The 136,823-nt window shown below is 51.3% G+C and overlaps 7 protein-coding genes across 15 annotated transcripts in view; 3 read left to right on the forward strand and 4 right to left on the reverse strand.

Annotated features, from left to right (window-relative positions):
* Positions 1–6,571: 6,571 nt before the first annotated feature.
* TRPV4 (transient receptor potential cation channel subfamily V member 4) lies at positions 6,572–16,077 on the reverse strand. Its single transcript, XM_082324683.1, has 16 exons — positions 16,046–16,077; positions 12,571–13,027; positions 11,363–11,535; positions 10,964–11,116; positions 10,567–10,707; positions 10,157–10,455; positions 9,463–9,642; positions 9,231–9,389; positions 8,995–9,087; positions 8,725–8,798; positions 8,449–8,614; positions 8,156–8,222; positions 7,639–7,955; positions 7,392–7,519; positions 7,032–7,153; positions 6,572–6,814 (listed from the first exon to the last, which is right to left on the reverse strand). The coding sequence occupies exons 2-16, from the start codon at positions 12,945–12,947 to the stop codon at positions 6,672–6,674; spliced, it is 2,592 nt and encodes an 863-aa protein (XP_082180809.1). The 5' UTR covers positions 12,948–13,027; positions 16,046–16,077; the 3' UTR covers positions 6,572–6,671.
* A 1,102-nt stretch (positions 16,078–17,179) lies between these two features.
* On the reverse strand, positions 17,180–20,050 carry GLTP (glycolipid transfer protein). Its single transcript, XM_082324629.1, has 5 exons — positions 19,884–20,050; positions 18,939–19,000; positions 18,505–18,638; positions 18,012–18,162; positions 17,180–17,623 (listed from the first exon to the last, which is right to left on the reverse strand). Exons 1-5 carry the CDS (start codon positions 19,984–19,986, stop codon positions 17,441–17,443), a joined length of 633 nt encoding a protein of 210 aa, XP_082180755.1. The 5' UTR covers positions 19,987–20,050; the 3' UTR covers positions 17,180–17,440.
* TCHP (trichoplein keratin filament binding) lies at positions 19,985–28,680 on the forward strand (the record flags this gene model as incomplete). Its single annotated transcript, XM_082324809.1, has 14 exons — positions 19,985–20,028; positions 20,743–20,881; positions 21,217–21,464; positions 21,543–21,744; positions 22,968–23,024; positions 23,600–23,668; positions 24,490–24,663; positions 25,156–25,268; positions 25,586–25,652; positions 25,945–26,117; positions 27,120–27,201; positions 27,439–27,624; positions 27,718–27,861; positions 28,540–28,680. 14 exons carry the CDS (start codon positions 19,985–19,987, stop codon positions 28,570–28,572), a joined length of 1,731 nt encoding a protein of 576 aa, XP_082180935.1. The 3' UTR covers positions 28,573–28,680.
* A 3,323-nt stretch (positions 28,681–32,003) lies between these two features.
* GIT2 (GIT ArfGAP 2) lies at positions 32,004–63,800 on the reverse strand. Of its 6 annotated transcripts, none has more exons than XM_082325053.1 (20): positions 63,636–63,800; positions 59,340–59,473; positions 58,686–58,798; positions 58,011–58,116; positions 57,557–57,643; positions 57,281–57,411; positions 56,059–56,153; positions 55,176–55,221; positions 53,563–53,611; positions 51,404–51,476; positions 50,974–51,071; positions 50,550–50,661; positions 49,372–49,514; positions 48,416–48,565; positions 44,961–45,209; positions 43,448–43,537; positions 38,433–38,515; positions 38,105–38,287; positions 32,918–32,981; positions 32,004–32,221 (listed from the first exon to the last, which is right to left on the reverse strand). In XM_082325053.1, the coding sequence occupies exons 1-20, from the start codon at positions 63,685–63,687 to the stop codon at positions 32,009–32,011; spliced, it is 2,271 nt and encodes a 756-aa protein (XP_082181179.1). In that variant the 5' UTR covers positions 63,688–63,800; the 3' UTR covers positions 32,004–32,008. The 6 variants fall into 6 exon arrangements, with proteins under 6 accessions (XP_082181179.1, XP_082181180.1, XP_082181178.1 ...); XM_082325054.1 differs by having other exon boundaries at positions 48,485–48,565; positions 53,563–53,614; XM_082325052.1 differs by having other exon boundaries at positions 53,563–53,614; positions 63,636–63,799.
* A 74-nt stretch (positions 63,801–63,874) lies between these two features.
* On the forward strand, positions 63,875–79,381 carry ANKRD13A (ankyrin repeat domain 13A). 3 transcript variants are annotated; one of them, XM_082325059.1, is made up of 16 exons: positions 63,875–64,015; positions 64,915–65,070; positions 67,473–67,605; positions 67,740–67,864; positions 68,303–68,348; positions 69,042–69,185; positions 69,634–69,829; positions 70,911–70,977; positions 72,405–72,486; positions 73,212–73,270; positions 74,204–74,340; positions 74,717–74,874; positions 75,363–75,476; positions 76,218–76,369; positions 76,620–76,684; positions 77,479–79,381. In XM_082325059.1, the coding sequence occupies exons 1-16, from the start codon at positions 63,881–63,883 to the stop codon at positions 77,675–77,677; spliced, it is 1,968 nt and encodes a 655-aa protein (XP_082181185.1). In that variant the 5' UTR covers positions 63,875–63,880; the 3' UTR covers positions 77,678–79,381. The 3 variants fall into 3 exon arrangements, with proteins under 3 accessions (XP_082181185.1, XP_082181184.1, XP_082181186.1); XM_082325058.1 differs by lacking the exon at positions 63,875–64,015 and adding an exon at positions 64,180–64,483 and having other exon boundaries at positions 64,963–65,070; XM_082325060.1 differs by lacking the exon at positions 63,875–64,015 and adding an exon at positions 64,325–64,483 and having other exon boundaries at positions 77,479–79,380.
* A 1,606-nt stretch (positions 79,382–80,987) lies between these two features.
* LOC309596784 (sodium-dependent serotonin transporter-like) lies at positions 80,988–92,717 on the reverse strand. Of its 2 annotated transcripts, none has more exons than XM_082325476.1 (13): positions 92,220–92,717; positions 90,428–90,562; positions 90,046–90,265; positions 89,605–89,743; positions 89,193–89,327; positions 88,379–88,482; positions 87,977–88,104; positions 87,678–87,790; positions 87,204–87,335; positions 86,957–87,056; positions 86,658–86,758; positions 85,364–85,531; positions 80,988–82,585 (listed from the first exon to the last, which is right to left on the reverse strand). In XM_082325476.1, exons 1-13 carry the CDS (start codon positions 92,437–92,439, stop codon positions 82,250–82,252), a joined length of 2,031 nt encoding a protein of 676 aa, XP_082181602.1. In that variant the 5' UTR covers positions 92,440–92,717; the 3' UTR covers positions 80,988–82,249. The 2 variants fall into 2 exon arrangements, with proteins under 2 accessions (XP_082181602.1, XP_082181603.1); XM_082325477.1 differs by lacking the exon at positions 80,988–82,585 and adding an exon at positions 84,756–84,855.
* Positions 92,718–99,938: 7,221 nt separating this feature from the next.
* SGSM1 (small G protein signaling modulator 1) overlaps positions 99,939–136,823 on the forward strand; it is a 42,962-nt gene continuing 6,077 nt past the window's right edge. Inside the window, exons 1-16 of the mRNA XM_082325111.1 lie at positions 99,939–99,985; positions 113,453–113,528; positions 122,253–122,415; positions 123,181–123,333; positions 123,902–123,969; positions 124,520–124,665; positions 125,174–125,305; positions 125,892–126,016; positions 128,039–128,106; positions 128,544–128,707; positions 129,241–129,370; positions 131,804–131,942; positions 133,130–133,194; positions 133,591–133,736; positions 134,371–134,499; positions 134,992–135,174. Coding sequence (XP_082181237.1) covers positions 113,465–113,528; positions 122,253–122,415; positions 123,181–123,333; positions 123,902–123,969; positions 124,520–124,665; positions 125,174–125,305; positions 125,892–126,016; positions 128,039–128,106; positions 128,544–128,707; positions 129,241–129,370; positions 131,804–131,942; positions 133,130–133,194; positions 133,591–133,736; positions 134,371–134,499; positions 134,992–135,174 — 1,875 coding nt within the window. The 5' untranslated portion in view covers positions 99,939–99,985; positions 113,453–113,464. The remainder of the gene's footprint in view (positions 99,986–113,452; positions 113,529–122,252; positions 122,416–123,180; positions 123,334–123,901; positions 123,970–124,519; positions 124,666–125,173; positions 125,306–125,891; positions 126,017–128,038; positions 128,107–128,543; positions 128,708–129,240; positions 129,371–131,803; positions 131,943–133,129; positions 133,195–133,590; positions 133,737–134,370; positions 134,500–134,991; positions 135,175–136,823) is intronic.

Raw genomic sequence — 136,823 nt, forward strand, 5'->3', positions numbered from 1 at the left:
CTACGAGTTGCTGCTATCCAGGGAGAGGAGGCTCTGCTCTGCACGCCTGCGGGCACCCGGCCAGATCCGTGTGGGGCAGAGCCCTGTGCCGCGGCCGGCCGGGAGGCTCACCGGCAGCTGGTGCCAGCCCAGCAGCCGGCCGGCGCAGCGGCCGCAGGGAGCTCGCGCCTGACCTGTAGCTGAAGTCCGTAACTTGCACTGCTTTGATTAAAGCTAATCATTGGGGACAGTCTGGAGGCTATTTAAGAAAAACACTTGAAAACTTGAACAGAATTTTTTTTTTTTTTTTTTTTTGTTGACTAGGCTGTACATCTACATGTTGGCTGCTACAGAGTCTCCTCCCGCCCCTCTTCCTCCTCATCCTCCTCTCACCCGGCCCCGCGTTGGCCACCGGCTCCTATTCCCACTCAACCGGGAGGTTTGGTGCCCCCGCACTGGGCACCCAGCGGGGACCCCCCCAGCCCCTCTGCCGCCCTGCGGCACCCCTGGGAACCTGCCCCGCTCTCACATTTCCAGGCTGTTTTTTTCCCCCCTACTGTCAGTTCTACCTTGGTTCTGGGTTAGAGGCGACCACGGTACCGGGGGCACTCACATACCTCCTTTTCTCTTTTTTTTTTTTTAAAAAAAAAACAATTCCAAAATGCTCATTATGGTCCGTTATTCACTATGTATAATTATGCGTTTAATAGATTTATTCATTTAAAAAAGGCTCCGCACCACAAAATACAAAGTGTTTTGATGTTTAAAGGAAAGAAAAGAAAAATACCCTGATGAAACCCAAGGTGATTGTGCTCGGAAAAGAGGTACTGTATCCCTGAAAGGCCTGTTCAAGCACTAAGTGCATTTACAAATCTCTGAGAATGTTTTTTTTTATACTAAAATTGACCATTATATTCTACTGTGAGAAGTGCTGGCTGCACTATATTGTTTTAAAAATGAGAGAAAACAAATGAAAAAAAAAAAAAAAAACAACGCAAAACCCGCAAGCCGTGTGTCCGGATGGTGTTTTTCCCAAAGTAAAACCAGGATATCGCTGGATGTGTGCTCTGGAGTCTCTTTGCTTTGCTGTGGCCTCCCTTGGGCCCCCCCAAAGCCAGGACCCCCCCGGCCCCCTCCTCGGCTCCTCGCCTTCCTCCCGCAGATTTTTAGGGCACGGAGGAGCACCTATAAATAACCTGCTAACGACGCTGAGCCATTAATCCGGCCCCGGCGCCAGCCTCCGCCTCGCACCCAAAGGGTGGCCGAGCGAGGCGGGCGCACGTGTGCCAAATCCCCAGGGATTAGGGCTGCGGCCCCGCGTGCACCCGCAGGATGCTCACCCCTCGCAGCCCCGAGGGCCGGGTGATGGGCGCTGGGGGTTGGGTACCACATCCCCATCCCGGGACTGGTGGCCACCACTGGTGGAGCGGTGGCATCTCCCCTGCCATCCATCATCTGCAGCAGGTTTGCCACCGAGTTCCCCCCCGGCGGGAGGGTTCCTGGTGCTGGGGTAGGATGGGGCTCCCTGGCAGCCCTGCTCCGGCTGGGTGGCCGCTCTCCCCTAACCCAGACCACCCCCCTGCTCTGCCCCGGGAGCAGCTTCCCAGCCTGAACAATGAGCCAGTTGCATTAGGATAATAGTATTAAATCCCAAATAGCTCTGGGCAGAGGGCACATCTCCCCGGCCCCCGCGTCCCATGGCAGTGACATATGGCGTGCCGTTATCCCAGCCGGGGAGGGGGCTGAGGGCGGCCCATGGCTGCCTGCGACCCCAGCATGGCTGCGAGGGCATGGGCGGGGGGTTGCTTTTTTTCCACTTATCCACCTGCAGAATTGGGATCATTTTTAAACTGGTTCCTGCCCACACTTGCCCATGGCCATCGCTGGCTGCGGGATCAGTCCCGGCAGAAACCCACAGCAGGGTTGCAGGAGTAGCGCTGCCTGCTCCTGCCCATGGCCGGGCATCCGGCAGCGTGGCCATGACCTGTGCTGGGGCTGCCAGCCTGAGCTGTGCATGGGGGGACACCCAAAACAGCACGGCCGTGGATGTGGGCTGGGAGCCACTAACAGGAGGCAGAGGGCTGGTTTGCCGGGGGGGAAAGCTTTATTATTCTTAGGTTTTGCCCCTGTGCTGCTCCCCCCAGCCCTGCCGGGGGAGGAGGACAGGGATGGGACAGGGACACAGCCGTGCAGCCACATGCCCAGAGCCACCCCGCGGCCACGGCTGCAGCCGGGGAGCGCGGCTCCATTTGTCTCATTTGCTCTCTTGCCATAACTGCGGAGCGCGTGGTTCTGCCGATATTTATGGCATGCCGGGAGGGGACCGCTCCGTCACCGGCAGCGAGCAGCGTGACAGCCGATCCAGGGAACAAAGAGAAATTGGGACAAAAGGAAATTTTCACAGAGGTTAATGTTACTGGGGAGGGGGGGTGTGTGCCATTGCCTGCCTGCATGTTAAAATTAGACTGGCTGGAGGAAAATATTTGCTTAGATCTTTGTCATTAAAAAGATGCCACATCAAAAGAAAGGTGAGGCTGAAGCACGGCGGTGCTGGTGGGTCCCTCTGTGCTGGGCATGGGGTGGCAGTGCTGGCCAGAGCCCCTCCATGTGGCTGCCCTCATGCATTGGGGGCTACAAAAGTGGGGGCCCTACCGAGGCCAGGGCTGCCTGGTGCAAAGCACCTCGCCGGGGGCTTTGGGGGCCCCAGGAGTAACTTTGCTCCGTTACCATTCCCCTCCAAGGGTGGGGATTCATTAGCGCTGCCTCCATCATATTTCCCACATCGCCATCAATCAGGGTGAGCGGCTGGAGCGACGGCACAATCCATCTTGCAGGTCTTGAAGTCATTACATTTCATTAGGAGGTGCGCAAGGTTTTTATTATTTAGCAGGTTAATTCTCCCCTCAGCTAGCTCCCTCTCAGAGGAGGATTTCACTGTGCACAGGAAGACTGCAAACGTGTAATGCAGAATAAATGGGTCCCTCCTTGGTGGGCGCCCGCCTCCATCCAGGACTGCCGCAGCGCCGGCTCCAGCGGGCGCAGGTGAGTCTGTGGGGACCCAAAGACACCGGCTGGAGGTGGGGCAGGGACACCCCCCGAGATACATCCTGGCACCCATGGCGAAGCCACCGCCACCCATAGACCCCCTCGCCCTGGCGGGGCACAGCACCCCACGAGCACTGCAGGAACACGCCAGGGGGAAATGATGCCATTTCTGGTCTGCAAATATCTTCCTATTAAAAGAATAATAATAATAATTTCCAAGGCAGGTGTGCATGAGGCTGATATTAAACTTAGTGGCCGCCTTTGCTGTTTGAGAGTGAGGAGAAGAGACAGGCAGTATAAATTGCATGGCTGCAAAAGGACTTAAAAAAACCCATCTCTCATTTTGATTGATATTAGCTTCACAAATTAAGCTTTAGATTTATCTAAAAATAAATTTGCTTCCGCGCTCCACATTCTGGATGACAAGTGCTTTTCTCTTCCCTTTGTTGGGTTTGTCATCGCTGGCAGGGCGGCGCCGAGGGGGTGGGCAGGAGGGGGCCATGCCCAAGCACCCCCAGCCCGCCGGCCCCTGGGGTGCCCCCCGCCTCTGCGGCCACGCCTGAAGGTGTAAAAGGGTGTGAAAGGGCCGAAGACAAGCCCTGCAGCCCCCAAAGTGGCAGAGGCACCCTGTGCCGGGATGTCACCATTGTGGCCGCGGTGTCCCCATCCCCACCAAGCCATCGTGGGGTCCAGTGTGACGGTGCAGGGCACTGGGGCACGGCGACGTCCACTCCTCCTGCATCCCAACCACTTTAAACCCCGCTCACACATGGTCCCACAGCTTTGGGACGTTAGAATTTGCACAGGGCGGGGGAAAATTGGTTTATTTCCAATCATGCTGGAAAATCCCATCTCCAGTGCCGTAGCCAGGGGCAGCTGTGGCACAGCATCCACCTCTGGCACACCGGGCAGCCAAGCCCTGTGCCAGGGCTCCCCCAGCCCATGCCCCCAGCTCTGGTGGGACCCAACCGCCCGGCTGGGCGAAAGCAAAGTTTATCATTTTCAAATAACAGCCAGCGTGAAAGCAGGAGCCGCTCAGCTCCTCATTCGATTATGCAGCGTGAGCCGAGAGCTGAAACCTCAGCCTCTCCTAAGTAGTGATAATGAAACTTATTCATTCCCTCACCCTGGGGAAATACTTAAACCACAATATGAGAGATATATGTAAATCACGTTTAAATGGAGACAGTGCAGTTAAAGCTAACGGCGAGTAATCAAGTTCGAAGATGAAGTGTCCTCTTTTCTGCTATATCATTTGCTTACTGAGCTGGGCTGCCTCCAGGGCCCTGGCCAGTGTCTCTGCCACCATGTCACCGTGCCATCAGCACCCACCCAAATCGGTCCTTCAGACCTACACAGTGTCCAGCTGCAAAAGGAAACCATGCCGCTGCAGGTGGCTGCTAAGGGAGATGAGCAGAAAAGGAGCATCACGGTTAAAGAGGCGCGATGGGATGGGATGGGATGGGATGGGATGGGATGGGGTGGGGTGGGGTGGGGTGGGGTGGGGTGGGGTGGGGTGGGGTGGGGTGGGGAGCATCCCCCCGAGCCAGTGCTGCCCATCCCTCTGCTCATCCCGCCAGGAGCTCATCCTGCTCCCACCAGGAAGCCCCCAGGCCCCAGACTTCATCCCCATTCCCTTCCCGACAGCAGGGCACTGCGCGGGCAGCAGCGGGTCAACAGCCTCGTCCTGCAGATCCGCGTCCCCCAGGCCGGTGCCCACCCGAGGACGGGGCGAGGGGTGCGGAGGGACGCCGGGGCGGCTGCTCAGCTCAGCGGCAGACCCTCGGTTTGCCCCCGGCCTGGCTGCCCCCAGCCCCCCAGCCCGCCCCAGCGCCCGGCCGGGTGTGGGGCAGGAGCCCAGCCCGGGCCCCCGCCCGCCGGGGCCGGACCCGGCATTGCGCGGTGTGTGCTGCCCTCCAGTGGAACGGCGGCCCCGGCGGGATGCAGCCGCGCATCCCCGGCCCTGCGCCGCGGGCCCTGCGCCGCGGGCCCTGCACCGCAGCCCTGCACCGCAGCCCTGCACCGCAGCCATGCACCGCAGCCCTGCACCGCAGCCATGCACCGCAGCCCTGCACCGCAGCCCTGCACCGCAGCCCTGCACCGCAGCCGTGCACCATCGCCGTGCACCATTGCTGTGCACTGCAGCCCGTACTGCACCTGTACACTGGAGCCGTGCACTGCAGCCATGCACCATAGCCCTGCACCTTAGCCTTGCGCCACAGCAATGCGCCATAGTCATATACCATAGTCATGCACCATCGCCATGCACCGCAGCCACATACTGCACCTGTACACTGCAGCCCTGCACCATAGCCCTGCACCATCGCCATGCACCGCAGCCACATACTGCACCTGTACACTGCAGCCCTGCACCGCAGCCACGCACCTTAGCCCTGCACCATCGCCGTGCACTGCAGCCCGTACTGCACCTGTACACTGGAGCTGTGCACTGCAGCCATGCACCATAGCCCTGCACCACAGCCATGTACCATAGTCATGCACCATCACCATGCACCACAGCCACATACTGCACCTGTACACTGCAGCCGTACACCACAGCCATGCACCACAGGCACGCACCGCAGCTGTGCACCATAGTCATGTACCATTGCTATGCACCGCAGCCACATACTGCACCTGTGTACACTGCAGCCGTACACCACAGCCATGCACCGCAGCCACGCACCACAGCTGTGCACCATCGCTATGCACCGCAGCCACATACTGCACCTGTACACTGCAGCGGTGCACCGTAGCCCTGCACCGCAGCCATACACCATATCCATGTACCACAGCTGTGCAATGGCAGCCGCGCACTGCTGGCCATGCACCACTGGCCATGCACCACTGGCTGAGCGCGGGGCTGCCAGGGCCAGGCTCCCCCATCTGCCAGGCAGAGCAGCCAAGGCCGGGAGGGCAATGCCGGGTGCTGCAGCCAGCCTCGACCCCCACCCGCTGCTGGGTGCAGCCCTGCCCGTCTCAGCAGGCACAGGGCGCTCTGCCCCGTGTCCTGTGGCCTGTACCATCATGGTGCCCTGCCAGGCCGGCAGCAGGCTCCCGGCAGCACAGGGCGCCACGAGAGGGGCTGTCTGCAGAGGAGTGTGAGCTCAATGTGTCGGGTGGCCATGCGCTGCCTAACGGCATGGCACGGCATGGCACAGCACAGCATAGGGAGCAGCAGGCTCCTGCCTCCCTCCTGGAGACCTGCAATGCTCTCCCAGCCAGAATCAGTCAATGCCAGGAGGAGGAGGTGGTGGCAGGTCAGTCTCTATTACTAAATAAATAATTGTATAAATCTTGTGCAAAAACATGTAGCAAAAACCATTGGCCTTGGTGGGCAGAGGGGGCTGTGCTCCCCGCACCCTGCCCGCAGCAGAGGTTCCTGGCATGGCACCGCCGACAGCCCCAGCTCGACAAAGCGAAGCGGCAGCGCTGGAGCTCATCTGTATGAGCTGGAGACCCCCAGCACCACTGGGGCAGGGCCAGGACCCCCGTCTGGGCTGGACACCTGCCGGGACAGCGGCTGCCAGAGGGATGGAGGCTGCACGAATCCCTGAGGAGCAGACAAGCACCATCCATCCCAGTCCATAATTCTGCTGGCGTGCCAGGGGCCCGGGCAGAGTCCGTCGGCTCCCAGCACCGCCATGCTAGAGTGGGGAGCTTGAGGCCTGGCCGTGCCGCCGCTCCCGTGCCTCCGCCGTCCCCACGGTCCCCAGCGGCACCACCACCTCATCCGGCTGGCAGCTCTTGTTGAGCTCCACCACGCGCGGCACCACCGTCGACCAACGATCTGCAGAGACAGCGGGAGTTTGTCAGAGCTGGGAGCCTGTGGCTGCTCCCCCCTTGCCAGAGAGAGCCCCACGCCACCTGGTCCCCAAAGCAAACCTGCTCCTGGGGCTCATCAGAGGCTGCAAGCAGCATCCCAAGGGATGCTCCCAGCCCACAGCACCATGCTCACCTCCCCACAGCCCCCAAGGGATGCTCCCAGCCCACGACACCATGCTCACCTCTCCGCAGCCGGCCCACGGTGTGGGAGAAGCCGTAGTACTGGTACGTGTCATTCTTGCCTGGATCCTCACTGATGATGCCCAGATTCTGGTTCCAGTGGGACCAGTTCACCTCGTCCACCCTGCAGGGAAGGTCAGACCCGGAGGGGCTGCACGGAGCGGCTGGGAGCCAGGGCGGCAGCTCCTGCATCCCTGCGCCATCCCACCACCAGCAATGCCACCTGGCTCCAGATTAGTACAAACTACCCAGCAAGCGAACGCACAGCACCGGCACCCCGAAATGCTGCTCGCTGCAGTGGGAGAGGCTTGGCTGCTCCCAGTCCCCAGCTTCCCAGGGCTCCCAAGGGCACCTGCCTTTACCTGAAGCACCAGCGGCGGTCAGGTGTCCCATCGGTGCCCTTCCCCACGGTGACCATCTCCCCTGAGCGGAAGGCTCTCCGCAGGAACACAGGGAAGGAGCGCTCGATGTCCAGGATGGTGGTGGCCCACTGCCGGCGACACCAGGGACCCCTCAGCCACTTGGGGACAGAGGCATGGGAGTCCCTTGCCCAGGTGGTGCTGCTTTGATGGAGCTTGGGGTGCTGCAGTGCAGCTCCCAGGGTGGTACCTGCAGCTTCCAGATGTGCTTGCTCTCCTTGGAGACTTGGCCCACGGTCTCACCCATGAGAGCGATGAGCATGTTGAGAAGAAGCACGAAGGTGAGGATGATGTAGGTGACGAGGAGGATGATGAAGACGCCGGGGTACTTGGCGCTCTCGAGCATCTCCAAGTCACCCATGCCGATGGTGAGCTTGAAGAGGTCAAGCAGGAAGGTGCTGAAGGTCTGGCTGTCCCGGCAGGAGGGGTAGGTGGGCACCGTGCAGTTGGACTGCTCCTCGCTGCAGGACTCGCTGCTGGGACACGGGTTGAGGAGGGACACCAGAGCTGGGGGAGGAAGCACAGGGACGGCGAGTCCACAGGGGCGGCCGAGCCCCTCTCCCTCTCCACTGCAGGAGGAGGCAAAGGCTGAGCCTGCAGGTGGGTAGGACAGAGCGGGGGCTCCACAGCCCCCTGCCTGGCCGTGCCATGCCGTGCCGCAGGGCTCATCCTTCCCCTGAGCCCCAGCTCGCCGGCCAGGTGCCTACCTGACGCGTAGCCAATCATGAAGAGCAAGTAGACCAGGAGGAAGCGGAAAAGGTCTTTGAAGAGGATCTGCAAGTGATGGAGAGGGGGGGTGGGATGTGCTGGACTGCAGCGCCCAGCCATGTGCCAGGGCACCATTTCCGAGCCATGCTGCAGGGATGGCTGGGCTGAGAACAGGGCATTGGTAAGCCATAAGAAACCCTAAAGAAAGCACGGAGGACCCTCCTTTTGCGCCGCACATCCACAGGAGGACCAGCCCTGCTGAGGAAGAAGAAGACCCCTGACCCCACCAGACCTTCTGGATCATGATGCTGTAGGTCCCCGTCAGCTTGAGCCCCCGGGTGAAGTACAGCGCGTTCATCCAGCCCAGGACCAGCGCGAAGACCATGACGGCCAGGTACGCCTCGATGCCACCCAGGTACAGCCCCGCCGTGATGATCACCAGCACCGAGTAGACGAAGCTGGAGGAGAGCCAAGGTCAGACCCTGCACCGACAACCACCGCCAGCTGCTGCTCCTTGCAAGCCCGGGGGTGCTGGGGCTCAGGGAGGCCCCGGGGCTTCCTCACGTACTAGAGGAGCTGGAAGGAGCCGTCTATGAAGAAGGAGTTCATGCCTGGGCACTTCTTCATGAACACATCTTTGATCTGGGGGAGAGAGGGAGAGGTTGGGGGGAGCTGGGGGGAGCACGCCCCTGCGTGGCAGGGTCCCGGTGTCCGGGGGGCATTGCAGCAGGGGCTGATGCCTCAGGACATGAGGCTGTCGCCCTCAAGTCGCTCCTTGCGTGGAGATCATGAGGGCTTGGCTGTCCCATAGGAGGACCCCCCGCCTTGCCGCACTGACATTTGTGAAGAAGAAGACGATGCCGGTGAGAAGGGTGATGATCTCCCCAGCCAGGCGCAGGTAGTCGACGGTGGTGGTGTACGGGTAGGGGGGCTGCAGGGAAAGGACAGAAAGGACAGAGCTGAGCTGCTCCACCATCCCAGGGCAGGCAGGGCTGCTTGGGGCAGAGACCCGGCAAACCCCCCTGCCAGGAGGTGCTGGCCCATGGGGCTGTGCCACAGTGCTGTGGGACTCACGGGGCCTTCCATGGGGCGGTAGTAGGCGACGAGGGTGAAGATGACCATGGCACAGAGGTAGGAAACCACGCTGATGTAGAAGGAGACGGCCCCAAATTTGCGCCACTTGTCACGCAGCAGCTCATTGATGGGCTCCACAGCCAACATCTCATGGCGGTTCTGGTGGAATATGGGTGCTGTCAGTGGGGACCTGGCCCTGTGGCCCCCCTGGTCCTCCCTGGCCCATGCTCACCTCAATCTTGCTGTTGTAGACAAGGATCTCCAGCACGGACACCTCCTCCCCGCAGGTGTCCAGCGAGGAGAGGTCATAGAGGGAGGAGTAGACGGGGCCGTACGCCCAGTCCTTGAACTTCCGTGAGAGGTGCCGGGCGTCCTCATCCGTGATCTCCCGCCGGATGATGTGCTGGAAGATCTGCCAGAGGGAGGACTGCTCACCCACGGGCAGACCCGCACCCGGCCCGCGCCTGCTCAAGGCACCCCGCTCTCCTCCCACCCCACCCCAGGCACATCCCCTCCCACCGCTGAGCACCCCAACCCACCCTCTGCACCCCAGGGGGGCCCGGGGTGCTGCCAGGGTGCAGGGTCACCATCGCTGCGGGCAGCCCCCCAGGATGCTGCAGCTTCTGCGTTTTTAATGAACCCTCTGCCTGCACCGCTGGAGGATGAGGGCAAGTAAGGGGAAAGGACGGGATGTGCCGAGGGCCTGGTGTTAATTAGGGAAGGGACAGAATGCAATGGGGGGTTAATTAGCCAGGTTAATAGGCTGCACGTGCAGATTTCCAACAGCAACTGCAGAGAGAAGCTGCGATGCTTGCTGCTGGCAGGGACATGCACTAAGCGTGACAGGGCTCAGCTGAGAGCTGACAGGGGCTCAGCCCTTGCAGCCAGGGATAGCAGGGCAGACGGCTCCCAGCGAGTCACTGTACCCCAATCTTGCCAGTCTTGGCAGCCATCATGAGGGGGGAGAGGCCATCGTTGTTGAGCAGCGCCTCCAGGTTTGTGTCGGGGAAGAGCTTGGCGCACTTGACGAGGAGCAGGTCGTACATTTTGGTGACAAACTTGGTGTTCTCGCGGGTGTTGTCGGCGATGGCGACCAGGGCGTGCAGCACGGTGTTGCCGCGAGAATCCTGGCGCCGCAGATCTGCCTGCTTGTGCCCGTTCTCCGTCAGGTAGTGCACGATGTGGGGCTGGTTGGTGCAGGCAGCCAGCGAGAGGGGCAGCTCGCCTGCAGGGACAGCACGCCGTCAGGGTGCCCGTGGCCCTCGCCCTGCTGCAGGGGCATTCCCAGGGCACAGCGAGTCCCCCCGGGCGACCCACCAGCTCCCTCCCTGCTCACCAAAGTAGAAGTAGCCGCCCTCATCCTTGGGCTGGAAGAAGCGGCCACGGGCCTGAGCGTGCACGTCCGCTCCTTTCTCCACCAGCAGCTCCACGTAGTGCTTGCAGCGGCGCTCGATGGCGATGTGCAGAGCTGTCTGACCTGCACCACCGGCGCCTGTCAGCCCCTGCCTCACCCCGCGACTTACCCTGGGTCCCCAGCCTTCCTGGGGTACCTGCTGCTCCAGTCCCCAATCCCCCCTGGAGTCCCCCAGCCTTGCCAAGGTCCTCACTGCTCTGGTCCCCAAGCCCTTCTAGGGTCCTCCATCCTCCCCAGGGTCCCTGCTGCTCCAGTCCCCAAACCTCCCCAGGGTCCCCCACACCTGGGCAGGGCCAGCAGTGGCCCCACGCCTCCCTACCTCGGTAGTAGACGTCCCTGAAGGGCGAGTTGATGAACTCCCGCATGTTTCCCGTCTTCTCGGCGATGTCAAGGAGGAGGGGGATGGTGTCGTTCCTGCCCCCGCTCAGGTTGAGCAGCGCCTTGGGCAGGCAGGTCTTCCCCGTGGAGGGCTCTGGGAGCAGAGGGTGCTAAGGGGGGGGCCAGGGTGAGCCCCCCAGGCTCTGAGGGTGCCCAGCCCTGCACCCCTGCACCCCCTGGTCAAATCCCCAGCTCCTCCCAGGCACCGGGTGCCGCATGTCGCAGCCCCCCATGCCGGGACTGTGCATCATCATCCCCGTGGGGACACGGGGACCACCAGTGGCATGGCACAGCCCCAGCACCACAGCGTCCCAGGGCAGGGCCAGCCCCAGGTGCTCACCTCGAAACTCCTCATCCGTCAGGCGCTTCTTGTGGGTGAGGAGGAAGGAGAGGAGCCCGTCCAGGCCCGTGGGGGACCCCCGGGAGACGATGTCAAAGAGGATGGGTCTGTTGAAAACCTTGAGGACAGGGGGTGGGTTGGGAGCTGGTCCCTTCGCACCTGGCGCCTGCTTCCTGCGGGAGAAGCGCCAGTGCTGGAAACCGGAGCCGCTGCCTCGTTTTCCCACCCGTGCAATGAGCTTGAGGTTGCTCAGCCACTGGGGAAGGCATGGGCACCTTGCAGCACCCCCGTGGCTGGGGTCACCCATGGGGCCAGGGCAGCCTCCCCACCCACAGCAGCCCAGTGCTCCCAGCATCCCACCTCCCAGTATCGCCCACGGGGGCCGGTGGGCACCTTGCCAGCTCCTGGCCAGGTGCTGCAGCATTTTGGGCTCCCAGCTGGGACGGGCTGTGGCTTCAGCCACGCTCCAGTGCCACAGGTGAAGCCAGACCGGTCAGAGCAGTTGGCAGCAGCGGAACAGACTGGGGACAACCAGCCAGCTCCAGGCACCGGGAACAGGGGGAGGAGTAACAGCGGCTGCCCCAGCCAGGGATCACCGGGGCTGGGGGCACGTGGGGCATCCGTGCCCACCCAGGGGACTGAGCTCCTGCCAGGGCATGGGGACACCCCATGGCCCCAAGCCAGGCTGCACCCCTGGGGTGGGGACAGTGGCTGGGGGCCACGGCAGCCCCCCCAGGTGCCCGGCACAGACGGGCATTGTACGCCGGGCCATGGGCTGCCCCCCCCCAGCTCCGGTTTCCTGGCGCAGGGAGGGTGGAGGCCCTCCTGAAAAGGCCTTTCATGCCGGGGAGCCAGACGTCCGCACCGGCCAGGGGAGCGGCTGGGCGCACAGAGCCTCTTTCATGGCGCTGGCAAGGGGGAAGGGGAGCTACAATCCTGGACCCACGGCACCATGGGGCTGCAGACCCGCACCACGGCACGGCACAGCCCAGCACTGCCACTGGGACTGGCTGGGAGCTACCCCGTGTGCGTGGCACCCTCTGCCCAAAGTACCCCAAAGTGCCACTCAAAGAGCCATGGCAGGGTCTGTCCCCGTCCCCAGCTGCCTGGCACCCCCATACCCACGGTGTTGCACCCAGCGCGCCCAGGTGTCCCCCACCCCATCACTCCCTGCTGGCACCGGTGTGCACGGGCATCCTTGTACTCACTCCGCAACCCTCCTGCGCCAGCGCTTGTTCTCGCTGGGGTGGTGGCGGTAGGTGCCGTAGTCGAAGAGGGAGTCCATCGGGGCTTTCTTGGGTGCGGGGACCACAGCCGACTCATAGATGGTGGCCTCCAGCAGCTCCATGGGCTTTGGGGCACCTTTCCGGAAGGCCCCTTGGAATTTCATGCGAAGGTTTTGCTTTCCATCCCCAGCACCGGGGGGGCTGCGGGCTGCCTCAGCGGGGGACGGGGTGTCCTCGCTCTCGAACAGGTTGGCCAGCGAGGAGAGAGGAAAGGAGTCATTCTGGAGGGACCCGTCATCCCCTGGGCCCTCCCCAGCATCACCGCCAATGGCGTGGGGGGGGTCTTCGGCATCTGCCATGCTCCCTGGCCGGAGGGATGGGTGCGAGCAGCCTGCCTGGGTAGCTGCAACCCCCAGCAACTTCCACAAGAGCAGGAGACCTGGCAGAGGAAAACCCAGCGTCATCCCCAAATAACCCCTGTCCCTCCCCATCTTCTCCCATGAGGCACCGTGCCCCCACACAGGAGCAGGTCCCACACCGGCCCCGGCAGCAGTTGGGGTCAGCGGGACCCCCCCACAGCCCAGGGTCTCCCGGCCGGTCCTGCCTGCCCCCACTCTCCTCAGCACCCACCTACCCGGCCGTGGGGACCCCTCACATCTGCAGAGGCCCCACTGGCTGCGGTGCTGCCGGCTTCAAAGCGCAGCTGTAATAGGCAAGGGCGAGCCCAGCCCCGCTGCCTCTCCCCGCTGCGGTCGGCTTGGGTGCAGCCCAGGACAGGGCACAGAGCAGACCCTGTGTGCTCTGATCTGCCTCCCAAGGAAAGAAAACATTCCTGGGATACACCCCGTGCTCAGGGAAGCGCCTGGAGGCAGCGGGAAGCTGCCTCCGCAGCAGGGTTGGGAGCGGGACAGGGCTGGTCCCCAATGCCCCACCGCTCCTGCAGCCCCGGGGTCTCAGTAGGACCTGGCCCTGGGCACATATAGTGCCGGCACGGCCACACTGGGCACCGGGACGGGTATGGACACGGCACAGGGGGGCTGCAGCCCACGGGAGGGCAGGAGCAGCGGTTAGGACAAGAAATTACAGGTTTAGGTTGCCCAGAGGGAGATGGGATTGCAGGAGAGCCACGCTACCAGTGTGGAGAGCAAAGCACTGCACCACGCCACGGGCACCGCCATGCCCTGCCCGCCAGGTCCCTCTGGGCCGGCAGCGCTGGCAGGGGCACGGACAGGCAGGGCAGACAGGTGAGTGACCCCGGGTTGTCCCCCAGCCCCGCTTTCCATGAAAACACACCCATGAAAAACATCAGTGTTAAGACTCAGCCCAGCTCCTGCCTCTGGGGAGCTCAGCCCTCCCTGCGGGTCCCAGGACAGAAAAAGCAGCTGGGAAACATATCATTTTCTGCCGGGCTGCAGCTTTGTACAACAAGCCATAATGGCAGGCTGGGCCCTCCCGGGGCAGGCAGGGATCTCTGCCGGATAATGTGCTTCTAATTAGGCAGCGTGAACCACAGCTGCCCATGGCAGCCCCATGGCGGAGGCCCACGATGCTCCTGTGTACCCGGGGGATGAGGGCTGCAAACAGCCCACAAGTCCTGCAGCAGTGGGAGGACCTCAGGCAGTGGTCCCCTCCTCCCCACCACCCGGGGGGACACCCAGCAGGGACGGTGCAGCCCCGGGTGGCACCCAGTGGGGATGATGCAGCCCTGGGAGACACGGGGTGGTGGCAGAGCCGACACAATTTCTCCTCCTTGCTGACTTTCCTGCCGTCACCCTCTCTGCAAGAAATTCCACAAGCACCTGCCAAAGCCCACAGGTCCCACACCCTGACCCCAGGCAAACATGGGCCCTCGCACAGCTGATTTGTCCTCGGACAACAAAGAAGAGAGGATTGTTAAGCACACCGACCTCGTGGGTTTTGCATGGGGACAGAGAGCCTGACCCCTCTGAGCTGTGCTGGGAATCCCAGCCCCGGACAAGCACAGCTTTAGGGAAAAGCCCAAACATGGCACGGGCTGTCACATGGAGCCCAGGGCAGAGCCAGGGAGCCACCGGCAAAGGACGTGGTTTCCATAGGAAACAGCTGAGGACATTGGCCGGGGGACTCAGCCAGGCGGCAGGGAGCCCTGGGGGTGTTCGTGGGGCTGGAGCCTGGGGAGACGCGGGGCAGAAGCAAGGGGACAAGGGGAAAGGGCAGGTGGGGCTGGGACGCCGGCGCTGCCGCCAGCGACCGGGGCAGGAAGCTCACGTCAGGACCGGCAGGCTCAGCCTGGGCGCTCCCAGGGGCACAGCCGCTGCCAGGAAAGGTGCTGTCAATGGGGTTTTATTTGGCTTGTTAGTTATTTGGGCTTTTATTTTTCAGACTTCCTCATCCCATGGAATAAATGAGTCAAGGCACAGCTCACCACGCGCCGAGGCTTGCCGGCACGGCCCTGGCTCTTGCATCCAACACAAACCTTCCCACTTGCTCCCCCACGTGCACTCCCACCTCTCCCCAGCTTTCCACCAAGTTACCTCCCAGCCAGACCAGTATCCCCAGTTAGTCCCCCACTCCAGCCCACCATGGGGGCACAGACATTGGCAGTGACACCAGGATGTGCAGGGACATGCCCTGGGCAGGCGGCAGGGAGGACGCCCCATTAGCGGGTGGTGCAGACTTCGCCACATTAAAGTGTTCCTCAAACTAAAGCACGAAGGGCTCCAGGTAGGAGTGAATCACTGAAACCACATCATGTTCACGTTCAGCCCCGGTGGAAACGCTCATCTGGAGTAAACCAGCCAGCTTCCAAAATAAACCGCACCTCTGGGACCGCGCTCACCTGGGCGAAAGCCATGAACTTGGCGTAGTCCAACGGATGAACATCAAAGCCGTTGGGAGCCCCTTCCCCAAAGCTCCCCATAGGAACGTGCCCGGGAATGCACCCGGCACCTCACCCTTGGAGTGGTGAGCCCCCAAACTGTCCAGCCAGGTCAGGACCCCGCAGTGCCGGGGGAGCCCACGGGGCTGGGCCCTGCCTTGCCCAGCTCAGCCTGCAGCCCTGTCCTCACCCCGGGGCTCCGTCCTGCCCCTGGTCCCTGTGTCCTGCCCCGGGGGTCCATCCCATCCTGGTCCCCATGTCCTGCCCAGGGGCTCCATCCTGCCCCAGTCCCTGTATCCTGCCCCAGGGGCTCCATCCTGCCCCAGTCCCTGTATCCTGCCCCGGGGGTCCATCCCATCCTGGTCCCCATGTCCTACCCCAAGGGCTCCATCCTGCCCCGATCCCCATGTCCTGCCCCAGGGGCTCCATCCTGTCCCAGTCCTGTATCCTGCCCCAGGGGCTCCATCCTGCCCCAGTCCCCATGTCCTGCCCTGGGGCTCCATCCCGCCCCGCTCCCCGCGTCCCGGCCCGGTCCCCCCCCACGTTCGTTCCGCCCCCCGTTTTTGCGGGACCCCCCGGCGCCCCGCTCCCGGCCCGTACCGCGGCACGTCCCGCGAAGGTTCCCGCAGGCTCCGGCGCCGCCGAGTCGCCGCGGGGCCCGTCCCGGAGAGCGGCCCCTCCCCGCCCCGGCTCCGGGGGCGGGCGGCACCGGGACCCGCCCGCCGGAGCGGCCCCCGCCCGCCCCCTCCGCTCCTGCCGGCACCCGGGCACCGGTCCGGAGCACCTTCCCCGAAACAGCCCCCCCCTCCAGGAACAGCCCCCCGCAACACCCTCCAAAAACAAGCCCCAAAATACCCTCCCCGAAACAGCCCCCCAGGAACAAACCTCCGAAATACCCTCCCCAAAACAGCCCCCCAGGAACAAACCTCCGAAATACCCTCCCCAAAACAGCCCCCCAGGAACAAACCCCCGAAACACCCTCCCCAAAACAGCCCCCCAGGAACAAACCCCCGAAACACCCTCCCCGAAACAGCCCCCTACCAGCAACAGCCCTGAAACAGCATCCCCAAAACAAGTCCCCCAGAACAACCTCCCTGAAACAGCCCCCACAAGGAACAGCCCCAAAAACTATCCCGAAAACAGCCCCCCCCCCCCCGAAAAGCCCCCCAAAGCTCCCTCCCCAAAACAGCCCCCCCAGGAACTGCCTGAAAACAGCCAGCCCAAGGAACAACCCCAAAACACCCTCCCCAAAACAGCCTCCCCAGAAACAAGCCCTGAAACAGCCGCCCAGGCCAAGGTTACCGTCAGTTTTTATTAAATTTTGCTTCCCTGCCCCGCCGGCATGGGGCTCAGCAGTGCCGTAAGGCGGTCGGTTAATAAGGCAACGCGTGCTTCCACAAACACCACGTCGGGACAGTCCCCCGGCTTCAGTCGGCACGGCCGTCCCGGAGGAGGGGGCTCGCTCCCACGCAGGCGCTGGCGGAGCTGGGGTCACCTGGGAAAGTCATCGGCTCCTCCGCCGCGGGCACCGCCGGCATCGTTCGGGAAGTTTCTCACCTGGCGCCCATCGGTGGGTGAGCGGCATTGGGCGCTCGTCGGCACACGACGGGTACGGGGCGCAGCACAGCCGAGGGTGCAGCGGTGCAGTCCGAGAGTCAGGGCAGCATCGGCGGGACGCTGCCGCCAGCCAGGCTTCATTCCCCATACCGCGGTAGACATAAACCCAGCGGTTAGGATTAGAAACACTTCTTTTTCCTCTTTAGTACAAAAGCTTGGGAAACCCTACGATGACACAGGGTACAACTGTTTTTTTGCCATATTCTCAATAGAAAATTAATTTTTTTTTTTTTTTTTAAGAAAACAGGTTATCCACTGCAGATCCAGATGAGAATCAAAGTCGTCTGACAGCCAGGAGCCACCCCAGCTGCCTCAGTGATTAAGACGCAGGTAGCACCTATCACACCTTATTTAAGCCTTGCCAGTCCTGTGCGAGCCTTAGGCTTTGTAGCTCAGCTCGGCGTTCATCTTTGTGTACATCTCATAAATTGCATCCAGGATGGGGGTGACCCTCGAAAGAAACTGATGAATCTTCTCTATGCTTTCCTCCTCCTTGACTTCTTTACCCTTCTCTAATGCTTTCAGCAAATCCGATTTGTATGGAAGAGCGTAGACCGAGCCCTATAAAACAGGGGAAGAAGCTGTAAGGCTCCCACAAACCGAAAGTCCTCCCCATCCCACACGCAGGACCCCAGTTTGCGTTGTTCCCGTGTGCCTCCGAGCGCCCGGAGACCCCAGTTTGGGTTGTTCCCATGCGCCCAAATGGGACGCCGCGGGGTCTCTGGGCACTTGGAGGCACACAGGAACAACCTTGGGGATGTTGACTGGACACTCGGAGAAGCAGGGATGCGCAGAGAGGGTCCCCTGGAAATACTGCTCAAAATAGATCAGCAGCTTCCCACGTTTCCAAGCCCTTATTCCCCTAAAACACATCACTGCTAGGGGCAACTAACGGAGCAGCTGGGCTTAAAGAACAGCTGCTTTCCTCCATGGAGACGTGAACGCTTACCGTGAAGAGCTTCTGCAGCATCCAGCCGTGGTATTTCTTCAGCGCGATCTCGTAAGCCTTCATGGCGTTCACTCGGATGAGGTTCGGATGCTCCTCGTCCCGCTCACCATCAGAGATGCTCTGCAGCAACACCAGCATGAATTTCAGGCCCCTATGAGAAGAGTGGAGATGTTGGGGTGGGGAAGGGGATGCTGCTTCCCAGCCTCCAGCAAGGCACCCCCCAAGCCCGACGCATCCAGGCCCCCCAAAAACCCCCAGCCCCAGCAGCACACCCTCCCCACAGGGCTGCTGCCTGCCCCTGCATGCTCCTGCTTGTGCAGCCAGCGTGCCGGGCTGTGCTCCCTGAAATGCAGCACCTTGCACTGCCCCGGCCAGACCCAGCCTGAAGGGACCAGCCGGACCCACGCTCGCCGCAGCAGCCTCCGGCTGGCGTTCAACGGGCTCCCTGCACGCCGGGACACAGCCCAGAGCAGCCCCCGACGCCATGAGTCACCTTTTCAACCACATCAGTGCCAGCGTTGCGCCTGTCTTGGGCCAGGCCGAGCCGTGCATCTCCTTCTCCGTCTCCAGGATGTTCTGCAGTGTTTTGAACTTGGCGGGGTTGGAGTCGTAAACCGCCCGGATTTTCTGAGAGGACAGAGAAGGGAGGTTGGCTCCCGGGAGCTGCCAGGCAGGGTGGCAGCAGGCTGGCGCTCACGGCTGCGGTATGGGGAAACGCGGTGTCTGTAGCGAGCACTGCGGCTGCTAAATGGTGTTTTCACCAGGGAATATCATTAATAAACACACAGAGACGAGCCGCCGCTGAGCCTGAAAGCCCCCCATGGGAAGAAAAGCCCTTTTTAAATGCCTCTGGCTCTTGCCTCTCTGATCTCACAGCATCCCTGCCTGGGTGTTCACCCCCCCATGCCCTCCTGCGCCCTTTCCTACCTTGATATTTCCAGTCAGGTCTGCTTTGACCGGCGAGTAGACGATGGGAGTCCCCAGGCAATCTGTGGAAACACGGAGGGAGGACGATTAGTCATTAGGGCACACAGGAGACATGGCAAAGTCCCGAGTCGTAACCAACAGGTTTCACCTTAACCCCAGCCAAGGCACCGAGACACGCGCCAGCGAGGCTGGGAACGGCTCTTCAGGCTTCGCACACGGTCGTGGCGAGCGGCTGCCGGCCCTCCGGGACAGCCCTGCCTCCCGCCCCGGCCCCGCGACCCTCCGGCTCCAGGACACGGCCCCGATGCGATGGTGCGGAGCGGCACGACGGGCACGACGGTCACAGCCCCGTGCCCGGCCCGGCCCAGCCCTGCCACCGAGCCGTCACACAATGGCCGACATTGTGGAGGGCAGCGGGACGGCGCAGGCCGTCGTGGCACAACGCACGCCCACGGCCCCGCCATGGGGTGAGCGGCCACGGGTGGGATCCACGGGCCGGCCGGGAGCTGCCTGCCCCGAGCGGTGCCTCCGGCCGGGGCGAACCGGAGGAAGGCGGCCGGGCCCCGCTGCGGCACCGGCGGCTCTGCCGGGGCGTGGGGCCCCGGGGACAGCGGGACGTTTCCCAACGGGGCTGCTCGGCAGGTTTGACGGGAGCGTGATGCAACCCCGGCCCCACCAGGCTGCTTCCCCGGCGGGCACCGGGAGAGGGGAGCAGCCGGGCCCGCGGGTGAGCCCCTACCGGGGGCCCGGGACCGGGCGGGGAACGACCCAGACCTGGGGGAGCCCCAGGAGCGAGCACCCAGGACCGGGGAGAGGCTACCCGGACCGGCGGGGCCCGAGAGCCCTCTGTCCGCAGACGGCCACGGCTGGGCGCGGCCGTGGGGCCGGTACCGGGCCGGGCCCTACCGCAGCTCCCGCCCCCGCAAACGGCCGTCCTGAACTCACCGAAGAAGGGCGGCAGGTGCGCCACGGCCTCCAGGAAGGGCAGCGTCTCGATCTGCTTGTCGGCGGGCAGCGGCTTGAACTCGTGCTCCAGCAGCAGCGCCATGGCCCGGCCCGGCCCGGCCCGAACCCGCCCCGCTCCGCACCGGCACCGCGACCGGCCTCGCCGCCCGACGCGGCAGCGCGCTGCCCCCGCGCCCCGCCCCCGCCGCTCCGACCAATGGCAGCGCACCGCCCGCCCTCTCGCCCGCCAATGGGGGCGCGGGGGCGGGACTAGAGGGGCGGCGGGGCGGGGCTGAGGGGCGGGGCTTGTGCTCCCCTCAGAGCCCCCTCAGCCCGGGGGCCGCTCCCCCGCAGCCCCGGGTTGGGGCCCGGAGGAGGCCGCGCTGCCCGCTCCGTCCACCCCGGTTCGTCCCCTGCTGCGGCTGGGCCCCGGCCCCGGCCTGCTCAGGGTCGCACGGGCGCCTGCGGGCCCTGCCCCGGCAGTGGCGGGTGGAAATAGGAGCATCCCCACCGCGGCTGTTTACGCCGTCTCGGCCCCGCACCGGCCGTTCCTCCCCCGGCCGGTCGCAGCGTTCCAGGCTGGTCGTCGTTAATTATTTAGGGGAGATAAATGTTTCATAGGGAGCAGCCGGCTCGGTTAGCGCGGCCCTCGCTGCCTCGGCGCGGCCTAGCCTGGCCTGTAAACCCAGGTAACCCCTGACGGGGGGGAGTAATTTCCAAGAGCTCGGCGACGGGCGGGAAAGGTGACACCGAGCTGCGGGGGGGCGGGCGCGGAGGGAGGCTCAGCCGCCTCCGGCAGCGCGCGGGGAGGGAGTTACCCCCGGACCCGGTGTTTTTACCGGTTCTTCTGGAAAAACAGGCGTTGGGGCGATACCGATCGCAGGGAGGCGGCTGGCACAGGGCCCGTCCCCGGCGGTGGCACACGCAGGGGGCCGCCGGCTGCCGCCTCCGCCCAGCCGGGGCCCGGGCCCGGGCCCTGGGTGCTGGGCAGCTCCCAGGTCAGGCGGAGGCCGGTCCGGGAGGGGTTCGGTGGGGGACGAGCTTCTGCATGCGGCGCCGGGCCGGCGGCGCTGCCAAGGCTGACAGAAACGGAAACCTTTAACCCGCCCGAAGTATTGACGGTGCAGTAAAGGAGCGGCGCTGCGGGAGCTTTGACCCGCGGTGGCACCAGCCCGGGTGCCCCCTCACGCCGCCCGGCCCGGGCAGGGGGCACGGCCGGCGGGCGGCAGAGGCCGGTCCGCCCCGGGCCGGGCCGGTGGGAGCCCGCGGGGGAGCGGGCGCCCCTCGCTTCCCGCGGAGCTCGGCCCGCCCTGTCCCTCGGCGGCGCCCGTAGCGGCCGGGGGCGTTGCCATGGCGCCGGGCGGCGGCCGCGGGTGGCGGGCGGCGGGCGATGGCGCTGCCGCTGCGGTGGGCGGCGTGGGGCCGGGCCCGGGCCCCGGAGCGCTGGGCCGCCGAGCGGCGGCGGGAGCTGGAGGAGCGCAACCGGCAGCAGTGGGAGCGGGCCAGCCGCTCCTTCGCCCGGGCCGCCATTTGCTGCTCCCGCCAGGCGCGGTGGAGCGCGGCGGGCGCCCTCCCGCCCAGGTACGGGGAGGCCGGGAGGGGAGGCGAGGCCGGGCCCCGGCGGGCGCTCCCCGTGACGGGCCCGGGTGTGTGTCGCAGCCCGGCGGCGGTGCGGAGGGAGGAGGAGGCGGCGGAGCGGCTGGAGGAGCGGCGGTCGCGGCTGCGGCGGCTGCTGGGCGAGGAGCGGGAGGTGCTGGCGGCGGAGCTGCGGGAGCTGCGGCGGGGCCGCGGGCCGGAGGCCGCCGGGATGCGGCAGCGGAGCGAGGAGCTGCGAGCCGGCCGGGAGGAGCGGAGGAGGAAGGTGAGGGCAGCGGCGGGGCCTCCCGCGCCCCGGCCCTTGACTCTGCACGGCGCCGGGAGAGGCCTCGCAGCCCGGGGTGCGTTCCCCATCCCTGCCGGTGAGGGGGCGCTCGCACAGCCCTCCCGGCGACGGGACGGGCACGGCCGCTCCCTTGCTCTGCATGGGCAAATTGCCCTTGCTGGGGGCTGGACAGAAGCTCCCTGCGCTGCGTTTTTCAGAACTGGGTGCTCTGGGCAAGGGGGTCGAGCGCACCCTCAGTCAGTTTGCCAACGACACCAAGTTGGGCGGGAGTGTTGATCTACTGGAGGGCAGGAAGGCTCTGCAGAGGGATCTGACGTGCTGGATCGGCGGGCCGAGGCCAACTGTGTGAGGTGCAACAAAGCCAAGTGCTGGCTCCTGCACTTGGGTCACAACAACCCCATGCAACACTACAGGCTGGGGGAGGAGTGGCTGGAGAGCTGCCCGGCAGAAAAGGACCTGGGGGTGTTGGTTGACAGCCGCCTGAACGTGAGCCAGCAGTGTGCTCAGGTAGCCAAGAGGGCCAATGGCATCCTGGCTTGTATCAGGAATAGTGTGGCCAGCAGGACCAGGGAGGTGATCGTGCCCCTGTACTCGGCACTGGTGAGGCTGCACCTCGAGTGCTCTGTTCAGTTTTGGGCCCCTCACTCCAAGAAGGACATCGAGGTGCTGGAGCGTGTCCAAAGAAGGGCAATGAGGCTGGTGAAGGGTCTGGAGCACAAGACTGGTGAGGAGCAGCTGAGGGAGCTGGGGTTGTTTAGTCTGGAGAAGAGGAGGCTGAAGGGAGACCTTATCGCTCTCTACAACTGCCTGAAAGGAGGCTGTAGCGAGGTGGGAGTCGGTCTCTTCTGCCTAGTAACAAGCAATAGGATGAGAGGAAACGGCCTCAGGTGGCACCAGGGCAAGTTTAGATTGGATATTAGGAAAAATTTCCTCATGAAAAGCGTTGTCAGGCACTGGCACAGGCTGCCCAGGGAAGTGGTTGGGTTTCCATCCCTGGAGGTGTTTAAAAGAAGGGTAGACGTGGTGCTTGAAGACATGGTTTAGTGGTGGACTTGGCAGTGCTGGGTTATCGGTTGGACTTGATGATCTTAAAGGTCTTTTCCAACCTAAACAATTCTATTATTAACTAATGGCTGCCTTGGGAGGGTTTGATATCTCAAATTCTTCTGTATTCTGATGTAATCCAACTCTTGCGTTTCCAGGTTGCTGAGCAGCTGCTCTATGAGCACTGGAAGAAAAACAACGCTGAGCTCCGGGAGGTGATGTTACTTTCTTTTTAGTCCCTGCTGCCTTGTGTTTATTAAACCAGTTTTTAACTTGAAAGTCATCGTATATCTACTGTTGTCATTCATCTTGAATCACAGCAATTGTCCTAAGCTCTGATAAACAAAAGGCAAAGAAGAAAATCGCTTAACTGTCTAAGGAGTCCCCTCAAAGCTGGTATTTTTCAAAAACAGTCAGAAATCTGTTCTGACTCAGAGCAGATTTTCAGTGCCCGTGATGTAAATATCTCCGGTACTTTTTAAAGCTGTGCCCGCCCTGTCCTTGGTGCTTCCTTATTCTTTATTCCACCAACCTGCTGCTCTAGCCGCCACAGCTCTGGTTTCAGTGTCACTGTAGTGTTTCCCAGGACTGGCATGTGACATTGACCCTCAGCTTGTGGCCTGGCGGGCACTGAGGACACCCAAACGAGCCCACCTCTGCAGAGGCAGATCCTGCTGGGACTCTGGGGCTACGGCTGGGCCAGGAGGAGCCCTAGAGAGTCTGTCTGGATCCTGGGGCACAGGAGAGCCTCTGGCACTAATGGCGATGCCGCATCTGTTGTCATCTACAGGTGGAGTCGGAGCTGCACAGGAAGCACGTGGTGGAGGCTTGGGGTGACCAGCTAACGCAAAAAAACAAGGTACGCTGGGGTAGCCCTGGTGTTACTGGTCACTAGGGCAGAGTCCTGGAATGCGTGAGCAGGTGGAGGTGTGACACTGTGTGCCTTTTGACCCAGCTGGCAGGCAGCTTGCCTTCCTGTATGGACGCGGTTCGGATGTGGAAGGAATAGGAGTTGGCTCTTGGTTTGTTTTTCTCATGCCAGTCTTGAACCAAATAATGACTGAGGTCGCTGTGCTCCGTCCCATAGCGATGGGGAGTTCTGGCGTCCGCAGAACGACAGGAGCTGCTAACAGGAAGGATGCTTTTAATGAGGACCCATCGTTCCTGTTTAACACACGATCCGTCTCGTAGAAAATCCAGTGCTATCTGCTGATCGGATCCATTGCAGGATTCGGCGCAGCGCTGGGTGCTCACTGAACTGCAGTGCAGAGCCAGTGCAAAGCTGCAAGGACTCGGTATTTGAATACACACATACATACGGGAATACAGGGCTTTTGATGTGAGGGAATAATAAAGGCCTTCAAATACAGATTTCAGAGTTAACTAAAACAATAATCTATGCTGTAATAGGAAAAACTGAGTGTATTTTTAAGAGCGCCTGTGCTTGTATCAGACCTGTGCAGGGTCCTGCGAGGGACGTGTATAGACTGGTAACCATTTTCAGGCAGTGATCAGCGATAGTTTTGCTTTGTCCTTGTGTTCCTTCCTAGCATATTTTGTTCCGTATTTTCCCAATACGTGTCAGCTTGCAAGAATTCGATTTGTGCATTTCCTGAGCCAGAAGTTGTTTCTTTGTGTTAGCCTAACCTTAAATGCCATGCTTTCTTTTGGCTCGGAAAGCAAGAAGCAACTGAACTTGAAGAGAAAAAACGTTATGAAAATGAATATGAAATTGCGCGAAGGGAAGCGCTGGAAAGAATGAGACAAGAGGAAGAGAAACGTCGGCTGGAAGAGAAGAAGCAAGCAGAGGCGTTGCTTCAACAAATAGAAGAACTGAAATTACAGGAGACAAAGGTAATCTTCAGTTTCTTCTAATTTGAGAAGGAAATTCATTGTTTCGCTTGGAAATACAGCAACACTGACCTGACCTCTTCCCTCCAGGTTTCTGCTAGATTAAATCTGGAACAAAGTTAGTTGTGACATAATTTCTGTTAGTAATGTAGACCTCTCCTGTGAGCACTGGCGTATTAACTGCATTCCGGTAGCTTTTGTTTGCTCCTCGTGAAATGTGAGCGCCCTTTTGTGCTGCACCAGATGAGAAAAACATAAACTTCTAAGTGTGACAGGTTCAGGTCAAAGGCTTTTTCAGCTGGGGCTTCTCACAGCGTCTCTTGAGCTGTGAGCCACTGAGCCACGAATTAAATTAATGTGGAATATTTGCTGCAGCGAGGATTTTGACTGTTTGCAAAGGAGCAGAATGGGGTACAAACTCTGGTACAAACGCGCTCTCTGGGATGTCCTGCCTCTCTGACGTGCTCTTTCTCAGTGGTTGTTTTTTCCTTTTAGGCAACAAAGCTGAAAAAAGAACAAGAGAATTTATTAAAGCAGCAGTGGGAGCTGGAGAACTTGGAAGAAGAAAGGAAACAAATGGAAGAGCACCGGAAGAAGAAAGAGCTTGGGTACGAGATCGAGTGTAGCTTGTTTCGGCAGGGCTTGGATAGAATCTGTTCCTACGTCCGCAATAGCACTTGCGGCACGAGGAGATATTTCAGATAGAAGCGGTGGGTTGTAAATATTTGGGTTTTGATGGAAGCGCCCAGAACAGCCCACGAGCAAACGCATCGGTGCTGTTACTTCTCTTTGTTCATGTTAGCAGTAGCAGGTACCTCTGTTGCCTGTAAGTTACATCGTCGTAGATGTACCTTCTTGAGTGCTGGTGTAGAACAACACAGGGCTTTGGAGTCGGTTTGAATGTGTTCTTTTCTTTCTCCTTCAGCCGCTTTTTGAGGCATCAGTGTAATGCCCAGCTAAAGAGACGAGCCCAGCAGATACAAGAGGAGCTGGTAAGAGAAAGTACCCCTTGATTTATACGTTCTAGATACTGTGTGCTGAAGAAACTTGTTCTTTGTGTTTTGTTTATGTGTCTGCCTCTGATGCCTACAGATAATTAGTTTGGAAGCCCCTTCCAGCTTGTGAACAGGGCTGGAGCAAAAAGATCATGGGGAAGCCAGCAGACTGGGTGTCCTCCTGAGCACACCCTTGACACTGTGTCACCACTACCTCGTAGAGAGCAGCCCTGCACACAGGCTGGAAGCCTGCTGGATAGTGGTTAATCATCTTGTGGTGTTTCTCAAGGAGATAGACAGGCAAATCTTAGCAGCCCTCCTCGAGAAAGAAGATGAGGATCAGCGCCGCCAGTCTGCGCGACGAGAACAAGCGGTTGCAGATGTTGCCTGGATGAAACGTGTCATTGAGGAACAGCTCCAGTTAGAAAGGGAGAGGGAGGCAGAGCTGCAGACTATTTTTAGGTGAGTCTGCCCACCTCTGAACATTGTCTAAAGAGACCGTGTGTGCCGCATGTTCCTGCCTGGTTGGAATTCGTGTTTGTTAAATAGGCTTTGAAAGTGGACGTTAGAAAGCGGTGTCTGGTTGGCCCTGCAGTTCCAGAAGCACGGCAGTAGGGGTGAGCGCTGCCCCTTCATTCCATGTGCTAGTGCTGTGTTGGCGGTCAGCGTGCCGGTACAGACAGACCCAAAGCTTTTCTGTCAGGACAGAATCAAAGCCTGCGGTTGTTTTTCAGTGACTTCGGCCCAGCACCTAGTCCATAATTTCTGTTATGTTGGCTCAAATGCAAGAGCTTTAATAATGAAAAAAGGTAGTAAGGCAGAGACAGCAAGAATTACCTTTTAGTTTTAAGTACTTTGTAACCAGCTTTCAATGATTCTGCGTTACCGATGTGGAGCGGTTTAGTCTAAGTGACTCCAAAACCTGCATATTGTTTCCTGTTGTATCTCGGAGCTTGTAGATAAAAGCTGCCTCAGGTTCCTCGTTCAGGTTCAGCTTACACTCTCCCCAGTGCAGAGAACATCTTCACTGGTGACAGGATAGTGCGTGCTACCATCAAGTTTTAGTTAAAGGTTTTGTTGCAGAGGCAAGATTTGCAAAATCTTCAGCTTTTCCAGCAATGCCCTTAACTCCCCGCCCCCTGTGTGAAGTAGTGCGCTTGTTAAGAGGCAAGCTTCCTCCCGAGGCCCTTTGTGCCTGGGGCAGACCGGAGCACCCAAGCAGCCCTGCTACAGGCCAGCGTTTCCTCCAGTGCGTTACCTCCTGCCGTTCAGTAACGGGAGAGCAGAGCGGTTCTCCGAAATAGGCGCAGGTGGGGCGGACGCGCTGGCTGCCTGGGAACAAATGGGAAGAGAAACCTGAGTGCTCCTCTAAAGCACTGGGTAGCTCGCCTATGCCCATGGAGTGTATAGGGTTTTTTAACTGTAAGTAGTAACCTTAGAGATAATTCTTCCTCTCTCCTTTAGAGAAGAAGCTAAAAAAATGTGGGAGAAGAGGGAAGAAGAATGGGAAAGAGAGAAGGCGGCCAGAGATCGCCTGATGAACGAGGTGATGACCTTTTTTGATGAGGTGTCTCTCTTGGTTTGATGAAGCCATCGTTCCAGCTGTGACCGTCCACCCTCCAGAGGGTCACAGCCTTCAGTACCCAGGGCAGAATTTTTCTGCTTGTCTGATACGTTTTCTGAGAACTGTTGAACTGTCTGCACTGAGATTTCCCCAGTTCTGCTTCTAAGGCTGGCCCCTTCCTTGTCTTACCTTCTCCCTTCACCCTCTCACTTCACAAAGGTGCTGGCAGGCAGGCAGCGCCAGATCCAAGAGAAGATGGAGTTAAACAGACGAGCCCAAGAAGAGTCTATAAAGTATCGAGAGCAGCTGATTAAAGAACTCGAAGAGGCAAAAGAACTGAGTAGGCGAGAGAAGGAGCAGGAGGAGGAACTGAAGACAGCCCACAGGCAGGAGCTGGAGGCGCAGGTACAGCATGCTTCCCAGACACGCCCCTGGCTGTTGAAGGTGCCCGGTCTGTGTCCGATCTCGCCGTAACAGCCCCGTCTTCTCTGTGTCCAGCTGACAGAGCGCCGCTTACAAGAACGGGAGGAGCAGCAGCGCCAGAGGGAGGAGGAAGAGGAGGAGAGATCAGCCCGGCAGCGCTGCGAGGAGCTGGTGCAGCAGGAGGCCAAGCGCATGGCTGAGCAGGGGTATCGCGGCAGGGTAGGTAGCAGCGGGACGGGGAAGCCTGGACATCCAGGCCCCCGACACGCGAGCCCATCCGCGAGCAGAATTGTTGTTGCTTCTGATCTGCACCTTTGTTGCCGTGCAGCGCCAGGGTGGAACACTGGGCCCATTCCTTTCCTGGTCCTATTTTTAACAGCGGTTTATAGTTCTCTCTTTCTTACAAATTGCTTTTTTATTGCTGATACTGATATTTTACATTCCAATTATTTAAATAACTTTTGAGGCAGACTTGTTGCTACTGCCTCAAATGTTGTTCTAATTATTTTCAGCACTATCAGCTGCATTAATGCAGTTGGTACAGTGCATCTCAGCTGCTCCATGTCTTTGTATTTTTACGTTAGCTCTAAAAACTAAGCTGAATTTGAGTAACCCTACCTAAACCACGTGCCCAGCAGATTGTATTTTTCATACTAAACTACGAGCTACTCTGCAGAGTAACTCACCCCGGTCATTTATTAGACAGTAGCTCCTGAAGTCAGAGGCAGCTGGAAGGTGTTACTGCCTTTAAGTATCAACTTTTAAACGTTCCTGATGGTTTTTCTTGGAGGGCGTTCTGTACTCTCCGGAGTACCTTTGCATGCTGAATAGCTCGTGTATGGAAGATTAATTGTAGAGCCCATGAAGTAGTTATGATCTTTGTTTTGACCCTGTTAGCTCTACAGTTACCCAAAAGCAGCATGGACCTGAGGATTCTCGCCCTTTGCACCTGAGGAAGGAGCACTAAACGCAGTTGCAGACTACAGAAAGAAAACTTTGAGGAATCAAGGAACTCCTGAAATAATGGTGGCTTTGGAGTAGCCTACAGTGCTGCCGAGACTCAACTCGTTAGGTTTCTGAAAATATTTAGCTGTGGCCTAGCTGAACACAAGAGCAAATTTCTGCTGACTTCAAGAACGCAGAGGCATGCGCATCCTTGGAGGACCGGACTGCTTCGCTTACTCAGTGTTCGGGAGCTGTGATGATGTATTTTAGTATGTGCTGCACTGGGGCAACACAGCAAATAAACGGGCCATCCGGATCTAAACCATGAAGGAATCTGTGCCTGCTGCAGAACGGGAGGTGTATGCTACCTGCTGCCTTTGCTGTTGAAGTGTCAGGCTCCCACTGAGACGCAGGACGTGCCTAGGGGCCCAGCTGGCTTTTAGGAGTTAATTCCTAACACAGTGCAAATCAGTAAGATAACGTCTGCTGTACCAGTAATTCTTAACAGGCCCAGTTCCTCTCCAGAAGGTGCTGAAGACTTGGTTCATTTCTTTACGTAAGCAAAGAGCTGCAATGAGAAGAGGGGAGGTTTAGGTGATTATTGCACTTGCCTCCTTGCCATCACCTTAGGCAGCCGCAGCTTAAAATCAGTCCCCGCGCGTTGCTTCAGCTGCTGCAGCGCGTTCAGAGCCCGTCACGGGGGGCGAGGGGCCGTCACAACAGTGGGTGCTGTTTCAGCACCGCAGGCTTTCCTCAGCTATAGGAACCTCTTCAAGATCTTTACAGACCCAGCAGTCGAATAACCCCACAGAATTTCGCACACTGAAAGGGTTTTAGCATTTTATAGTAATAGAGTAAACAAAAATTAAGTCAAAATATTGTACAGACAGAACAACACTGATAAATACAAGTTTTGGAAAAAGGCAAAAAACATTTTACTTTCCTATGCAGCATTTTGTAAAGAAAGAGGAGATCTAGTCATAAAAGAAAAAAAAAAAAACAAAACACCGTTGTTATTTCAGGTATTAAAAATTTTCTGACCCGCAGTGCTGTATGACGTACTACTCTTCAGTTCCACTGGTGGTTTTGAACCACTGCCTCTTTGTGAAGAGCTGATGTAGCACATCAGCATGCGCTCAGACCACTTCTGTGTCACTGAGAAAGTCAGAAAACTACCTGTCGTGCGTGACAGTCACCGTGGGTCAGGAGCGAGGACACAGCGTGACCGTAACCAGCCTGGAACAAACGTTTGTTTGGAGACGGGGGAATTTCCCAGAAATGCTGTTTCAAGTGACAGAATGGGAAATCAATTCCGGGTTGGCCCTGCTTTTATAGCTAGGCCTTCCAACAAGCAAAATGGTTGATTTCAGAAAATCTGGGGCTAGCGTAGCTGCAACAAGGGCTTGCAGTTATCAAAGGGTTTGGTTTTTTTGGTACAGAGGCAAGTTTAAACAACTGATAGCTTACAACATAACTCGGTGTTACCCTGCTGTGGAAATCAGGTAAGGTATGTTAAAGAAAAGCATACAATGGTGTCCTGAGAGATTTAAAAATACCATCCGCTGCCTTTCCCCGATGCCAATTCAAGGAAAAGTTCCTAGAAGATTATTGATGTATTTAATTGCCAGTAGCATAATGCTGCAGTAGGTTTTACAAATGACTTTTGCAGTTCTAATCCCAGCCTCTCTGCATTCCCGTGAGTTTAGAGACAGTTCTGGAATTCAGAAGTGCAGAAAGGAAATTAAAAAACCCCACAACGAAGACCATTAATTTACTGGGTTATCATCTGCTCTCTCCATTCCCTCCCTCCCTCCAACTTGCACTAATTTAAAAAGGGAGCTAATTACACCATACAAGACTCCAACAGTGTTATGGCACTTAGTGTTTATATATACATACAAACACGGTGTGATTTGAAAAGGAACCAACCACTGCACTTTTGTTCGTTTGCTCACCTAAACACAGCAATTCTTCCACCAGAAAGCCTTGCAGTTCGTGGTTCTGGCAGACCACGCGCTGCAGACCTGTCTGTGGAATAGCAGATAGCCGCTGCCGAGTGAAAACTGAGTGTTCCTATCAGCTGCTGCCACGTGACGGCCGCTGCTGGTCTGTACTTCGCTCTTAACGAAAGGACCGCGTTTAAGTGGCTGCCAGCTGAACAGCCCCGCCCGGCTCCTTGAAAATGACAACAGGCTTCCAAATGGGACACAGGCAGAGGCAAAAATGAGTGATTTTTTTTTTCCCCCCATGGAATTCAGATTCCCCAAGAACTCTCATTTTTGAAAGTATGGACTGACAGAGTTTTGTGAACTGTTATGAATGAAAAAACCTGAAACACACTGACATTTGTCACCCACCTACCTTTCTAACAGGCAGCCTAGCTTGGGTTACTCCAGATGTAGCTTGTAAAATTTTGAAAGATTTGCATAAAACTTACCAGATATCAGAAATGTTTTCACATTTGGATACGTTGAGGTACAGAGGTTATATGCTATGGCAGACACAGCTGCTTTTGCACTGGCACTTTTCTAACTTCCTTTTTTTGTTTTTTAATTACCACAGAAATCTTTAGTGAAATTGCATCTTGAGTTACTGAGCAATGCTGCTGCAAACAAGATGGTGCCTTGAAGATGACAGCAAAATTCTGTAGGAGACTTACAAATGAATTATTAAATCGGAAACAAAGGATAATATTTTAACCACTAATGCCCTAAAGTAACATCAAACATATATATTAATGGCATAGTGACAACTAAAAGAAATAACTACTAAGTTTCAAATTCCTTCAAAATAGATAAAGTGACAAAGACCTCGTATAGTTACACGTAATAAGCTCGGATGCCCACAACTACTATTGTTTTAGCAGACTAAAAACATATTATTGCACAACAGTTGATATGGGAACAGATAATATTGGGCTTGTACTCCCTTATCAGGACTACCACCTTCTTCCTGCTGGGGAGCAGTTACGGTCCTGGAGCCTTCAGAGCCCGTTTCGCTGCAGGTTTCTCGGTCAGCGGCATCACGGCACGTGAGGCTCCAGGAGGGGCAGAGCAGAGGCGAGATTCTGCCCTCTGATACGCGCGGCTGAACGCAGCGGGAGTTTTGCAAGCGATATCTGAAAGCAGAACGTGGCCCCAAGGAAACATCTAGCAAGAGCTCGATACAACGCTGGTACGTGATAATGGCTCAACAGCTATTCGCAACATGCTATTATCTGTAACTAAACCGGCAACGCAGGCACAAAATAAGGCAGTGGGTTAAATTAATCATAAAATTGTTAGAAAACATGCAAAAATAATACTGAGTTTTAAAAAAGAGTTTCTTGCCCCTTTAGTTTGTCTCATAAAAATTTGAATAGTTCCACACCTATATTTAAAATTCAACCTTTAAAAAACAAGACTAAAAAGCCAAGTGTGACTCAGTTGTTGTTCTCTTTGGTTGTGATGGTAACCAGCTGTTTAGCAGCCTTGGCGATGTCGTAGGCGCACTGGATAACTTGCTGCGTGACCAGCTGGATGTCTGTCGTGGGGCACGTCTCCACGGGAAGGGTTTTTTTGCACTCGGATTGGAGTCTGTAGGCACTAGATGTCAGCAGACGCAAAGAAGTCCTTACCAGTTCAGATTTGGGTTTCTGGGAAAAGAAAGCAGAAGTTGAACTTGACAGAAGAACAAAGCTGGTTTAGGGTCTCTCTTAATTAGCCGGCAGTGGTTCACAAGCGTTCTTTAATACGAAACGTCTGCTGCTAGGGCCCCGCTTTCTGCACGGAGTTCTCTGTGCTGTAGGAGACGTCGTAAGACATCGCTGCAGAGACGTGGGGTACGCAGCGTGTTCAGGGAGGCACAACAGTGTTAGATTTTCCTTGCAGTTTTAGAGAGGTAGATAAGAGTTTACAAAAACTTAATCATGGAGATTTCCCTCCCTAAAATTTGCTATGAAGAAACAGATGCTTTGGTAGGTGGATAACAGATCTAAACATACCTGCAAGTAAGAAATCCAGGCAATGGCATTCAACTGGAACCTTGAGGGGGACGAGTCTAGCAAAATTCCTGGATAACCACATGGCTCCTCAAGCTAGATGCAAGTAGCCTCCAGTTTTGGAGGAGCTGCGTCCAATTCTTAGAGTTTGAAGTTCAAGAGTAGAATGAAAGGCCTGGACTCACAAATTAGCCCTTCCCACTTGGCACGCTAATAAATACAAAGATGCAAGATCTGACAAAAACACCTAGTCATTTCTCCCTACCTTCAGCTTTTGGTTCTCACTTACTGAAGGGAAATCCGCTAACAAGGAATGAGGCCAGAAACACCTAAAAGCTGAAAGGTACTTACTTTTGGGAACAGGGCCGCCATTTCCGTTACTGCCACATGTATTCTCTCGGAGCACGGTATATAGCTGCAAAAAGATGCAATGTATTATTCATTATGTAAAGACTCCCTTTCCTCTTCAATCTCACTAGTCGGTGGCTATTATTCTGAAAACAACTGAGTAACAAAACCCCCATATGTGTTCTAAAAATATCTTTGTAGGCTGCACTGAAGGCAGCTGAAGTGGGTAGTGCAACACCCAGTATGGTGACTCCTAGCGTCTCCTCAGCATTCCCCAGCACACCGCACCCCAAGTTTGTATATAACTATGACTATGCGACTTCAGAAAAAGCAAGAACTTAACCGATAGTACAAAATTATTTCTTAAGTTTTCATTATTCTTCGATCAAAGTTTGACTGAAGGAATAACTGTCCATACCTATTGCACCAAACATTGTCAGAAAAAGTCTCAATTTGTATGCAATTATGGAAACGATTCCATGAATATTAACTGCACATTAATTCATATACTAGCATTTCCTAATCCCCCCCCAACTATGCAAATATTAGAATTTGACTCCAAATTGTACAGAAAATTGCTCAGCTCGTTCTCTTTGGCATATGCACAATCGACATGTTATTGTTAAGTGTGGGAGAGCATGCCCAAGCAAACTGGTTCATGTAAGTCAGGCACAAAGTAAAGTAAGATTCTGCAGCTTGAAAATATTTAACCAAAATCTGGTGCTACAGAGGCGCTTTGGAAAAAAACCATACATTTTTCTTTAGTGCAGTGTTGACAATCAGAAGCGGATTAAAAAAAAAACCACTTTGTATGTGGGATCTGAGTAAGTTCAGCTTACTGCCATTTTAAGGAAATCTCTGTTTCAAAAGAGCTCGTCCTGCATAAGCCAAGAGACTGCAAAACCAGAATGCTAAAAGAAAAGTTTTTAAACTGCAAAGGATCTAAAGCAGCTAAAAAAATCCAGTAATCTCTGAACAAAAGTTAAAAAACCCCACAAAGGTGTCTGAATTGATTTTATGTTTCAAAGTTGAATTTTGGCCATCCAAACTCTTAAAAATCATTTAACAGCCAAGTGTTGATATTTATAGGACTGTCTTGTCTACACCTCTGAAGCAATGCAATTTTCCTGCATTTCTTTTCCATGTGTAAGTTACAAAGCAGAAGCCTTTAAAAAAAGCACTTTGTACCTAAGTTACCAAAATACAGTAAACTCAAAAAATTGTATTTCAAACACTTGGCAGCGAGACCTGAACTCTGACCTCCGTAAGCTTTTAACCCATCCGTTGTCGGCTAAGCTCTGAGCGCTCTCTCTAACAAACACGTGCCTCTCTGGGGCAGCAGCCGGGCTGGAAGCCTTAGGTTGTTGCAGAGGTGCACGCTGAGGACACACCTTGATTCCAAGATTTACTTCCATCCCTGTATCAGTTCATTACCAGTGGAAGCCAGGAATGCAGCACCGTGCACCCATTTCCCCCTTCTCATTTGACGAACTGGAAGGTTAAATGCCTGCTGAGAATGGGGCGTGCCAAACTTCCAGCACAGAATTCATACCTTGCTCTTTTGGTAATGTTTAACTGAAGGTAAAACATCACGTGAAGCTAACTTAAGAACACCAAGATGCCTTCTTGGACGGATTTATACACAGTAAACAGACAACGCGCAATTCTCATACAGCAGCTTACAGATGCATGCATCTCCAAACTACCGACTACTTTCACAGCGTGTGAGTTTTAGGCTAAATATTCAGTAATTCTGTTGAGTTAGGTGACCAAACAAAGGCAGATTCCATTAGTCCTCACAGATTTCACTTCTGATTTATATACCAAATGAAAATCAGTCTGTTCAAAATAGATCGTAAAACTATTTACCATAAGCTCCTGTGAAGCGCTGTGTTAGTGTGGTTTGTCAAAAGTCTAACTTCAAAAGACTTGTTTTTATGCTTCAAAGACTCAATTTCAGCGTAAGTAAGTTAACATGATTCAATCTTAAGCAAGAGAATCTCAAAATCACAAAGCAACGCCATTCAAGAAAAATATTCAGCATCTGTAGATTATGGTAGATCATTGCCCTTTCGAGCAATAAAAGAACAAAAAACCAGGCCCCCCGTCATGATTTATGCAGTCATCTTGCAATACCAAAGGTGCAAAAATAGGTCACTTGCAAATGCACTGAGAAAGAAGCAACACACTGGGGTCATTTTGGCAATGCAGGAAAATTGCTTTAAAAAGGAGCATTTCCATATGTCTCAAGTCACATGAGTTCTTCCCAATAAACTAAAAGTGGAGAGAAGTCTTCCAAGTTCCCTGTAATTCCCATTCTGCTATTGAGTTAACAATTAATTTGCTCCCTGCGAGCCACACTGAACAGCACCTCACCTCATTAAAAAGCCAGGGTGCTGATTAAACCCTCCGCTAACAAGGAGAGAAAGGCCTAAGAATTACTTGCATGAAGGAAGACCAAGATTAATGACACCTATTTCATACTATGTTCTCTAGGTTAGCTGCAAAGTTTACAGTGTGTCTTGGAGGAATGGCTTTATTTTGTAGTGTAAACACTCACTGTAAGCTCCTTAAATAAGCTGATGCATTTGTTGAGTTTACACACATTCCAGTATGACGTCAGGAAGACAGTCAAGTAGTGACAGCTTGGAAAAAAGAATGCGTGATGAGCAGTGCCGTGCGGTAACCTCTGCCTCCAATCCTGGTATTTGTCACTGGCCGTAATACCTGGGGTGAGAACTTGGGAAGTTCTCATTGAAAGAACATCTCGCTTAAATTTCATTTTTATTTTAGGCATTAATAAACAGTATTTTGGTCAGGTTGGAAGATACTATATAAACACACATCTTTTTTCACTGATTCAAGATAGGAATGATCTTACTTGACACGCCAGCTGTATAAACAGTTGAGGGCCTAAAGCTGTCAGTTGTGAATGTTGCATGTTGGGAACCATGAAACTTCTGCTGCTTTTGAAACAGTGCACAGAAGCAGCAACCACATGTTGTGCTGTTTGTTGTCATAATTTAATTTATCTCAATGGACAATAAGCAGAACAGAGACAGGAGAATCTCTTAGACTAGAGACAGTTGCAGTTCCAGGCTGTGATTCTGTTCCCCATTAAATCCATAGCGGGAGCTTTGACTGAACGGGTACTCACAGGTTCGCAACTCTCCGTACTAGCTATCTGCAGGTTCCTTATCACCCAAAGCATTTCGTGCATAGCCTTCAACGACCCCTGTGCAGATGGTGCGTGAGAGAAAGAGGCAGCAGAGAGAAAGAGAAAGGACACTGTGCCTGGGAGGCAGGGACAGAGGCCAGAGTACCAGGAGGCAGGACCGGGCTGCTGGATGGTCAGAGGCTGCAGGGGAGCTCTCTCAGCCCAGGGAACCAGCGTGCTGAAGCAGCCGAGGCTGTGTCTGAGCTTGAGCATGCCCGCACGCTCTAATGGTCTACTCGGCCAGTTGAGCACAGGAAAAGGAACGGAAGAAAGCGAGAAAAAAAAGGAAGAAGGTGTTTCATTAATAGATTATATTCTTGCATCATTTTATTAGTCTCCGATTATCTATGCAGCACGTGATTTTTATCTCCAACGTTCCCAGCACTAGCTTGGAAGATGTATTATTACATCCCCGAGCATCTCACTTTGTTAAGGAAGCGTTCCCCTACTGCAAGAAGCGAATGGTGGAACAAGCCTGCTCCATCTCCTGCGTGTCCCAGGCTGTGCAGCTCTCAGCCCACTGAGACAAAGCCAGGGAATATGAAAACAAAGAACAGCAGCTTCATAGTTCAGTGTTTTGCAGGATTATACTCATGTAAGTACTGGCAAACAGCCCGCTCCACGCATGGTACAGAAAAGAAAATAAAAAAGAACATAACAGGTTGTTTAAAAATCTATTCAATTTAACCGAGAAAGCTAGGTACGCTGTACCGTTTCTTTCAATGATTTTTTAAAAAAATATAAGTCAAATACTGTAAACCGTGATATACATAAAAAACAAACTCATTTAAAGCTTCTCTTACTGTTGCTTCTCATTATGGTCTGTGAGAAACAAGCAACAAGGGATTGCAGCGGAAAAGGTTACGGACAAGGGCAACGAGCTCAGCACAAACACGTTAGAACTCGCCATTCAGCGGGAGAAGGAGAGGCCGCGCACTGTCCCTTCTAAAAATAGAAAAGTACAAGGAGGAAAAAAAACCACAGAACAAAAGTGGCCCCATTGTTGTGCACTTCTCCCAGCAAGGCAGGAAGCGAGGGCTTAACGCAAATCGCCAGCCGCTTCTCACAGGCAAAATGGGCACAGAACTTGGGCCGGGAGACAGAACCTAAGACCTGCCAGTCTGCGAGTTCAGATTTTCTGGAGACCAAAGCTGTTCCAGACCTAAAACGTGTTCATACCTGGGAAGAGGTAACTCTTACTCACAGTCTTCTAAAAGAGCTGTGCAGGAGCACTGCCTGATGATCAGTCAAGGACAGTATCACTTTTACTCGCTCATGGCTATTCTGAAAATTAATTGTTCAGTTGGGCCAGAAGTTCCCCGAGGGAGCTGAAGCTGTGTGCTACCTGATGTGCAGATGAACAGTCTCCCGCTTACCCAGCTACGTCTGTGTCTAAACCCAATAGTTCAAAACAGCTTTTGCTGGTACGTTATCTGTATCAGTAGGAAAGCCGAATTTTTCCTGCCTTCACAATTTTTTCCCGAAACAAGGCTCGGTGTTACTATCGCACTTCCGTGGAGTGTCCTCACCTAAGGACACGGAGGTCTGAAAATCCAAGAGAAACTTACGCCGAGTTCTCTGCAACACACGTGATTTATATCTAAAACAACACTCATTTTGCAGCAGGACTTCACAAGCGCTTTGCCCCCCAGCGCTCCCTGCCCCTGTGCCAGCTGTGGGCAGGGCAGGGCAGGCAGGTGGCAGGCAGTGCTGCAGCCAGAACCCACTGGGCTGCGCTGGCTTTTTGGACAAGAGCGTGTGTTCCCACCGCCTGTGCCGTCACTCGTCCCCGCTCACCCCGCGGCACTAGGTCCAGTACACCAGGAAACACCACGGACCTACACGCTCTGTAGGTGTGAAATCAGCACCTCCAGCGTTCACACGGGTGGTGGTGGCTGCACTTCCGCAAGCACCTGAAGAATTTTCTTCATTTTCTCACGAACTCCGGAGCTTTTCCGGCACTCACGCCTTACCTGTCATGCTTGTTCTCCTGTGCTGCTCGCAGCAGCTCCTGAATGTTCTTAGTGATCTGCTCAGTCTTCCGAATCACATCTTCTGTACTGGGCAAACTGGAGCTGGGGGCTGTGTCAGCGTCTTCGGGGATGGAGCCCTCCCCCTGCCAAATGACACTCCTCTGCCGGCCCTTCCTGCCTGAGCTGCAAAGGAACAAAGCAGAGGTCAGCACTTGCTGCTCACATAACTCCCTGTCCTCCAACAGCGTGGGGCTGTGCCGTTAGCTCTGCATCACCGCGCCGTTAGCTCTGCATCACCGCGCCGTTAGCTCTGCGTCGCGGCACCTACCCTGTCTCCTCCAGCTCCAGAGGGGCAGTGGGGTTATCGTAGTCACTCTCAGACACGCTGCTCTGCTTCTCCAGCTTCGAGGCCTGCAACAAATGCAGACTGATGTTAGTGTTGTGCAGAAGAGCCCCGAGCCGTGCCAGCGCCACGTCCTGCGTACACGGGCTTGCTCTTTAGCACAACAGCCCCTGCGCCAGCCGCTACCCTGGAGCCTGGTGTGCCCCCGCACCCTGTGCCGGGCTCCTGCTGCCAGTTTGTACCTGAGACCCTGGGCACTGCCGGCACCGCGCGGCCCCACCAGACCCGAAGCCAGGGCTCTGCCCTGGGGGGCAGGACAGACGGCCACAGCGCGGCGTCCTTCCCCTGCCGCTGAAACTGCCATGTGGGCACGGAGGGGGAGGCCCACAGGGGAGCAGAGGCCAAATGGAGAGGGCAGGACCACCAGGGAGAAAGAGGCCAGACCAAGAGCAGGAGGCCCACAGCAGGCTGGAAGCCAGACACAGCGTGGGAGGTTGAACACAGACTGGAAACCAAACCGAGCATGGGAGGCTGAAATGAGAATTGAGGCCCAGCACAAAGTGGGAGGCCGGACCAAGTGTGGAAGGCCCGTGACAGAGTAGGAGGCTGGACCGAGGGTGGGAGGCCCGTGACAGAGTAGAGGCCAAATCAAGCATGGGGGTCTGACCACAGAGCAGAGGCTGACCCTCGGAAGCCCACTGCAGAATGGGAGACCAAAATGAGGGCTGAGGACTATTGCAGCGTGAAAGCCAAAATAAAGACAGAAGACCGAAATGGTGGTGGGAGGCCCATCGTGGAGTGGAGGCCAAACTGCAGACAGAAGACCAAAGGGCATCTACAAAGCTGAACTGATGAGACTTGGAGTCCATTGCAGATTGGAGGCCAAAACGAGGACAGTTAAGGCCCATTGCAGATTAGAAGCCAAAACAGAGGTGGGAGGCTGAAAAGAGGAGAGTTGAGGCCTGTTGCAGACTGGCAACCAAAACAAAGTTGGGAGGACAAATAAGTGAGAGTTGTGGCCACAAGAGTAGGCGGCCACTGAAGAATTTCTGTCAAAAGGAGGGCGGTAGGCCAATTCCAAAGTGGAGGCTGCAAGGAGGGCAGGAGGCACACAAGGAAATGAAGGCCAGAGGGAGCACTGTAGGCACAGAAGGAAGCGGAGGCTGGACAGAGCGCTGTAGGGACACCTGACGTGGAGGCCAGACCGAGCGTTGTAGGCCCATTGCAAAGTGGGAGGCTGATCCAAGCGGGAGTCTGAACCCAGAGTAAAGAATGAACGAAGAGTGGGATACACGGCCCGGCTGGACGGGGCTTTGAGCAACCTGGTCTAGTGGAAGGTGTCCCTGCCCATGGCAGCGGGGTTGGAACTAGATGACCTTTGCGGTCCCTTCCAACCCAAACCATTCTATGATTCTGTGATACCACAATGAGCTGGGAGGCCAAATCCAGAGTGGAGGCCGAACCGGGAGGGAAGGCCCACAGTGGAATGGAGGCTGAACTGTGACTCTGAACTCAGAATGGGAGGCCCACTACAGAGCAGGAGGCCAAACCTAGATCGGGAGGCACACAAGGAAGGTGAGGTCAAGCCTAGAGTGAGAGGACGACGGCAGAGGGATGGACGAAGGCAGAGTTGGAGGCTGAACCAAGCATGGGAGGCCAGACTGAGCGTGGGAGGCTCACTGCAGAGGGGAGGCCGACCAAGCACGGGAAGGCCCAGCTGCAGAGTGCTGCTCCAGAGGGTGGAGGCCATACAGTCAGAGGCCCAGTATTTTCCCGCTCTCCCCTTCAGGTGGCATTCCCTGGGGAGATACACAGTGACTGTGTCCACACTGGGAACCAGAGTGCCGCCCGTTCCCTGCCTCTGAGCACATGCGCTTCCTCCCAGGTGCGACGGCAGAACACTCACCACCTCCTACTCCCATACAGACCAGTTCTGCACCTCCCAGTAAAGCAGCCAATCCGTCAGCAAGGATGATGCTCAGGATTTTTCCTCAACTCCTTCTCAGTTTTTTGGGTTTTTTTACCCTCTCAGAGGGCCACTAACACAAATAAGCATACCTGCACCATGACAGCTCAAGAGTGGTCTCCCTGCAGATCCTAACACACACCCCCTCTGTCAGCAAGATATTCAAAGCAGACTCAGAGAGAGAGCTAGGCTCCATTCCCTGACCTGGTTTAGCCTTCTTTGATATTTTATTCCCAGGCAATACAACATCCTGGAGGTTTATGCTATGAATACCTACTGTCAGGCCGATCTCTGCCCTTCACATGAATTTGCAGTCTGAAGCCCCAGAGGCACACTCCCATCCTCTGCCAGGCCCCACGATCACCACACGTCCGCCTACTCCAGTCTTAAAAATTGCAAAGCTCATCAGATGCGTCTTCTACAGCTCGTCCATTTGGCAGTGTGCCACATCAGTCTCACTCTACATACAGATCAGCCTCTGCATCAGCTCCTGCCTTAGTCACCGACACTGCTCACGTAATAGGGTCCTTCGCAATCTCCGTTGAAAAACCAGCCTTGGAGCTTTACGGAAGCTCTGAAGTCGAGATGAGGGAATCTCGAGTGTTAGGCTGTAAGGGACACCTTCAATTTGCATCCCTGATCCATACACTTAGGAAATAATATGTCTACCTCGAGGACAGACCAAAAATGTGATTAGGAATTGGTTTTCATTGGTTAAGATCCGGTGCATTTGTTAAGCACTCATCTAATGTCAAAACCAACAATTCTTAACTCTGAAGCACATGGCATATGAACACTTTCCGTCCATTTTAAAGTTACTCTGCACAGGAGGAAAAAACAAGCGTTTTTTGAACGCTCAGCTCTCAGGACAGCTAGTAAAGATCCATTGTAAAAGTGTCACATGTTTTGAAGATATGAAACTATTCTATGTAGGGTCTGACTTTCCCCTCTCTCAGATGTATAGAGGAGAACAACATGATTAAGCGGCAAAGCTCTACGCTATGGTCAGAAATACAAATGACAACAATAAATTACAAGAATAGGATATTATGGAATCAGTAACATAGTACAGAATCAATGTACTATAAAAACACACAAACAAAACCTCTTCAAGTTTCTAGTACTACACAGTACTGATATCAGCTGCAGCCAAACCTCGATTTGCGTTTGACCAAGCAGGATATTCCCTTGTATAAGTTTTATCATCTAGACCTACTTTCAAATCTAGTATTTTCTCGACTGGTACGTCCAAACACTGTACAGTCAAAATAAAATGGGGACACGAGAATTTAAAAAGACAGTTCTTTATCCTGGCAGGAAGAGGTCAGAGTATGACCATTCAACATCTAAACCCACAGACCTGTTTTGTGAAAAATTTAGTATTATATAGCAAAAGTTGATTAGAGACTCTGCAATCCTTGCCCAAGAAACGGAATGAGACGGTACTGATTTCATTATATTAACCACACAGAAAACGCAGAGCAAAAAGAGTGAACTCTTCTTGAAAGATCTTTTCAAAATCAGTTAAGTCTTACAAAGAAATACAAACACTTCTTTTTCAAGTTTACTCTCAGAAAGTCTTGTTTTAAAACAGAAATAAGCAAAGCCTCAATCTTGAACACATGATACAACAAAATGGGTGTAAGCTACTCATTATTTTCTAAGAAATGACACATAAACATCTAAAAACAGCCCAAAGGACCTTGTATCGATATTTGCTTCAAAGTTAAAGAGGTTTAGTCAGAGCAAGACCTCGAAATGTAATCGACTCATTCTGGTGATGGAGGGTGCTTTCTGCAAGCAGTGCAAGCTGGTAGCTCAGGCTGGCCAAACAGCAGCGTAAAAGCTATAGGTTGTTCATCTTCAGCATTCATTAGTCTGTGACATGTTAAGTCACAGCCCCTCCACAGCCCCAAATGGATGTTATTTTAAAGCTGCAAATGCAATGTGCTTTTCCCTTCTTTTGAATATGTAACTTGCAATTAGTTGAAGGATCCCAAATAAAACAGTCTAAAAAGAAGCTGTCACGGACAGACTAGTCTATCAAACTGTTTGTCTTGCTAAATGTGTCCTTTTCCAGGTGGCATTTTATGCTCACTTCTAGCAAATGAATTTGAGTAAGCCTCGATTTAAGTGTCCCACTACAAAAAGAGAACAGCGTTTAAAAAAAGTTTAAGAAGCTGGACAAGGCTTCTTCAAATAGCTAATAGCTCACATATGAGGCCACAGCAAAGACAGTGTCTTTGGAATAACATAAGCTTACAGAATGCCTTTAACATTTCTTGGTAACACTGCCATTTTTTTCCTATAGTACTGTAGCTAACAAAAACCCTAAGAACGAAGTTTTGTAGATCCTGACGGAACACCAATATAAGCTTCCTTTATACATTCGCAGCGTCTTTAATCCTGCCCTGAAAGGAGTCTTGCTCAAAACAATTCCCATGGCCATTCAGTCTTTCGCCTATCAAGGTCAGCAGAAAGCAGGCTAGCTGATACTAACTGGGTGGGCAACAGGAATGGCTATCTGTTTGGATGCTTAGAGAACTCACTTCAAACTAATGAACATCTGGAAGATAAACGGTCAATCGGTACCAATTTGGATTGGTGCAAACTGACAGCCCCAAAGAAAGCAGCCTTTAAAGCCAGGACCCAGCGAGCGTCATATGCCTCATGCAGTGCATTTTAGTCAGTAGGAAGAGTTATATATTGCCTTATGAAATATCAGTGAGTGCCTGCCAAATTACTTTCCGAACAGCAACCAACTCGTCTTCTGGCTGTTTTCAGTGTTACGCAGTTGAACGAGTGATCTGGAGTAACTGTGCATGGTGTTAAATGCTAAAGATTTTAGCCGTTGTGAAGTCAGAGAGAAGCAAGTATCCACAGCACGTGGCAGAAGAAGCGGAGAGTGATGAAATACCGCTTCATGCAAGCATGAAAGCTAGTCAGCATAAAAGGGGAGAAGACAGAGGCATAAAGGCTTCTAGGGAGATTGCCACCTCCTCCAGGTAAAAGACCAATTGGGAAGGTACTTAACCCTTCGTGTGCTTTCATCCCTTGACCAGGAAAGCGTGGAGGGGAAGGAAGGTAGAGATGAAGAGGAGGTCACAAACGCACTCCTCCCGATCTAAAAATGGGAAAGAGAAAAACACTCGGGAAAACCAAAAACAAAACACAAATAAAATTCTTAACTGAAATAAAGGAACATTCTTAAAACCATGGAGATGACATAAAGCAAGAATGATTTTGAGAATTTGGCTAAGCCTGAGTGGACTTAATTCTTTCAAAATACAATTGACTTCATGTTAATTCTAATATTGATATTCCAGAGGTGCCAATATTGATATTCCAGAGGTGCTAAAATCCACAGAGAATAAAATACATGCACCATAATACCACATAAACTAACTTCACATAACAAATCAATGCTTCAGAACTGCTACTTCTATCCAAATTTCAAACCAAATGACCAAAGGACCTATACAAAGCACTGTCATGTTTGGCAAACGCTGCCACATACAAAAGAATTCTGACATTTCTTGCTGCCAGAACTGCCTTTATATCAACATGCCAATATAATTTAAAATGATCCAGATTTCATAGTTTAAAGTTCTTACTAATTTAATTGAAGGCAGGCAAAAACCCAGCATACAAATTTCTGTGCGGATTCCCCGGTGCACTAAACTGTCTTCTTTGGAATGTGCATGGAACATTTGCCCTCCCTTCATACCAGGCAAAAAACCCATTAACTTCCAAATATGTTTTAAAGGGCTTAATTGTTTATCTGGAGGGAAATACAAGATAGTGCTACCAACAGGGAAACATTTAAACAAATCCAGAAATGTTAAATACGTGCCTAAAAAATATTATCCCATATTCCTGCCCACAGGGCAATCTAGATGCAACAAAAACCAAACGTTAATGAGCACTAGTGTGTGTTGGGTCACTTATCTGAAGTGTGAACACGTCAGTGCAGAATCCTTGCGGCTAATACAGAACTCCCTCCCCGCTATTAGCGCATCATACAGGAAAATACTAAATCAGAAGAATTTGTTCAACTAACAGATCTAAACCATCCTCAGCCTTCAGTTCCAAACTCAAAATAAGAAACTGGTGGCCTAATGAAAAAGTTAGCTTCAATTTTATTTTATTTTTGAAATGTGGTTCTGAAGTTCCACAAATTGGCACGTGCCTGTAGCTCAAGAAAGAAATCCGTGAACTTTACCTACCTTCTTGGAATACTATTTTTTTCCCCCCTCCTGGTTTTCAAACAGCCACACATTGATATTTGGCATATATATTGTGGTTAAAAGAAACAGCTGAGCAGAAGCCAAAAGCTCCAGTTTACATATTCCAGAACTGTTGTAGCTTTTACTTTTCAAAACATCAAGCTCCTGCAGACATGTTAATACAGCAAACATTAACAATTCTTACAGTTCAAACTCCCTCTGAAGCAGACAGTTGAGCAGCTTTGGTACACGAGCATAGTTGGAATAGACAGAAAAGCTGAACATCAGAAGAAATGCAGAAGCATCAGCAGTTTTACTTACATGTGGAGGGAAAGGCTGCAGTCTTGTTATGCTTTCTTCTGGGTATGTGACCTCTCCCATGGGGAGGTAGGGTTTCTGACCTGATCCAGTCTCATACATGGACATGGGTCTGCTACCCCGTGCAGATGGTCGCCGCTTTAAAGAAGAATTGTTGGTAGGGTCTGTGTATTCAGAACCAGTTTGGACCTGATATATATTGGTTGTGGCCTGTCTTCTGAGGTTGGTATTTTCACTCTGTAGCGTTTGAAGCTGAAAGAAATGTTTAGCAGTGGGACTTTGTTTTTCTAACAGCAAGCGTCAAAAGCAAACTGACTATACAATACACGCTTGTCAGCTTTACTAGTAAATCCAGTTACTAGTAGCTGGGCTTTGATTTCTTTTTCAAAATCTCCTTGACTTGCTTAGTGTAAGCATAGAAACATCTGTGTTCCAGATCTGGAAATATTTATGTGCTGCTTTCCAGCACTTTTTGCTGGGATGCAAGCTAAATTAGATCTTAAAATTGGCTGTTGTAGTTAAACACACACAATCCATTTCTTCCAGCCTGGCTGTACTGGCACATGAATCGTGTAATATAATGAGGTTGTGGGGGGAAGGACTGCCAACAAAACAGTTTTTCAAGCAAAGTGATCCATTTCAGCAGTCAATACAAGAACTTACAAGGACTTTAACATAAGGCCCATGAAATCTGAAAATGCCAGAACTACAGCACAGACAGCAGAGGCAGCGCAAAGAAAACTAGAGCTTGCTCTGCAAAGCAAGAACAGAGTTTAGCTTATGAAAATTAAGTATCAGCTACTGCTTTCTAAGAAGCCAACAAGAAATAATTTTAAAGCTTTTTATTACGCATTTGATGGATAGTAAAAATGCAACAATTCTGACTTTTTTTGTGGAGTTACTCGGAGTAAGTTTGCTATATTAACACATCATAAAGAAAAGATGTAGAAAAAAGTCAGTATCAGCAATTCTCTAACAATAATTGAGTATAATATTTCAAACAGCTGACGGCCTTTTAAACAGGAAATTGCATATTTATTACTTTGCATCATATGAACCATCAAGAACATTATTAAAAAAAAAAAAAAAATCCTATTTTGCCTAGAGCGCTTCCCAGAACCCTAAATCAAATGTGCAGACTTCTATCAAGATAATTTACGCTTTCTCTCCCCACTTCCTGTGTGCTTGGTAGTAAGATGCATCAAGTCTCAAGATCTGAGGATCAGCCAGGAGCCAAGCTTCCCCTTTAAAATTTGACATTAGAGGCAATTAAATAGGTCAACTTTATAGTCTCCTTCTTCCAAACTTTTTCCACATTTTATAAACGTACTTTTGGTGCAGTTTTAGCCAACAGCTAATGTTAACTCAGACCAAACTCATAACCACCTATAAGCACCTAAAAAAATCCACAGGCATAAAAAAAAGTAACTTTTTCCATAAGAATGCCCATTAAGGTAACAGAAATATTTTCACTTTTACTTAGGAAGAATCTACTCTAAAGTGGCATTCATCAAGTGCAGCTTTGCCTCTTCTTTAATTAGCATCTTTTGCTTAGTAATTGCCATGCAAAAAATTAGATACACAGTTGGCTAATAAGGTCATACATAAAGTGGATAGATTTTTTTAGTTTGTGACCTTCTAAGCTCTTGCTTAGAAAACAAACAAAAAAGAAAAAAGAGAAAAAAGAGACTCCTGAATGACCTCTCTTGCATTAGAATTGCTGAAGCAGTACAAATATATAGGTGTCTTGCCACAAATAACCCAGCAGAGAATTCCCACATCGTACTGAAGTTCCCAGTAGCTGACAGCTAAGACAGCTGTTACCCCTTCCTCCCGTCCTGCGCTCTGCAATGGCGCAGGGCTGTATCGACTCTTCACCAACCCACAGCCACCAAACACTAAGTGAAAGCCCCATAGCTGGATACATCATCAGGATGTAAAATTGGTGCAACTCATCTCCAAGGTGAGGGAGCCCTGGCTACGCCATCTCTCAAAACAAGTTCAGCTGCAGCACAGAAATGATCTCTCTTCTGCTACTCCACATAAATATACTAAAGCCTATTAATTCATAGGCCCCAAAGATTTTTTTTTTTTTACCCTAAATAGACTATATCTGTTTAAAGAAACCCGATATAAGTGAAAAGTTAATTCAATTGACGCAGAGAAATGCTTTACCAGTACAAGCTGTTACAAGACCAAGGAAACACCCTGAGATCTCTTAGGCTCCTCTCAGTATTCACCATTCCAATAGATCGGAAAGGTTGAACACAACTGTAACAGAAGGATGGCACTGAACAAAGATATTCAAATCTGCTGAATTAGCTTGGCCTCAGGTGCTAAGAGCTCAACAGTTCCCACCACGCTCCAAAGCATCAGCCTCTTTGCCCCAAAACAACGGGGAAACAAGCTCTCAGCACAGGTTCACCTCTGCAGGAACACAGCTCGAACGACTTTCTCTACAGGGAGAGCGCTTTCTGCAGCACATACTGTAAGTCTTGCAGTACTGTAATTATTTGGAAAACAGGATTTTTAAAACTAGGTAAAGAATTAATTTGAGGAAGCAGTCAGCCCTTTCTAGGCTAGCACGACAGACAGGAGAGTGAACTCAATACAGATATAAATTCTCCTTTACCCCACAAAAATCTCTATTTACCAGAACACTGGCAAAGCATTCAACAAATTGTTGATTTGTTTATATAAGGATTAGAAGGTCTGGCTTCCAAACTGAGTTTTGGGAGCTTTAAATTCAGGATTTATCAAAAAAAGTTCAGTTTTCTGCTTGTGGAAAAGTATTTATACATAGTAACTCATATTGTAAATGAGATACCTCCACCTTATCCTCGTCTAGACAAAACCCACGCTGAAGGTTTAAACCAGTAACTGAATTTACCACTCTATCCTTTACGTGCCATTTCCCACGGATTCAAACGCAAGCAAACACATAAATGTCAGCCTCCTGGTATACAAAAACTTTATATTGTATCGCCATGTTTCAGACTATTTCCTACTGCCAAACTGGATTGGGATTTTAATTTCCCTTCATTCCAGCTAGGCTTATTAATGGAAAAAACCCAACATATTTACTGGAAAAGTTGGAAGTACATTAGATACATATGTGCACACACGTAAGACGTGTGCTAGCACTTACTTCCTCATTGCTGAAAACTGCTTATCTTGAAGCAGGACAGCAAAAACCTACAAGACTCGCAGTAACTGTCTTGTCACTTGGAAAACTCGTGTCAGAGTAAACTAAGCAGATCATCATCACCTCCACAAAAAAAAACATTCAAAGCAGGTGCACATTTATAGTCTCATCTGATTCCAAAGCAGCTCCCTTTTAAAATAAGTTTTCTCACTATCCTAATATTGGGTTATTGCGTCTTCCGTTTCACCAGTTCTATTCTGGTCAATTTAAAATACATCGAGAAATGAAGGGGTTACACTACTGTGCCTGTTACCTTTTTCTGCATAATTCTCAGCTCATCACTCAAGTTGATGTTCACTTTCATTAACTGCTGAATCTTTACCTCAGAAGCCACCAATGCATTTTTAACTTGCATATATTCTTGGGCTGTCACTGGTCCATCCGACAAGTCTGAATCCAGGCTCTATAAACAGTAAGAGAACAATACTTAACTCCATTGAGACAAAGACTACCAAAAGAAAACAAGACAATGAGATTTTGACAGCTTTTCATGTACTTACTTTAAAGGAATCATGGTTCAAATTAAGTTCCAATTAATAAGACCCGTTCCTTAAAATAATTTTATTCCAATATAAAAGAAATTTGATGTCAATGAACTCTTAGCTCCTCTATGCACAAAAACATTTGTCTCAGCATTTCAGGGACACAATACTCTGTCGTAAGAAATTTTTTTTTAAATATGCAATAAAGAACTGGCAAGTCATAAAAGACAGATTACTAAATATCCAGCGTGCATGTTACCAGGGAAGATTAAACTAGAACTACTAGGTTTACTGCCCCCTTTTTTACCATGGTGCATTATTTTCAGGAATGGTTTAAAACACTCAGTCACTATTGGTCTGCTGTAAATATTTCTTCAGTAGGAAGCAGTAAATGTTTGTGAAATACCATGTAATCGCTGATTAAGAGTGTTTTGGTAGATCCAATTATTTCATTCTGTGCAATTAGATCTATATCTTAACTCCAGACATGCACAGTGGCACACATTACTTTTCTAGAGGAGAATTTTATTTACAATAAAAATTCCTTAACTCACAACACTTAATTTTGTTAAAGTTCACAGACTGAAGCATGATTCTGAAATGAATTTGAAAATTAATTAAAATATTCATTTTCTGATCATTTATGCATGTTAAATCCCCTTACAAGGGGAAAGATTCACTGCAGATTACTTTTATGAAGAAATGTGTATAAATATTTCAAACCTACCTTCTGTCTGTTTGATTTAGCTGCATTTGTTTCCAGATCTGTATCTTCATCTGAAGCAACGCTGTCATAATCAGGCTGGTCGTTATCCTGACTTTCACTACAATGTTGATTGCTGATTGATTTGAGTATCAGTTCCACATTTTCTGTAGATCAACACACATCATTTAAAAACACACTAGTAACTGTGGAGAAGAAATGGAAGTGCATACTTTAAAGTAATTAAAAAAAAAAAAAAAAAAAAAATCAGAGAAGAGGTTTATCCAGAAAGACAATACCAGGCATGCCATAATAAAATATCATTTGACTAGCCCAGTTCAAAAAAAATTAATTTAGATCCACCTAGTAGGTATGGATTATTACCATCCAAAATGTCAAAGTTTTATGGTTTTGTCTTTTCATTTCTTGTAAGTGTTTAGAAAAGTTAAAGTGGTGAGAATCATGCTTTAGCAGCTTAATAAAATTCATGTAAAGGAAAAAAACAAAACAAAACCGACTACACTGGACAAACGGATGTCAACATTCAAATTAAAAATATAGGCAAAAATTAAAAGTTAGAAAAGATTTTTTTGTATTTTCTCTCCAGAGGAAGAACTAGTGTTCAGATGTTGTTTCATACCGTCACGGCTAGAACTATGGCTCTGTCTGGCTGTTGGCATAAGTATTTGTATTCTTTTATATCTATCATGCTCAAGAAATACAGAAAGTAAATATTTTTAGGCAAATTAGCAATAAGCTCAAGAGTATCTAAATTACAGCAAAGTCCTGTGTGTAGAGAACAGCCAGGAAAGCCAGCATCTAAAACACTGACATTATCCTAGCTGCCAATCAAAAGTGTCACTCTAAAACTGTATAGCAGTGTTCTGAAAAATTTTACCAAGTTATCATAAAAATCACAACCATCACAAAAAGATGTTCCTGAATTGCACCTATCCCGCTTGGTTTAATTGTATTACAAATACCAACCTTAATAGACAAATCTCCTGTAACTGGGCGTTCTTTTGGTGGCCTAATACATGTTGTCCATAGCCTGCTATCCACATGATTTAGTTCTTATCATTTATAAAAAACAGTATAAATATCTTTCTTCATTCGTATAGTACTTCTGACTGCGGCTATGGTATTGATTAAACTACTGAAGAACTGCACATAGAAGCACCTACAACCAAAAATATACTCACCTTTTGAACCAGCGAGAGGATTTCCCTGTTGTCTTCGTTTGGCATCACTTAAAATATCTATAACTAGCGTAGCAAATTCATGGGCATTAAATCGAGCCAGTTTCTGTCTTCCCTAAATTACAGAATAATGCAGGGGGGAAAAAAAAAAAAGTACATTGTGTATTAGATGAACAGCAGAGTTCCCAGGTAAAACTAAGACTATAGCACTGACAGCGAGTTGATTGTTCAATTACATTTATTGCAAAATGTGTGATTTAAATTGCCCAGCTGCACACTCCAGGGCAGGGGAAATATGAAACTATTTTAACCTCTTTACAAGTAGATGCAACTCTTCTACAGTAATGAAGTACAGTAAAACAATATTAGTTAGAATACCTGGCCTATTAAATAAAAATAGTTTTACAGTATTAAGAAGACTGCATACCTGATTCCTGGTTGAGGAATATTCAGGATTTACAGGAAGAAAAGGGACCACCGTGGTCTCTGTCACAAGCGTGCTATGATTCTGAGTAGCAAGCCAAACTGCTCAAGGAAGGAAGAAAAAAAAAAGGGAATAACCTTCCTGTACTATTTGACAGCGTTTCTTGTCAAAGAATAAAAGACCACAATTTCAAACACAAACACAATCAATTCAAAGGAAGGCTTTTTTCCCCAGAGGGTTCTCTACTTCGTAAAAAACACGAGATTTTTTACAATTAACGTCACCTCCAGACAATGCAAGACAAAAAACTACCATTATCAGTAATTACTGAATACAAAAGTACTTTAAACAGAACATATGCTTGCACTAGCATCTTGCATGTAATGTAACAATTCAAATTTATTTTATACACATTCCAGAAAGCCTCATTCACCTGCATCTGTTTCCCTCCTGTCAACTTCATCATACACATCCATGGCAAGTTCTTCAAATAAGTGGTTGCTTAGCTAAGGGTAGAAGAGAATAATGACAGCTTGAAAAGAAATTAAATCTAGTAAGACCTCTGAAACACAGAAAATGTAAGAGCACAAGTCTGCTCTCCCCTGGCTCTTTTTCAGCCTATATAATTGCTTGTTTCTCAGCCTGCAGAGTGAAGTAATCCATTAAGCAGATATATACGACCACCTGACCGCTAGACACAGAGACAATACTGTTCTACACTTTTCCTTTACTGGTTAATGGATTCTTTTTTCTCTCCTATCTGATCGCAAAAAGACCGTGTGTGTTTGGAGTGAAGCAGACCTACTGTGGGAACTAGGTATCCAAATGGCACTGGAGATGTGGGCTTAACTGAACAGTGAAGACTCACAAAATGCTTGCGTGTTTCAAACTGTGTTCCTACAGTGGGCGGTTCAAGAGAGATACTTGTGTTGTGACGAAGTGAGCTGTTGGAAGATCGGACATGAAATTAAGATGTCACGGGGCTTTGTGGACGTTTCACGTACAGTGCATTCACATTAGTAACGGGGACCAGACTTGATAACTGAGAGCGTAGGCAAGCCTGAACAGATGGCTGATCTTCCTTCTCTGGGACAAGCTGTACTGAAATGGGTGAAAAACCTAACACTTTTTCAAGGCTTTAGCTTTATTTACAAGAAAACCAGTCCTGCTTTTTCCAGAGTTTGAGTCCTAAATTCCTAACCAAAGAGCAACTGCCATCGTTCTTGAACCCAGACAAAGCCAGTATGTTTACTTGTGTACTGGGTCTGGCTGGGACGGAATTAACTTCCCTCGTAGTAGCCCACATGATGCTTGCTGTGTTTTGGATTTGTGGCTAGAACAGTGTTGACAACACTAGCTTCTTTTGGCTACTGCTGAACAGTACTTGCACAACACCAAGGCATTCTCTTTTTCCCCCCCACTCTGTCCACCCCACCACCCAGCAGCAGGTAAGCTCAGAGTGGGCATGAAGCTGGGAGGAGGCACAGCCAGGACAGCTGATACGAATCCGCCAAGGGGATATTCCATACCATACCATGGCATGCTCAGCGATAAAAACCCGGGCGGAGGAAGAAGTAGCTTGGTTTTTGGCTTCCAAGATGGCTGTTCAGAGACTACCTGGGCAGCAGTCTGCCTGTGGGAGCTGCTGAGCGATTCCGTTTGCTTCACTTGGTTTTCTTCTCTTTCCTTCACCTATTAAACTGCCTTTATCTCAACCTATGAGTTTTCTTGCTTTTGCTCCTCCTGTGCTCTCCCCAGTCCTGCTGGGGGGACTGCACTGGTGCTGGGCTTCTGGCCAGGGTCAACCCACCACAACTTGCAAAAACACAGTGCAGGAATCCATCTACTTCTAGCTAGCTATGCATTTAAAGTAGCCACTAACAGCATGTTCACAGCAGAAAGCCAGTTCTAAAGCGGATTCACATTTGGTTTGTACTGATTACTATTTGAATACCAGTTCTACACACGCTGCCTTGCTTAGCTGGAATTTTCATGACCGCTAGCATTACCTTTAGAGAGAAACGGACATTGTTGAATAGAAGAATAACACCAGGATTGTTCTTCCCCCAACTGCAGAATTTTTATCCTTTGATACAGTTTGCTTCAGCTAAAAGCTTTAAGTAGAGGGAAAACATATCTCCACTCTAACTCGCACAAGGATTTGGTCACCAACACTTTAGTAAAACTAGTGAGCTGGCATGATTATTACCTAATTAGCAGACAGTAATGCACTATTCTGGCTTTCCAGAAAGTTAAAGGCAAACAGAAACATTTAACATACAGATTTACATAAAATACATGAAAGCAAGACAAACAACAAAGTTTAAGGTTCTGAACTGGGGAGACAGACCTAGAGATACTACCCCAAACAAGACCAACAAGTATTTGTGCTCCATCATGGATTTGTCATCATCTCTGCTCCTCCATTTCTCCCTATTTTCATGTTTTTCTCCACACTTTTAACTTGCTACAAAGTTGACATTTATTTATGCAGGAATTAATAGCAGCTGAAACCAGCATGGAAGATGAAGTACAGAGTTTGCCATGTCCAGACAAAGATGTGTCACACTGCACACTGGAAGTTTTACTTACAGACTGAAGCTTCTTCTTAGCTGCTTTTGCAAGTTCTGATAAATCTAGACTGCTATGAAAACAAAAAGTGATCATTACATCTACAGCATTTCATAGCTTGTTTAAAGACAAATTCTACGTTTCAATAATTCAATTATTAAAATGTCACTTTTCTTTTAAACTCCTTAATCTTTTAGTATTATTAATATAGTTTTTAACACATTGATCTTACTAATATTGCTAATATACCAATTAGCATATTCGTAAGCTTTCCTAAACAACAATCTTAAAATTAAAACAAAAGAATCCCAAAAATCCTTTGGAATATGAATACCCACATTTGCACAGCTCAAGCAGCAGTCAAGCTGTAGTGCAACAAAATGCTTTCTGTAAGGAATCTGAACAATATCATCATTCAACCAAAACTCAAGCCCACAGAAAACACACAGGATTCGTTCCACTGGACGCTGCAGGAGGTCGGTGACCATCAGGCTGGCAAATGGCTACGGCAATAGGGCCATGCTTAAAATTATTCTCTACTGGTTAGTAAATAATCTCTTCTACTAGTTTCCAGCCTTGAACAGGAGGCACAAGATGAAAATTGCACAGTTCAACAGAATTTATCATAAAAACTACAGATCAGGAAGCTGACAAATTTTGAGTCCGTATTTATATCACCCGGGGAAGACTCCCCTGACCTACGAGGAGGGAAAGGCTCAAATAAAAATTCTGTATGATTAACTGCCATCACAGAGAGTTTGTGTAGGCAGTCACCCAGACAAGAAAAAAAAAAAAAACAGCGGAGGATATCGGGCAGAGACAGTCAGGTTGTACTGCAGGCTCTGCAGTCGAAGCAGCATCTTTGAACAAGTGATTTTCTCTGCATGTCAACTTCCTTCTCTGTGTAATGGGGCAAAGGACATTTACTCTGCTCTGCAAAATACCCTGCGCTGAAAATACACAGTACTTTATCCAACAGCTAAACACAGCGTATCTAAAAAAATGACAGATGTTAACTCTAAGTATTTTACCAACTATTACATACTTTCTCTCTATAATTTTTATTTTATTACAGTTTTTTATAGAAATTTTGCAAGTAATAAGTTGAACAACAGTTTACTTACAGCCGTCTTATTTCCAATTGCATAGCATTAAAAAAAAAATAGGGACTTACGATTAATACTTGATATGTTTTATACAAATATGATTTCATTGATGGTAACCAAAAGTTAAAAGCACTCAGATGATCAAAAGCATAAATATTCCCAGAAGAAAATGCAGCTTTCTTGCAAGTATTAGTTTCAAAATGCTGTATCAGTAAACTAACTCAATTGGCCCTTACATTATTTACAAAATCTGTTTCCCAGGAATCCCCATGTGTGTTCCCTTAATATAACTGTCTCACCTTCCCCCTGCATTTTAACAAATACAGTAAACTTCTATAATTTTCTGATTTTGTTTAAATGCCAATATTCTTTCTAGGAAAAAAAAAGCTTCCAAGATCAATAAAGGCACAGATTAAAGAGTTAGAATGACAACAAGCTTAAAAGTTGTTTCAGAAAGGAAAGGAAACTTAATTATTAGTTTTTTTTAATTTTGATGTTTTCAGACATGCCATGGAATCAGCAACTTACCTGTCTGCCATCTGAGGTATAACAAAGTGCTGTCCATTTTTATGCTCTAGAGTTGAAAACAAATTGCACTTTAATAGGTTGTTACTGGACTATAGTTTTCAATGTTGTCAGGATATACAGCTGTATTCAGTGTTACTAAAAGACATAGTAATGAGAAACCCAAGAATATACACAACAGGCAAACAAAGAATAATTTATCTTGCATTTAATTACTCAATTTCCAATTATAGGAAGCTAGCAAGTCTCAAAAGAAGGTTCATACCACAATTTGCTGGTGTTATCAAAGATTCCAATTAAGGCTTATCAACTGTATTAAAATTCCATTAAGAAAAAAAATTAAGTTCTAACATCGGTGCCATAAAGGCACCTAATGGCTCAAGATTTTTAAGTGTGCTTGTGTTCAAAAGCTACCCGCTTAATTGAATACTCCCCTGCTTTTGCATTTTACATTGCAATTAGAAACTACTTTGAAGAGTTTCTACAATATCTCCTGCAGACAATTCAACATTCACAGAATTTTTATTTTCCCTGCAATTCACTCCTTGAAGTTAAACAGTACTTATCTGATCTTATATGGAGGTTTCTCCACACTTTCAGGGGTATTTCATTTACAGAACACATATTTGTGGAAAAACAGAAAGGAACTTAATTTTTAATTTAGGTATACTTAAAATCCTGCTGTTTTAACTGGATTTTAAATGCATTATCACTAATCTTACATCTTATACTTTCTTTAGTTCTTCATGTATAATTTATATAATGTTAGAATATTTGAAATGCATATAAAAAGTGTAGTAACACTGACACAAACATTATATACCATAGTTTGAACTGTCCTATAATTAACACTGAAAGATCTCGGAGTGTGGTTTTTCCTCCTTACCTGGTTTCCTGCCACAGAGATAGAAGGCTAACCTGTCTGTGAGTTCATACTGAATTTCCACCAGGCGCTCTGCCAGTTCATGATGCCCACCTTGTCTGGTTTACACACACAAAAGTTAGATCAGTTATTCATTTTGAGACAGAAAAAAATTTAAAAATGGTCAGAGAAATAGATTTAGTACAAGCCACTGTTCAACACTGCACATGTCTGAGTGTACCAACACAGCGCAGACTCACAGCAGGATTTTCAACACTATGTTCAAGTGGGCAAAAAAACTACAGATAAACTTTTATGAACTTCCCAAAATGAGTCAGTGAAAACTCTGAAAACCTTTGCCTACTGCTTTGCTGTAGAAAAAAAACCCAACAGATTATATAGGCTATTTTGAATATGTTTTTTCTAGACAGTTCCTGAGTTCATGCAGCAAACTCACCCAACTTCACATTTGATTAATAGCATTGAGAAATAGAAATATTCTGGCATATTTTGTGCTGCGATCAAATGAACTTATTCAGTCTCCAGATTCCATGTATGGCCTCAATTCAAAAGCAATCAGAGCAAGGAGGATGTTTTATTTACACAAATGTGCAGCTTCTAGTTGATCAGTAATGTCCAATTTTGCATATAAACACAAAAAATCTTGAGTGCTGTGCTGCAAATCTTGCAGTGCCTCATTACCACCCAACTGACCAGTAGAGACATTCATGTTTACTCGTTCTTGTCATGACTGTTGTCTGCTTTGGGAAGCCCAGAGCCTTTCTAAAGGCAGGCTTTCCTGAGGGAGCAGTTCTGCAACTGGATGCGCCTCAGAGTTCACTGCCACTAAAAAGCCTGGTTCCACCCCCTGCTCCCTGACCCATCCTGTGCAGTCCAGCCCTTTCCTACAGCAATTCCCTAGCTAATCCGCACTCCTGGAGTCCGCTCAGCTTGCTGAACTTGCAGAAACTCTTCTCCTCGGATTACTTTTCTGTAAGCTGCTAGATTGGCACAGCCTGTTTCACTGGGATCACAACTGTTGTCTCAAGCATCCAGAATACAGGCTATGAAATGATGAAAATGCTTATTTACACTCTTTATGCACTCGCTCTTTCTTGAAAAAGTACTTACTAGCATTTCACAGTCAAATTATTTTCAGGACAGAAACATATCTAAGCAGGTTCATCGTGTGACCTATGAACACCAGTTAATGTATAAGAGCATCACATATGTTAGAGCCTTCTACCTTGCACAGTCAACTGGAGTTTTTCCATTGGAATCTTGCGTGCCAGGATCAGCACCATAAACCGCTAATAATTCTGCTTGTAAAGTCTGTCCTGCCTTAGCAGCAACATGGAGCGGGGTGTTTCCTTTCTCCTACAAGTTATTAAGAAAAATATCTACTTAATCAACAGGTCTGAGTAGAAGATCGAAATGCAATGTGTATCAGCTGAAATCGGTATAAATATTATGAACTGTAAGAATTGATTGTATATCAAAATAATGAAAAAAGTGTTCATACAGGATGAAAGAAGTTGGCTTGGGCTCCTAAGGAGAGTAATCGCAAACACGTCTCCAGATTCCCTGTCCTTACACTGGAATGGAGTTGCTGAAAAAGAAGCAGGATTGTACTTAATACAGCGGCAATAACTGTGATTCAGCATTTGTTTTTTCAGCCATGCTTTTAGAAACAGGTATGCAAGAATTCTTGCTACAGCTGTTTTGTGTAAACGTTTTTCTTCAAGTTAACCTAAACTGATGCCTCTCAACCATCCACATCTCCAGTATCCATATATATTACCCCAAAAAAGTGGCTTCAAGTTGAAGTCACGCTGTATTTGTTTATGTAGTAGTGCTGAAGAACAGCAATAGTTATCTCAAGTCAAAAGCAACTACTTTAATTCAGTCAGATTTCACTGTTTTGTTACACACAAGTTGTAGCTTCTGCAGACTGCCAGAAAAAAAACCATACTAACCTTACTTAGATCTTTGGCAGTAACACTGTCATCTTCACGGCATGGCAAGCGATGAACAAATGCTAACATCTGATATTTAGCTCTAATGAATTCTGCTTTATTGGGACTGTGAAGAGAAACACAAGCAACAGAAGGGAAAGAAATTAAATATTAGTGCTTTCACAATAATACAGATGCTCTAGAAAAAGGAAAATTCCAAGTGAAGACTGCATTAGATCTTTGCATGCTACTAGTAGCAAAGTTAGACACGGAAAAATATTTTCATTAAAAAAAAACCCAACGCAGATTGTGTAACTATACAGAACATACTTTTTTTTACAAACATCAAGATATCTGCAGACTCTAGGATGTAGTGTATATTTCTTAGAAGGAAACACTGAACATAAAATTATGCCAACTTAAGATGTGTACTTACTATATGCAGTTATTTACATTTAAAAATGAAGCACCATATTCAGTGACAGAGATGTATTTCCATTTTTGCAATAAATTTTAAAAAATTATCATTGGGAATTAAAAAAAAAAAAAAAAGCGAAGAAATAACTACTTTACTCCTGTTCTCTTCCAGCAACAAAATATGCACAGGTTCCCATGGATACCTTGCTGCCTCTGTCACTGGTGAATAAAATCATCACACTTCTACAAAAATAAAAAAATCTGTAATTTTCCACTTACTGCACTTTATCCTGTGGGCTAGCTTTGCGCCTTCCACTCATAACAGAGGCAGGGTCCAGCAACGAATGTTCCCATATGGAGTTAGCACCATTATTATACAGTGTTTCAACCATCTGAAATCCAAAATGTATACAAACAGGCAGTAAAGAAATTTTGCTGCTAGCTGCACAGACTGACTAATCAAATAGCTGTAATTATTTTCAAGTGGACAGCAAGCCAACAGAGATTCATATGCTGGTGCCAGCATCCATAACCTACTGGGCTGTCAGAACCAGGCACATGCCAGGGAGGTTATTCTGTGGAATGTAGTAAGAGCCCCCTTAAAATTCTCTACTCTTCCCAACAGCAGCTCTACTGAAAACAGAGGCTTGCTACATGTTGAAAAATTAGGTTGAAGCAGATGCATTGCAGAAGTCTGAAAGAAAAGTTGAAGGTGACCCTCCAAAACAGAGGTATCAAATTAAAAAGGCATAGACAATTCTGATTTTAGTGGTCCATCATGAGAAATAAAAGGAGACTAACTTAGAAAAGGAAAGTTTAAAAGGATCAGCCCCTCTCAAGCAAAAGCTTAGCAATTTAAATTCCATTTAAAAAAATTGTTAAAAAATTACTGTACCTAGTTTTAATGAAGGAAGATACAGTTTTACTTTTTACCTGCAGCAGTGTTGGCGGCCATGGAGTATGCTTGAGATGCCTCACTTGAGAGATATGACGCCCCAGACTTCGATGAACACTACAGCACTCATCGCAGATCAGAATCCCCCTGTTTATAGATGCCCAACAAGGATCTGAAAAAGAATACATTAATTACAATGCAGAAGGCGACATGACCTCGTATTTCAAACACAGGGTCTAAAATGAGGAGCCCTGCCTTCTAACCTTAGCTTTACTGCTTAGCCATTATATGAGCTTGATGGGCCTCTGGATGCTGGGGAAATAATAGCCCTTGCACTTACTGGGGATGTGGGAGTCCTGGGACAGCAAGGAGACCTGCTGTGGAAAGTCTGAAAAAAGCCCCACTGTTTGCAGTTCTTCCTACGAAAATAGAATCCTTTGTAAGCGCAACAGGACACTAAATTTATTAACTTCTTGAAGTGCTTACATGTCATTTGGTGGAGTCCTACAGAAGTATTTCTAACAATAGTACCTACCCCGCTCTTTTGAAAAACTCAGAAGTCAATAAATAAAAAGTGGTAATAGTAGCCATGCTTTTTCACATGCTACTCAGTCTTCAGTTCTATATTATTACAATGTTTTTTAATTTCCACATTAAATCATAAACACACTCGAGCATCACAGTAAAAAAAAAAAAGAGCGAGATACAGGTATGTCAAGTAAAATCAGTAAAAATCAAAAAATCAGTAAAATCAAAAACTGTCAAGCAAATTAACTTCAACTTGGAACAGATCCAAATTGAAGCCATCTTATAAGCAAACCAGAAAGAAAACTGATGGAAGGTAAAGTAGTAAATAATATATACTAGCTATTACGTAGCTTCAAACATCAAAAAGTATAAAACCGAGTAGGAACGTTACATCAGATTGAAGCTGAATATATGCACAACAGGACAGAGGTCCCTCTGCTGCTCTTAGCCCAGTCTTCAGAAGAAATTCCACTTTTCTGCCAGTGACGCGTGAAACTCAACGTGCCAAGAACCCTGCAGTAAGCGGCAACTGAGCAGCAAGACAGATCTTCAGATCTAGCACACCCCAGGAGAAAGAAACAGGAATTCAAGATCTCTTCTATTTTGGAAAATTCTTCTTAATTTCAAATCCAGAGACGAGTTTGAGGCTAAATAAGCGAGTACAACACAAGCCTGGTATCTCACGAGAACTTCTGCATCCTGTCAGGATGCATCTAAGCAATTGTGCATCATAAAAAAAGTCTTCTCTGACCCACGCGATAAATTTACTGAATCCCTGAAACATGAGGTCTGATCACAGTTGTGGTTTTTAAGCAGAGTTGATGATGTGTGTGTGCTGAGGGCAATGTAGGCAAACCTGTTCGAACCACAGGCCGTGAGGGATGGGAGCATCTATTCACAGATGATAACTATCACAGCCCAGAGCCAAATTAAAGCATATGTTTTAGGAAAAAAACTATCCTAATTTAAAAAACAAATTAATAACAAGCACGCAACCTCCTTATTAAATCATTCCATTATTTTTACAACTTTCACTTCTAAGAAGGGAGAAAAATAACAACGAAATGAGATGCATTAGTGCTAACCTAACAACCCAAGACTGAAGGCAGCCTTCCAGATTAACGAGTGGAGTCCCTTTTCATTACAGACAACCTTATCACCCACTCATTCATAAACTAATGGGATTCTTCTGAAAGCCATTACGTTTCTTGTTTCGATCACCAGTTACAGGCTGCTTGTGAGCCTCGCTCTGTTTTGATTAACAGTCATCATCAGGTTTTTTTCTTTACATCCACCGCAATACCTAACTTAACTGGCTCCGAACAATGGCCGTTTAGCCATGATAAAGTCAGCTACTGTTTATTTGGTCATTTCATAGCAGAAATGGGGCTTTAAAATTCTTCTGAAGAAAAAAGCTGAGGCCTTGCTTGTAATTTCAGCTCCTACATTCTACTTAAAAGAAATCACATTGATGAAAGTCCACATTTATGTAGAATCTGTCAAAAAACGGCATCACTGGAAATGTGGATGGTGTGATGCAAAAAAAGATGACAATAAAAGAAAAACAAAAGGAAAGACAACAGACAGATTCGGCAAGGGAACTGAAAAGTTCAGCACAGAGAAGGAACACAGTGTTAGACAGTATGAAGAAGCAGAGCAAGCTGTCAGGTTATGGGAAAATTGATATGTCAGGTTTAAATTTAATTTAGTTAAGTGTTTGTGCTGGAATTTGAGTAATTTTTTAAGAGAGATCCAGTTATGGACACAATCAAAATATGCTTAAGCTGATACCAAAATACAACTGGGGAGAAGCCAGAAAGATAGCTCAAATCTGTTTTCAGGAACATGGCAGAGCGATGCAAAACAGGAAGCGTGTGATGAAGACAAGCCTGAACCCTGAGCGCGAACAGCGAACTCCTGCCCGAGAATAGGAAGCGTACCAGAGGAGTACACGTAAAGTCACTTCACGTAAGAGACCTCATGTAATTCGTACCTCGCCACGGAAACAAAGCGGATATCGATGAAGTTCAAGGGGCAAGTACTAATTATTCCAGCAGTCGGGCACCCTGCACTTGCTGCACCTGATGTGTGTGGAAAGGCTGCAGCCCCCCAGGACTCCTGACGCAGCTGCACACGTAGCAGCTCCCCAACACCCCTCTGACAAATTCTCTTTGGTTTAAGTAATGGAAGGGTTTGATTTTTTTTTTTTTTTTTTAATTTAAGAAAGGATTAAGTTAAGATTTCTTTACACATACGGATAAGCCAGCAGATTTCGTCACCAAGATCAAGGAAATATCTGACAATGCTATAATGTCATGACACAACAAAATAAAAGGCTGGCTTACAAGATTACCCTAATTGTGATGCTGATACACTGCGCAGTCCTGACGAGCTTAACGAATACACACACAGTAACACAACTTTATCTCAGAGTCATAACACCACTGATGTTTAAAAGCATAGATATGCTACCTTGTATGAGATAGGGACAACTGCCCACATAAGATATGCAAGCTCTATTTATTGAGGAAACAAAATTCTACGAAGAGAAAAGTAACTCCTTGAGAGTTAATTTGGGATTTTTATTATTTTATTTTTTTTTTTAAACAGAAGTCCCATTTTACAAAAGTTGTTATCCCCTCTCGCACATCACACCTCCTGGTCATTCAAATGTTATCTACATTACAGTGATTTAATTAATTTCAGTATGTATGTGAGTAATTATATTGGAAGAAGCAGGAGAGAACACAAACTACATAACTCTGAGAAGGAAAGACAACGAATATACACGGTTCCTAAAAAAAAAAAAAAAAACAAAACAACGTAAACTGGACAGTTTTAAAGGTAGGAACAGCAGAACTACAGATGGTCAGAAAAGGAGATGCAGCTGACTTTCTGCAAACAAGATTTGTTTCGGTAAGCTCCCAAATCTATCTGCAGCGTAGAGACAACGCGCTGGCCAACGCCGCACGACGCTGCTCGCCGAGCGCTCCCAGCCCCGGCCCGCAGCCGTTTCAGAACGCCCCTTCCTTAGGCGCCTGCGGTGCCTACGCTCGGCCCGGGCCGCGGGGCAAGTCGAGCCTGGCAAGGGAAAGTGCCGCCTCCCCCTGCCCCTCGGAACAGGGGCTGCCCCCCAGGTCCGTCCCGCTCCCGTCCTCGCAAGGCCGCCGGCTGTCCCGCTCCGTGACACAGCCCCCCCTCCCCCCCCCCCCGCCTTCAGCTCCCGGACTGAAGGCTTCTTCAGGCAAAGCCTTCCTCCTTTCGAGGCGGAGGACCTCCAGGCTGACCTCGCACCGGCGCTGCCCTCAGGCCGTTCCCCGACCCGGCCCCGGGGGCGCAGAGCCGGGCCGAGGCGGGGGGGGGGGGGGGGCGGTGGGGCCGGTGCCGCCCCTGGGCTGTAAAACCGCAGCGACCGCGAACTGAGGAGGGGCTGAGCGCACCGCGGCGCGGCGGGAGCGCGGCTCCCTCACCGAAAGGCCGATACGGACAAACCCGCTGAGAACGCGTCCAAACCCGGCGAAACCGGCTCCCCGCCGCCGCCGAGGGGCCGCTACCAGGCGGCGGCACCCCCGGGAGCGCCGCCTCCCCCCGCGCCCGCCGCCGGGGCCGCCCCGCTGACAGGAGCCCCCCGCCGCCCGGGGGTGCCCGGCCCGGCGGAGCCCCGCGCTTCCCGCCCCTCACGGCCGCCACCTGCCCGCGCCCCGGGGCGGGGGGGAAGCGCCGCTGCCCGGTCCGAGGAGAGGGGGATGGGCTCGCCCGGCCGCTGCGCTGCCTTCCCCGCGCCCCCGGCCGCCGCCGGTGCCTACCCTGGGCGCTGCAGTCGGCGCAGACCTCGCTGCTCCTCAGGCGCTTCGACATGGTGCGAGGCGGCGGCGGCGGGAGCGGGCGCTTCCTGCCGCGCTAACGGGTCCCCGCCGCCAGCCCCCGCCAGGCGGCCGAGCCGAGGCGGCAGCGCGCAGGCGCACGCCAGCACCGCCCGCTCCGCCGCCGGCGCTGTGCACCGAGCTGCGTGCGCCGGCGCCGGGCCGCCCGCCGCGGGGGAGCGGCCGCCATGTTCGCTGCTGGCAGAAGGGCGGTAGCCGGCCTGGGCGAGGCTCCGGCCACGGCGCCGTCGGCCATGTTTGTCCCTGGCAGACGCCTGCCTGAGGCTGCGTTGCCCTTCCACGGGGAAGCACAGAGGTCTCCCGTAAGCGGCCGCGCCGGCCCGCTCGCTGTCCCCTCGCCGCCAGGGCTGAGGGGGAGTGGGGGAAACGAGGCTCGGGAAGCCGGGTCCCGCTAATGGGTGGAAGAGGCTGCGCCCCGTCCAGCCCTGCCCTCACCCGCCATGGCGGCGGCAGGGCGTGCGGGCGAAACCAACGCTCGGTGGAGGCGGGGGGAGCGGGGGGGGAAGAGCCAGCGCTGAGCGCCGCATCCGGCCCAACGCCGCCGACCCCCCGCCTCCGGACGGAGGGCGATGGTGCAGCTTGAGGGCGGGACGCTCCATCTGCCCGCCCGCGGTGGGGGGGGTAGGCGGGGAGCACCAACTTCCTCTTTCCGTGGGCTCGCCGGTGGCGGCAGGCTGAGGGGAACGGAGGGGGAGCTCCCCCCCCGCAGCCGCCGCGCTGTGGTCTGTCCCGGCCGCTGTCCTGGAGAGGCAGGAAGGAGGGGCGCGGGGGTGAGGCGGGGGCGGCCGGGGCTGCGGGGCCGGGAGCGGGGGAGACCCTCGGGAGCGGGGGGGCGAGGGGAGCGGGAGGCCCTCAGGACTGGGGGGGCCCCAGGAGCGGGGAGATCCTCAGCAGTGTGGGGGTGAGGGGAGCGGGAGGCCCTCAGGAGTGTGGGGGCGAGGAGGAGGCCCTCAGGAGTGGGGGGGCACCAGGAGCAGGGGAGACCCCCCAAGAGTGTGGGGCTGGGGGTGGGGGCTGTGGCCAGGAGCAGGGGACCCCCAGGAGCGGGACCGTGCATGGGGCACCCCTTGGAGCGGGGCGGAGGGCTCGTAGGGGGTTGTGGCCCGGTGTTTCCCCCCCCAGCCTGGGGCAGGTGGGTGCCAGGAGAGAGGAGAAGCTCAAGGGGTCAAGGCTTGAGTAACCTGGGGTCTCCAAAACAAAGCGGGGGGGAGCAGTGAGGGTAGGCACCCTGCTTCCCCCGCTCCCGCAGGTGTATGGCATGATGAGTTCCCCTGGCAGGGCCAGCAGCGCGTTTCCCCTGCACGTCCTGGTCTGGAATAATGACTACAGGCGGCTGGACGAGGAGCTGCAGGACAAGGTAAGCGGGGTGCCTGGCCGGGCGATGGAGGGGCTGCTGAGGGGCTGGCGGCCCCAGAAGAGCCTGTGCCATGGTACGGGGCTCGGCGCCCCTCGCTTACGGCCTTTCTAGGGAGAATGAACCTTGATGGTGCTCCCAGGTCTGTTTGCTGGGCTTGTGGGATTGCTGCGCTTCTTTTTCTTTACTTATTTATTTGCGGTTGCGGGAGTGATGTAAGAAGGTGTAGGAAAATACTTTTTGTTCTGTAAAACATTAAATGTTGATTGCTTATCTGTAAAACTGTGTTCGGAGCGTTCGAGTGCGGGTTGCAGAATAGCTCTATAGAAAGTATTGGGAGTCATTGAAACAGATCAGGAAGACCAGATATGATGGACATGATTTTTTTTTTTTTTCTGTGCCAGAAAAGCAATAAATAGTGCTTACCTTAATGGGAAGTCAACATGCAGAAAAGGTGGCTGCTGCTGCCAAAAATTAAACCAGCCTCTAGCTTGCTGAGGACCAGCAGTTCTTACAGATCCGTTGCTGTCCAAGACTGTGGGGGCAGCATTTTTATACTGGCTGGAATGTTTTCAGCATCTCTGGTAAAAAAAAAAAATGGATCATTGTTTCATGCTGTAGAGTAGAAAAATACAAAGCTGTTCCCTCTCTAGGATGGCTAAGCGAGAAATGGTAATGACGTAAGGAAATGGTCTGAAAAGCTGCAGCAGAGCTCGAGCAGCAAACATCCTTCTGGCTGAGAGGCTGTGTAAGAGCTCTGACGTTCGCTAGCGTGCAGTATAGTTTGCAGAAGCAGAGCATATTAATTACATTATACCTGACACCACAAGTATGTGAGCCAAAGATCAGCTGTGCCACCTCCTGACTAGTGACTATCATCTGCAATTCTAACGGTACACCACAATTTACTAATGCTTGCTTAGAGCATGCTCCTGTCCTATTTTTAGGAGAATCTTTGGAATGCAGTTACTTTTTATCTAATTCATGTGATCGTATTCCTTAACAAAATCTTTAACCTTACTGGCACGTTGCTTCTGTGTATTTATTTCTGTTTTAATAACATTCTAACCTGTGAAAGTTTGTCATGAAATGAGGATCATTCTGCTTCTCGTTAGTCTGAGACTGCAGTTCACACCTGTGAAGCGCTGCTTCCTACCTCAAATGCTTTGTACCGTAAGGAAATGAGCAACGTGTTAAGATGGAATGTGTCTGTCTCTTACTTCCTTTACCTGCTTTTACATAACTTCTTTTTCTAAAGTATTCCAAAGATGTTTCCTCCTGCTTCCTTGGGATAAGCTTCTTGCTGTCGGAGGCGTGCGTGAGGGAATCAAAAGACACTTGCCAGCTGCACTTGGTATGGCAAATGACGGGCAGAATGTGTGGTTACCGGTGACCAGCAGCAAAGACAATTGGGAGGGACGCCTTGGAGTCCTTTACCTGTCAGTGCAGTAAGCATTGGAGCTGTAGGAAGTGGGGAAGCAAATTAATTAGCATTCCACCACAGAAGTGAAAAGAGAATGCTTTAAAATGAAGCTTTCCCGACTCTGTGTGTGGTCTTTCCAACTTAATGCTGTCAGATAACCGTATTAACTTGCATAATAACTTTCCTTTCTTATTCTGCTATTGACTTTCCCCTTTTCCTTTAGTTATAGATGCTCTTCTGTTTCAAATCTCTAAGCTAATAGTGAAAAATATGTAAGGTATGAGTATGTTGTGCTTGCATGTTTTGGGTATTTATGCCTGTGTAGTTTTTTTTTTTTTCCTTCTTTTTTTTTTAGTGACTTGTACAAAATGCACTCACTCTTCATTGTGCTGTGTGTGTCAGTCAAATGGATGCTTTGTAAAATACCATTTGCTTCTATTCTTTCAAAAAGTGCTATACAAAATCGGTGTTGTATGTCCTGTTACTTCTTTTTTTCCTTCCCTCTCCCCATATGATGTATGATGTTAAACCCTCTAGTGGTCTCTCAGGCTGTTGACTGTCCATGGTGCAACGCACGCAGACTAGAACTCCTGTCTTCTCCTGAAAGAGACCCCTTCTAGAAGGGAGACAGAAGGGGAAATAATTACAGAAAAAGAAATGAGAAGCATCAACAAGAACTCAGTTACATCTTACAGTGATATCAGTTCTTACCATGTTGGTTTTTTAGGCCCTGTTCTGCTTCTCTTTTTATTTCAGTGGGGAAGTAAGATTGCACTGTACGGAGTGCAGAAGGGCAATACAGTAGTGTTTGAAAACTGAGTCGACCATGCACCACAGACTGATACGGTTGAATACCTAGGGAATATTGACTCCTGGATTACTGCTGACAAGCTTTGTTTGTGTAAACTCTTCTCGGTGTGCTCTGATGAGTTGCGTTTGATAGGAGAGGTTCAGCATTATTTCTCTCTGGGATACTCAACAGGATGTTGATCAACATGATCCACGAGGCCGGACCTTGTTGCACCTTGCTGTTTCCTTGGGTTATATAGAATCTGCCAAAGTCCTTCTTCAACACAAGGCAGACGTAACCAAAGAGAACGCACAGGGATGGACAGGTAACGATAACTTGGAAAACTGAAGTCATGTGTTAATACTTTTCAGTTGTAGATGTTGTATTTTGACTGCTTTTATGTTATGTACTTTGCTCAGAAAGCAGACTGAAACTAGCTTGTGTCTGCATTTCTTTCAGTGTTACATGAGGCTGTCAGTACAGGAGATCCGGAGATGGTACAAATGATTCTGCAGCATCGGGACTACCAGCAGACCTCTATGACACTTGGAGGAGTTCCTGAATTACTCCAAAAGATTAATGAAGTAATTATTTAGTTTAAACCTCTTACTCCAGACTGCAGTTCTCATTCAAGTAGTTCAGTTAAGTAAACTGAAACCAGATGGGCAATCGTGTTCTTTGTTTCAACTTGCGTATTCTATAGCACTGTAGGAGATGGAGACTTTTTCCTTGACTTTACTTTGCAATCCTTAGTCATGAACTCCAACATTGGAGGCTGAATCTTGAAGGTGTTAACTGCTCCTATAGTAAAATAAGGAAGAATAGCTCGTCAGAAAGCAGCAGTGGTAGGCCAATGTCTTTTATCTTTGTTAGTTTCATTTTTTTTTAACGTTTGCTTATCATGTCTCCAGTTCTGTTCTCTTTTTGTTTTCCTTTATCTAAAATGTTCAGGAGAAATGCTGTACTGAATGTTAGATTAAAACTATTTCATGAAGTATTCATAAAGTATTTTTCTTCTCCAGACTCCTGACTTTTATGTGGAAATGAAATGGGAGTTCACTAGCTGGGGTAAGAATCCTGGTCATCATTACCTCTTCTAAACCGTAGACAAAGGGACTCGCTTATGTACAAATGTTACAAAAGATAGGCAGAGAGATATCTGCTCCCCAGAGTACTTATCTCTTCATCTCTTAAAACGACCTCTTATTTTTTTGTTGCACAATTATTCTTTGTTTCCTGTTTATTTGGTTTGTTCATTGTTGTTTTTGTTTGTTTGTTTGTTTTTTTAATTGAGAGTTTAGCCATAGTTAGAATTGCTGAAGACTTTTCTTGGGGTTTTGTTTACCTGTCTCTGTCTATCGATGACTAAGACAGTGATACATACCTCATATATAGATGCACAGACTACTTGGGAAGTACTTGCTTTTCTTTTAAAGGAACAAATGCTAGGCCTTACAGCTGACTTAATTTTCCAAACAGCTAACTATTAGACTGCTAGGAGATGGGGTTTATGCCATTTCACATCTTTTAGTCTGAGCTGATATCTTCCTTTTCATGTTCATCTTTAAAGTTGGTGGGTTTTGTCCCTAAGCTGATTGTTCTTGAAGCTAAAGATCATCAGTATCTCACCTCCTCTGGAATAATGATCACAGTACTGAGCAATCCTGCATCAGGGAAATAGCTTCTGCTTGAGTTCAGACTTCTGTGTGCTTAGCCTCTTGAATATTGTCTATTTACATTTGTCTCGTTTTTCTTTTCTAGTCCCACTGGTTTCTAGAGTTTGTCCAAGCGACGTCTGCCGCATCTGGAAAAGTGGTGCCAAGCTGCGTGTTGATATCACTTTACTGGGCTTTGAAAATATGAGCTGGGAGAGAGGAAGGCGTAGTTTAATTTTCAAGGGAGAAGGTACATATTTTAGCCTGTCTGCACCATTGGTCACCAAATACTATGTGAGTCACAATGAGAAATCCCGATTTTGCACAAAAAGACCTGTTGAGGCTAAGTGCTGAATTTTAGACAAGTTTTATACATACATTCCGTGAGTGTCTCGTAGAGGTACTGTTTTGTGGTTTAAAGTAATGGCTTAATTTCTTTCCTTTGAGTAAATCTGAGGTCAAAATTTGGTAATAGGGCTAAAATTTTACTTCAATCTTCTACTTACTTTCCCCCTTCTGTTCTCATGCCCCCCAAATAAAAAATAATTTTAGATACAGCTCCAAATTTGATCTCAGCTGAGTGCAAAATACAGTGAATTAGCGTCCACCCTGATTTGATATACGGTATATTCTCAGTTTTTCATTCTGGTAATACTGTTGCTAAGTTTTTTTAGCTTGAGATGTACCATTTCCAACAGATACTGGAGGTTGGGCAGAACTAATTGAGATCAATCATGATGATAAGTTTGTTACAACGGAGCGTTTTGAGATTTCCCAACACATGAAGCGTTTGACATTGGGATCTATGACACCAAAAAGAAAAGATGTGGAAAGACGCCTTACATCTCCAATTATTAATACGTGCCTTGATACAAAAAATATTGCTTTTGAAAGGTAAGGTACAAAGTTTCTTGTAACAAATAAACAGTTCGAGATTATGCATGGTCGTACTTGCAATAAAGCTTTAAAGACAAGCTCAAAAGCCCTGGTAATAAAAACTTTTAAGGCTAGATCTGAAATTACTTTAAACTTCACATACTGTTAAAGAAATTTGGCTTGGTAAGCTTGCCACTATTGCTTGGCAAAAAGTTTCCAGCTGAAAGAACTGATTTGCAGAAAACTTCCAGTTTATCATATTGGTGAGATCAGTGTTAATGTCTGCTTACAAGTTTGCATTTCACCCAAATTCCTACGTATAGTGCTGAAACTAATGGGCGAGAACTTGCATCTTGTAGCTAAGTAAGTCAAATCTCACATTAATACTTTGAATAAAAATACGTGTATAGTGTATCTTTCCACAGATGCATTTGTCTTCCGTGTTTACTACATGTGTTTATCCACGTATCTGTCAGCGTAGTTCAAACAATCCTTTTTATGAAACTCCTTTTGGAGTGCTTGGTGATGCAGTAAACCCCCGTGATCGTACAAAACAAGAGTTTTCAAAGTGAGATGTATAATTCCAGCATCTTTCTCCTGAATATTTAGTACCCTTTCAAAGCTGCCCAGAATTAGTCCCTGCAATGTTCACTGAGCCTTAAGAACTGCAGCATCTACGCATCCAGAAAAAAAGATTTCTTAGAAGTATTCCTATTATCCAGTTGCCCAAATTGCAGTGACGAGTTACTGTTGAAATTAAACTGTACGTTAAAAGCTGCCATGCCCAGGCTGTCAGGCAAATTAATTTGGTAAGTTTTTAGGGTGTCCTTCTCTGTGGCTCAGGTATCCACATCTCAATCCAAAATCTCTGCCTGAGCCTTTGCGCTCTGGCCATGGACTGCGTAGGAACAGAAGCAGCACGGCTTCCTCGGCCCTCTTGCACTACATGTGCGTGAGGACAGCTTGACCTGTGCTTTTGTCTGGGGTCAATAATCAAATAACCTATCAAATGTTGTTTAAAATCAATTTTAGAAGAATGGGCAGGGGATTGTGTAGAAATGCAACTGCATAGGTGCTTGTGGTGTTCCCTTTTTGTCAGAACCACATCTGGATTCTGGGTATGGAAGACAGAAAAAGCAGAAGGTGTAAATGGTTATGAAGCAAAGGTAAAGCCCATTCTATTTTATTAAGAGGTCTTATAGCTAACTGAAGTGTGATTGCATTTTGCCTTTATTTCCTGAATATTTCAGGTCTTAAACTTCCCATCGAGAGCTTTATTGTGTTGCCAGCAGAACTGGGTAGGAGTGAGGAACTTCAAGGCTGCCGAGCTTGTGGGAGGGATGGTGCCTGTATGCAGGAACATCAGCAGGGGCTTTAGGGGGGAGAGGGAGGATCAAAGCATTTCAGAAGAGGGGCAAAAGATTCAGCATAACTGCTAGAACTCCCTTCCATCCAAAAACTAGAATTGAACTCATTCTTGAATGTTGTCATTCTTTCACTGTTCAAAAGGCGACGAACCCATTGGTGAAGTGCCTCGAGCACTCTCTAGTAACAGGATTGCAAGGAAATAACAGCCTCCTGCTGCCACGAGTTGCATCATGAATTCGAGTAATAAAAGACTGCTGGTAGATTAAAGACCCTGACCATGCTCATGAGTCATACAGTTGCTTAGATTTGTTCCATGTGACCTGGTTTTGCCTTCCATTTCACTTCAGTGAAATACATTTGAAGATGGCTTTACAACCTTAGTGTTTTAGGAATTTAAGTTAAGAATCACAAGAATTAACTTCCCTGATTTGTAAGTCTGTGTTTCTTCCAGGTTTTGGCATTTGTGCAACAAACTAAGTTTTGTAATTTCATTTAACAGAAGAATAAATGCTGAATAGCTTGTAGATCTACATTTATATGAAGGCTTTTCTCGTAAGACTGCAGGACTGTTCAGTTGGACATGGGGTTCATTAGTGTTCCTGAAGAATTAAACTATCATTAAATTTCATTTGGAAGGTCTTACAAGTGACATTTGTTTAGAAATAGCATTATCTGACTTTCCTTCCCTTTCTCTCTTAAAATCTCTGCCCAGGTGGAGATTCTTTCCAGCAAGCTTGGAAATTCCTGTCTAGCTTTGAGGTTGGTTTAGTTAGTTACAAAAGCGTATTTAAAAGTGTGTAAATCTGCTTTCCAGGCACTTGGTTGAAAGGCTGACTTCTGCGGCCATCAAAGTCAACGACCAAACTCCTTTGCCGTTCTTTCGGCACAGGACGCTTGCGAGATTAATGCTGTCTGGTGTATGAGTTGCGGGGTTTCTTACTTTATCAACTTGCCCAGCAGGTGGCATGTGGTTTCAGCCTTATCATAGGTCTGTCAAGAATATATTATGTAGGATTTCCATTATACCAAAGCAAATAGAAAAATCAAAGCGCAGCGTTTCCTGTTGATCACCAGTATGTTAAAGATTAAGATCTTTGTCAATGAGAGGCAGATCCATGCTGCTTTATTCTGTCTTTAGATTTGCGTACGTGGTGTTTTACTAGAAAAAACTCTCTTTTTTAACCTGTGATGCTTTTTGTTATTTGTCCTTGTACTTTTTTTAAAGGTATACATTGCAAACAATGTGAACGTGGTCACAAAAATCCGAACAGAACATTTAACAGAAGAGGAGAAGAAAAGATATAAAGGTAGTTTTCATATAGGATAACTGGAAATAAGTAGAACCTTTTGGCTCTCTGATACCTTCTCTGTGTGATTGCAGAAGAACTGGGCAGACAGACAAGGGAAACGCTTTTCTTGCTGACTTTGCCCTGCTTTACTTTCACATGTTGTGTGTCCGAGGTAGCTCGTTACTTGACTCCTAGCCTAAAAATGAATGAGTATTTATCCTAGCTGTATTTGGAGGAAAGAAGAGCGCTTCAAAACTGTTGAAAGTTTATTGAAAGTTTTAAAAAGCTGCCCTTTTCCATGCTTTTTCCTGCCTTTACTTTGCTTTGGCCATGATTACAGGATTCATGTTGGCTTTGTTTGCTTGGACTTTTTGTTTTGTTTTGGTCCACTAATTTCTTCTAGTGTTTAAACTAGAGTAAAGGGTGACCAGCCAGTAACCTTGCGTGGAAACACTGCCCTTCATTCGCCTACCTTTGGGGCCCAGGAGGGGAGGCACAGTGAATAATACAGCTGTCTGCTAATGATAGAAACCACTGAAAATCTTTGCCTCTATTCTGTGTATTGTACCCGTTTTACACTGTCACCTTTAGGTCCTGGGCTTGCCTGGTGAAGCTTACAGGAAATGTGAACAGCTTACTTCACTTTGGGTTAGAAGCCTTGCTTTTTAGCCTGGTGTGTACGTCAGTTTTACTGCTAATTAATAGTAATAGATTTTTTGATTTTTCCCTCTTGTTATCTGCAGCTGACAGGAACCCCCTAGAATCATTTCTGGGTACGGTGGAGCATGAGTATGGTGCTCAGGTGAGTGTCTTTGACGTCGAAACAGGTCACTGCAGCGCAGAGATCTGTGCAGAGAGGAATTCTAGGTGTGTGGAATCGCCTCTTGTTTCCTTAGTTTGGCAGTAATTTTGATTATGAGGTTTAAATTTTCCCTGAGGATGTTTTTATTTAAGCCCTCAAATGCTCTGTATGAATAGCAGGTACCTCCTTCTGAACACTCTTATGAAAAGGACGTAGAATCCATTAGTACAGCAAGAGCCGGGGTGTGAGTAGTGACAGTAAATCTGAGCAAGCACAGGTCTTGGTGGCAACCCAGCAGTAACCTGGGAAGACATGTCCACAGACCTGCAGGAGCCTCCGGTGGGAGACAGTGGTGATCGTCGTGATCATGAGACAAAGATATGATGAGAAGATGAAGTGACGTTTTAGCACACTGCTCTTCAGCAACTTGGGGGAAAGCCATATATCCTCTGCAGCTCTGCAGTGTGTTGATAATGATTTTGACATGGCGTTAGAAACTCCCTTGCATCGGTACATACTTCAGTAAAGTAGATAATGGATTTGCCAACTGCTGGCTCTGTATCAGGACGGTGTTGCAGATCTTACATGGGTCTAGAGATATTTCTTTAAAATACCCCATCAAAGCTTTGTCTTTAATAAAGGATTTGGAGCCTATAAGTGCTGTAGCTTGTGTGTGCGTGTCTTTGGTCGGTTTCCTGCTTTAAAGTATTTAAGTAGATTTGCCTGTCTCTAAAATGCTTGGAGATTTTTAACCTCAATAGAAAGCAGTCTAAATGTGTGCGCTTGTATTTATGGCTGTGTGTCGCTGGTGTCTAAAATAGAGAATGCATTAATTCACAAGAGGTAACTTAAAAGTTTCTTACAGTAGCCACTGTCTATTTGTTCTGTACTTTTGTGTGGTTTTTTTTTTTTTTCTCCTCTCTTGCCTTATAGAGTACAACCAAGACAACAGAGTATGCTGCAAGTAACAACCCTACTGCTATTACTCTGGAGGAATACTTTGACCCAGAATTTGATTTGAAAGGTAGAGACATAGGAAGACCGAAAGAAGTCACCATTCGAACGCAGAAGTGAGAAATAAAATTTTAACTATTTCTAGTTTGTCTCTTCCCAGTCATCTAATCTCTGGAAACCTTTTTTACAAATATTCAGTGTGATTTTTCCCCGGCTTTCAAAATTAATCAAAAGAGAGATCTTGAAGTATTCAGCTATAGTCTAATTCTTCTTCCAGTAAGTCAAAGAAAAGATTTGGACTAGTGCTGTAACTTGGTAGTAACCTCCTGTGCTTCGCCTTTAGTCTGACCAGGAATGTGGTTCGGTTTCTCAGAGCAGTAACTGTTCTGACTCTTTGAAATGCATGGGGCAGGTGACAATGCTCTGTATTTTGCTTTGCATCTGTTCCTAAACTGTACGCTTAAGATGCTTTTATGCAACTTTCTCTTTAAGATTTAAAGCAACCTTGTGGATGAGTGAAGAGTTTCCCTTGTCTCTTATGGAACAAGTCACTCCAATCATTGATCTGATGGCCAGAACTAGCGCACATTTTGCCAGACTTAGGGATTTCATCACTCTGGAATTTCCACCAGGATTTCCTGTCAAAATTGGTAATATTTAGCAATTTTTATTGTAGCATCTTCTTCATTTCCATTCTTTCTATTTGTTTTGCAGCATGTATTTACAAAACACGTGTTCGTTTTTTTAACTCGTCATCTTAGTGACATCTAGAACTGAGAACCCAGACATACGTTGTCTGGTACAGCTGGGGTCATTGAATCCAAATTGTGAATGACTGGTACAGCAGTATAATTTTAAAGATACTATCATTTCAGTAAGAACGAGCTGTTGCTAAGCCCTTTCCTCTTAGCTTCAATGCCTTAGATTTGGCAAATCTTATTATAAAATAAGAGATTTAGAGGGAGAGGGAGAAATGACTAAGGGCAACTTCTTGGTGAATTGAGTTACTATATACTGTATCATTATGGGATGGTGCTTGTGGAATGTATTCAGTAAACATGTAAGGGTTTGATGTGGCTGTAGGTGTGGAAGTGAATGAGAGAGAGCTCTTTTTGACAGAAATCTTGTACTCTTATAGAAATTCCTCTATTTCATGTGCTGAATGCCCGAATTACTTTTGAAAATGTCAATGGCTGTAGGACGGCTGACAAACCATCATCACAAACGGTTGGAGGTGCACAGTGTGATTCAGGTAAGGAGTGGAAAGGTGCAGTGATCGCATCTTTTTACATTTCTGTCAGTGGAATGCACAGGAGATGGGTTAACTGCAAAGAATGAAACATTCACAGGTGAGAGGAAGCTGCAATGCATTACAGCTGATCTGGAGTGTGTGATACTGATCATACTGACCCATTCTGCCCCTTCCATGCCTGCCAAACTGACTAAACTGAGCTCTAGCAAGCTTTCCCAAGTATTTTGAGGTCTAAATTCTGGTGTGAGCTATTGCTGTGGGAAGTGGAATACAAAATTGCTGTAAGTGGCAGCTCAGTCTGCATGCTCTTTCAGAAAAGAGTGGATTACATTTGAGTAGGGTGCTCGTGACTGCATGTATCCAGTGATTCTCTGTCCTATGAGCTGTTGCAGACCCATTCATTAGGAATAACCTCAGAAGAGCCACTGCGGTATTTATCTCTTGCAACCTTTTTTTCATCCCATCTCGTTTTATCAGAGTTCAGCCACCTTAGTGCTCTTCTTCACGCTGGTTTTATTTGTGTAACTTGCCAGCATCCTAAAGAAAGACTCTGCCTTCTGTCTTACTGCTGTGCTTATTTGCCACAGAAGCCTTTCAAAGCCTGCTGGTGTATTTAGCCAGGTGGTTTATCTGAATTTTTTGAGTTAACTTAATCATGCGTAAACATTCATCAGAATTTTTTAAGTCACAACTTGTAAAAATATGCTATGCCATGTTTGTAACTATATTTGCCTTCTGTAGGTGCTAATTTCGAGGTTGACCAGTCAGTGTTTGAGATCCCCAAATCTTACCACGTCCAAGATGATGGTAGGAACATACACGTGCAGGATGAAGATAACGAGATCATGCAGTTTGCTATTCAGCAGAGTTTGTTGGAATCCGGTGGAAATAAAGTAAGTGTGCTGTATTCTGTGCAGTGCAGATCTGACAGTTTTGACAAGGACTATGTAGCGATAGCTGCATCTCCAAATTAAACCAATATGTGGAAAGTGTCAGGTAGGACCTCTTTTTCTAAGAACCTCAGAAGAGAAAAATATAGTAATGTATTTCAAGGAAGAAATAAGAGCGATTTAAGAGTTACTGTTCAGTGAGTTGCGCTGCAGATCTGTTAACTGCTGTGGCATTGTCCTTCCCCATTTCTAGGAAGTGGGGGTGCATTCCAATGGAGCAGTTGCGTATTCACAGGACTTCAATATACAGTACCAGAGGTAACTCATTTTTTTCATGTAAAGCCATGAAGTGATAAAGCAAAAATACTGCCAACAGTAGCGTGAAGCAATTTTGCAGTTTTTTTGTGTGTGTAGGTAGCAGATGCACAGAACTCAAGGTCTCTCTTTGTGTGCTGCTTCTCACTTTTACTTTTCCAAGAAGCAAGGACTCCAAACTGGGCCTCCCTGGTTTATGTAGTATAGCTCTTTAGCTCAGCTGTGGGACTGGTCTGCGCACATAACAGATTCTTTACCCCACAAATAAGCAGTGTCCTTCTGTTCTGCTCTTAAAAGTGTGAATTTGGGTTTGTTTATTAGATGCTGCACACTTCAGGATAGCTCTCCTTTCATTTCAAAATCGTTATGTAATCCTTAAAATCTTAGCAACATACATTTAATGGACCCTCGAGAATGTGCTCTGGTATCTGTGGGCCTTCCTGCAGTTAAGTGCAAAGAAATCTTTGTGTGCACACAAAGAACTGCATCCTCTTTGTTCTTTTGTACATGGAAAATGATGTTACCTTTAAACTAGGTGAGAATGCTTGTAGAAGCCCATTGAAAATTCAGCTGTTAGTATGTATGAAAAATTCTGAGGAACCTTCAAAGAACAGGTTTTACATTGGGAATTTTACTGATGTTAGAACCACTGCTTTCTTATCCTGAAAACCGCTTTCTGCCCTCTGGGGAGAGATTTTCAGGTTTGTAGTTAGAAAACAGTTGCTAGGAAGGATCATTGCAGGAAATGTGAAATAGGCTCTGTCTCTTACTTCTTGAAGTTCTTCTTTTTCCTTCAGGGCACTGCAGGAGAGCTATCTAACAAGCTCAGGTAACTCACACTGCAGCACCCCGAGTGAACCTTCCAGTTTTGAAAAAGACTTACAGCTTGCCATGGAGTTGTCTGTCCGAGAGCAGGAGGAACGGGAGAAGCAACGTCGTGAAGAGGAAGATGCAGAGCTTCAGCAAGTTTTACAGCTTTCTCTTGTGGAAAAATAACTCCTTAGCTATCTCCTGAATTAAGGATGACCAAATCTGCGTAAAACCGAAGGCTTTCAGAGCTATCAGTCTGAAGACCGCTCCTGGATTGCTTAAGTAAACATTTCACCTGCCTTCTTAGTTGGCATCATCAGCTACAAAAAGCTGATTTCTTTTTGTTTGAGGGAGTTTCAGATCATGGACTCTGCATTTGGCTCCCCAACCATGCAGCCTTAGCTCTGAAGGAAGAGTTTTTATCTAAACGTATTTATTGAAGAGCAAATGGAAATTTTGCTTAGCATCAGGATATAGGATTGCAGTAAAGCTTGAAAACCTGATTTATGGGGAGTTCAGGAGGGAAACTTCATTACTTACCAAAGAAATATTCATCTGCTTAGTCATTTCTGAATAATTCAAAGCCATTGTCTGTTTCTTCCAGTTGTTGTATGGAAGAGTATCTATATGCATATACACATATACGGTAGTTCTTCATGCTGACAGATGCTTTCTGTTAGTTTTGTTTATATGTGATTATCTCTTCTCTAGTTACTGAGGTTTTATCATGTGCTCCTGCTTACGAGGGATAATTTTATACTTGAACAGCTAATCCAAGCTCAAGACTAAACTAGTGCTTTCTGAAAAAGAACAAAACAAGTAGCCAGTAAAATTTTAGATCCTAAAATGGGACCATCTGTCTAGTAACGTAGCAGTTTCTGCAGTGATTCAAAACCAGCTAGTTCCTGTAGTCAGAGGGCAGCAAGAAAATACGCGGTAGATACAGGTGCTTCTTTGCGATCACTTGGTGTGTGTGCATGAGTGCGTGCCTGTGTGTGGGTGCTAAATTCAAATAGAAAAAAAATTCAGGTGAAATTTTAATGTATACTTATTGGAAGATAAGTTTTAATTCTGTTATCTGAAAGGGAAACGTGTGTTGCTTTTTAAAATTCAAATGCTTATCCTTCATGTGAATACATATATTTTTTTATCTGAGTATTTTTATTGATTTTAAAACAAGCCAATATGACTACACTCATAAAAATGGTATTGTAACAATTCACGAGTATGTTTTAACCAGCTTTCCTCAGGTCTTTCATCACACAATAGATTTGTAGCTATTTTATCTGCACTTCTGTCAGTGTTTACAGTACTTAACACTGTGACTCTCAAGTGCACTCCACAAGTACACAACGTACATCCACAGGAAAGCCTTATAGTAGTTAAATGTGAGCAATATTCCTCTGGTCTGGCTGGCAGAAGTGTGAAGAACCTATGGTACATACGGTCTGGTCTTGCTACCTAATCCTGCGCTTGTTCCTTGGGCAAAACAGGGCGGTTCTGTGTGACCAACTATTAACCAGTATAAAATCGCTATAAAATGGACTCGATCATAACCAGTGAGATGGTTGGTAACTTGGAACCCTATTTTAAACCAGTAATCCATTGTTTTACACAGCAAACGATTAAAATGCCTTCAGCGTACACTAGAACTGGTATATCTGCACCGTTTTTAATGATACAGCTTGCATCCCTAAATAGCTTATTTGGTGTTTGCAGGAATGTCGACTTTCTTGCGCAGTGGCAGTGGTCTATGTTGGAATTGCATCCTTCTTTGAAAAGGGGATTACTGTGACTTTCACAGTGGAAAAAAAGGGAATAAGCTTTGCATTGAGCTCTTGACAAAGCTGTGAGGTAGGAGATGAAACTGTGGTTTTTTCCTCCAGCGGAAATAAAGAGTGCTCTTGCCTTTATAAAACCAGCTGTCTGACATGGCTTTTTTTTCTATTCAGCATTTCAAAGGTTACAGGGGGGGTGGGAAATGGCTTTTTTCAAGCTGACTCGCTCTCTGTTTTTTATATTGTAAACTAAAGAATATTGAGCCTTTTCAGTTCAAGTTTTGTTATGCTCCTGCTTCTTATGCTGGGACTGTAAAAAAAATGGGGCGGTTTGGTTTTGTTTGTTTGTTTGTTTTTCTTTCCGTGACATTTGCATCATTCCATCTGACACAGAAGGCCCTGCTTCCCTGAAGCCGGTGCTGCTTTTCTTAAACCCTAGCTTACATCTTAGGCTGCATGGGTAAAAAGTGTCCTCTGATCCTCTGGCTGTGCTGGAAGAAAAAACAAAGATACTACACACAGGAGTATTTTTTTTCTAACATGGTAACTGGAGTCTGTTTTAATAATTATCCTTATCTGCCTTTTTATTGCATTTTTGTACATGAAAGGGGACATTATCGTCTGTGAAACTATCGAAGATAGTTCTGGTTTAGTCTGTAACAGACACATAATCCCTGGAACCATTTTTCTGACCTTTTTTCGCCGACCTCTGACTCTCCCCGTTTTGAAAAGAGGGAGCAGCACAACACGGACAGTGCGAAGGCGAGGGAAGGCTGGGGTGGGGGGAGGACGTCGCTCCCTTGATGGGTTTGTCTGTGCCTTTTTGTGAGTCAGAGAGAGAGGTTGCATAGCACATTTAATTAATGCTGAGACTACTGCATGAAAGCCGAGTCCAACTTCACTTTCCAAAGAATCCTGAAGCTCAGGTAGGAAAGCAGAAGCCCAGTTACAGACACCAAATAGCTGTAGCCTGTTCTAAAACCATACCTAGCTTTTAAAGTTCTTTAAATTCCACACTGTCAGTGCTGTTTGTATCTGTTCCTGAGACCAAGTACATAGTTTTTTGTGCTTTTGGACTGTTGTTTCAATGTACAACAATAATTCATGATGTGCATAACATGGAAATCCTTCCTCCCCTGCTTTGGCTGACTTGATTCAAAATAGGTAGTCTTCATCCTTCATGTGAATACATATGTTTTTATCTGAGTATTTTTATTGATTTTAAAACAAGCCAATATGACTACACTCATAAAAATGGTATTGTAGCAATTTGCAAGTACGTTTTAACCAGCTTTCCTCAGGTCTTTCATCACACAATAGATTTGTAGCTATTCTATCTGCTGCTATTCTGTAGTCTATTTTATCTGCATTAGCCGATGTCTGCTGGTAACTGCACTACACTTGCAGGATGAGCTTTCATTTTCAGTTTACTGTTAACAGGTCCTTGCTATCAAACATCCATGAAAACAGGGGCAGGACCCCGCTGTTAGGATCGCACTGCAGTCCTGCCCCTGTTCCCTCGCCATGGAAAAGGGGGTAAGCACTGGAAGATTATCGGCGGTGGGAAATGGGACGGCCTCATCCCTTCCTACAGCCGAGTTAATAACAAACAGAATATACATGAATAAATAAAGGAGTCCCGGATTGTTTGCTTAGCTTTTTATTTGTACAAAGAGACAGAGCAGGGAGTGAAGAATGAAGGCAAACAAGTGCCGCTCCCGGGAGCTCGGAGCTGTCGCTGCCAGCTACGCCATCCACCCCGCCACCAACAGCGCACAGCTACAGGGCAAGTCTTGCACCAGACAAAGGACTGAGAAAAATCAGTGATCCAGGGCTCGGTGATCAAACAAAGAAAAGGATCGGAAAGCCACAGAACAGCGTTACCTTGTTTCCTCACTCACGTCTCAGATTAGTAACTAGATCTGGTCTAGGCCAGCCTCCTACTGTCACTTTACTGATAGAGCAGCAGCAAAGAAAATCCCCCACTGCCATGCGAGTGGTCAGTGTCCTTTAAAACAAACTGAACAGAAAACAGGTCAGATGCAGCACAAGGTTTTAGAGAACAGGTCAACACAGTTGTTCTGGAAGTTAAGTTTTAAAACACTAAATAAATTACTAGCCAAAACACCCCTATGTTAAATACCAAAGTAATAATAAGCAAAATCCAGTTACTACTCATAGCAGTGCAAAACATAATAGCAGCATTCATATGCAAGGGTGATTTCAGTGTAAACACTTGAATGTATTACTGAAAATGCATAGAACAGGTCTGTCCCGAGCTTAAACACAAGGTACTTCCAGAGAGCCTGAGCCCAGCAGTCCCCAGCGCCTGCCTGGCCCGGGGACTTTTGGAGGCTCCCATTTCCAGTAGGCCAGTAACCTGCTCGGGAGCACAAATCCACCCAACAAGGCGACGAGCACCCAGCTCAGCTGGAAACCCTCGCCTGCACCCCAGTTCGTAACAGGTTCAGCGTGGCTGTTCTGGTGCAGGGCTGCTTGCGGCTGTTCAGCTAAGACTTAAAGCAAATAACGTCAGGAATGACGAGCCTGTCCCCGAACAGCTACACCAGGGTCTGCTCACGCTTCGCTATTTCTGCTCAGAGGTAAGGACACACCGGACCCCCGCAGCCACGGCTGCGGCAGGCTGCTGAGCTTTTGCCTTCGGACTATTTTTGAAGGCTGCGCTACAAACCCTCAAGACTTGGCATTCGAGCAAGGAACTGAATCAGAAAGCAAAACGAGATGTGGTGTAATCGAGCGCATGGGCCTGCTCAACAGACAGCGATGCTGGCACTCTGGCCGCGTTCTCGGCCGAGCCAGGACGGCTCCCCAGGCACTGACTGGCGCGGGTGCCGTGGCCGGTCGCGCTCCCCGCGGCCTCCCGAGGCTCCGGGTGCACGCACACGCCGGGGATGCTCTCGAGCGCATCGTGTCGGCTCAGCCTCGCTGAAACGCTGCGTTTGCGGAGGAAGGTGCCTTGCTACAGACCCTGCTCAAACCCAAGCGGGTTTGCTGCAGAAGCGCTCCCGGGAGGAGTCAGTTTGCCGAGGGCTGGGGTGGGATTTCCAGCACCTGGCCATGCTGTCGTCGAAAGCGTCGTCGCGATGGAGCCACGCGATGCTGCATGCGCACAGGACGTCAGACACCACCCCGTCGCTGGCAGGGGAGCTGGCGGGACGGCCGGGGCCGGCCGGGGGCACCGGGCGGGGGCACCGGGCGGCCCCGCTCCGCTACCGCCGCCGGACGGGCTTGTAGACGCAGACGGCCATGAGGATGATGGTGAGCAGCAGGGCGCTGAGGATGCTGCCCAGCAGCACTGCGGGAGGAGGGAGCGCGACAGGTTAGGATTTGAACGCCCTCCCCGAGGCATTTCCCCCAAATTAGCCTTACAAACAAAAAATAATAAAAACATGAAAACCAAGCAGCAAGGCGCCCAAGCGCTGCCGGATTCGCAACCCGGCCGCTCCTTACCCAGGTTCTGCTTCTGCAGCACGGCGTAGGGCCGGCTGCGCTCCGCCGGGCCCGGGGCCAGCAGGGCCAGCGCCGCCAGCGCCCAGCCCCGCACCGCCGCCAGCGCCATCGCCGCTCCCGCCGCCCGGCCCCGGCCCCGCCGCCGCCCCCGGCCTTTGTGCGCCCGGCCCGGCCCTTCCTCTTCCTGCCGCCCCGCCCCGGGCCCGCCCCGCCGGCGGCGCCGGGCCCGGCCTCCCGGGGAGCCGCGGGGGCGGCGGAGCGGGGCCGGGCCGGGCCGGGCCGCTCCATCCGCGGGGGAGACCCGGGTCCCCGTCCTGGGCGTCCCTGCACCCCCGTGTTACCCCCACCCGTGTGCTCCCCCGGCCCCGTGTCCCCCCGGCCCCGTGTCCCCCCGGTCCCCTGTGCCCCCCCCAGCTCTCAGCTGTGCTCTCCCAACCCCCTGTGCATCCCCCAGCCCCGTGTCCCCCAGCCCCGTGTGCTCCCCCAGCTCTCAGCTGTGCATCCCCCAGCCCCCTGTGCCCCCCCCAGCCCCATGTTCCTCCCAGCCCCGTGTGCTCCCCCAGCTCTCGGCTGTGCTCCCCCAGCCCCATGTGCATCCCCCAGCCCCGTGTCCCCCAGCCCCGTGTGCTCCCCCAGCTCTCAGCTGTGCTCCCCCAGCCCCATGTGCATCCCCCAGCCCCGTGTCCCCCAGCCCCGTGTGCTCCCCCAGCCCCGTGTCCCCCCCAGCTCTCGGCTGTGCTCCCCTGTTCCGTTCTGCCCCATCCTGAAGGGGAGCAGGAGCTGCGGGAGGGGACGGTGAGGGATCACGGCCGCAGACCAGAGCAGGGCTGAGACGGCGGCGGGGAGCTGCTGCTTTGCCTTCGCTGTGGTGAACGCGGGTGCTGGAAAGTGTTTAATGGGCCCAATAACTGCTGAGAAATGGTGAGACTGCATTGGAAGCGATGTGATTATCGGGAGGCCGCGACAGACGGCAGTGGCTGGTTCACACCGGCGCCGCGGCTGCTTCACCCTGACCCCAATATTTGTTTTTAAAATGAGATATATTAAGGTCTTTTCTTCTTCAAATGCTGGAATCCGCCACTTCTCTCGCAGCCGATCCTCCTGGCTCAGCAGAGCTGCCGCATCCTTTGTCTTCATATAAAATACATGTGAGAATAGCCCTTAACAGTTGGACTTGATGATCATAAAGGTCTTTTCCAACCTAAACGATTCTATGATTGATTCTGTGATCGCGGGGGCAGAGCCGGGACGGGGTAGCAGGAGGGACTGACCTGCCGTCCTGGCTTGCGGGGTTCTGGCTGCAGCAGCATATTCCCGGGAGTGACCCGAGGGGCCACACAATTTCTGTACCAGACTTTTGCTCTTTGCAACAGACCAAGGTATTCGTGTGTCAGGGCAGCGGCAGCCCCCCCGCCTCCCCAGCCCAGCCCTGTGCTCTCAGCCGCACCACGGCGCTTCGTGAACACAGCACGGTGAGCTCCGGCTCCTCTCCCTCCTCTGATCTCCTAACAATTGTTATCAGCTTTATTTTCCACATCACTCACGGCACGGCTAAAGGCATGCACTGCTCGCGCCAAGCAGGTTTGCACAGCAAGGTCGCGAGCGTCTCTAAGCAAGGCGTGTTCATGGCTTGTACCGTCGGACAGCAATCCCTCGGCTGCGGCGCTCGCAGCTGCGCCTCCGTCTTCATGGGGAGTCAGGGTTCACCTCCAAACCGGAGGAGTTTGGCCCTTGGCTTCCTGCAGCAGGTCCCGTTCTCCCTGCTGTGGATCAGAGGTTTCCCTGCCCGCAGCGAGAATGGCCTCCGGTCGTCTGGCATGTGCTGGCAGCGCCGCTTCTGCCGAGATGCTCGGATGCCACCAGAGCCGGCAGCTGGGGAGCTGCCGCCAGCACCTGCAGCTGCTGGGGGAGACGCGAGGGGCAGGTCACTGTGAGGAAGGTGACGGCAGCTTCTCTTCTGCCTGCCCCATTGCTTCGTTGGGGCAGGAGCAGGAAGCCGAAGCAGTCTCTGCGTCCCCTGGACGTGCCACCAGGCTACAGGACAGGCGACATGCACACCGCATCTGCCTGGGGGTCTCGTGTTGTTTTCTCTGGCCGAATGCAGATGGCGAGGCGCTGGAGGGTATAAGCAGGCAGAGAAAAAAGGCAATGGGTGTCCTTCCTGCACCAGGGCCTGGTGCTGTGAGCAGGGCTGCCTGCCCTGGTGTGCCGAAGCTGTCCCCACCGGGATCTTTCTCGCTGCAGGGCTGGGGCTGTGCCAGCCTGCAGCAGACCACAGCAGGCAGAAGGCATCCCAAAAATGGGCCAAGAGGAGGGGTGACAGCTGGGGACGGTCTCCTGCCTCCAGGGCCGTGCTGATGTAGCCCTGTTGCCTCCTGGCCCAGCCAAAATCACAGCTTCAGAAATATGACTTAAAATGATCAGGCCATTGAGCCACACTCCTCTGAGGCCTTTTCCAAGCAGCTCTCCAGGCGTGATTTAATTGCCATGTGAAAAAAGATGCTAAGGAGATGTCAACCGGCTGCCCAGCTCCCCAACCCTGCCCTCGCGCTGACCCGAGCAGGGGTCCCTGCCCGCCCCCAGCCCGCACAGGGGCCGCAGTATCGCCCACCCCACTCCTGACCTGCTTGAGAGACCCCGGTGTCCAGACGAGCTTGTACACCATGTAGAAGGGGATGCAGATGAAGGATGATGCTCCTATGACGTACCCCACCGAGATGCTCCACTCGGGGTACTGGTAGTCGAAGAGTGTCAGAGGCGGCTGGTCCAGGAGGGAGCTGATGACTATGAACTGTAACGAATGGAGCGGAGCCCATTAGGGGAGGATGCTCATGGGGCCAGACTGCGGCAGGGCATGCCCCGCTGCCGGTCACAAGCAGGCACAGGGCAGTAGCAGGGCTGTACAGCCCGCAAAACCCATGTGCACACGACATGGGCGGCCAGGAAAGCTCTTTCGTGACAGCCGGGCATCCCCGGCAGACCAGCCCTGTTGGCTCCCCACGGAGAGCAGATCAGCTGCGACATCTCCCCAGCCCTGGCACTGATGCCGGCTCAACCCATAGGTTAACAACGTCCGTGTCTCGCTGCCACCGCTGATTTCCTAACCGTGAAAGGCCAGCGTGGACGTTGCAGTGACATTTCCCAGCCTGCCAGCCCTCGCTAGGTGTGGGCTGGGAGGTCTTTGTCTAACAAACCCCGCAGAGATGGTGGCCTGCGAAGGCTGCACGTCCCCGTGCTGAAATGAAATCATTTGCTGTCTGCTTTGATTATAATACTTCTCTCTTAATAACCTGGGCAAAGCGCTTAGAGCTGTAATTAATCCTCACAAGGCCTCTTCTCCTGCAGATCCAGCGAGATTAGACCCCTCTGCCTCTCGCAGATGGCAGCCTTTGAAGTGCCGGGGGAGCTGGCATTTCAAAGGGGACGGATTCAGCCCGGTGCACAGCGCCGCAGTGCCGTCAGAGACGCAGCCACGGCTGGCCATGCCAGCGTGAGCGTGGGACACTGCGGACCAGGAGGATGAAACCAGGCTGCACTTGTGCCCGCGTAAGCACCCGGCTGCCAGCTCCCAGCTCCCAGCTTTGCCCTGGAGCTGCAGAAGAGGCTGAAAAACTCACTTCCAGCTCCCTTTCGTGGTGAAACCCACTGTCCCAGGGGCTGCGGGCAGCTTGTCATTGCCTGTGGCCAGAGCAGTAGCGTGGGGAGCCGACGGGGAGGGCTGACACGATGTCCTGCAGCCCCAGCCAGGACCCCGGTCCACCCTCCTGGCAGCTTGTTCACCCCGCGCGAGCGAGAGGGGAGTAATCAGCAGTGCAGGCGCCCGGGGAGCCGGGCAGCAGCAGCAGCCGGCAGCTCCCCTGCGGGGCATTCAGAGGGGTTTGACAACCTGGTCTTTAATTCGGGCTATAGATACTCACCGCTAACAAGGCAGGGCTGACGGCGACCCAGCACACCTTCCAGAACATCCCTGGGGTGAAGCCCAGCATGGCTTTCACGTCATGGGAGAACCTCTGTATCCCTGCCAGAGGAGAGAGCCATCATGGCCCTGGAGACCCACGGAGGGCGTGGGTACAAGGACGCGTGCCCTGTCCCAGCCTCGCCAGGAGTCACAGATGTGCTTCTCCCCCCAAATCCCCCGGCATTTGCTCAGATGCATAAGGTTAAAGACCCGTGTAGGTGCCTGCAGGATGTTTTCATAGCAGAGGCAGTTTCTTACCGTAAAACCAGGAGACAGCTATCGTTTCCAGTAGCACCACCGCCAGGATTGAGCAGCCAGCACCGAACTCCTCCAGCAGCTTCACCACGTAGGCTCCCCCCTGGAATAGCAGAAGGGAGGGGAGGGCGGCTGCAGACCCCGCAGGGATGTGGAGCAAGTCTTGGCAAAGTCCCGCACTAGGGATTGTTGGAGAAACGAGTGGGTGTGTGGTGGGGATGGGAGCAGAGCGGTGCCCGGTGGTACTCACGTAGGTGAGGGTGCTCAGGGAGCCCAGGGAACAGACTGTGATAAGGCCGAGGACGAAGAGCTCCCGTCGCCCGGCCAGGACCTGGGGGTACTCGTCCATCACAGCTGTGATCACAGCCTCCAAGCCCCCAAACTGCAAATGAAATGCCAGCGTGGGGTGGAGAAATGAGATGCGGGGACAGTCCTGCTCCCTGAGAAAATCTGCTCCCCCCATGGCCCTCTCTGCCTGTGAGCAGAAGGGGGACGTCCCATCCCGTCCCGTCCCGTCCCCTCCTGTCCCGTCCCATCCTGTCCCCTCCCTCCGCCCCCATGCTGGCTGTGCTTGGAGGGCTCGGGCAGGCAGCCCTCCTTCCCGAGGCCATAGCTCCCCTTGTCACCCCGCTATTAGCCATGGGACACGGCCATCCCCAGTCCCCGCTGGGGACACGGCCCCAGGCCACACGGCTGTGCTGTCACACTCCATGGAGGTGCCTACCGTGCTGTCCAGCCCCAGCGTTATCATCATCAGGAAGAATATGATGGCAAAGAAGGTGGATCCCACCATGTTGGCGATTGCTTCAGGGTAGGTGATAAAAAGGAGGCTTGGCCCTAGGAGGGGACACTGGTTTGGTTTGCTGTTCCCCAGCTGCTCTGGGGGCACAGCCCTGGGTGCCGGCGGGAATGTGCTTGGGGAAGATGCCCCAAAGCCAGAGCGGCCGTGGCAGGCACACAGAGCCCTGGGGCACGGGGGACCGCAGGGCCAGGATGGGGCAGTCGCGCTGGAGGGAGGCGAACCTTTATCTCTCGCGACATCCTCCACCTCCACGTCCCTCATCTCAGCCATGTAGCCCAGCACAGTGAAGATGACGAAGCCTGAGAGGAAGCTGGTGAGGCAGTTCACCGCGCTGGCGACGAGTGCGTCCCTGGAAAGCGGAAAGCAGAAAGCAGGGAGATGTGTCCTGCGGCAGAAACCTCCCTCCAGCGCAGCTCTCACCCTGGCTCAGCTGCCCCGGTCGCCGGCACCCCCACCGGTTCCCTCTCCCAGCCCCGCATACCAAAACCATCAGTAAAAGAGGGAAAGATGCTCAGCCCATGGCCGCAGGTGCAGGACCTGTCAGGATGCGGCTCTACTGCAGCCCCCGTGCCCGCAGGGTGCAGCCCCTGTGCCCGCAAGGACCCACGGCTGCGGGAGCTCACCGGTAGCAGTTGTTGTGGAAATGGTTGTAACTGGCGAGAGCAAGAAGGACACCGAATCCAGGGCCCAAGGAGAAGAAAATCTGCGCAGCAGCATCAACCCAAACCTGGCAGGAGAAGCAACAGGCAGGCTGGAGAATAGGCAGGGGGTCCCTGGGGCTGGGATGGGGCTGGGAGGTGCCTCATGGCATGCCCACCCCATGGCATGCCCACCCCATGGCATAGGGATGGGGTCCTTGTTGGTACATGCTGCCAAACCTCCTCTCTTGCCTGTGGCTCCTTCCCCTGCCCCGTCCCCCCCAAAAGGCGTCCCAGGAGCAGGGGAGCTGCCGTGGCAGGGAGGGAGCTCATTTCCACCCTGGGGTCCTGCAGCAGCAGAATTAAGCAATGGCATCTGCACTCCCCCATGCCCGGAGAGGGACAAAGTCGAGGGGAACCCCAAGACCACCGAGCCCACTCCTTCCCCGGGCAGGTTCAGCCCCAGCAGCACGGCCCTGATTACCTTTAATGAGAATTCTCAAGTGCTGCCTGGTAATTACCCACAGGAAGCCTATTGTCAGGCCAGGGCGAGAACATGGCACAAACAAAACCCAGCGGCAATGAGATGGGTGATTCAATTATAGATTTACATTTCCAAGAGCCTGTCCAGGGCGTCTTGTTTCTGTAGGAACAAGGGCCCCATCGCCCTGAGGCTCTAACAGTGGGGCCAGATAGGTGAGCAGGGGTGGGTGTGTGTCCCAGGGAGGGGGCTGGGTGCTGCCATCCCTGGGGTGGGGGGCAGCCAGAGCCGGAGCACTGCGTCCCACCGCACACTCACTGTGGTGCTCAGGAGCTTGCCCCAGTCCGGGCGCAGGTAGAAGATGACCCCTCTCCAGGCGCCGGGCAGGGTGGCCCCCCGGACCAGCAGGATGAGGAGGACGACGTAGGGCAGCGTGGCTGTCACCCACACCACCTGGAGAGAGGCAGCCGTCAGCCCCTGGCACCAGCAGAGCTTCCCCTGAGCACCCAATCCGCCTGCGTCGGGCACGGCCGGCTCGCTCATGGCTGCCCAGGGTGGCCGAGGGGTAGGGGTGTGGGGAGGAGGCAATATCCCACATTTAAGCAGCCAGACGAGATGGAAGACCCCACCAGGGCTTGGTCCCTCCCGCCCTGCCCTGGCCATGGAGGGGATGCTGCATGCTGCACGTCCGCAGGCAGGTAGGGGCTGGCACCAGGGCCCTCCTTCTTACCTTCCCCGAGGTTTTCACCCCTTTCCACAGGCTGAAGTAGACGATGGTGAAGATGAGGAAGAGGCAGAGGAGCAGCTGCCAGTGGATCCCTCCGACATCGTACAGACCCCCGGACTTCTGGATCTCCAGGACCTTCCTCCTGCAGGCAGGGACCCCCGTGGCCAGGGAGGGTGTCTCAGGGCAGCGTGGTGCTGCTGGCTCTGCCCTTGCAGGCAGCCGGGGAGCGAGCTCAGCCCTGGGCAGGCAGTCCCACACTCACCTCTCCCCCGGAGCACAGGGCATGGTGGCCATGAGCTCCCCAAATGCATCCCCAGGTGATGGTCATGGGCAATACCATACCTGCTCCCAGGCACCCTGGTCCTGCTCCCTGCGCAGCAGACCCAAGTGCCTCTGCAAGGATGCTCCCCAGCTCAAACACATTGTCTGCTTACGTGGACTTACATATAAAACTCTTCGGCGGGGGACCTGGAGAAGTTGGTCCAGGTCACATTGCTCTTCCCGAAGTAGTTGGTGCAGTCAGGCGTGTTCCAGGGGTTGTCGCAGCTCGCCCAGGGCAGGGTGCCCGAGAAGGATGAGTAGAAGTAGTAGAGAGCCCAGGCGATGATGGTGTTGTAGTAGAAGGAGACGTACAGGCCAATGATGCAAATGGCAAAGCCGATGCCTGGGGAAAGAGGGGGGCAGACTCAGCAGCCCACCCCGGTCCAGCCCTCTCACTGTCCCCCAGGACGCGGCTGCGGGGACCTGCACCGCCTGCGTGGCCCCACTCACCAACACTGCGTGGCCCCGAGTGCGCGGCGGTGGCCTGGGCCTGGGGGTCTCTTACCTTTAAAGATGGGGCAGATGTGCTTCCAGATGGGGATGGCGCCTGTCCTGTGGAACTGCCCCAGGGCCAGCTCCATGTAGAAGAGGGGCACCCCTCCGAAAACAGCCATCAGCGTGTACGGGATGAGAAAGGCTCCTGCAGGGCGAGGAGCAGAGCGGCGGTGACCACCGTGGCCCCGCGCTGGCCAGCGAGCACAGGCAGAACTGGACTGCCATCCCTCCCCACGCTACAGGGATGTGTCACGGCACAGCATGCACGAGGGGTTTGGATGTGTGTTGTAAGATGCATTGCAAATTAGCTGTTCAGAGGGGCTGACGGATGTGAGGACCCTGCTCAGTGCCCCAGCCTCCCAGGCTGCTGTGTTGGTCCTCGCTGGCGTTTGGAGGGATCGTTTGGCTGGGACGGTACAAAGAGCAACAGAAACCATCAGGGTGCAGGGGATGGGACACTGAGCACCTCTCAGGTCTAGAAGAGTTTTGGAGAAAGTCCCACTGAATATGCACGGTCACCCCAAGACACAAATAATTAATGCTGTAATCTGCATTATTCATAACAATGTCATCTGTACCAGGGCTACACTTGTACCCCATGGAGGTTTTGGAACTGGAGCTGCTCACCACACTTGTCAGAACAGCCCTGCTGGGATTAGTTAATTTAATCCCCACGGCTCCTCTCTGTGAGAGCCCTGCCTGTGCTGGGGGAGGCATGCGGTGCGGCATCCCCAGCACCCTCCCGCAGCCCCCCTGTCTGCAGGGCTGCTGGCCCAGAGGTGCCGTGTTCCTGTTAGGAGCCCTCACGGGTGTCTCTTCTGGGAACAGCTCCAGCTGATGGGTGAGCCCACCATGGCCCTGCGCGGACCATGGCCGTCCTTGCCAAGAGCCGCTATTTGAACTCCTCACCCTCCTGTGTGCGTGGGGAGGGTGAGGAAAGCGTCTGCCTGAACCACGGCAATGAAGAGTGGCTAAAGTTTGCTCCCGATCCCACAGGAGTAAATCACAAATAACTGTGCTTCAGTGTGGGCACCTGGGATCCACTTTTTAGCCTTGAGTATGGTACTAATTATCTCCTTCTAATTTTCCTAAGCAGTAGAGGATGTTACGCGAATGCCGACTTTGGCAATTAAATCCACTGTGCTTTTGCAAACAGCACAAAATTTTCATTTCTCATTTTTAATTTCCGTGCAAGGGGGTTTTCTACCCTGCTCTATTTAAAGCAATTTATTTGGATGTCATTTACTCAGGGGTTTTTCCTTCATGGAGCTTTTGTATCTTAACTTTCTGTTGATCGCTCATAGGAGTGAACACCCGGAGCCCTGTGCGGTGCGGGGCTGCGTGTCCCAGGGATCTGCGGCAGGCGGCTGGGGTGCTTGCGAGGATTATTTTAAAATACGAGCCATCAGAAAGGGTTGCTTTCACAAAGTCACAAGATCATAAAGGGTACAAACCTCCCACCCCAAATTTGCAGATTCTTAATCCTTTTATGCAGTTTGGACCACGCTAGTTTTCTCTTTCTGATCCGAGAGCTGCTAACGCACCTCTAACCATGCTGCGGAAGGAGTGAATGACACCGGGGAAGGACTGAATGGAAGGGGATTTTGAATGAAGAAAGACACAAAACAGAAAAGAGACAGATGTCAGGAGAAGTTGGGTTGGTCTCTAAACCGCCCTCTCTGGAGAGGAGCAGCTAGAGACAAAGAAAGAAAAGAAACAGCGAGTTTTTCAGCATTGGAAAGATGAAAAACAGATTTCTTTTCTCCAAAAGAAGACTTAAATAATCCCAGCAGTGTCCTTACCCCCTCCGTTTTGGTAGCAGATGTAAGGGAACCTCCAGACGTTGCCCAGATCGACAGCAAATCCGACGACCGAGAGGAGGAAATCCATTTTTTTCCTCCACTTGTCCCTGGGGTGGGTTTGGGGCCCTGGGGGCACGAGGCCGGCCGTGGGACCTGGGTGAGGGGCCGTGCCCCGCCGGGGAGGGCTGGCAGCAGGCGCCAGACAGGGCTGCTCTGCCATCCTGCCGCCCTGGCAAATCCTGCAGGATTCAGGCTGAGTAACTTGGGGACGGGAAGGATTTTGCTGTTGCTGATGACAGATCCGAGGAGGGGAGGGTCAGGCTGACTGCGCTTCCCCACCTCCCGCTGGAAACCCACAGCACCGAGAGCAGCCGGCAGAGAAACCCATCCTCTGATCAAAGGCAGGAGGGGGGAGAGCAGTTTTCCGAGCGCAGGGCTGAGGTGCGGGGACCAGCCTCACCGCACAGGTTTCTGTCCCCTCTGCTCCCTGGGTCTGCACCCGGGCGGGTGCATTTTGGGGTTGGGATGGGGTTGGTGAAACGGAACTGTATTTGCACACAGAGGTGGTGCTGCTTCCTCCTGATAAATAGTTCTCTCTTTCTTCTTGGTGTATTTTGCAATTACCGCTCTGCGAATGATGACTCGGGACCCACCAAAGGAGACGACCGCTCATTCTTGCAGGGGAAACTCTGTGGAGCGAGTGGGGCCTGGAAGCGGCCCCCCGGCCAGGAGGCAAGTGCAGGGCATGAGCTCACCTGGCGCTTGCCATGGGCCCACTGGACCCTCGTGGGCTGGGGGCGTCTCTGTGTGCTGACAGGAGCCAGCACCACTCGTGCAAAGCTGCCCGGTTTGAGCCATCCCCCATCGCCCCGTCTGTCCTCATGGACTTGATGGGTCTTTCTGTAGCCCAGGGGTGCGAGATGCCACGTGAAAGTGAAACTTTTGCAGCTCAGATGCAATCAGGGAGGGGATGGCAGTGTACCAAAAGCCATTGCTCTCTTCAGTTTGACAGTTTAACAGCAAATTTTATTGCAAATGAAATGTGTCTGTGGAGGCTTACAGCCCGGGCAGGTCCCTGCATCTCACCCCTGGCTGCGACACAGGGGCTGGTGCCAAGCGAGCCCTCGCCCCGGGCCACCAGGTGCTCCCAGAGCCCCAGGGTGCTCCAGCACCGGCTTTTCCAGGCACCCTCGTCTGTAATTAAAAGAAACTACAGAAGAGATCAAACCGGGAACTGCAGTTCTTAGGGTTAGCGGGTTGCTGTGACAACGTGACGCCAGCCACCCGGTGTCTGCCCAGCACTGGAAACCTCTGGACACTGTTAATCCTTCAGGCACACGCATGGAGACCCATTAGAAACGTCCAGCTAAAAACACTTTTTTTTTTTTTTTGGTGTGTCTGGCGCTGGCTGCCAGGGCCGTTGGACTGAAGCAGCTCAGGGGACTGATGCTGGTCCCTGGGCAGCCGTCCCGGTGCTCTGGGTGGCTGCGGCGAGGAGGGCAGGACAGGCTGTGCCTTGGGCGGTTTAGTCCAGGCTGCGGTGGCACAGTCACGCTGGGGCAGGCTCCTCGCCTGCACAACGTGAGCGCAAGAGCCCTCGGAACGGGATTTTTTTTTTCTTAACCAGCTACCCCTCCTTGCCCTCTGCATTTGGCTTCCGCAACACCTCACCGTGTGCCCCCAGGTGTTCCCTGACCCGGAGTGGGGACCCCAGCAGTCGATGGCCGAACTGGGGTGCCCACTCCGAGCTGCCCCGTCCCAGCGGGCAGTGATGGGTGCTGGATCCGCTCCTGCCACCCGCCTGCTGTCGGTCCCCACGCAGGGCGGGCTGCGCTCCGCACGGCTTCTCCCTCTCTGCTTGTGGAATGAGAAATTACTGTTCTTCTTAAAGAAAATGCAACAATTTTCTCCTTGCGCGTTTTTGAGGAGTGACTGGTAATAGCTCTCTGCACGTGCTTTTCTCCGAGAGAAGGGGTTTCGTTGGAGGGTGTTGGGGTGATCCCACGCGCTGGTCCCTGCGCTGGGTGGGGAGCGAGCGGAGGTTGGGGGGGCCCCGCTGTGGCCAGGCAGAGCCCCCGCTCCGTCAGCCTGTGTGCACGTGGCTCTGTGGCTTTGCCCGTGTGGCTCTCCCCTGAGCCAAGGCCCGGCACACAGGTGAGGGACAATTAATCTCCTGTGGGTTTATGTGGGATTTGTGTCACTCCTGGGACTTTGCAAAGCCGTGAATTTCAGTTGCAGTCCTTGGAAATTAAAGGCAAGGCTGTACTCAGCGGCTGGTGCTGCCGGGGGCTGGCAGAGGGGCTGCGGCCACCGGGGGCTTTGAGTCTTCCCTTGCTTAGGGATGAAGGTGAGAAATCCCCGCTGCCGGCAAAATCTGTTGGGGGAGCATGCTGGGGGAAGCAAGGTTTAATCCCCCCTGACTGAGGACCATTTTAAGGGCATAAATGGCAGAACAGAGACAGCTGGTGCCATAGCAACTGTAAAAAAATAATAGCTCTTTTGCTGTAGCTGGCCCTTCTTTTCTCCGGGTAGTTCACACGCAATGGCTCAGTTGTGCCAAGCGTGGAGACCCTCCTGCACCCAGGTCCCGCTCACTGCTCAGGAAGGCTCAGCGGGTGGGCTCAGAGTCACTCTGGCCCCGACGGGAGGAGCTGGCCGTGCGGCGGGGGGGTGTGAGAGGCGGTCTGCGGCGGTCTGCGGCGGTCTGCGGGGAGCAGGTCCCCCCGCAGCATCCCTCAGCGCGGGGTGCGGGGCTGAGGCCACTTTCCAAGTGTGAAGCAGCAGCTGTTCAAACACTGGCATCTTTTTAAAACTAAGCTACTTGCTCTCCTGAAGAGCCTCTTGTTTTCTCCACATTGATCTTTTAAATTGTACATGATGAGAGGCCCGAGGTGGGCTTTGTACTTGCACCTTGGGCAGAGCTGAGCATGCAGGAACAGCACTAGCCAGGCATGGCTACAGCTATTCCCACAACAGCTCCAAGCCAGAGCCTCGTGGTGGCTTTGCAACACAGGGATGTGCAGCCTGCATGTTGCCGTCTAAAAGCTCCCTACGCCGAGGCACAGACCAGCATCAGTTTCCCAACACACTGACGCTGCTCCGCTCCAGCCGAGCCGATGTGCCGCGCCGTCGGTTCGATGCCGATGCTGCCATTCCAGCAGCCTCCATCCCTGACAGATCCCCCCGGGTCCTTGCTGGTCAATGAGCCACGAATGCACCCAGTGCTCCCGTCCCGCTGCCCCAGCTCCCACCTTCTCCTTGGGCGCCCGATCGCCCACCCGTGCCGCTGCTCGCTGCCTCTCTGCACCGACCTGCTAATGCGGCTGCCTCTTCTCCGGCAACGGGTCAAGGCTGCTGCTGTCAAGTCAATGAGGAGAGAGCTTTGAAATCTCAATTTTTTTTTAGAAGCTGCAAGCCGGAAAAACCATTGCAGGTTCTCAGGGCTGCTGGAGACAGGAGGAGGGCAGAGGGAGAGGTGTCTTTGGGAGATGGTTTTCCTTGTGAGGAGTTGTGCTCCCCAGACTCAGCCCCGGTGCTTTGGGGCCCTGTGAGCGCCAAGCTCCCAGCAGGATCCTGCCTCTGTGACTTGCTGGAGAGACGAGTTTTCCCCAGAGTTTTGTTTATTCTGGTCACAGTTTTCCAGCCCCTGTGTAAGGGGCTGCGTGTGTTGCTCCAGCCTGGCCCGTCAGCTGTACCACACAGTGTGCTCGTCAGTGACACACCAGATGGGGGAGTTTTCTGGGTAAAATACTGCTATTTTGCCAATTGTAGCCAAATATTTTTGTCCATCATCTGACATTCAATTAGAAGCATTTCGGAGAGAAGGCTACGGAGACTTCGTAGCATTTGAAATAATACACAGCTGAAGTCAGAGGTGCTGGATCCGAGCGTTCACTTTGGCCCGTGGTGGGGAAGGGGCAGCCGGCAGGCAGCTACGACAGGCGGCTCTGCCTTTTATTTGCTGCAGCTCATGCTCTGAAAGCCGGCTGGTCCCCTGCGCATCAGCCGTCACGTTGTCTAAATTCCTGCAGGGTCGTGGTCAGACGTACTCTGTGTGCTCCCTTCGTCAGTTTAATTTTGCTTTTTCCTGTAATTTTCTTTACTCAAAGCACAAATTACAAATCAGTTTAGATTTAAAATGTAGAGTTTAAATCTAGCTCAAATCAGATTTAAATTTGAATTTCCACCGACTTAGAAGTTGTTTCTAAACAGTATGATTATTTAATTAGCAGATTGCTTTTATCCTACCTGCTCATCCATGCAATGAAATGCAGAAAAGTGAATTGTGGTCTTAAAACAACTATCCTGTTTAAGCCGCAGAGGCAGCAGTGGGAAGTTTAATTTAATTAGCGTGATACTCAGAGATGTAACTTAATCACATTAAGTATAGATCAACTGCTCTCATTTAAGCTCTCCAGACTTCAGAAACAGAGGCCAGTCATCTTCCACCCATCTTTAATCCAGGGAGAAGCAGAATTTTCCAAGGAAAAAGAATCAGCAACGCTTATGGAGAGCTTGTCCCTGTGCTTGTTGCAGTGAATTCCTCCCCAAAGGAAGGCAATAAATTAGTAAGAGCTCCCACCCCCCTGTATAGCACTGGTGTTCCTGGGGAGAAAGAAGCCAGGAAAATCACTTTTTGTCCCTCTGAAATGGCCTAAGCGTTGCCTTACTTGGTACATGGTCCCACAGAAGTGCTGGCACCACCGACCACCTGAACCTCTCCCGGTTCGTTCGGCGTGTGGACGCTGCCCGCCCCGTGTTGGTTAGCCTGGAGTATTGCAGAGAGATTGACAGGACTGAAGATTGTACAAAACCAGCACGGTTCATTAACGGGAATCACAATGATCTTCTTGCTCCTCTGGGCTTCCCTCTGCCAGCGCGGTGCGTTTCAGTCAAGCTCACCAGGTGGTCATCGCTCCCCCCAGCTCGGCAGAGCCCCGGGGGAGCGTGGGTCCCCTCGGCATCACCCCTGTTCTGGGCGCTGTAAAAGTTGCTTGGGCTCATCTCGGCCCTTAAAATAAGTGGGGTTAGTTCGTTTGTTGGGAAAGGTCCTAAAAGAGTTGTTTTGGCTCAGCTTGGACAGACTCATTTTCCTGATTCAGGTACTAAACTGAACAATTCCTGTTGTCCCCATTCTTCTGCAAGTCAAGAGGCAGGTCAATGCCTCCAACAGCATGTTCGCAATAGCAAAAGTGAGAAACAGGCAGGAGAAACTCGCCTGCCTGTCCGAGGCAAAGTTCAAAGCTTCTCAGGCAGCCCGGGCTCTCCCGGCTGGCAGATGCTGTTGGTTTAAGTCAGGCAGGGCTGGAGCAGCTTTCCAGAGACCAGAGCTGTGCAAGGTGCTGTGCGTGACATGTCCGTGCTGCGCCCTGGCTCCCTGGGAACCTGGCACCTTTTCTGTTTCAGCATCTGCATGTGTGCAGAGCCGTGGCTCCACGCTGTCCCTGCGACAGCTCGGGGTCAGGGGAGCGAGTAGGCTGGCTCTGCCCTTAGTAATTTGATGCACTGTTGATATCTGATGGCGCTCCTACATGGTGTTTTATGAGGCCATGATGCCTTCATTATGATTGTTTATTAGCCTGTCTTAATTGCCCGTTCAAGACTGTAGGACTCACGGTCATCAATAAATGACAGGCGGGGTTGCAGAGCAGCAGAGCTCGGTACGAGTGTGCAGGCTGACGGTGAGCAGAGCCTGAGCGCCTCGGGCAGGGGCGAGCTGCAGCCCAGCTCCTGGCCGGCTGCGCGGGCCTCAGGTCAGACCTGAAAAGCCCCGGGCTCCTGCCTCTTAGCACCTTCCGTCCTTCTCCCTCCTTTTGGAGGAAGGGGACCCGTCCGCAGGGCTCTCCGCGGACAGACAGCTGACATGGGCTGCAGGGCAGAAGAGATGTAATGGTGCCACCCGGTGAGACCGGGCAGCCTGGCTCGCTGCCTCGGGGGTCCGCAGCTGGCGGTTGTGGGGCGCGGGGCCACAGCCATACAAACCAGGCACAAGACCCGCGATGTGGCACGCCAAGTCCTCTGCCACCCACAGGGGACCCAGCCTGAGGCCAGGGGCGACTCCTCGGACTGGGATCGGCATCCTGAGGGTCGAGTCAACACCCAGCGACTGCAGACGGGAGTTGTGACCCCCAGCAGCTGCACCTGGAGCTGCCTGCCCAGGCTGGATTCCCGCGGACCCCGGAATCTTTCTGGGATCCATCTGGATCAGCAATCACATACCCCCAGGCAAGCCGGCCTTGTTGCTGCGGTTCAGTAACATTTGCGCTGCCACCACCTCTGTTAACAGGGTATTTAGCAAGCAAATAAACAGTGAAAAGCAAATAACATACAAGGAAATAGGTTTTCTCTAAAACGGATATGGCGCAGGTACCTTCCTGGCCCCTGTGCCAGCGGTAAAGTACAGAAGGGACCGAATTCTGATTAATCCCGAATCCAAAGCTCCCTCCTGTTCTCCCGGCAGATGAATGCCCAGCCCGGGCAGCAGAGGGGAGGCATCGGGACAGATGGTTCCTGCCATCTTCAGGGCGACCGAGCACCGGCACAGAGCGAAAGGCAGCTGCTCCGGTGCAGAGGACACAGCCCAGCTCCCGGTGCGGCGGAGGAGCAGTGCCCGGGGCTGCGGGGCTGGCGGGTCACCGGGGCGCTGGCGGAGGTGGGAATGTGTAACAGGCTGGGACCTTCCCTGCTCCCTGTGCGGGGACTGAGTCCCGTCCCAAGCGATGGCAGCGAGGGCAGCGAGGGCCAGCCAGGGCTGCATCGGTGGCCGGCGGCTGCGTGCCGGCGTGCAGCGTGGCCGGGTGCCGCTGCCCTCGCGCTAATGCGGTTGGTAGTTATTGGAAACTGGACTGCGAAGGAGCCGGGATCCTGTTTCTATGGAAATGTCCTGGAACAGCAAACAAGGGAAGAGCAAAACAGAAGATACGTTAACGGGAGCTGCTAGGCAGGGCTTTCTCTGAAGGGGCTGTGATTTTGATAGGAGCCATCTCGGGTCTCCTTATCGCCTTCCCAGTGCGGAAGGGCCCAGAGGAGCGTGCGGGATGGCGCATGGCTGCCAGGCCGTGGTCGCTTTGCACCTCCCTGCAGCTGCCAGAGCTCCCAAACCCCCGTGCAGGGCCAGGCACCGCCGGCTGCGCCCACCCCACAGCACCCCGCGCGAGGGGACGCACCGAGGTCTCCCCCCGGCTGCGGCCTGCGCCCCGTCCCCGTGTCACCCAGCCCCGCGGGTCCCCGGCCCCGGGCACCTCGGGGCACCTCGGCCCCGGGCTGGGGGGTGCCCCCAGTTGGGGGGTGCCTGGCGGCGGTGAGCCCGGTTGCGGGCCGCACCGAGGGGCCGGGCCTGGTCGGGGTCCCCTCACCGAGGGGCCGGGGCCGGGCGGAGGCCGCCCTTGAGGGCCGGGGCCGGGCTGGGGTCCGCCTGCCGCGGGGCCGGGCCGGGGTCGCCCCCCGAGGGCCGCCCGTTGCCGCGGTGCCCGTCGCCCGTCGCCGAGCGCGGATTGGCGGCGGCGGCGGCGGCCCCACCCCGGCGGGCGCGGGTGGGCGGCGCGGCGCGGCCCGCTCGGCCCGGCCCGGCCCGGCCCCGCCGCCAGTCTGCCGGCGCTGCGGAGCGGAGGAGCGCGGCCATGGCGGCGGCCCCGGCGGGTAGGGCGGGCGGCGGGCCGGGGGCGCGGGCGGCGGGGCCGGGGCCGGGCCGCACTAACGGGCCTCTCCCCCTTCTCCCCACAGAGGCGGAGACCCGGCAGCGGCTGCTGCGCACCGTCAAGAAGGAGGTGGGTGCGGGACCCCGGCCCCCGGGGCCCCTGTCACGGCTCGGTGACCCCCGGCCCGCGGTGACCGCCGTCTGCGGCGGGACCCCCCCCGGAGGGGAGCCCCGGCCCCGGGCTCGCCTGCCCGCAGCCTCCCGCGGGCTCCTGCCGGTGCTGCGGCAGCGAATTTAACAGTTTCCCCCCAAAAAAAAACCCCAGCCCCGAGCAGGGCAACGGGTCGGAGCGTGAGCCCAGCCCGGGCGGCGCGGGGTCCGGATGGCGAGCGAAGCGTGGCTGCCGGTTCCCGGGCAGCTGGAGGAGCATCCCTGCAGCACCGGTGAATTTTGGCACCCCGGTGTCCCGTATCTTCTGAAAATCGCGTTTTGCTGGTGGCAGAGCCGTTCTCACAAGTTGTGGTTTTCCCACCGGGAAAAAGGGGCGACTCCCGGTGCCGCTCACCTTGGGAGCTGGGATGGGACGAAGCCCTCGTTGCAGCAGAGTGCTCTTTGGCAGGGTCGGGGAGCCCGGCACGGACGGGGCTGCGCACAGCAGCCAGCCAAGAAACGGGGAACGTGCACATTTGTGTTCGTGTGTCCAGCGCAAAGCGATGGCGTTTTACATCTGCTTGCGCTGGTCTCTCTTCCTGGGCATCTTTAACTCTGTATTAGTTTATACTGTGCTTTATGCTGAGCTGCTTCAAGCTCCTTCTGTCTGTGCAGAGCCTGGTGTTTATAATGTGTGTAGCGTTAACACAGTGAGCTGGCGGTAGATCTAGACAGGGAGCTGAGAGTCCCGCTGCTCTGCCACGTAGTTCGTGCGTTGCCTGTGCGTGGAGGTGGGCTGCGTGGGCCAGCGGGGCCGTCTGAGCCACGCGTCCGTGGCTTCTGAGTCTGAAGTGGCTGAGTGTCACGGGACCTGCGGCAGGGGAACCTGGACCTGCTCTGCCGTGTGGTGGAGCACTGGATCGTCAGGAGCTGTTGTCATCTCCTGCCTGTGGTGTGTCCCCACAGGTCACCTCTCCTGGGATTTTGGAGGGTGTGATGTGTGATGTTTTGTTTCTGGTCTTAAAAGCATCTTGATATCCAGCTTATGGGCTGTGGAAAGTGGAATGTCCCTGCTGGAGACACTGCTCGGAGTAGGGTGAACAAGACCCGTGGGTGGTAGGTCTGGGGAGGGCGACAGCGCAGTGTTTGGCTGTTCATCCAGACCACTTCCCACCTTTAATCCTGTGCCGGGTGTGGTGGTAAGGAATACTACTTGTTGCCTTGGCAACAGCTATTAAACCAGAAAAAGGTTATGACATTTATTTAGCATCGTGGATAAAGCTGACATCTCATTATTACTGTCTGTCTGCGACTCCTCCTGGGTGGAGAGAGACAAAACAGCAGACTGCATGTCGACTGCCGCTGCAGAATGGGAGGTGAGGATTGCCCATCGGTTGCCGGTTAAACCGCTCGGCCAGCGGATGGGAGCTTCCTTCTGGAGACTGCTGTGGCCTCTGCAGGCTGTCCCTGCACATGAGCATCTTCCGTGCTGGTGCTCAGTACTGGGCTTCTCTCCCTTTGCTCTTCCTCCAGGGGCCATGTGCTTGAAGAAAGCGCAGCCCGTGCCTAGGGAGGAGAGCTGAGGGTTGTGCCATGCCCTTCTGCTGGCTTTTGGTAGAATAAACGTGTCATACAAGGGGCTGGTGAATGCAAGTAAAGATTGAAGGAGAGAGGTGATGTATGGGGAAAGCCCTTCTGCGCTGGTGAAATGCCACCAGCCAACGCATCATGGTGCCATGACGTGGGTGTTTGACACAGTCTGGTATCTCTCCAGCAGACCTTTAACAAGGGCAGAGCTCACGCAGAGCAGAGATGTTTTCTGGTGGTCTCATCGCTCCGGGCTCTGCCTTGGGACGTCGGTGCGGGTGTGGGTTCTTTGCCTGCGCAGGCGCTGGGTGTTTGCACTTGCCTTCAGGTTTCTCCCAGCTCAGTGCCTGCTGGAAGCAGTGAGACCTGGCAGGGGCCGTGGTCCAGTGAGGTGGGGCTGTTTGTGCACAGCCACACAGGTGGGTGAATTCCATGTCAGACCCATGCTCTGTGCTCTCTCCACCTGGGCTTTGCTCTGTTAGGAATTAGAAAAACCCAGGGAAACATGATCCCATGGGTGATGTAGTTCATTATTTAGCAACATCCCTGAAATTGGGAGCTGGTGGGGCATTCTTGGGCCAGTTGCTCCTTGCTCATTAGGCCCATTTTGCTAATGCTTTTGGTTTTTCTTCCTCTCCTAGACTGACTTCAGGATAAGTTAGGAGCTTGTGCAGACTCCAAGGAGTAGTAGAAAGGGCCAACTGCAGAAATCTCCTTTTTCCCCCCCCCCCCCCACTCCTGGAATTTTTACCTTTCACAAAACTGCGTATTCTCATTTTATTAGACCATGTCTGATTTTGCTCCAGCTGTGGCTCTGTATGATCTGCTGACGTCCTCAAGTGCAAGTGAGCTCCACTGAGACTGGGGACAGCCATGGATCATGCTTGGGAAGCCACGCAACATCTGTCATCCTAGTGCGATAACTGAAGGAATAAAATATTGTGAAGACAAGGTCTGATTAGAGAAAGTAGATAAACAGTAAATCGAAATTACCCAAAGCACCACAAGGAGCAAAAGGACTTTGATATTTGGTTGTTGCCATTATTAATGCATTTTTATTTTTAAGAAGATTTACAGGTTGAAATGAGTTGTGCTATCACCGCCTTCCCCCCCCCCCATATGGTTATAATAAATCAAACTAATCCTGAAGGCTGCAAAATTGATTATTTGTCAGCAGACTGCAGGGGAAGGAGTGGAAGTATGACTTTCTGAGGAATCCTGTTTCCTGTTATGCAGGATAAAAAGCATAACCAAATCCTCTCTTATTTTTTTTTTAGAGCTTTTATCAGATGGAATGAGGCTTCTTTAAAAACCCAGACCCTGAAATATCGAGGTTTAAAAGGGCGTTGGATTCCCAACTAAAAATATTCTTCTTGCAACCCGTGCTCCTCCCTTTCTTTTGCAAGTTTCATTTTTAACAGAGGAGAATCCTGTGGTATGTTTTTGACTACCTCCAGGTAATTGCATTGCATACAAGAATAAGTGGGGAAGCAGGTGTTACCCGTGAAATACAGGCTGCACTACGCCGTGCCGGGAAAATGAGTTGTGTGAAAAACTGAATGGAATATGAAAGTAAACAGTTGTCTTGCTTATTCTTCTGCAGCAACTTAGTTTATATTTAACTTGCCATTCATCAAAAGGAGCTTTAAGTCTTTTACTCATCAATAACAAAAGAACATTTTGCTGCCTGTTCTTAGAATTTTTTTAAAACTGTTACTGATTGACCACAGCCTGCTCGCTTGCTGATGTCCTGTGGTCTTCTATCGGATATATTGTTTATTTTTTAATAGCTTGAATGGTTGTCACTATGTAGCTGTTGACTAATTCCATCATTATATATCATAGGGACAACAGTCAGTCTCTCTTCCTCCCACCTTTTAAATGAAGTGCCCCTGCTACGCAGCCATATTGTCTAGTTTGTGGCTAAGTAACACGGAGTGACTGGTAAGAGCAATATTTTTGTAGCTTGGGTTTGTTTTTCTGGAACGTGTATGCCTGTGGTTCCAAAATATCAGATTGTGGGTGTCAATGCCAGCTATTTCATTCTGGATTGGTAGAAAATTGTAAATTAATTTAATGTTATTAGGATTTGAAAAATTAATGTTGATAGCTTTAAATGTTCTCAAGGCCAATTTAAAAAAAAAAGGTCTTTGTGTAGCTGTCAAAACTGTTCAGGCAAAATGAAGATGAGGATGATAAGCTGCAGGTTAGTAATGAAAGCTGCTGTTTGCAGAGGGACCGTCTGATGTCTCTCAAGCACCCAGGTCAGCCTTTTTCAAATGTTCCTATATCAAAAGTAAACAGACGGCTTTAATGCAGCATTTCTCGATTGCCTGCATCGATCTCTTCTGAAGAGAGTATTACTAATCGCTGGGGACCATTTTCTCTCCTTTTGAAGATAAAAGCAGTGGTCCGCAGAAGTGCTCTCATACTCCAGAAACGCCTGGCTAGATCTTTCGTAACCCAGAACAGGTTTCGTGCTGCTTTCCTCCTTCTTTCATCTTCCTTCTTGGTGTTTAGGGAGACGAGATCTGTATGCCAGAGGAGCCTCCTTCCTCCCCATCCAGCCTCTCCTCTCTGCTGCCAAAATGTCATCCTCCTCTCCTTGTGGCGTCCTGGCCGTTGCCATGGAAATACCTGGTTTTGCACGGATTCAGGACTTCAAAGCAATTCGGGGCTGGAAGTTGCTCCTGGTTTCAGTGCAAATAGTGTCAGTCTTTGCCGTGTTTGCTAATTGAATCCAAAACGCTTGTCAGCGTAACATTTAACACCTCGGAAAACAGAAGCTTTGTGGTGTGATGGGTACGGAACAAACAGGGTAATAAAGCTTTGAGATCAAGCGTTGAAAACAGAGAAATGACTAAAGTTTTTCCTGAAATGTTGCAGCGTCTTTATTGAGCGTCTTACAGCTAGCAACACCAGCAGTGCCAACAGATGGCATGGAAATTTGTGTTTGACAAGCACAACAGGGATAGAACCAGCTATAACATGGTCTTAAGTGATCTTAAATTAGTGTTGCACGTATGGATTTTTAGCCAAAAGTTGCTGCCCTATGAAGAAAGTCTGGTGCAAAATGCTGTCAGCAAATATACATTGCTGGGATCGTTCCCATTTCCCCCGGAGTACGCTGTTGCATTATGGACCCTTCCATTTAATGTCTTTTTGATTTCTTTTCCAAACTGTCCAAATATTCAGAGTTTATATGCATTAACACCTTCTTCCTCCTTACCCCCTGAGGAGACTCAGCCCAGTTCCCAACCGTGAGTCCATGTGGGTCCTGGGGAAGGTCTGCTGGCTGGCCTGAAAATCCCACGTGCGTCACGTGGATGATAGCCCAGCTGCTATGTTTTATTTAGTAAGCGGTGATAAATAATTAAATAAGACTTTTAGAAAAGCCAAAGGTCTCAGTTGGTAGGATTGCGATCAATGTTTCTGTGGCAGCAAGAATGTGGAGCTGGCAAACGGCTTTAAAGGCGAGTGCGTGGCGCCGTTAGAGCTGTCCCCGTGCTGTTCTCCCGCGGTGCAAGGGGGCCGTGTTCTCTGTTGGGCCATCGAAATGGCTGACGGGAGTCCTTGAAGTCTCTGGGTATAAATAGTGCATGCGCTCTGAAGCTGGCAGTATTTTAACTGATTGGAGCACAATTAATTGGAATTATTTAGTGGTCAGCTAGTAAACTCTTAGATCAGTGGCAGAGCTTGGCTGCAACTTGGGATGGTGCTGGAAAAGTCTGCCTGGCACTTGCTTGTGGAATATCAGGGTGCTTGTTGCTGGAAAGATAAGAAACTGTCTTGCAAGACTGAGTTTGATAATGTGAGTTTTATAAACAAGTCTGCTAAAAAAGGATGTTGTAGCTTTGTCGGCTAAAGCAACAAGACAGGCGACAGGCAGACGTTTCATTTTCAAATGAGAAGATAAATCGGGTTTGTGAGAGGTATTGGACTGAGAAGTTCTGCTTTAGCTGAAGACGTGGCTTTTAGCTGCAGCGCAGGCGGTGCGATTGGATATACTGGTTTTTTCTGTCCACCATCCGCAGCGCACTGTGCCCCACAGACACATTTGCAGGCACCAGAGCGGACAGTGCAGAAGTAGAGGGCTTGGGGTTTGGGGTAATGTCTTTATGTCCTAGAGCTGAATGGATTCTGGACTTGATTTGCCTTGGAGACTGAACCACCTTTGGTACGAGCCAACCTAAGAGCCAGAGACAGAAACCAGCCTGGCATTTCTGCTGGGAAGTGTTAACTGGGTGACCTGGTGGCAAAGCCCTGCAGTGAGACCGCTGGAGCTGCGGTGCAAATGAATTGCGTTTGCCTTGCGAATGCAAACATGCCGAGGGTTGTCTTAATATTGCATCTGCTTCACTAAGTGATCCTTTAGCGTTTTATAATATCTGAGAAGTGATAATTCTGTGGTGCTACATGGCCAAGTCTTGCACAGCGTATGGGAACTGTTTCCTGTGGAGCTTAACCAGAGCTTATTCCTGGAAAGAGACCTTGATTTGGAGAAGCAATTAAAGAAATGCTCGGATTACATCAAGGAGTGCCCACATGGACTTGTTGCACCCAAACTAACATGTAGAATGGGTTTTTTAAGTGCTAGAATTAACTTCCAAATACATAATCAAAGCAGCACTTAAAGGCTGCAATGAGAATGAGAAAACACCAGCTCATAAAAGAATTTGAAAAGCAAACATACAAAAGCAAACCAAGTTTAACGCCTGTATCATCAGTGTGGGTTTTTTTGTTGGGTTTTTTTTTTAGTTTTGGGGTTTTTTTAACATATAGAAGAGCAGAATAAACAAATTCATGGAAAGGAAATGCATTGAGATTTAGTGAGGAGACTTAAATGACAAGCAGCAGTTGTAGATCCTGAACAGAGTGCCTGTTTGTGCTGGGTGCTTATTGGGATGCTCTTCCTGATTCCCTGCATATTTACTTGGGATAGGAGTCATCTTCCTGTAGTCCGTTCAAGAGAGATGGGAAGGAGGAGGGATTGCCAAGGCTCCTCCTCTATCTGCCGGGGTTTTTCAGAGCTATCGCAGTGCTGCTGGTGAGCAGGCTAATTTTGTCTGGCACCATAATAGTCAGCGCTTGGTTGCCCTCCTAGGCAAGGTGGAGTCTGGAGGATACAGGCAGGGCAGCTGCCTGGCTCTGGTGTTGCATCATCTCATCCCACCAAATCCTTGACATCCTATGCAGAGGTGGATGTTCAGAGGTAGCAGAAGACATCTTAATTTCCACTGTATTTTTTACTGTAAATCTTGTTTTCAGGATGTGGGTTACATGAACATTCAGCAGAAGGTCTTACTGTTTCTGACCAAACCAGATCGATAGCAGTTTCTAAAAATGCTCTTCTGTGAAGACCAACTCAATCACTGAAGGCATTTATTTTATTGTAGCTTTTATTTATATGAAGTGACTGTTCTGGTGGAAAGTCCCACTACAGGGGCTGAAATCAGACCTGGTTCTGCTCTCCCATTGCCCTGGCCTTACGTGCTTCAGTGTCTGGCTGCTTTTGCCCCTTTGGAGGGGGGGACAAAGGAGTCCGAGCACCCGGCTGTCGGCCTCGCTGTTCCCATGTGTCCCGTGGAGACCTGTGTGTCCTCATACCAGAGGCCGTTTTCCAGGGTCCTGTCTCCAGGACCCACGAGGCTGGGTCTAGCAAACCGGGAGATGCCTGGGAGCGTCACCGCAGCCGTATTGCGCAGAGCTCACTGTTGTGCCACCGAGCTTCGCTTTGAAACAGGACCAGGAAAAAGACCAAGCTGGGGACTCTGTTTGCATCTGGCTTGCTGTAAACAATTCCACAGAGTTATGAGCATGGCCAAATAGATGGGAGATGCTGTGCTTCAATACAAATGCCTTGATTACCGGTGAAAGGCTTTGCAAGAAACGTGGCAGGAAAAATTGTGACTGTAAACATCACTGAAAAATCTCGAGTACAAGTTGTATAGTGACTTGCCTGGAAAAATCCAGCCAGGTAAAAGAGAGTTGTGAGTCAATATTGCCTTAGACTAATTAAACCCAGAGTTATTGGTTTGCTCCTGATCTCTGCACCTCGGTGGTAACTGCTGTAATATTTGGCTTGCTCCACCAATGTAAATGACAGCTGGGACTGGGTACAGTTATGAAGCTCTGTTGTGGGAAAATTGCACTTTGAGATGAAGTGTAACCCTGGGAGTTTTGTAGCAGAGAGATCTAAACCTGCATCCCTCACTGGGGCCTGGGGGCTGTTGGATAGGTAAGGTTTTCTTTTTTTTCATTTATTTTTGAAAAAGGAGTTTGTCAAACAAAACGTTAATAGCAACGTTTCGGCTGCGATGGAGCTGGCCAGGCCAAGGGGAACCAAAGGAGAGGCAGAGACCTCTGGGATCAGGAGCCTCACTGGAGGTGTGGGGGTGCAAGCTCACATCCCTGGTCTGAAGTGGGTGCGCCAGGATTCCTGATGCCCCTGATGAATGCTGTAACCCAAGAGCTCTTCTCAAGGCCTCTGGCTCTTGGATCCGGCTTTGGAGATGGGGCAAGGAGGGGAAAAAAATTGTTTTCCTTGTAATTTAGACGTGCACGTGAAGCAAAGAAGGACTAGCTCCCTTGTTCACGAGTCAGTGATTCAGGTGGTAATGCCAAGACCAGCCTGTCTTCTGTTGTATTTTTGGACCTGCGGTTAATGCTGTTGAGTTTGTGTGGATGCCTCGTTGTGGGGTGTCCCTGTCACCCTCCCACAGCGGGGGGTGACTTGTCCTGTGCTCACAGCTGGAGCCAGGAGGAGTGTTTTTATTGTTGTGGAATACTTCATGATATTCCTCTCAAGTTTACCTACAGTTAAATTATTAGTTGCTGGTTTAATTTCCTTTCTAATAAAAGAAGAGCAAACATCTCATTTTCCATAGACTGGCTTTAGATAAAGAGTGGGCAGCTTCATTTATTGAGATTGTTCTGGCTCCAATATGAGAAGTTGCATTAAAATGCTGGAATGCAGCATAGTTAGAGGCTGTTCAAGTCTTCTCTATGGAGCGAGCCAAACGCGGGGTAGCTGGCGTTCTCCATCCCTGCAGTGTCACAAACCCGCTGTGCTTTCAGAAGAGGATCCGGGAGCACCGTGGCAGATGGCTGCTGTGGCGTTTGTGATCCCAGCTGGCTGTGGAGGGGCTAGGGTCCGGCTGGGAGAGGCCGTCGGGATCTGCAGACAACAGCATGGAGACCTGTCAAGGATTTTGGGGTTCTCTGGGTTGGAGCTGTCCTACAGATGCCAGCCGTGTCCGTTTATGGGCAAATGTAAGATTGTTTTGTTTGAAAACTTTCTCGGTGTAATGCTTGTTTTCTGTTACGAGACCGTATCTGTCTGTCTGCCTGCCCCTACCTGTTGGGGCTTTCTATTGTAGAGCTGCTCCTGTTCTGCTCTAGCCCTTCACGTCAGGTGAGTGCCCTTGTTGCAATGCCCTTTCCGCTTCTATTTCTTTAGATATCTTTGATTTATTTTGTTTAGTGTGATAACCTCAGTCAATAGAGTGTGGGTTTTTTTTTTTTCTTTTAGTGAGTAATTTTCCACTAAACTGCATCTCTTGGAAGGGGTTTTTTTGTGTGCCTTGAGAGCACAGGTTGTTTGTACTGTGTTGGCACCAAGATGCCCGGTCAGAGCTGGAGTCCGGCTGTGCCGGTTGCTCCACAGGCACGGAATAACCAGATGGTCCCTGCCCCACGGAGGGCGGCCCTGCGGTGGGTGTGACTGCGGGCGTCGCATCAGAGCAGGGAGACGATGGCTTGCGCGAAAGGTGGCTGACAAGCGTTTGAATATACTGCTTTAATTGGAATATGCTCCTAATTTAATCAGAAGCTGGTAACAAACTGCGTGCGTTGGTTCCCAAGTGTATTTTAGGGGGTTTAAAATACGGATTCTCAGCTTACACTTTTGGGTGATTCATAGAGAGACTGAGTTCCCTGGTGGTTCCTAATCACAATGTTGCAGAAAAAATTTCAGATCCTGAGAACTGATGACATGATTGGAGTTTAAAAATCCCAACTTTTTTTTTTTAGCCATATCTGCCGTGGCTAGCAGCATGGCCCCACGAGCAGCGGTATCCCTTCAACTGCTGGGAGGAGCAGGGAGGCAGGAGCAAGCCCCTGGGACCGCCAGCAGACCACTGTGGCCATGAGGGTACATTTTATATCTGCGTGTTCATCGTTTTCTAGTAGATTAGTTGGATATGTGAGGGGAAGCTCGGCCCAGCCAGGTGAGGGTCGTGAGCCATCTGGACGAAGGCAGCTCAACCTGCATGGACAGCCTAATTTTGGGGAATCCCTGAGAGCCCCAAGGTGTGCATCACTGGGCCTCTGCCAGGGCCGCAATGAGGGGGCGATGGGTGATGGTTCTTAGGCCGATCAGGGTTTCTGAAGGAGGGATTGGCATGTCTTTGTCAGACAGCTGTAATTTCAGATGGAGGAGAGGAGGAAATCTGTTTTGGTGCACACCTGGGCACTGGCTGCTGTGGATGAGAGGTGTGTGCTGCTTCCCGTCTCTAATACACCGCTGCAGCCAAGGTCAAGGCATATGTCTTACTATAATGCAGCAAACCAAAGAGAAGGACTCCTTTCCTGTTGCTGGGACTTGCTCTGTCCCCATTTCTGTTTCACAGTGTTCCTTCTCTTGTTGAAGTTTAAAATAAAACACTGCTGGAGTCGCGAAGCCTGAATAAGGATTGAAGCTGCCTCCTTCCGTGGTGCTCAGCACGTGGCAACAGTACAAGGGGCAAAACTGTACGTCGGGCGTAATGAAATGAAGGGCTTGCTACCCTCACCTGGCCTCGCCTTGCTGGAAGGTGCCCTGATAAGGGACAGATGCAGTTTTTTGGCCACTACTGAGGTAGAGGGAGCTTTTCTGCAGGTCCCTGGAAGCGGAGCCCTCTGTGCCCAACGTGTTCCTGCGGCTGGAGTTGCTGCTCCGAGCGCAGAGTTGGGATGCAGGAGCTGCAGGAGTTGTATCGTACCATGCTCAGGGGAATTTCCCAGCGCTCTGAGCCACCTCCAGTCCTGAGGTCTGCATCTCAGCGACATTCCCTGCTGCGAGCTCCTGACTCACTGTCAGCTTATCTGAGCTGCTGGGATACAGGTGAAATCACCGGGCAAGTCCTGCTCCCCCCGGGTTCACGAGCAGGCTCTGTCAGTCACCCAGCACGTCGAGCAGAGTGGCACAGGGAGCTGACCTGATTGCTCTGACATGCAGAGAGATGCTTTTGGCTTTAGATTTGACTTTTTTCTTAATCCATATTTGTAAAAGGATTTCCTTTATTGACCTGTCAGCTGTGCATAACTGACCTTGATTATATCTTGCAAAGGAGTTTAATTCCCCAAATGATGCCATTAAAGGTCTCTCATACATGCAAGGTTTGCTTGGCCAAGTCTTGACCTGCTGGTTTTTCCTCCTCCCTGTGCCTTCAGAGAGAACATCTTGATAGGCAGAGCCTCCTTTACGCCCACATCTCTGCCCTGTGTACTCTTTCCCCTGTGTTTTCTGAAAGCGAAGAGTGAAAAGCAAGATGTTATAGAGGCACTAGAAGATGAGATCTGGGCATGCTGGCAGCTCTGTATTTAAAAGGAAAAATGATTAGGAACTGAACGTTTAAGAACCAAACATTCAGCTGGACTTTTGCTGATTTCAGCAGGATTAGGGAGGGTGACAGCTGAGGATGGAAGGCACCGCCGCTCCCAGCGGGGTAGGACAGGCTGGCTGTAGGAGGCATGGCACCTCGGGAGCAGGGCAGCTGGGGTCTGCCTGGAAAGGTGTTCACACCAGGGCTGCGGGGGGACAGGCAGAGGGATGGCAGATCCTGCTGGTATGAGCTGGCAGGGCTTAGCCGGCGAGGCTGTGGCGGGCACGGTGTCGAGGAAGCAATCTGGCCGGAGGACGGCAGCTGGCAGAGCTCGGATGGTTCGTGGGGCCATCAGTCTAGGGCTGCCTCCTTCATTAATAATACCTACTTCTCCAGCACTTTCTGAGCAAGGCTCAAACCTCCCTGAGCCCTAAACTCCACATTTCTTGTGTGCAGCTCCTGCATCCTACAGAGGCATGGGGGCAAATGGAGGAGATGTTGCTTGAGAGCCAGGGCAGCTCTTGGAGCTGCTCTGTGTTCCCCTGGCAGTGCTTTGGCCCTGATTGCAGGACTGTATTTCCCCACATCATCCAGCTTTAAGGGCATTTCATGGGGAATCCTACCCTGAAAGTTAGAGTACCCCAAGCAGTATTCCCCCAGCCTGTGGGCACTGGGAGAATGCATTTCTGTTGAGAGTGCAAGGTTGCTTGAGGTGCCCAGATCATGCAGCAGCATGTGTTTTAGTGTTCCCTTCAATATCCTTGTAGAGAATAACCGAGTTCAGCACATCAGCAAGGTAGCTGCCAGGAGCAGTGGGAGACTCAGAGGGAGGACAACATGCTTCCAACAGGAGACATTCAGGAAGGGGGGGGACAGTCTGCTGGCAACCTGCATCGGAAGCTGATCGTCGGAAGCTGATCATCGGAACTAGGAAGCCAAGGCACTTAAAAAATCCTCTCCTTTCATAGTGACTCAAATTTGTAACCTGCAGTTGCTGTGTAGGGTTGGAACAAAGCTCTGTCTAGCCCAGTTTTCTAGCTCCAAAATACCAAGGAAACAACACGGGCTGCATGGGAGAGTGGGCTGGAGAGCTGAGAGCTGGCTCGGGTACATCTGTTGAGGCTGCAGGCACCGTGGGAGGTGCTCTGCATTGGAAGGGTGCGGGCAAGCCCTGCAGGATAATCCTGTTCTGTTTGAGCGGCTAAAGCTGAGCCATGGGGAACCAGTCTCACAGCAGCAGTTTTACCTGCTGGCTCTGAGGTGATGTGCAACAGACAGCTTTAATGCACAACGAGTTCATTAGCACCTCAGGGTGACCTTGCCATATCTCCAAAACAGGTCTGAGGGGTCTGTATTCTACGACAGGGATGCTGTCAGTGGGAGGGGGAGAGCTGAGCAGTGTCAGTGCTGGCAGGGACAGGTACTAGTGGAAGAGCAACAGTGCTAGGGGTACTTGAATTTCTTGCTCTGGTAGTCCTTGATTCCTCAGGCTCCTCTGAGCTACTGCTGTGGAGTAGCCAGGCAGTCCTGGGAGCTTCTGCAAGGCTAGAGTCTGTCCTCTGCAGCCTGCTTACCTGGTAGGTCTGACCTCCCATCTTGTGTCTGCAAAAGCTATGCTCCTAATTTATGTGGGTTCCTATTTATTTTCTTCCCCTAATCATGCCCCTGATGTGCAACCCACATGACAGCTTCCTTTTGATTAATTGCACTGAAATGAGTGCCAGTAATGTGGCATGAGTGGTGCAGACTCAGGCAGTCGGAGGGCAGCCCTGATTGCATTGCTATGCAAATAGCATTCCTGGTCACATTTGGTGCCAGGTGATCATTGACTTCGGCACTGACGGGTAGTTACAGTCATTTGGGACAGCTATGTCTCATGAAATTTGTCGAATCCCCATAAAATGAAAGACCATAACAATACTGTAAAAGCATTGAATATGAGATTTGGTTACCGTTATTAAGATGTCTTGCTTGATTCCTGCAGTTAATTCTCTGCTCATAGATTTCTTACTTTGAAGTTTCTCAAAAACAAAACATCCCTTTTTTATTACCTGACTTTTTGAAATAGCTGGTGATGCTCGGCCAGCAAAGATGCAGAGATACTCCATGAGACCTCTTGTGCCGTTAGAGGCTATTAGAGAAGTCAGAGAGCAGAGGAGGTTTCCTTACAGACACGAAGCAAGCAGAGCATCTCGTGCCCACTCCACCACAGGTCTCCTCACTCTGGTCTATTGCTGAAGTTCAACGTTTTCTCTAACTGGGCCTCTGTTCAACAGGTGAAGCAGATCATGGAAGAGGCGGTGACGAGGAAGTTTGTGCATGAGGACAGCAGCCACATCATCTCCTTCTGTGGTGAGTCTCTGGTGGCGGGATGTTGATGGGAACTGGGGGCTGGAGCACCCTCTTCATGCTGGGCTTTCCCTGCCCGGTGTTGGGGCTGTGGTACACGTGTTTCCTGGGGGCATGCTCCAGTTCTGGGATGCGCTGGTCTGCTGAGCTCTGCACTGGGCAGGGTGCTGAGACCTGGCCTCAAACTCGTGACGCATTCCACCAGCAACGAGGCTGCTCTCTCCTGCTCCACACTACCTTTGATATACAAATATTCCTCCTCTCCTGCTCCACAGTCCTTGCCCAGAGTCCCTCTGGCATGTATTGCAGACAATGCCCTGCTGTGTTGTCTCTCCAACAGATATCGGGGTGGTTGAAGTCCCCCATGAGGCCAGGGCTTGTGAACGTGAGGCTGCTCCTATCTGTCTGTAGAGGGCCTCATCTGCTCCGTCTTCCTGGTCAGGTGTCCTGTAGCAGACCCCCACTGTAATGTCACCTGTCCCTGCCCTCCTTCAATCCTGACCCATAAGCTCTTGGTCGGCTCCTCATCCATCCCCAGGCAGAGCTCCATGCACGCCAGCGGGTTATTGACATAGAGGATGACACCCCCTCCTCGTCTCCCCTGCCTGTCCTTCCTAAAGCCTGTATCCTTCCATTCCAACACTCCAGTCATAGGAGCCATCCACCATGTCTCTGAGATGCCGATAAGATCATAGCCCTGCAGGTGTGTACACGTCTCTAACTGCTCTTGTTTATTCCCCATGCTACCTGTGTTCGCGTAGAGGCATTTAAATTGGGCCACCGATGAAGCTGCCTTGCTGGCTGGAGTGGCTGGAATTCCTTGTGCTGCTCTTCAGGTGCTCTCCTGCTGACCCATGATCCTTCTTCAGGCTCTGGGCATCTCTTGCTGGCACTGGCATCAAACTGGTAGGAGTGGGATGGACTGAGGTTCCCCTCCCCTGGCAACTTTAGTTTACAGCCCTCTTCACCAGCTGGGCAATTCGTCTAGTCATGGCAGGGCAAGCGCTTCAGGCTATTGGATGAGTGAGGTGGTTGTAGCCCAGGAGCCCTGGGCGTGGAACCGACCCTTTGTGCTAGGTGCTGCACGGATAAGAAAATTTCTCAGCCCCTTGAGGGTGCAGGTGGGATAGAGCTGGAGCCAGATGAGGGGCTTCAAGGAAGCAGAGGGACAGCATTAATCAGACACGTGGGCTGTGGTTTCTGTGCCTCCGCAGCCCTGTCAGTGTCAAGTGTTTACCCACTCACCCAGAGCTCGAGAGCATGCTTTGGCAAGGCGCCTGGTGCCCTCCATCTGCCTCTGTCTCCTCACTAGCAGCTTTCTGAGAGACGGATACTGGTTTGGGGAGATACCAGTGACTGCTATGGAAGAAGAAGAAGTCCCCTGCTGTCCTTCAAGTTGGCAGTAGGCTTGCACCATGGTGTTTTTTCCAGGTGCCTTTGTTTTTGAATCTGTTTATAGCCCCTTCCCTTGGCAGTGTTACATATAACAGAGCAGCAGTCAGCATTGCAGCAGACCGTTCTGCCAGACTCCTGCCAGACACAGTGGTTCTCCCTCCAGGTGCTGCTCTCGGGGCAGCGTTGGATGCAAAAGCTGTTGCTGATGGTCACTGATAGCACTGGGCAAATGGAGGTAGTTTGCTGAAGGTGGCTTGCTGAGGGCTAGAGATCGTGCTGTTGTGCTTCCACACTTGCATGTGTGAGATGAGGCTCCATCCACCAAAGTCTGTGGAATTGCCCTCTTTGGGATGCTCCCTGAATTTTGCAAGACAGAATTCCTACGCTGGACTCGTGATGGAAGTGGTTAGAGTTCCCTCTGCCTGCTTACTCCCAGGGCAGGATGTCTGGTCCTGGAGCACAGCATCTGCCCCTGCTTGGAAGGGGCTTTTGGGGAGTGCGGTGTGCGCGCCTGTGCCCTGGCGTGGGTAGAGGTCCCATCTGCAAAGTGGGTGCTGCCCTTTCTCCTGGCTCAGGCTGATCTCGCACGCTCACTCACCACGCACCACTGCCGAGGAAGCCGTGCCTCCCCTGCCATTCAGCAGGGTGAGGTGCTTGCCTGCTGCCCTCTCCGTTTCACGTGTTTCTACTGAGCAGACAGACAGATGAGGCATCATCGTAGCTCTGCTGGAAGAACCTGCACTCCCTCTCTGCCCACTCACCAATTTTGCAGCCCATGTGCTGGGTCTCCCTGCTCCTGGCTGCCGTGGTAGTGTCTGTGGCAACATGCAGGGTGATGGCCGAGCAGGCAGGCTGCGGTGCCGGTGGCTGCAGAGCCAGAGTCTGGGTCCAGCTCTGCCATGTAGTGGAGGTGATGTTGCAGGCTCCCTTGGCCTGAGCCTTCCTAACAGCCACAGCCTTGGCCTGAGCCTTCCTAACAGCCACAGCCTTCCTGCTCGTTGCGGTCCTGGAGGTCTGTGGGGAATCCCTGGGGGCACCGCTGGACAGAGCCTGGGCACTGCAATGTGCCTGGGCGCTCCTGGAGCAGATCTCGGGCGCTGCCTTGTCCCTTGCTGCCATGCAATGGTGAACCCTTGAGACCGGGAGCCTTCGCAGGCTCTACAAAACACTTAGATGGCTGACAGGCAGGGAGGCCTCTGGCAGAAGCAGCCTGTATTCCTTTCTGCAGGGCACAGAGCTGCTGACAAACCTTCCCTGCTTTCTGCAAAGGACTGTTAAGGGAGAAAGGCAGGCTGTCCCCTGCAAACGGTATGGCTGAATGGGCCTTGAGAGAGACAGCTGCTGGGAAAGCTACCTGCCGGTTTTATCTGTGGCTTGCTGTTTGCTGCTGCCTCTCCTCCCCAGGTGACAGCTAGCCATCCCTGTGGTCCCCGCTCAAAGCCCAGCATAGCTGCAAGGGAAAGCATTGCTCCTGCAAACCGAGGAGCCTCGGCAAGTGCAGCTGGGCTCCGCTGCTGCAGGGCGTCTGCTCAGCATGGCTACTGCCAGGGATTTGAGATGGGGATGTGGACCTCACAGGGTCCTTGGCCGAGCAAGTTTCTTCAAAGGGCAAAGCAAGAAACTCCCCTGTCATCCTGTGGCTCAGCCCTGGGGCTGAAGCTGCCAGGGAACCTCTCTGCTGCTCTACTCTGACACCACGAGCCCTAGTTTCCAGGTAAGGGGCTGGCAGCCTGTGCCCATTTGGAGCCTGATCTGCTTGCTGTGCCTGTCGCTCTCAGCAGAGATGTTTGCTGAGTTACAGTCAGCTGCGCTTCCAGCACGCCCAGGCTGGGGCCATGTGGCTGCTGCTGAGCAAATGCTGCAGGCAGCGTGCGGAGGGGGAGCGGCACTCCTCAATTTACAAATAGCTGAAGGGCAGCTTGCTAATTTGGAGGCTGGGAAGAAAATGACAGAAGTGATGACAACTAGCTTTTGCAGAAGTTGCTCTGAGAAGGCTCGTGCAGCACTGTCGCCACTGAAAATGACTGTAGCATCCACAGACATAGGCACAAAAAAGAAAGAGAAGGGAGTTGTGAGGTCTCCTTTTCTGCTTTGGAGAGCAAAGAGGCTGCCTTCTTCCTTCTCTCCTGGGCCCTCGCATAAAAGACATGCAAGTGCTTGTTTCAGGCCTGTGTGCCTTTGTATGCTCTGGACCCAATGGCATCGAAAGAGCAGAACAGACTTCAAGGTGTGACTCATTCTCTGCTTTTCTGTGCAGCACGAGGCTTCGCAGCCTGGAATTATTTATAGCCTCCTGCGACACGGAGCTGAGGCATCCAGGCACGAAGGGCTTGTTGGTTCCTTCTGGCTTCTTAATGATGCCGCTGTACTTTCACTGGCTTCTGGTGTCTACACCTTCTGGTCTCTCTGCTGTTGCTCTCTCATTTGAATGATGCGTGCACCTTCCTTGGTGCTGTGGCTCTCCGTGTGAGCCGGGTGAGCTTATAAATAACCTCTTTCCCTGACAAGCAGAGCGTGCTGCAAGCCCGGCTCTGGCTAGGCAGAGCTGCCCTTTTCTCTGGGGAGAGCTGCCTTCCTCACAGAGCCCTCCTCGTCGAGCCCTCCTCATCCTCTGCGTAGCCAGTGTACCGCAAACCCCTTCTGATGAAACCAGTGGTCCATCAGGAAAGGGCAGCTGCCCTGTTTTGCCCGCGAGGGAAGGGTTTGAAGCAGACAAACGCAAGTTGGCATCTGTCACGTTCATGCTGCCCTGGGAGGCTGATGGAGAGCCAGCAGCGGGGCTGGAGGCCTGCGTGAGCCGAGGGGTTTGTTGTCTGCATCGGTGCTGAGACTGCCTTCATGCTCAGCCCCCGAGTGGTTTGAATTGTGCCAGGCCAGAGCGCTCTTGGGATCTCAAGTATCTTTAGCCCTTTGCCAAGAAATAAAACTCTCACCTTGCCTGGGTGTAGCTGCACAGAGCCCCTGCCCCGCGCGTCTCTGCTGTAGGGATGGGGAGAGTCTTTCTCTTCACGGTGTCTGTTGGCAGTGGTGACAGTAAGTTATGAACTGGGCTCAAAAAATCATAAAATCATAAGGTTAAAAAAGAAACTACAATTACCCCTGGATTTAGCAGGACCCGGTGCACTTAGTTCATGTGCTCAAGTTTCTGAGCCCCTGGGAGAGCACAGGGAGAGTTCTCCCTATGGAGACTGCACATTTGTGTGTAGTTTTGCCAGCAGGAGGAGTGTTTGGGAGAGGTTCAGGCTGACGTTGAGGACAGATGCTGATGACGGCTCCGCCTTGCTGGAATGTGCTGGGAGGCTTTTCAGCAGTCCGGGTTTTCTCCCTTGTGCTGCTCCCTAGCTGGCAGGGAGGTGGGATGCGCTGGCCATGACGTGAGCAAAGCGATCTGCCGCTCTCCTGCGCAAGCACGAGTGCTCTCGCTCATCTGCTGGAAATCCGGAGTGGAACTGTTGGCACATTGAGCACCTGGTGCCCAGCAGAGGTGGTCTCTCGGGAGGGCTGCAGGGCGGCTGTGCAGGGAGGCAGCCCTGGCTGCTGGCCCCCCGTGGCGCTGGGAGCCATGGTGGCCCTTTGGCAAGTCCCTGTGCTGGCCTGGGTGCGGTGCCTTGTTATGGTACAGCACTCTGGGGGCCGGCGAAGGCAGAGGGTGCCCGGTTTGCTAAGGCATTTTGGCGGGCAGCAGAGGCAGGGAGACCTCATCTGCCTGCCCCAGGCTTGCTTGCATGACTTTTCTCTCTGGCGTACAAGGGTGGGTGTGAAGCACAGAGGGGCTTTTTGGGCTCATTGCCTTGCTGGCCTCTTGTTACCATGTGCAGCTGGCAGAAAACTGGGCCCTGATAAGTTGCTGATTGCCAGCGTAATTGATTTGACAACAGATGGCTTGGCAGAGCTGGGAATGCCACAAATCCAGGGCTGCTCTTGCACCATGTCCGGCAGCTCCGGCACCCAGCTGCACCAGGTGAGCATTGGAGCCAGGCCAGGCTGGTGCCTGCTGCGGAGGCTGAGGCCACCTCCAAAGAGCTGAAGATGGCTGCTCGAGAACCGGGAAATCCCCAAAAATACAAATTGGAGGAGGGGGTGATGGTGCCCTGCCCAGTGCTGGCAGCAGACACTGGGGCTGAAGTCCAGCGCCATTGGGAGAGCGCTGGCGTTGGCAGTGTGGTCCTGTGGAGACCTCACCCTCGGTTCAGTCTTGGTGGAGAGGCAGGACTTCTCCCCAGGTTTTGAAGGTGCTGCTGTGATTTGCTTGTTCAGCTGTATATCAGCGTAACCTTACGCTCCAAAAACAACGCTGTGGATTAGTGTTCGTGTGGCTTTTTTGCTTGCAGTTCCACTTCCAGCTGGCTCCTGACCCCACTTGGCTGGGGTTGATGACTGCTATTCCACCCTGCTGAGGTTAGCAGCAGAGACCTGCCTGGGCTTTCGGGAGATGCCTGCTCCGTGGCTGGGCACTCTCAAATGGTTATGACCGGGTGCAGTCTCAGGCAGGTAGGGTTGTTTGTGTCGGTCACTTGTATTTCAGCCTCAGAGCATAGAACAAATGAATGAAGGGACGTGGGGTGGGGTGATTTGAGTGTGTGTGAGGGAGGGGTAGGTCTTCTTGCATCGGGTCCCAAAGCCATGAAGCAGTCTGCTCTTATTTTGCAGCTGCAAATAGTCCTCTGGCACAGGTAAGAAGACCCATCCATCCATGAGCCATGCTATTTGTAGCACTTCTGGACTTCAGGAGGGTTTGTGCAGGGCTTTGTTTAAAAACTAGGTATCCATCCAGCGGCTCTGAATGGCTGGCTTTGGGTGAGCAGGACTTGGCTGGCCCAAATGCGTTGCTTTTCTGCTGCTAGCATAGGACGTGTCTCGCAGCACCTCAGATGCTGCACGCCCGCCCTGCCTGCTCAGCGGTGAACTCGGGCGCGGCACTAAGCAGGGCAGAGATAACGAGAGCATCTCTCAGCCCTGGGAGCTGATGTTGATGGGTCTGCATGAAATGTCTTTTTAAATGTCTCTACAGAGTTGTTCAGCTGTAGGAAAAAATGCCTTTCCAAAGGAGAGGCGAATCAGCATCTGCTGGGCCGCTGCAGGGAAGGCTCAGTGCTGCTGGCTCTGCAGCACCGGGTTCCTGGGGAAGGAGGGGTGCCCGTGTGCCAGAAAGCTTGTTGTCAGGCCCAGATCAATAGCCTGCAGAACTGTGGGTCCGTGTAATTTTCCAGTGCTTTGATCAGCCTGTTTAATAAGTCTGTGTTTGACACTAGACATCCATCCTGAGCCCTCCCAGGGGACTCCGGCACACAGATTGCTGGTGGAGCCTGTACGTGTGCGCATCTTTCTGTGGAGTCATCGCTGTCTCCCATCGCCAGCAGAGCCGGCTCCCTCGGCTCCCCGCTCGCCGTGCGCCCAGGCAGGGACCCTGGCAGGAGAGGGCAGGCGGCCAGTGCTGTCTGGGCACTCGCTGTGGTTCGGTGAGTGCCTGACGCTGCCATTCGGCAGAGCCCGGTGCAGGGAGTTAGGCAAAGCCTTGCACAGGGACTTTACTGCTGAGTACCAGCTGCAAAGAGCCAACCGAGTCACCACTGAGCTGGGAGGGTCTCCGAAGCCAGACTGAGCTGCTGGCGTTGCCTGTGGTTTATCCCCAGGTTCTCTATTGCCTTTAATTTTTTCAGGAAAATGTTTGTGTGAACACTGAGATTTTTGTGAAAAAAAGGCCCCATTTCCTCTGCTGCTTTAGAAATCCTCAGTGCGCCTGTCTCTCGCTCCTGATCTTTCTCCTTCTTGCTTGGACCGTCCCAGCACAGGGAGCCAGGGCCAAAATCTCCTGCTCCCATCCCTCAGACTGGGCCGAAGGGAAATCTTCAGTGAATTGTTCAGTTTCTCTATAATCTGCAAGAAACCCGCAAGGAGAACATCAGCCTCTTTGTCTGCATAGCAAAGCAATTATCCTACCTGGAGAAGATGCAGCGTGCTTCCTTGTTAGTTGCTGCATGTCTGATGAGGATGTTTTCCTGAAGGCCAGGTGGGAATGTTCTCTGCCTTAAAATATGCTGTCTGAGAAGTTTTACATCCTATCCTTCCGTCTAGCCCATTGATTAATGATGGTGGCTGGCCTGATGAGCACACTGGAAAGAAAGGAGAGGGACTCGTGCGCTGAGCTTGCAGAGGGACCCCAAGTGTGGTGCGCTGTTGGCAGTGCCCTCCCCAATGACACTGCAAAAGGCAGCTCTCTGTCCCAGGCTTAGCTGGGGCTGCTGGCCCCATAGACAAACTGGTCACCTGAAATGGTTTCAGAGCCCTTTAGCCAGGGGAGCACAGCCAGATGCATCGCTGTGCGGTGTACAGCCACACTTAGCTTCAAGCTGTTAAACCACAGATAAGCTGTTTACTCCCACAAGCTTAACCTGAGTGAATCTGTATGGCCGGGCTCTTGGCAGGTCCAGATCCGTGCGATCACTGCCACACCATGAGCTGGTTGTTCCTCTGCTGGGAAAATCACCCCTCTGGTAACAGCGATTGTGCTGGCGCAAACCTGGAAGCAGGATACAACCTCCGTGCATGCTGAGATTTCCCAGCGTTAGCATCGATTTGTTTGCATTCAGGGTATCATGTAACGGAGCCAGATCCTGGCGCTTTGGGAACAAAGGGCTGTGAGCACAGCGGTCCACGTCCTTTTTCCCGCTCTGTTTTATGAATGAACAAAGCGCTCTGAGAAATCCTAGTCCAGGCTGCTAGCTTGGCACGTCAGCACAGACTGCTCGCTGTTGGTGGCACAGAGGTACCACTTCTGTGGTCCGAAAGCTGCATGTTCCCACTTCATCACCAGTCTAGTAAGGTCTCTTCAGGCTGTTGGTTGGTCAGATAAGTGAGTCCAAGACAAGTTAATCTGCCTGACTAGTCCCTCTCAGGTGATTTCAGGAAGACCCTGGATCTACTTTAACAGGCACAAGTTAACTCTCCATTGAAGTACGTACATCTTTGCACACCCATAGTTCATGCTTACGTCCATCAAACTAGCCATTTTGTTCAGATTAGCCGAACTTCTAATAGACGTCACCAACCTCAATTTTTCTGTTTTGCAAAACTGAAATTGTACCTCTGTATAGTCAGCAGAACTGATGACTCTGCAGGCGGAAAAGCCGTACCACTGTCTGCTGCTTCGGGTCAAAAGACATCTGCGTTCCCTAATCTCCTGTCTGCCTAGGCAGGAATAGAACATGGCACTGGTTTCCTCTTGGGGAACGTTCCTGCTGTGGAGCAAGGTCATGGATGCAGCAGGAGGCTGCCTGTTGTGCCGTGAGCTCCGACTTCTGCCGCTTCAGTAACGACTTTGCTTTGTTGCAGCTGCGGTGGAAGCCTGTGTCTTGTACGGCTTGAAGCGGAGGGCGGCAGGATTCCTGCGCAGCAACAAGATAGCAGCTCTGTTTATGAAGGTGGGCAAGAGCTTTCCTCTGGCAGAGGAACTTTGCAAGAAGGTGCAAGACCTGGAGCAGCTCATTGAGAATGCGTAAGGCACCAGCATTGCTGTTATCCCCCAGGTCGCTCGCATTTCGGTGTGGGTGTGTAGTTTGGGTATGGCTGTGGCTTGCAATGTCCAACTTGAGCCTCTGCAGGAGGAATTGCTCTTTCAGTGGAGCAGAGTCGTGTCTGTTTGCTTTTCTAGGAGACTGTGAGTTGTGGTTGTGGTTTAACCTAGGATGGACAAGTTCTTCCTTCCTCTGCCCCTTGTCTCATGCTTCAGGGACAGCTAAGCATGTTGGCTCCTGAACTGTCACAGTTTATGGACCAGTGCACTAAGCCAACTGGAACCAAATTTGGTTCGCCTCAATGTGCAGGGCTTGAACCTGCAGTAATTCAACTTCTCTTTGAGAGTGGCTTACTCATCCTTGGACAGGAACCAGGGAGAGAGATGGTGCAGCTACCTGGGGGCAGGAATCTTTATGCTGTCCTAAGATAAGCAGCTTTGCTTGTGAACTGCTGTCCTTAGGCACCAGTGGGAAAGGTGTGTGGGTTGGAGGACTCTGCTGAGGCTGGGAGACCAACGTGCTGAAGTCAGTTTTCAAATGCAGACATGGGCCTTCTGGAGCAGGGGTGGACTAGACGAAGGGAGCCGTCTCCAGAGCCCTGTCCCCAGGCAGTTCCCTGGGCATCCCCCAGCCACCACAGTCAGCACCACTGAAACCCCGGTCTCGTGCCCCACAAGGTGCTGTGAGTGCCCTGGGCTCCTGCAGGAGCCAGTGATGTTGTTGTCTTTTGCCTTGTACCTCTAAAGACGAAATCAAGTCCAGGGTGTCCCGGAGAATGTGCGCAAGATGCCGAAGCTGCCCAACCTGTCTCCGCAAGCCATCAAGCACCTCTGGATCCGCACTGCCCTCTTTGAAAAGGTCTTGGATAAAATCGTGCATTACTTGGTAGAAAATAGCAGGTGAGTGCTGGCACAGGCCAACCATTTGCCCCTCCCAACTCACTACCAGCATCTGCCCCTTCCGATGATCCTGGAGGTGTTGCTGGCCGAGCTGTGTCCAAGTGGGCCAGAGAAGTCCCTGGATGGGACAGGCCAGTTGTGTTGCTCTGTGCCCAGCACGGGGATGCTGATCGATACCTTGCTGCGTACGGTGGCCACCGTACGCTCCCTAAAATAAAGGCAGGCCACACTTGCTCTGCTGACAGCTGGGTTGCTGGGGACTGCATCGCCCTTATCTTCTGGAAACTGCATGCTGAGGCGTCCTGTCCTGGGGAGGTGTCATCTCCAGCGCTGGGGATGTTTTGTTAGGAGAGGGTGATGCTTGCAACGTGCTGCAGGAGGGCATCTATTCTCCAGGAATTTCATGGCTAGCAGAAACAGCCTGTTATGGGCTTCTTGCCCTCTCTCCATCAAGGAGTGATACAGAAAGAGAAGGAAGGTCGTTATAGTGCTTTAAAACCACTGTCTCTATCATTTTTGCAGTCACGGGGTTGAAATGCTACAGCATTCTGCTCTCTATTTCTTCTAGTAAGTACTATGAGAAAGAAGCTCTCCTGATGGATCCTGTGGATGGGCCAATTCTTGCATCTTTATTGGGTAACATTTTCCTCTTACCCTACTTTGATAGCTTGCTTTCCAAACCTGTGTTCCCAGTTCTGTGATCTGGGATGTGAAATGCAATTGTTTTCCAGTAAGAACTTCAGAAAACTTAATAGCCCTGGACAGGTAGCCCTGTGGAGTGCTTATAAAGACCACATGATGCCCAGCTGCTGAGCAGTGAATAGAGACGGAGAGTTGCAAGGCTGAGCTTGGAGTTTCCTTTTCTTGCCCAGGCTTCAGTAATACTGATGGGCACAAACCAAGGCCGGGGCCTGAGCAGCAGTGTGGTGCTGCAAGGCCGGGCTCGGCGTGCACATAACCAGTGGGGCGGTGGGTTACTGCTCGCTGCCAGGGCCGGCTGACCCCTCTGAATTCATCACTGCTGTTATACAATGCAGCAGCAATGTGTGCTAAGCCTGGTGCTTGTTGCCTGCTGTCCCACCACCTCTGCTCCGAGATACTGGGCTCTGGGGATCTCAGAACTGGCCACAGTCATTGGAACAACACCGATGACTTCCTTACGTTTGTGATTTTCTTCTCTGTGCAGTGGGGCCCTGTGCGCTGGAGTACACGAAGATGAAGACCGCTGACCACTTCTGGACAGACCCCTCAGCTGATGAACTGGTTCAGAGGCACCGGATCCACAGCTCGCACTGTCGCCAGGACTCGCCCACCAAGCGCCCGGCGCTCTGCGTGAGTGGGGGGATGGCGGGCTGGGAGCGACAGCCCCTCGCAGCGCTCCTGGGGTGCACAGGCAGCACTCACCAGGCTTTGAGGCTCTGTCCGTTTGAAAAGGGCTGTGAAGCCCTCTGATGAGAAGAGGTAGAAAAGTGCAGTTTACTTGAAGTCTTCAAGCCAGAAGTGCTGGGAACTTGGGCCGTGGAGACTGCAGGCGTGCTGGACCGATGCGGCACGGCATCATGGGGTCTCTGCCCTTTGGGAACAGCACGTATGAACGAAAAGCAAAGGCAGCTGAAGTCTGCTCTGTTTATTGCAAACAAAGCACACTCCTGGGGCTTCTCTAAGTACAGAATCGAGCTTGGCCAGAGCCAGGAATCCTCTTAGAGGACACAAAGGGAAAGATTTCTAGTAGTGACTTTCTTAAGTGTATAAGTGAGGGGGGAATGAGCTTTCAGGAGAAGCTTTTTGAAAGCAAGAGGCGTCTGTGCTGACCTCATGTTTGTAGGTGGATCTCTTCCAGATTCAGAAAAGGCATTCGAGTGGCAGTATGGATGACCGGCCATCACTGTCTGCCAGGGACTACGTGGAGTCGCTGCACCAGAATTCCCGAGCCACACTCCTCTACGGCAAGAACAATGTCCTGGTGCAGCCGGTAAGTACCTGCTGGGGCATCTGGGCTTTACAGTACTGCTCTGCTCCCCGCCAGGTAATTCTGTCCCAAATTGCTCTTTGAATGGAGAAAAGCACAGGCTCATATCTAATCTGAGAAGGCTGTGACTGCGTTTGTTGAGGTCCTGGTGACATGGATCCTCCCAGAGGAATGGAAGAGCTCTGCTTCTGTCTGAGTAGAAACAGACTGCTCTCCCTGCCTGCTCTTGACCAGAGGCCACAGAACCCTCCTCCTGTTCCTTTCGGCTTATTGTAGTCAAATAAATGAAGTGCAGCCTGCTTAGGTGGAGCTGTTAAGTTTGCCTCAGCTGGGCAGCTGCTCTCGGCCCTTTTCCAAGCCGGTGAGGTGTTCTGTTGTCTCTGCTGGGAGGTTTTGCAGGGCCACTGTGGGTTTCTCACCGTTGGTGAGTGGATGGGCTCAGGGGCAGCAGGCAGGGCTGTGTTATGGTCCAGGACTGTGCTCCAGGTCATGGCTCAGCCTCGGGTAGCCTGAGGTGGTGCTTCATGCTTCTGGCATCTTCCAGCCTGCTCTCACCAGCTCGCTCTATCCCTGCGTTTCTCTTCTCAAGCGAGATGACATGGAGGCAATCCCGGGATATCTGTCCCTTCACCAGACTGCCGACATCATGGCGCTGAAGTGGACTCCCAACCAGCTGATGAACAGCTCTGTGGGGGATCTGGACTACGAGAAGAGGTGACTGGCTCCGAGTGCATGCTAGCACGGGGCAGAGGGGAGGCAAATGTTCCCCAAGTTCAGGGTTTGGATCTGGTGTCCAAGGCCATCAGTGAGTTCTCCCACTGACTGCAGAGCGAAACAATCATCCCTGAGTCTGTAACGGGGAAGGGATGGGGAAGGAGACCTGAGGTGGGGGGAGAGGTGGGCTGCGGGAGGTAGTGTAGATGCTGTGCTATTGCCTGTCTCTGCTGGGAGGTGTTCAGCGAGGGAACGGGGGGTGCTTGTTCTGAAAGACACAAAGTGGTTTCATTTGTTGCCCTCGGGGATTTTCTCAGGAGAGTGGCCTCTCTACGTACTACAGAGTGCTTTCAGGTTTATCGGGGTTATTTTAATCTGGGGAACTAAGGAGCTCATAAACAGGGAAGGAGTATCTGCAGAGAGAGGGAACACGAGCAGTTCCCAGATAATCATACCTCTGTAACGGAGCGTGTGCCATTTTGTAGTGCTGTTCGGTGCAGTCTGCAGCTGATCCTACGTGCAGGTGTTCAAAGTCCCGTGGATTTAACGGAGTCCCTGGAGCCTGTTCCTCCAGGGGGCCTGAAGTCTGCTTAGTTTGCTTGGCAGGGTGTATTGCCATGCCCTTTTGCCTGGGATTGCCTTACAGACTGCTGGCATTTCTCTTGATAGCTGCAACCCTTTTAACAAACTACAGAATCATGCCAGGTCCCAATTTGCCTGAGAAAGGAAACAAAGCAAACAAAATCCCTTTCCACCAGCAAACGCTGCAGGAAAGCTGGAGTGTTTAGGACACTGATTCTTTGACCTAGGGTGAAGATCTTCTTCAGCAAAACTCGTTCTCAGTTTTGTTTATTCTCAATTGTAGTTTTTTGGGTTTTGTTTACCTGTGTTCTTTTCATCTCCTCTTTCTTCTTGGCCCCTGGGCCGTTCCGTTGTGCCTGGTACCCTCCCCCTAAAATGCTATTTTCATCTCTACACTACTTTTCTGAGTTCTTGACTTGGGCATCAGCCTAAGCTCTAAAACTTCCCAGTGTCAAGACGTGACCAAGGAAGAGAGGAGTCAGATGACAAAGTAAGTATGAATCTACAAGGAGCGACTCTTACGCACCCCTTCCCGCCCTTAACTGTCTTCATGAGCTATTTTATAATGCCTTTATTTTAAGCACTATTTTTGTGAAGTGGCAGATAATGCTGCTCAGAATCTGGAAATTTGCTTTGTTGCAGAGAAGTAGGATGTTATTAAACGCTGACACCCTCGCAGAGCAGTGCTCTTGCTAGGCTCTCCACAGCAATGAAACCCTGCGTGAGGCCACGTGTGTCCTGGCGAGATCTCCTTCCCCAGCTTCCTCCTGGTGTCTCTCTGGCCCTTTGCCCTGCCTGGTGACCAGCAGCTCTCCCAGTGTTTTCTAGATTTGTTCAGTCACCTGGAGGTGCCTGTGCTGAGGGAATGCAGCTCTCGAACAGGGACCAAATCTTATTTTCAGCTTTGAAAAAACCCACAAATTGCAAGGGTTTATTTCCCTCTCTCTTGGGGAGAGGAGCTCAGCAGAGCAGCAGCCCAGTCTCAGCCTGCACTGCATGTTCCCTTGGGGCTCTGGGGCTGCTGCTACCAGGTTCATGGGGTTCTCCCAGCACGGCAGCAGGGCAAGGAGTCCTTTCCAGGGTGCCCAGAGGAGAGTGCTCAGCTCTGCAGGGCTCTATGTCCCTCCCTGCAATTGCCAGGATCCATGGGCACATTGTCCATGTCTGGTAGTGGTGTGAGGATAGAGAAACAGCTGGGACAGGTGGGACTGGACTTGCCCTGATTGAGCTGTAGTAGTAGGGACAGTTACTGGTTCTGGAGGGATGTTGTCCCTGACTCAGGCTGGCTTCATAGCAGTCGCACTGCTGCTGGGACCTCATCCTTTCTGTAGCTTCCCTTGGTGCCAGGATAGCTGGAGGCAGGATCTGGAGCTGATGTGAACAGCAGCAGAGCCTCTTACATCCCTGAAGCTCACGACTTCCTCTCTTTCTCTGTTCCAGTGTGTACTGGGACTATGCCATGACTATTCGCCTGGAGGAGATCGTCTATTTGCACTGTCACCAGCAAGGTAAGGCCAGAGTGGGGAGCTGCTGGAGGGTGTTATCACCCCGACACTTGCTTCATTAGGTCTTTGGGGAGTGCCCCTACGGGGATGTTTTGATTCAGCGCCGGGGCAGGTGTCCAGAGCTCTGGGTGGTCACTGCTATGTAAGTGCTTCTAGGAAAACCTTTGAACCAGCTCCTGGCTGCGGTGCTTGGCTGGGGAGCGCTCCCTGCAGAGCAACACGCTGTGGTTTTCAAGAGTGCGGTCTCCCAGGCAAGCCTCCTCCAGGGCCTCAGACTTGTAACGGACTTAGGGAAGAATCCAAACAAGGAAGAAATTCTTTGTTTCGCACACCAAAAAGACAATTCCCTCAGCTTTCTTGCCTGTCCTCTGCATTTTTGTCTGGTAATGTTTCCCTCATTCATGTGTGTGTCTTCTCTCTGCTGTCACTGTTGCTAATAGTAGACAGCGGTGGAACGGTTGTCTTGGTGAGCCAGGATGGGATTCAGAGGCCCCCGCTGCGGTTCCCCAGAGGAGGGCACTTACTGCAGTTCCTGTCCTGCCTGGAGAACGGCCTCCTGCCCCACGGGCAGCTGGATCCACCCCTCTGGTCGCAGCGGGGAAAGGTAGGCACCCTGAAACCGGGCTTGTTCCTGAGCCCACGGGACTGCGGGTTCTTGCTGGTGTTCCTTTGTGGAGTGTCTCAGAGCAGAGCTGGTGGGGAGGACCCTCTGTCCAACGTTAGGGGCCACTGCGTTTTAAACAATCCCCCTCCCAAAACTAAGAAGGAAGGTGGGCTTGAAATATGGCAGTTTGGTTTAGCTCATGGCCTTGACCAGCTAAACAGACCCTTCTGGGCAAATCAGAAGGGAGGTGGTACGGGGGTGCTGGCCACGAGGCTTGGTAGGTTTGGTTCTCATGGACCTGGCCATGCTGTGTGGATTATACATACCCTGTGCACAAACAAGGTTATATATTCACCGTGTAATTGAAAGCTTAATCCAAAGGCTGCTCCAGCACAGGGAACATGCAAACATCATCCGGGCTGACAAAGCACGTGCTCTTGTTGGGCTGGAGTTCGGCAAATGAGGCAGCGACCACGCTGGCCTGCGTGGTTGAGCGTGGGGCGGCTTGTGAAGGACAGGTTTTGTTCACCTAGGGGAAGGTGTTTCCCAAGCTGAGGAAACGAAGTCCCCAGGGCTCCTCCGAGTCTACGTCTGACAAGGAAGATGACGAAGCCACAGATTACGTTTTCAGGATAATCTACCCAGGGACACAGTCTGAGTTTGGTGAGTGCGTTGGCAGAGAGTGTTTCAGGTGGGGTATCGCGGGGTGTATGAGCAGCCAGGGACGCAGCGCTGACAGGCACGGGGCAATTCGCGCCAGGAAACGCTTCCAGAGAAATGGGCTTTGCTTGTAACAGTGCTGCCTTTTATTCAACATCATGTATGGGCTGAGGTTTTATTATTTTGTTTTAACCTTTCACTTGTTACCGAGTCCTTCATTTCTGCAGCTGTGCATCAGGCCATGACTGCCGTAACGGTTGGAAAAAAAATTCTTGCACATAATTTCAGTAGTAAGGTTCACTTTGGTCATGTTCCTTGGGGGTCACTTTTCACCATCACAAGCCTCCAGGGCTGATTCTTCTCTTGCTATCACCAGGCCAACCCGGCAAGTGCTGCACTAAATCCAGCTATGTTCCTTCAGCGTTGCTTCTGCAGCGCAAAGGAGAGGTTACAGCACCCTTCTCTGTGTGCTGCCAGGCTTGACCCGTGCGTCCTCACTCCCTAGCTCACCGGGCAAGGGAGAGGATGCTGCTGGATTCACCAAACCAGAAATCTCTCTTCAGGTCTGGTTGTGAATGATCTGAGCAATGTGCGTGGCTGAAGTGCCTGTACATTTGTCCTCACTCTTCTGTGGGATACTAAGAACAATTTTTTGACCTCTGGGAACATCATAGATGACTTTCTAAGGGGGAAAACCAAGAGTGCAATGGAAGACTTGTGGAGTACTTTTAAAAAGCTGTGAAATTTGATCAAAAACTTCTTCCTGTATTTTTGAGCCTAAAAGGGGCAATCACATCTCCTGTGACTCCTCCATAAAATCAGTTAAGATTATACTTTATTCTCCCTGCCTCTAGCTGACTAACACAATTCAGTGAGTCAGATAAAAATCTGATTGAGGCTAAAATAGCAGATAGAGATGCTCCTTTCTGCAGCTTCCTTTTGATCTACCCCTTAAAATTCCATGCTGGGGGCCAAATTTTCTGTGAAATGAATTACTGCAATCTCCTCAGCTGGCATCATCAAAGTCTGTGCGGTTCCTGTGGATCTTCCCAGAGGGGGGTGGAACTGCATCAATTCTTTCTTCTCTACAGATTCTTCCTTTCTCCCCTTTCATTTGTGCCCTTGTCCTCTCTGTGTCTCTAGTTACCATTAATGGTAATTTTCATCCATTCCTTGCATCTGTGATCTCCATCACTGCTGTGAGAGGGAAGATCGCAAGGACTCCAGCTGCAAGCAAGACAGTGGTGATCCCTAAATGGTTTCCAAGTCTCCTCATCATGTCCCGACCTCCCCTTGCTGCTCTGGGGGCCTCTCGGCATCAGTGTAATGTGGCTGTCGTTTGTGTCTGGTACTACTGCTTGCCTGTGTTGTCACTTGATAATTCCTGCAGAGGTGTCCCCTGTGAGTGCTGACAGTCACTGACCCATCAGCACCTGCTCAGTGTGAGGAAAATAGGAATATTGCAACATTTTTCTTGCTGGTATCAGTTATTCAATATCATGAGCAGGGAGAGTCAGTGAGACCAAGGGTGAGTGAGGAAACCTTCTCCCAACTGGAAGCTGGAATTTCTACCACGATACAATTTCCCAGGAGGAGCAAATAGGATTATTCTTCATTAATCTTTTTCTGCATCCCACAGTTCACCTTCTTCATGATGGCCTTTTCCTAGGAGGGCCCCAGACTGAAGGGCAGGGGCCGTTCCAGGCCAGGACAGCAGCCAAGCTGCTCAGCGTGGGGGCAGCTCGGCTCTCAGGGTTGCACGTTCCCCTTGCACTGGCTCTGCGCCCGTTTGGTTTGCAGGGCAATACCTGAGCAGCATCGAGGCCATTGTGATAGCACTTGTGAGTTTAAGCAGGGATTTAGCAAGTGACAACATGAAGAGCTACTTGCTCCTGCTGTCCCTCTCAAGCTCTTCATCAAAGTCTTTATCTCCTGTCTTGTGATTTGGATGCTCCCATCTTTCCCTGAATCTTGGATGGGATCCTAGTGTTTGAGAGATGGGGGCTTTTCTCTTCCAGTGATCCACTCTTCCTGGGGCAATAGTTGATTCAATCATGGTTTTTCTCATCTGTGTGACAGTCTGTTGCAGCCCCTCGACCCGAGTCTCTCTGGGTGGGGCATTTGTTTTCTGCTTTGGTTGGCGCTCAGCAGTTTAAGATTAGCTTGCTGAAGGCACTGTAGTTAATTAGCAGGTCATTCTCTCCCACTCTCTCTCATCAATGCTCTTTGTTTCCTTTCCTTTCTCCTGAGCTCACCAGCACTGGTGCTGTCATTACCTGGTGTGGGTCCTACCTGGTTGCTGGAGTCTCCTTGGGAAGAGAGTGGGATGCTGCATTTGCTAATCAAAAATCTCCTCTCTGTTGACCTCCTGTGGCTCACCTGACTCCGGGGCAGTGCCAGACAGTAGCTGATGCTCCTCTCTCTGCCCTCTTACAGTGCCCCAGGACCTGATGGACACGTCGAGTGCTGGCCTGCCTCCCATGTGGCAGCCCAGCACCCGCAAGTCCTCCTGCTCCTCCTGCTCTCAGAGTGGCTCCTCTGACGGTGGGCCATCCAACGGCTGCAGCCACGAAAGGTATGACAGCTCTGCTGCTGCTTGCTTTGAGAAATACAGGTAAAATAAGACAAGGGTTACAGGTGAAAGCCCAGCTGGATGGCTGAACTAGAGCAATTATGGTGCAAGTTGGCTGGGGCCAACTGTATGAGATTCAAGAAGGCTCAGTGCCGGCTCCTGCACTTCGGTCACAACAACCCCATGCAACGCTGCAGGCTTGGGGAAGAGAGGCTGGAGAGCTGCCTGGCAGAAAAGGACCTGGGGGTGTTGGTTGACAGCCGCCTGAACATGAGCCAGCAGTGTGCTCAGGTGGCCAAGAGGGCCAATGGCATCCTGGCTTGTATCAGGAATAGTGTGGCCAGCAGGAGCAGGGAGGTGACAGTGCCCCTGTACTGGGCACTGGTGAGGCCGCACCTCGAGTGCTGTGTTCAGTTTTGGGCCCCTCACTACAAGAAGGACATCGAGGTGCTGGAGCGTGGCCAGAGAAGGGCAACGAAGCTGGTGAAGGGTCTGGAGCACAAGTCTTGTGAGGAGCGGCTGAGGGAGCTGGGGTTGTTTAGTCTGGAGAAGAGAAGGCTGAGGGGAGACCTTATTGCTCTCTACAGCTGCCTGAAAGGAGGCTGTAGCGAGGTGGGGGTCAGTCTCTTCTCCCAAGTAACAAGCAATAGGATGAGAGGAAATGGCCTCAAGCTGCACCAGGGGAAGTTTAGGTTGGATATTAGGAAAAATTTCTTCACCGAAAGGGCAGTCAGGCACTGGCACAGGCTGCCCAGGGAAGTGGTTGAGTCCCCATCCCTGGAGGTATTTAAAAGACGGGCAGACGTGGTGCTCGAGGACATGGTTTAGTGGTGGACTTGGCAGTGCTGGGTTAACGGTTGGACTTGATGATCTTAAGCGTCTTTTCCAACCTTAACGATTCTATGATTCTAAGTGGTGTCTCCAGCCTCCCACCTGGCTTGGTTGTCCAGGGACCATTTGCAGGGGCCAGTGAGCCATGTCCAGGCTGAAGTGAGGCTTGTCCCCTCATCTGGGACATCTCAGCTGCTCTGTGGCCATGTCCTGGCAGCAAGAATTGCTGCTCCCAGGCTGAGCATAGGTCCTGTAGTGCACCTCTGAAGGCAAAGCTGAAACAGTCGGATCAAAGCAGGAGCTGAGGGAATGCATGGGAGCATTTCCTCTCCTCACATCTGATGTGTTTTTATTGGCAGAGCTCCGCTGAAGCTCCTGTGTGACAATATGAAGTACCAAATCCTCTCCCGGGCCTTCTACGGCTGTGAGTACTTGTCACATCCATGATGCCTTGAGATGTGTGATGGGCAAGGGATAAGGTCCTGGGCTCCAGGCTAGGAGTGGTGCTGAGGCAGTAGGGCAGTGGCGAAGGCTACTGGGACCAGTCTGTTGCATGCAGGGCCCTATGTACACATGCTCAGGATTGGGAGCAAACGTCTGAACTCTGATCCTCAGACTTCAGCCCAGCGAGCAGCAGTGCTGGTGGTACAAGACGATGAGATACCGACCTGTCCCAGTAGACTCCCTGGTTTGCTGCTTAGGCTGGATGTGGCTTCGGAGGGCCTCCTTCAGGGACCAGATTCATCAGAGCTTTCTCCTGCACTTCATCCTCATGGCTCCCTGAGTTCCCTGGCTGAATGTTTGCTTCTGCCTGATGCAGGGCTGGCCTATTGCAGACACCTCTCCACGGTGCGAACCCACCTATCTGCACTGGTTAACCACAACATCGTGTCTCCTGATGTGCCCTGCAATGCCAGCTCGGGACTGACTGTGGACATATGGCAGAGATACCTGCAGGACAGCACGGTAGGGCCAACACTCTTGGGACATGCCAGTTGGGGTAAGCTTGGGATGTCCAGGGCAGCGTCACTTAAGCAGTCGTAGCATGGTAAGGTAAAGCAAATTGAGAAGTTCTCCGAGAAGAGAAGTCATGCAGCCTGCCCCAGGCTGCACCGGGGCTCCTAATCCTCGACACGTGGAAGCCGGGGAGCAAAGGCTGCTCTCCTTAGCACGCTTCTGTTAGGAGCCTGTCTGCAGCAGTGTCTGTCACCCTGAGTACTGTGGTCTTGAGGGGGGTCCCAGCATGTTGTTGCGGCAGGATAGCTGGAGAGCTGTGACCAGTGCCGCAGTCCTCATGTGCTGCTGGGGCTCAGGGGCACAGCAGTGACCTTGAGTGACTTTGGGCCAATTTCTGGCTGTGGTGAGCCGGTGTTTCCCAAAATGTCCATCCGCCGGGGACTCTGGCTGTGCTTAAGCCCAAGTGGAGATCTGAGAGAGCACCTGCAATGAATGCGCAGTGAGGTTGCGGGTGGTCAGCGTCTGGGCAGCACTCGGGGTGCTGAAAGGTGGCATGGCTGGGCTGGGGTTGCCCTTGCATCTGCCAGCTGATGGGCTGTGGTCCCGGCTGCGTCTGTGTGCTGACTCAGAGCTCTTCCCACAGAGTTACGAGGACCAGGAGCTGCTGCGGCTGATCTACTATGGCGGGATCCAGCATGAGATCAGGAAGGCTGTCTGGCCCTTCCTTTTGGGCCATTATCAGTTTGGGATGACAGAGGCAGAAAGGAAAGAGGTTGGTATGGGTGTGCTGCCGGCTCAGCAGCCTGGTGTATTGCATTGGTGTGCCCTGGATATTTCACAGCTTGAAGCATCCGTATGCCGGAGTCCACCCTGTGAACCCCCTGGGCGTTGTGTCCCCTTTGTACGGCGGCTGTAGATAGGAGGTGGGAGAAAGACTCAGATAAGCCAGAATAGATAGGACCAAGCTCAACACTCCGCTGTGCAGCTGCTGGCTGCTGATGTTCAGTTCCCTGCGCGCCTCTGGAAGGCAGGAAGGAGATGGATGGTCATTTTTCCATCCTAATTTTTGGAAGGTTTTGTGGGTCAGGCTCTGGCTGTCACTGTGCCGGAGATGGGTGACTTTATGTCTCATCTAGCCGTAGTTAATGCAAGCTTGCACTTAACTTGTCTGTGCAGGGCTGTTTGGGGGATGGAGGAGGCACTGGTTTCTGGGCTGTTCCAGGAGCATCCGTTCAAAGACCCTCTCTTTCTCTAAACGCTGCAGGCTGACGACCAGATCCGCACCTGCTACGAGCACACCATGGCGGAGTGGCTGGGCTGCGAGGCCATTGTCCGGCAGCGGGAGAAGGAGTCGCACGCAGCAGCTCTGGCCAAGTGCTCCTCTGGGGCCAGTCTGGATTCCCACATTCAGAGGATGATGCACAGGGACTCGACCATCAGCAACGAGGTGAGGGTGCGGGGGCTTGGGGAGGGCTTTGCCCACTCAGGCTCTGTGTTGGTCTGTGCTACAGGGAGGGACGGAGACACAGTTCTTTCTCACCTTCCTTCCCTGACCTCTGCCTGCCTCTGCGCCTCGTTGCTCGCTGTAATCCACGCAAGTTTGAGTTGGAGCTTTCTTACCTGTTTTCTTTCATCTGCTCTTCCAGAGTGTTTAGCAGTAGGAGTGGACATCTGCAGTATGACCCCGGTTTCCATACCGTGTGGTACTGCACTGACCGAGAGGTTTTGGTCTGCAGCCTGAGCGATGTCTCGGAGGTCTAACAAATCTGCTTTGGTTCTTGCAGCTGCAGTATCCACAGCAGGACTGAACAGCTCTGCATCTGTGACCTCGGGTGGGGGTGCTAGGCACAGAGGGCCTGAAAGCCAGGGGCAGCAGGGAGAGGGCAGGGGGTCCTGGCAGAGGGCAGCAGGTCAGCCAGGAGCCCAGAACTTATTTGTGGAGCCACATGTCCAAATCCAGACACTCTCACCAGTCCTGTGAAACATTCCTTGTGGGTATTTCTGCAGAACAAGAGATATCCGTTACCTGGTTTGCACTCCTGGTGCACATCAGGATTAGCTCCGTGGAAATCGGTGTTGAAGTAGGGGGAGGGAGGAGGACCATGTTTCTGGCACTGGGGGGCTGTGAAATGGGTCAGTGGGCTTCTTGACTCCCTCCTTCCTTCAGCTGCTCAGCACAGAAGAAACCTGGGCCGCTGCCTGTGGGCAGGAGGAGCGGGGTGGCTCTAGGACTGGCTGTGAAGGAGCCGGCAGGGCTCGGGGCAGCCTCAGTACACCGTGCTGTTGTGGGACAGAGCTGGGCCACAGCACCCAGCTCCATGGGACTAGCTTATAGCAGTGCAGGGAGGAGTTAGATCCACAGCCCAAACCAAAGGGTGCGGAGGGAAAAGCCTGTTAAAGGAAAGGCAGCCCTGGGAACAGAGTCCGGGGAGTGCTTCTGTGTGGGTTTTGTCCTTGGAGGAAAACAGCCCGGCATGGCAGAGCAAGCGGTGCTGGGTTATCTGACCTCGCGCTGCTGCACTGGAGGTGAATGGAGGCCAAGCCGAAAAGGGCCTGGTAGGTGCAGCCCTGGAGCCTTCATCTGGTTTCCTCTGGGGAGTTTGTGTGGATGCTTTTGGAAAGAGATGAGCTCAGGCCCAACCATGCAGGCTTAGTGTGTGCGTACAGGGAGGGAGAGATGCAGGGAAGGCAAGTCCAAACCAGGGTCTATGTGCAAGAGCTGGATGACACAGCTCTTGCAGGGCGTGAGCAGAGGTGGGCTGCACGGTCGGCATTGCTGAAGCCCTGTGAATCATTCCCATCCTCGCAGCATCTCCGCTGCGGTTCTTTTTTTGTATCCATGTCTCCCTGTTCTGGGAACGTGCGCTGGGAGGGGAGCTGGCAGAGTTAATACATGCAAAGGTTCACCCTTTCCCAGTCTTAACCTGAAGTTTCCTGTTATAAAATGCTCCCATGGTAATGGAGGAAAACTGTCGCCCTTCCTCTCCCTCAGAGCCCTGCAAGCAAACACCCACAATACTAGGGTGGGGACAACTCCTGCTGCCGTTCTGAAAGTGCTGTGTTTTCTTAAAACCCTATTGTTTGTGTGTGATGTCA

The sequence above is a fragment of the Platalea leucorodia genome, assembly GCF_965183815.1.
Source record: "Platalea leucorodia genome assembly, chromosome: 12".
Taxonomy (NCBI): Eukaryota; Metazoa; Chordata; class Aves; order Pelecaniformes; family Threskiornithidae; genus Platalea; species Platalea leucorodia.

What these genes read in the sequence shown, in the direction of transcription:
- GIT2 (XM_082325052.1), bottom strand. Translation starts at nt 63,687, where the DNA reads ATGTCGAAGCGCCTGAGGAGCAGCGAGGTCTGCGCCGACTGCAGCGCC. An exon ending in TCTCTGTGGCAGGAAACCAG is followed by an intron (nt 55,222 to 56,058) that starts GTAAGGAGGAAA and finishes TTTCAACTCTAG; the next exon opens with AGCATAAAAATGGACAGCAC. An exon ending in CAGGAGGGAAACAGATGCAG is followed by an intron (nt 51,072 to 51,403) that starts GTGAATGAGGCT and finishes TTCCTTGAGCAG; the next exon opens with TTTGGCTTGCTACTCAGAAT.
- TRPV4 (XM_082324683.1), bottom strand. Translation starts at nt 12,947, where the DNA reads ATGGCAGATGCCGAAGACCCCCCCCACGCCATTGGCGGTGATGCTGGG. An exon ending in GGGCGGCTACTTCTACTTTG is followed by an intron (nt 10,456 to 10,566) that starts GTGAGCAGGGAG and finishes CTGTCCCTGCAG; the next exon opens with GCGAGCTGCCCCTCTCGCTG. An exon ending in GGCTCCTTCCAGCTCCTCTA is followed by an intron (nt 8,615 to 8,724) that starts GTACGTGAGGAA and finishes GCTCTCCTCCAG; the next exon opens with CTTCGTCTACTCGGTGCTGG.
- ANKRD13A (XM_082325058.1), top strand. Translation starts at nt 64,283, where the DNA reads ATGGTGCAGCTTGAGGGCGGGACGCTCCATCTGCCCGCCCGCGGTGGG. An exon ending in TAAATGGTTATGAAGCAAAG is followed by an intron (nt 70,978 to 72,404) that starts GTAAAGCCCATT and finishes CTTTTTTTAAAG; the next exon opens with GTATACATTGCAAACAATGT. An exon ending in GTCACCATTCGAACGCAGAA is followed by an intron (nt 74,341 to 74,716) that starts GTGAGAAATAAA and finishes TTTCTCTTTAAG; the next exon opens with ATTTAAAGCAACCTTGTGGA.
- GLTP (XM_082324629.1), bottom strand. Translation starts at nt 19,986, where the DNA reads ATGGCGCTGCTGCTGGAGCACGAGTTCAAGCCGCTGCCCGCCGACAAG. An exon ending in GCACTGATGTGGTTGAAAAG is followed by an intron (nt 18,163 to 18,504) that starts GTGACTCATGGC and finishes CTCTTCTCATAG; the next exon opens with GGGCCTGAAATTCATGCTGG. An exon ending in TGCTGCAGAAGCTCTTCACG is followed by an intron (nt 17,624 to 18,011) that starts GTAAGCGTTCAC and finishes CCTGTTTTATAG; the next exon opens with GGCTCGGTCTACGCTCTTCC.
- LOC309596784 (XM_082325476.1), bottom strand. Translation starts at nt 92,439, where the DNA reads ATGGCAGAGCAGCCCTGTCTGGCGCCTGCTGCCAGCCCTCCCCGGCGG. An exon ending in TTCCACAACAACTGCTACCG is followed by an intron (nt 88,105 to 88,378) that starts GTGAGCTCCCGC and finishes TCCGCTTTCCAG; the next exon opens with GGACGCACTCGTCGCCAGCG. An exon ending in CACCGGGGTCTCTCAAGCAG is followed by an intron (nt 82,586 to 85,363) that starts GTCAGGAGTGGG and finishes CTCCTCCCGCAG; the next exon opens with TGCTGCTGGGCAGCATCCTC.